The sequence below is a fragment of the Taurulus bubalis genome, assembly GCF_910589615.1.
Source record: "Taurulus bubalis genome assembly, chromosome: 17".
Taxonomy (NCBI): Eukaryota; Metazoa; Chordata; class Actinopteri; order Perciformes; family Cottidae; genus Taurulus; species Taurulus bubalis.
This window is the reverse complement of record NC_136605.1, coordinates 9,746,307-9,890,485: the sequence shown is the minus strand read 5'-3', so window position 1 is coordinate 9,890,485 and position 144,179 is coordinate 9,746,307. Positions and strand designations below refer to the sequence as shown.

At 42.7% G+C, this 144,179-nt stretch overlaps 8 protein-coding genes across 8 annotated transcripts; 2 read left to right on the top strand and 6 right to left on the bottom strand.

Annotated features, from left to right (window-relative positions):
- Positions 1-29,598: 29,598 nt before the first annotated feature.
- On the top strand, positions 29,599-32,102 carry tmem98 (transmembrane protein 98; the record flags this gene model as incomplete). Its single annotated transcript, XM_079233166.1, has 6 exons — positions 29,599-29,732; positions 30,440-30,571; positions 31,160-31,193; positions 31,289-31,404; positions 31,484-31,543; positions 31,901-32,102. The coding sequence occupies exons 1-6, from the start codon at positions 29,602-29,604 to the stop codon at positions 32,100-32,102; spliced, it is 675 nt and encodes a 224-aa protein (XP_079089292.1). The 5' UTR covers positions 29,599-29,601.
- A 1,946-nt stretch (positions 32,103-34,048) lies between these two features.
- Positions 34,049-51,238, bottom strand: svilc (supervillin c; the record flags this gene model as incomplete). The annotated part of the gene is made up of 33 exons (XM_079232632.1): positions 34,049-34,396; positions 34,611-34,766; positions 34,877-34,989; positions 35,090-35,233; positions 35,458-35,613; positions 35,700-35,833; positions 35,925-36,132; positions 36,226-36,328; positions 37,126-37,277; positions 37,398-37,710; positions 37,809-37,953; positions 38,741-38,916; positions 39,032-39,177; positions 39,552-39,699; positions 40,537-40,673; positions 40,770-40,889; positions 40,967-41,136; positions 41,593-41,791; positions 41,879-41,911; positions 41,996-42,070; positions 42,168-42,255; positions 42,349-42,423; positions 43,323-43,385; positions 43,515-43,562; positions 45,104-45,230; positions 45,362-45,930; positions 46,137-46,368; positions 47,008-47,153; positions 48,044-48,105; positions 48,975-49,009; positions 49,418-49,594; positions 49,735-49,890; positions 50,964-51,238. 33 exons carry the CDS (start codon positions 51,236-51,238, stop codon positions 34,307-34,309), a joined length of 4,971 nt encoding a protein of 1,656 aa, XP_079088758.1. The 3' UTR covers positions 34,049-34,306.
- A 4,279-nt stretch (positions 51,239-55,517) lies between these two features.
- On the bottom strand, positions 55,518-59,884 carry cdk21 (cyclin-dependent kinase 21; the record flags this gene model as incomplete). The annotated part of the gene is made up of 7 exons (XM_079233582.1): positions 55,518-55,637; positions 57,063-57,195; positions 57,304-57,354; positions 57,504-57,613; positions 57,780-57,947; positions 58,617-58,749; positions 59,655-59,884. The coding sequence occupies 7 exons, from the start codon at positions 59,882-59,884 to the stop codon at positions 55,518-55,520; spliced, it is 945 nt and encodes a 314-aa protein (XP_079089708.1).
- A 2,857-nt stretch (positions 59,885-62,741) lies between these two features.
- retsat.2 (retinol saturase, tandem duplicate 2) lies at positions 62,742-68,509 on the bottom strand. The gene is made up of 11 exons (XM_079233711.1): positions 68,399-68,509; positions 67,157-67,339; positions 66,779-67,020; positions 65,961-66,162; positions 65,678-65,875; positions 65,457-65,576; positions 65,093-65,231; positions 64,595-64,704; positions 64,275-64,444; positions 63,451-63,610; positions 62,742-63,359 (listed from the first exon to the last, which is right to left on the bottom strand). Exons 1-11 carry the CDS (start codon positions 68,439-68,441, stop codon positions 63,211-63,213), a joined length of 1,716 nt encoding a protein of 571 aa, XP_079089837.1. The 5' UTR covers positions 68,442-68,509; the 3' UTR covers positions 62,742-63,210.
- Positions 68,510-69,399: 890 nt separating this feature from the next.
- Positions 69,400-76,823, bottom strand: nmt1a (N-myristoyltransferase 1a). Its single transcript, XM_079233171.1, has 12 exons — positions 76,719-76,823; positions 74,619-74,724; positions 74,143-74,287; positions 73,927-74,045; positions 73,218-73,309; positions 72,896-73,012; positions 72,339-72,509; positions 72,126-72,234; positions 71,862-72,032; positions 71,582-71,746; positions 71,352-71,489; positions 69,400-71,056 (listed from the first exon to the last, which is right to left on the bottom strand). The coding sequence occupies exons 1-12, from the start codon at positions 76,820-76,822 to the stop codon at positions 71,036-71,038; spliced, it is 1,458 nt and encodes a 485-aa protein (XP_079089297.1). The 5' UTR covers position 76,823; the 3' UTR covers positions 69,400-71,035.
- Positions 76,824-77,959: 1,136 nt separating this feature from the next.
- plcd3a (phospholipase C, delta 3a) lies at positions 77,960-95,133 on the bottom strand. Its single transcript, XM_079232518.1, has 15 exons — positions 94,844-95,133; positions 88,357-88,524; positions 84,763-84,991; positions 84,023-84,152; positions 83,248-83,473; positions 82,332-82,533; positions 82,070-82,214; positions 81,655-81,807; positions 81,417-81,569; positions 81,166-81,316; positions 80,901-81,017; positions 80,462-80,640; positions 79,847-79,982; positions 79,407-79,556; positions 77,960-79,317 (listed from the first exon to the last, which is right to left on the bottom strand). Exons 1-15 carry the CDS (start codon positions 94,932-94,934, stop codon positions 79,169-79,171), a joined length of 2,379 nt encoding a protein of 792 aa, XP_079088644.1. The 5' UTR covers positions 94,935-95,133; the 3' UTR covers positions 77,960-79,168.
- Positions 95,134-99,189: 4,056 nt separating this feature from the next.
- hexim1 (HEXIM P-TEFb complex subunit 1) lies at positions 99,190-101,030 on the top strand. Its single transcript, XM_079233408.1, has one exon. The coding sequence runs from the start codon at positions 99,479-99,481 to the stop codon at positions 100,565-100,567; it is 1,089 nt and encodes a 362-aa protein (XP_079089534.1). The 5' UTR covers positions 99,190-99,478; the 3' UTR covers positions 100,568-101,030.
- A 659-nt stretch (positions 101,031-101,689) lies between these two features.
- arhgap23a (Rho GTPase activating protein 23a) lies at positions 101,690-135,211 on the bottom strand (the record flags this gene model as incomplete). Its single annotated transcript, XM_079233052.1, has 24 exons — positions 101,690-105,676; positions 105,798-105,829; positions 108,645-108,738; positions 109,300-109,341; positions 109,486-109,611; positions 109,698-109,787; positions 109,946-110,019; positions 110,334-110,412; positions 110,565-110,717; positions 110,826-110,944; positions 111,492-111,610; positions 111,709-111,770; positions 111,861-112,169; positions 112,252-112,389; positions 113,452-113,491; positions 113,578-113,689; positions 114,584-114,745; positions 119,155-120,823; positions 122,399-122,453; positions 123,442-123,520; positions 125,541-125,633; positions 125,881-125,905; positions 128,714-128,917; positions 134,969-135,211. 24 exons carry the CDS (start codon positions 135,209-135,211, stop codon positions 104,234-104,236), a joined length of 5,562 nt encoding a protein of 1,853 aa, XP_079089178.1. The 3' UTR covers positions 101,690-104,233.
- Between the last annotated feature and the right edge of the window lie 8,968 nt (positions 135,212-144,179).

Genomic DNA, 144,179 nt, shown 5'->3' with positions numbered 1-144,179 from the left:
ACTCCACGCTCACATATAAACCAGTTTATATAATGTGTGTTTGTTTCATCTCTAGTAAGGCATCATACTTTATGAACTGATACATATAGTGTAATAGACGAGTAAAGTAATACAAAGTAATACAAATATTCAAATACAAGTTTCTCAAATTACTGTTTGAAATGTTTACAATACAGTGAGGTTTGTTGTTCATATTAAGTTCCATAAAATGATGAATACTGTTGGTCAGGTGGCGTTTAGAAGGAAAGTTATCTGACTCTTGATGACAAGGCTGTGTTGTGTAACTGTAACAGCAAAAAAAAAAATGTAATAACATAATATTTGTGTGTGCAAAATCTAATTGAAGCATAATAAGGACCTGTTTCAGTGAGTTTGTTTATTCTGATTCAGTGTTGTATAAACCTGGCTCAGACTCCTGGAAGAAAATCTGATAATTGGCGTGAAATTTGAAACAGAACGCTAAAGCTCATTTCTGCGTCCAGCTCAGTAAGTCTTCTCTGATTGTGACATTTTCTTTGAAACATTTACTAATCCGGTCTTGACTGACTACAGTAGCAGCGCCCCACAGGGCGTCATTTGGGTCACAGTTGGACACGGTGACTCTCAACCCTCCTGACCTGAGGGGTCATGACAGCACAAGGCAGGATTCAACTCAATCGAGTGTTTATAGTTCGTCAGTCAACAAAGCTGTCCATGATGTACACGTCCAAGTCCAATTAGTCCCGCAGTGTGGCGAATTTCTCTCCTTTATAAACAGCATCCCGATTTAAATAGAGGGACAGGCTTTGGCAGAGCCGAGCAGTGTTTTTGCAGCGGACGTCCAAATGTGCAATCATCAAAGGATTTAAACACATCTGATAATTTGACTTGGAGTGAACCTTTAAGCTACAACGGGCAGATTGCGTGGACTGCAGGGACGAGTGTCAGCGTGTCCGGGTAACTATGAGTCACAAAAGGAAAGATTGAGCCAACAATCCAATGATAACCTTTATTCACACGCACGGCCAGGGGGCTCACAGCTGAGGAAATGCATTTATATTCATCCTCCAAACCCCACAATAATTGTCTTTTTCTTTTCTTATTGGCGACAAAAAAATGTACCAGCCTACCCAGAAATAATGTCCTGTACTCTGGATTAGGGATGAGGTTTGTTCGCATTTCGTCAAACTTTAATCCTTTCAAATCCCTTATGAGATCTTTTTCTTTTTGCCTTACATAAAGGTTGAAATAACTAACTCAAATACATGTAATCATCTTTTGTTGGCTGAGAAGGCAGAAACGCAGAAACATATTTAGGGGCAGCCTAACTAATGTTCACAACCTGTACATACAACCTGAAATGAGATAGCAGCAACAAAATAAGTTGCATTCACTGCCATTGTATATAATAAGATAAGTAAATATCTTTATCTTTAAAAATCCTTTATTAGTCCCGCAGTGGGGAAATTGCAGGATTACAGCAGCAAGAGACACATTGTAAAAAAACTAAAATAACAAGTAATATAAAAAAAACAGTAAAGAATCTACAATCGCAGTAGAATATAGAACCAAACCAAACTAGATGATATTTAAAAAAAGGAGGGAAAATGTGTTTCTTTGGCTGGACCGCAGCGAGGCCAACCCAAAAACCGCGAAAGTCTGTCACTGTCTGACTGAGCTATTCCTTTAAGGGTAGCGTGGCTGCTTTAAGGAATAGTGTATACGTATCGAGTGTGTGGTTGAGCGAAAGAAACAGAAAGAGAGTGTCGCTCAAAGCAGACCGCAAAGAAGAAATTAGCAGTACAGTTGTCAGATGGTGGTAAATGTACAGTGTCAGTTTGAATGCTGCAGCACCGCAAGACCAAAGAAAAGTAAACTAATTCTCCCCTGTGCCTCCCGACCGCGGTCTGGAAGCTGAATCAGGAAAGTTATATTGCTAAGTTTCAACATTTGAGGCTTTCGGTATGCTAATATAATTGGAATGCAGCCAATGTCTGTTTAACAAAGTAACGCAAACCACTGGCTGTCCACTGCAAATTGGCAAGTGACTGAAATAGGACAATAACACTTCAGATAGGTAATCTAGGAAACACAAATTATTGAAAATAGCCTGATTATATGGTTAAATTTATTGAATCACATCAGTCCTCATATTTGACTCAACATGTAGCTCAATCATGTCATATGGTAGGCTAATATTACTGGGATCAGTACATTCATTTAATATCCAGGAATTTACAAAACACTACCGCTGACTATTGATTTACGATTTGGCCACAATGTAGCACACTGACCATACAAGGTCCTGCCACAGACTCTGGTTATTACTTCATGTGATGAACCCCTTGGGTAACTATCTCCATATCCCATGAGTCTCTGGGCTCAGCTTGCAAGAGCAAAGCACTGTCAGAGTGGTAATCCCCTGAGAAACAACCTCCTCACTGGGACAGTTCACTCACAAGAGAACTATGACAAACCGAACATATAAGCTTTGACAGAGCACAAAAAAAAGTGCTTGTGTCGTACAAGAAATGTTGTTGATCACTTTTTAAAGCCTCACAGCTTTACAGTAAACAATACTGATTTGGAGAAACTGATCAAAGCTACACACACAGTCCACACACCTACTCACACAGGCTGAAACAGGAAACTCCTGTCAAAGTGACACACGGGCAGAGCTGCTCTCTGCTTCACTGGACGCTGTGCACCTGAGTCTCTGGTCTCTCGCCTGGATGCTCCGCTGAAGAGATGAATCTTCCAGGAAAAAGCTGCAGCTAAATCAGATCGCTCATCCCTCCTAGGGGGGAGGCTTTTATTACCTCTCTAACACTGCCCACCTATGGACAACCACACACAAGGCACAGTGACCCTGTCATGTTGGTTATCATCCAGAGAGTGCAGTGTAACAGGAAGCCCACTGCCCTCCTGCACGGTTCCTCTCCACTGTGCATTACAATCAGATGAGCGACCAAAAAGCTGCGGTTGATGCACACTCTCACCGAGACATCACCGATGGGCCGAGGAGATAAAAGAACAAAGAGGGTGCAGATTAAAGGAGCCGCAACAGAAAGAAACCCTTTCCCCATACATTCAATCTGACTGCTCGTATGTGTCTGTGCAGGTGTGTGTCACGACCTCTTTGCTCCCACCAACAAAAGCATAAAGACAGAGGGCTGAAATACTCATGCTGAGCAGCACGTGGCGCGGAGGATGAGAACATGAGCCCGAGGAAAGTCGAGAGGCCTGGGCGCTTTTCTTTCCCTGTTTATGTGGCATCTCGCTCATTACCTCGCCGAGCGTGAGTCACCATGAAAAGCTCAAATCACAGTGGAAATATGTGATACATTATGTGTTTGTCTGTTAAGTATATGTGGATGTATTTTGTGAAGACAAATTGCAGTAATATGAAACAAGGATGCTGATGTGTATTGATTTGTGTGTATTTGTGTGCATTGATTTTTAGTTTTTTTGTTTTTTTATCAGCGGAGGAATAACCTAGAGAAGTCATTATGGGAAAAATCATTTTGTGCACATCGATATGTGTGTTTGCTTCTCCATGCTAACTACCTCTGAGACCTGGACAGAATACATCATTCACAGACACAAATTGTTGAGGGTGAACTGGTTTTAACTCAACCATCCAGCAGAGCGACAGCACTAGTCCAAATGTGGATCAATTGGTGAATATTACTGGATAGAGCAATGCTTTTAAGATAGCAACAAGTATGATCTGGTCAGAATAGTAGTTTAAAACATTCAAATGTATTAATTATCAATAGTGTGGGAAGAAATAACAGCTATGCCAATGCATTGTGCTGCAGAGATAATGTACCGACAACCAGCAAGGTCTGGCCCGTCCTGTCTTGTAATACCACTTGTTCCTCTGGGGGCAGGATAGTGAGTCTATAGAAAAGAATTTAATATTTGGTAACACTTTATAATAACTACACACTATTTAGCATTAGTAATGCATGAGTAAACACTTAATTCATTATTTATAAAGCATTGTTCCAACATGAACACTCATTAGTAACTCAATGGTATGCAGTTTATAAACATAGGTCTAAATGTTTTATTCTTGATTAATAAGCTTGACTATTATGAGTTTCATGATTGGGTTTTCATACTTTATGGATTCCCCATTTGTAAATTAAGTAATATATATTGCAAACCAATTAAGCAATATATAATGCAAACCAATTATTAAGGATGTATATGCACTAATGGTTAACGTGTGCTTTATAAACGTGTTTTAATACTGCAATTCATGATTAATGTATGTTCTGTGACCTCATCTAAAGTGAGGACTATCTATGCTCAACAAAGCATTTATAAGCAGTGCCTCAACACTAGCAGAAGTCTCAGTTATCTTCTCAACAGAAAAGGGAAATAGACACAACACAAAGTGATAAAAAACATTAATATGATGGTGATGCACTGTAATAAAAAACCATGTTGTTTAACTTAAAAACGTAAGTTCAATTGCTGCCTTACACTTTCGAGTAAAGTCAAATTGAAATTACAATTTGACTTTACTCATGATTTTTAGTTAATTTAGTTTTGGATTGCTCTCTGTAAGTTTACATGAATGTATAGTATATGTTTATTTAACTTAGCAATGCAAGTTAAAAAGATATATCACTTATTATCATGCATTCTCTTCAATTATCCAAATAAGTTCTTTTAACTTAGCAATGCAAGTTCAAAAGATATATCACTTATTATCATGCATTCTGTTCACTTGTCCAACTATTGATTCCAACTCTCATATTTTAGTTAGAAGGAAGTCTTGACATTACTTTCCTAGTTAACATTACCTAAAAGTATGCATCGTTTCAAATGACAATTAATAGTTATAAGAAACACCATGTCCTGTGGCAAAAATCTTTTTTTTTTTTGCATTAAAATAAATTGTTTTTACATTTAAAAACATACAGATCTCTAACAAATGCCACATTGTAGTTGGACAGAATATTCACAAAAAGTTCCAACTCAGAGAAAAACCTTAAAGTCAATGCATAATTAACAATGAACACACACACACATCTTTAAGAGAAACCAGTAAACAAATGTATTCAAGTTTTAAGATTTAGTGGAATAGAGTGGCGAGGAATTAACTACTCAGGCGTCCCCTTAAGAGCATTTTTTAGAACTACAGTAGCCTTCAAGTAACCGAACAACGTGAAGGGCTCTCAAGAAAGTGTTCGGTTTGTCCAAACCCAAGTGAAGACCTACCCTTTACTTGGATTAAAAAAATAAAAAAATAAACTACCCATTATCAAACCACAACATTCATAAAATAAAAAAAATATTAAACCACAACATTCATATTTTCAAGTTATTGTATATTAAAGAAAACATACTTTATATATAATATAACATTCTGATTTCTCGAACAGAAGACTGTTTCTATAAAGTGTGAAGTGAGACTGCTCTCAACATAAATGCATGAAAAAACCCGAACATTAAGTACAATTTGAACAACTGACAGGATTTAACTGATCGAGAGTCCTTTTTTTCTTCTTCTTTTTTTTACAATTTGTACCTAAGGAGTTTGTTTCTCAAGCCATGTACTTTGGCAGAGGCGTGGTCTGGTTTGATCTTCTTCAGCACTTGCTGGAGAAACTCAAAGTAATGCTTCATGGCTTGTGGATACTCAAGATTCACAGAGTATATAATTCCCATAAGCATGGCAAAGCTGCATCCCACATCTTCCAAGTTATGGAGCACAACTGTCTCCTCGACCACAACTGCGACGTTGAAGATCTTGTGTGGAATTGCACCTTGTTCTGCACTTTCATATCCTATCAGAAGGCCAACTCGCATCCCCTTCATGGCTACATCCAGAGTCTTATCATGAGCCTGGAAAAGCAGAAATTGTGTTTCACATTTACATCTTTAGGTAGATATGCTCTACAAGCAGTGAGTGAAAGTAACTATAGTAACTATAGTGAAAGCGTTGCAATTCGCCTCTGAACAGACTCTGAACAGACTTTTGTGGAGGCTGAAAATCAGTTTCAGGCACTAATAAATCTGATGATATTGACACAACACAAAGTGATAAAAAAAAATTAATATGATGGGGGGCGATGCCTGTCAGTGGCACGAGTGTTCCATAGTTTGTTGGCACATACATATTATTGATTATGCTAGCTATGACTATAGCTCGCTAGCTAGCCAGCTAGCAAGCACATCACTAACTAGAGGTCCTGAGACCGGCACACGCCACCTCAGTTGTAAGTAGACCAATCCAGATGATAGCTAGATACTCATAATCAATAATGTGCCAGCAAAATATTACTAATGAGTGTTCATGTTGGAACAATGCTTTATAAATGATGAATTAAGTGTTTACTTATGCTTTACTAATGCTAAATAGTGCGTAGTTGTTATAAAGTGTTACCGAATACTTTCTATCCCGCAATAGGTCATTTCATATCATTTGAGGAAGGAATACAACATATTGCTCGGCCTGAAGGATACCCACAATGGTTTTGGTAGGAAAGTAAACATATCTTTGTTTACATTAAAGTGAAAATTGCCTCAAATGTTTAGTCAGCAACCAGATATCCCAAATCAAACCTAAATCCTACATGAACTGTATATATTCCAGATATTACTATATTCCGGCAGATGAATGGAATATAACACTTATATATACACTCTGAGATGCATTTTTTATATAATAACAAGGCATGTGTTTGTACATACAGTGCACGGTTTCTTTTCTCTCTTCATGCAGAGCAGCAGTAAACTATAGTCAACATGTGTGCAGCGCTGCCAAAGGTCACATAATTGACATGAGAAAGTGTGTTCATATACAAATGACATCAGAGGGGTTTAAACTGCGTGGAGGTAAACGTCCGGATTAACGCCCTGCCTCAGAGGAAACGCTGCAGCCTCGCCTGCCTCTGTCACTAACTGTTGCCGAGTCTGTCTGTCTTCAACTCATTCGGAAACATCCTCACGTGTGTTTGCTTCTGCTGAGATGAATATGAATTATCCAAGGTGTTATACCTCCCCAAAGACAGTTTCCACCTGAATGAGCAACAACCATATTTCCTTATCAGGAAATAGATTCACTGAATGCATCCCATACTACCTGACTAATTCAGTTCACTGTATGGAGGGAGGTCTCAGTAATAATTCCTATATGGGGAAATGATATTCAGCCTCCACTCTATCAAGGTCAGATTTTGTTGTCAGACTGGCTTTTTTTCCAGGAAGGATGAATAAATGAATTCAAGGACATTAGTTACTAGTCAAGCTGAATATACAAAGTAAATAACATCACATTATGTAACTCTGTGTTGAAAATCTTGGTATATATGCTCATTCTTAAAATGTTCTTTCTGCAATCTGTTCAAAATCATTGTCATTGTACCTCCTCAGTTATGCTGAGGAGGTCTACAAGGTGAAGGAGGACTGGATGAAGAAAGTATCTTTTGTTGTTCTAATTCTGTTAATCTTCTAGACTTTAACATAAGATTTAATAAAAAAGTTAAATCTAATCCAAACACAAGGAGTTTTTATATTTACAGCTGTTGTGTCCCAAAGATTATATGACTAAATAGCAAAAATATGCAGCAAGAGAGTGTATTTATGCAACTGCAACAGATGGATAGTATGTGCATCAGAGTGGGAACAACCTTTCAAACCTCAATATTCTTTCAGTGAATAAGAACACTGATTATCATTTTTTCCTCAGACAAGCCTGTAACTTTATCCAAACTAGAAGAAGGGAGAGTTTCTTGAAATTTAAATGACTGCTGAATAATATGATGATAAGTGAGAAAAATAACACACCTTAATATGAACAGTTGAATCTATACATTCATATGTGTTCATAAATTAATAAACATGTGTGGGAAATTACCAAACATTTAGCGAACAGAGGAGCTCCCCTGCATCAAACATGTGTGTATAATAATAAATATACTAATAATGACTGGAAACCATCTTGTGATCGGATCAAACCATCTGCAACACTAGTTCCAGACAGAGGCGTAAAATGCTCACTTCCTCCCCACCTACTTCCACTGCCCGAGCTCTGACCACACCCATCTTCAAACTCAAGCTTCGTTTCGATTTAATCTACACACCTGTGAAGTTCCCTGACTACATGTCATGTTCCTGTCCACAGACCAACAGAAATATAAACGCCTGGCAACTCCCACACAGACTCAATTAGAGTGGATTTCACTGATTTGCAACGTGCTTTTACAGTGTTCATCTCCTCCATGTGGGATTCTGGATGTTAGGTAATGCAAATATGTTTCTTTTAGTCATGCAGTGAACAGTGAGCACTCAGGGGACGATGGGAAGTCTTTTAATTAACATGGCTGAGCGCGCAGCACAAACAACAGCACTACAGTCACCATGACGGGTACAACACACTCCATCAAACACTGAACATCTTCGCTGCCTCTATGGCTACATGTCCTGCTTTTTGACTGCACAGCCTTCCCAGCAAGGGCTTCCCAGACCTGAGTCAAATCTTAAAACTCGATTGGAAAGCAACAAGACTTGTCATCATGCCCAACACTGACCTGCTTGCATTGTCGGTTCTGTAAGTTTCCTGTTTGTGCTTGTAAAATTGTGGTCAACACTTTATAATAAGTACACACTATTTAGCATTAGTAAAGCATGAGTAAACCAAATACTAATGAGTTACTAATGAGTGTTTATGTTGGAACAATGCTTTATAAATGATGAATTAAGATGGCCCCCATCTTCACGCAGATCTTCAACCGATCACTGGAGCTGTGTGAAGTCCCCTCCTGCTTCAAGCGCTCCATGATCATCCCAGTATCCAAGAAATCCTCCATCACAGGATTAAATGACTACAGACTCGTCGCCCTGACGTCTGTGGTCATGAAAGCCTTTGAGAGACTTGTGTTGACCCATCTGAAGGACATCACAGGGCCCCTTGCTGGACCCCCTGCAGTTTGCCTATCACGCAAACAGGTCGGTGAATTATGCAATCAATATGGGACTGCACCATATGCTGAAACACCTCGACTCCCCTGGGACATATGCAATGGTTCTGTTTGTGGACTTCAGCTCTGCATTCAACACCATCATCCCGGAGGTACTTCAACCCAAACTCTTCCAGCTCACCTTGCCAGCCTCCACCTGTCACTGGATCACAAACTTCCTGACAGAAAGGACTTAGCAGGTGAGACTGGGAAAAACCCGGACTATAAGCACTGGTGCCCCCCAGGGATGTGTGCTCTCCCCTCTGCTCTTCTCCATCTACACCAGTGGTGGGCCGTGCATTTTCTACCTAGGCCTGCTGTCTCTGGTATCGTATACATAAATACGCGCATCACGGGATGCTGTTCGGTGCTGGACTAGGTGCATACCGCTGGCGCCACCTAATGTACCGGAGTGTGTGTGCAGGGTGCTGTTCCTGACGTTTGCAGACGACACAGCGGTCATCGACCTCATCAAGAACGGTGACGAACGGCTGGTCCTCTGGTGTGGTGAGAACAACCTGGAGCTGAACAAGCCCAAAACTGTGGAGATGACAGTGTACTTCAGGAGGAGCACCCCAACACTACTACCTTCAGGAAGACCTTCAGGTTTCTGGGATCGACAATCTCCCGGGACCTGAAGTGGGCCTCCAACATCAACGCCAATCGGAAAAAAGCCCAGCAGAGGCTGTACTTCCTGCGCCAGCTCAGGAAGTTCAACCTGCCTCAGGAGCTGCTGATCCTGTTTTACTCCGCCATCATCCAGTCTGTCGTCTGCTCTTCCATCACTGTGTGGTTTGGATCGGCCACCAAACAAGACAGAGACAGACTACAACGAATAGTCAAGTCTGCAGAGCGAACTACTGGTTCCAGCCTGTCCTCACACCCTGGACACAAGCTGTTCCACCAGCTGTTCCCCTCTGGTAGGCGCTACAGAGCACTGTACGCCAAAACCACCAGACACAGGAACAGCTTCTTTCCACTGGCCGTCACTCTGATGAACAATTAATCAGACACCTCCATCTGCACTATCTGCACTTTTTTGACTACTGTTGTCTTTAATGTCTTTTTTATATTTATCTTGTTTACTGTATATTGTGTATGAGTACGAAGAGCTAAGTGAAACCGGAGTCAAATTCCATGTATGTGTAAACCACCATTAAAGCTGATTCTGATTCTGACGTGTTTACTCAAAAAGTGGTAAAACTGTTACCAAATTGTTTCTTTCTCACACTTGCTTGCATAGCATAGCTTTTACTATGCATATTGCTGGGAAAGCTGCAACAATTAATGGATGACTCAAATAACAGAAAATTGCTATTTTAATAACAAAATAATAATAAGTTATTTTTCGAGCAGAAAAGCCCAAAAAATTCCAGTTTCAGCTTCTCCAATCTGCTGCTTTCTGTGTACGATATCATTATGAACTGAATATATATATATATATATATGTATATATATATATATATGTATATATATATATACATATATATATATGTATATGTATGTATATATACATATATATTTATACACGGAGAGAGAGAGAGAGAGAGAGAGAGAGAGAGAGAGAGAGAGAGAGAGAGAGAGAGAGAGAATTTGGGGTTTGGAGTGTTTTTTCGAAAAAAACAACAATATCACCTTGGCTTCTGGGAATCTATCTTCTGATGTTTAATAGACCAAATGATTGCTCAAAAAATATATTCATCAGCAGTAAGCACAGTAAGCGCTGCTTCTTTGGCAGCAGCCTGATCAGAAATTCAATGCGCGGCAGCTCCATTAGAGGGTTCAGACACATTTAACTCTAGGTCTGCAAAAGCCTCGGGCGCAGTGCCCCATCTTACAACTCTCTTTATTTTTCAAAATGTTTTTTTTTTTTTAAATGATCATTTATACTGACAAGTGTTTGCTTTACAATTAATGTGACACCACAGGCGGGCAATTTGGTGTTCTGGCTCAGGGAGCCAATGCTGTATGGTAATTAAGCCCCGACTTTAAACACCAGCCTCTGCCACATCCCGAGCACCAACAAAGGGAACAGGGAGGACAACGACGTCCTAAGAAAATGTACCTGAACCCCTGGTGGCAACTTCAAAGATGATATTAAATGTTATCCCTGTGGAGCCTTAAGATAGCATCATTAAACAAGTGTTAGATTGAACCGGAAAGTGTCGCTGCTGTAAATATGTTTGTTGGGTGTATAATGCATATATTCGGAGTCACATACAGTTCACAACATGTCTATAATGTTAGTGTCTGATTACATATTGAAAAAGGGTGGCGAAAAAAAGGACACCACACAGAAATACGCACACACAGTTACTTTTACGCTTCACTTTTGTACACTCATTGGGTGATATTAGAACAGGGGTTATGTAACGCTCTCTGATGCTCCATCTGTTCACCCCAGTGACTACTGTACCTCTGTATGAAGAGATGGATTTACTTGAGCATACACCTTTAAGGTAGTTACAGTAGCTTCCTGTCTGTAAAGAGACAACAGACCACAAAGAGAAGAGGAGAGAAGAGGAAAAAGAGGAAAAGAAAGAGTATAAGTTTCAATTTTCTACCTTTCTTCTCTCCTCTTTTGATGAGCTCTTCCTCTCTGGACTCTTGGTTACGCTTCAGTTCAGGCATCAACTCACCACTCCAGAACAGATGTGGTTTATCAGGGCATGTCTCTCCAGCAGCCCACCCATCTCTGTCTGAGCCACAACAAACCTCGAACCACATCCATGCAAATAAACAAAAGCATGGACACGTCATACTCAATGATTTGCATGGAAACATGGACACATATTCAACGTTGTATGGTGTAAAATACAAACACAAAATGCTTTCCAGGAATATTTAAAACAATAAAAATTAGGAAGACGATTAGAGGTGGAGATCACAATATATAGACAGGATATTGTGGAATGAAAAGAGGTCAAATTTACAAACGTATACAATGAAACAAGCTTTACCTCTTTCATTTTATTTCTGTTGTGTAACCACTGTTTTGTTAAGATGCCATTAAGGGAAAAAGCAACTGTCTCTTGGTTTAAGCTTAAACGATGTATCCTACTGTACATGTTTCACCTGGTGGTGAAATATGACTGCATAGAATTATATCACTGTGACAAATTAAATTGTACAAAAACATGCGCCTGTCCAGATCAGATATGATCATCACATTGGTGAAATGCAAACGCACTCAAGCACTGTACTTAAGTACAATTTTGAGGTATTTGCACTTGAGTAGTTCCAGATAACAGTATGCTACATTCTACTTTACATATATTACTAAATTGTACTAATTTTGACATGTTAAACATATAATCAGCTTCTAAGACATGATGCATTTTCAGCGTAAATTGCAGCAGAATACAAAAACCATCATCATTTTCCAATAATATATGATAAATATAACACTGAATGCTGTGAGTTTGCATATGAGTATCATATTAACATATGTAGCTGCGAATACATTATGCACTTTTACTCAAAGGAGCAGTGTTAGTGAGGAGGTTGTGAATTTCAATTGAACTCACTCACCTCTCTTTGCAAGTGTGTCGGAGAACTACGGTGGCCTTCAGGTAACGTAAAAAGGAGAAAGGCTCTCTCTAGAGCCAGTGTTAGGTTTAGTTACTGTAGGAAAAATTCATGCAACAATTCAACAATAACAACAATTCATGCATAAACAAGGGGCGGATCACTTGAGTATCTGGAGGGGAAGCATCATTCATTTTGCTGTCTTTGTTCTTAATCTTTAGAAGCAGAATAGGCAATTTCTAAAGGATTTAGTGCATTGGTTTAATTTAGGAAAGGTTGAGTACTGTTAAAACATGTATTTAGTGGAAGCTGCTTGAAACGCAGACGGAATAAATAAGTGAATAAACACTGAATATATAAACGCTACAGTCATTTTATCCTGCTTTTAAAAACAAAGAGCGAAGGCGCGTGTGATGCTGGGAGCTAATCACCTTTGTGCTCCAGCCTTCATTAGCTTCTCTGGAAATCAATGAGCAAAAGCTTCAGACAAATAAAACATCCGCCCTCGTCTACATTTGGCCAAGCATTTTTTTTACATGTGTCCTCAAACTACTGAAGTGAATGTGTCAACATAAAGCCACGCGGGGAGAAATCATTACATACATCAGGAAAAAGAGTAAAGGTTCAATTAGAGAGGTGTTAGTTATATTTAGATGAACGCTGGACTATTTACCTCTTCAGCAGATTTATCTGTGCGAAAAACACACAAATAAATCACATGACCAACATATACCAGGATTCATTAAACTAAACTTTACAACAGTTTGTTGTTGAACTCAAATTAAACTAATCCAGCTACAATTTAGTCCAATTACAATCCAGTAATTAATACACACAGTATACACATATATAGATCAGAAAAGAGGCCATTGTGCATGAGGATCACTTTCACTTTTATTACATAAAATATACTGTATTTAGCTGGTAATACTAATGGACTTTTACTACATTTTGAATGCAGTACATTACAGCAAAGTAGTTTTACATGTGGTACATTTATGTTTACATTCAGCCATTTCCCTCTTCATAATACATTTGCAAAGTAGATTTATTTGTTCAAATGATTTAAATCCTAATCCAGGTTTACGCACATATGTGCACACTACAAACATAAACACGTAAAAACATTGCTCCATAGTGATCAAAAACTGAAGCCTGTATTCTCCTTCCTTTTTGTTTAAGGAAGTGTAAACTATGATAATGCAGACAAATAATATATTTTTGGATACATCTGTAGAAACTGCATCTAAACACAGATGCACCAATCAGACTTTTTTTCAGTTCCGATCCCGACACCTGGGCTTTGGGTACTGATCCAACACCAGTGTGCGCGTAAAGTGTGTGTGACATGTATGTTTTAAGGTTGTGATGTCGCTCGATTCGGAATACATTGTGCGGTTTCACACACACACACACACACACACACACACAGACCTGCAAAATGTCAGGCGCACCGGTGCGGTACAGATTTTGTTGCACTCTGGAGCCCTGATAGAATTTAATTAAATAGATTGGCCACATTGTCACCGATACCTGATACCAGCTGTTTTATTAAGTATTGGCCGGATATACGATAACATCCCTACTTCTGGATGGATATTTCCCTGCTGTGTCTTGATAACACAATATTAACATAGTGCTGGTTATGTACTGTGACCCTTTTAAGAAATCTGAATTACCAGTCAGAAAAATGTCAGTCAGAACCAAACATTCCCAACCCTCCCTTAGAGAACACGTTGCAATGGGATGCTATCGCTGCAGAAAAAAAAATAAAACTTACATTCTTTTCCTTTTTAGTATTTCCAATTTAGACCATAGGAATACACAGCTTAAATCAAACACCAACTATACTCAGTATATATCCTGATTTCCTAATCAATCACGTCAGTTCAATGTAAAGGATCTTAGGGCTACTTCTACTGTGTAGAAAGTAGAAAGCAAGACTTCAAATAGTGAATAATGTTAGTATTCAAGTGACAACGGGTTGAAAGGTGCTCTTTTATTTGTTTAAAGCTTTGTCTTGCCTTGTCATCTGTCAGCGAGACATCAGCGACAGGAGACAGCTATGACGGTAAACAAGTTTTCAAACGTCCAGTCGTACATAAAATTAACATGACAGGAAAATTAATCGGCGCTCACGTTAGAATAAAGTGAGATTACAGTCAAAACCAGAGCCACAGATCTCATTATTCCATTTTAGACCCGCACAAGACGACACCGACGCACACCCTGGCCCTTCCACAAACATCCAACACGTACAAAGGCATTCTCCCCGAGGACGCCTGTCCTACCTTTCAGAGTACGATGTGTACGTTCACATTTGCAGAGGAGAGAAGTCATTGCTGTCCTACTGTATGTTCCCACACAAGCCTCTTGTGTAACAAGCTGAAGCCAGAAGTGCTATTTTATTCAACCGAGTCATGAGAAGGAAAACAGTTTTTTGATGATGTTAGACAAGGAAGGCTTCTCACATGCAACGTATGCATATCCATCACCTAAACCAGCACACACGGCCTATATTATAGTCAGCGGAGCGATATGCAAATAAATGACTGCACATCCTCTTTGACATAACATTAAACATCACTCATGCAGCCACAAACAAATGGAGAACAAAAGCGTGGGCTTCAGTCTCTGCTGACAAAGCCAGAGTGGAACGGTGTCTGAACTTTTGCCCACTCCATCGTGGGAGTGGGCGAGGAGCAGGGGTGATGCAAGCTCAGGCAGAGGCAAACTCCCATTTCCTGGCTTCAAAAAGCCAGCAGCCCCGTAGTGTTTCATGTCCTGGCAGCCGAGGCTTTCCCTCTGCTCTGTTGGTGAATACAACCTGACCCAGAATCCACTGCGGGGGAGCGGCGAGCGCAGACTGCGGGGATCGCCTTCTGTTCAGTCTCTGCTTTCATGTGGAAGTGAGAGTGTCGTGGGCATTTGTCTGTGGCGGGAGCTGAGTGGTGTAGGGTTTCAGTGTGATGCTGGCTACAAGTACGATTATAGCAGCGGCATGATTAGGCTTCCCAATTTACTTTCCTCTGTTTTATTCTCTTTGTTGCTGTTGATTTCTTTTCTTCCTCACAGCTGTTTAGGCTCGTTCATCCTCCACTTCTCGCTTGTCCTCGATATGAGAGCTCATGACCCATTGTTCATCATTTAATACGGACTGGACCTGCCTCCATTCGGCACTAATTGAGGAACACAGCTATAATTAACACCCAGCCTTAATTGGCACGTCTTAATGACACTGCTTATCAAATCAGGGTAGTTTTCACAGTACGTGATGTTCTTTAGGTGATTAGCTCGTCATTCACCACTGGTGGCCCTGACACATGCACACACACAGACACACACACACACACACGCATGCACACAGACACACACACACATGCACGCACACACACACACACATGCATGCACACAGACACACACACATGCACGCACACACACACACAGACACGCATGCACGCACACACACACACAGACACGCATGCACACACACACACACACACTACAGACACACACACACTTGGGTAAATCCCCTGTAGTAGCGCCATCATTTATGATTCTCTGTAGTTTTAAAGGACACCGAGGCCACAAATGCTCACAGTGATCACATTAGAGAGATATGGAGCATAGAGTGTAGGGTTAGATAATGTTTACAATGTACAGTATATTTGTGGGGATTTGCACAATATTGGCTTCTCTAAGATGAGCAAAGATTTGACTCTTGCAGTGATGAAAGTGAAGAAGAAAAAATGATGCACAAATATGAACATGAGCTTGTGCAGATGTATTGACTAGTATGGAAGGCATGTAAGAGAATACAAACACTAATATTAATCTAATCTAAATCTCATTTTACTTGAAATCTACACGTTAATTAATATATTTTCTAATTTCTAAAATGTATTATTACTTATAAAGTAATAATTCTGATATAGTTGTTCTGTTGAGTGCTATACAGGCAGATACATTGACAATGCGAAGGCCAAGTTCTATCTGTACGACTTTATTGTTAAAATACTGCGTAGTAAGAAATAGTTTGGACAGCTTGGAAATGGTTGAAGACCTAATGTTTAAATAGAAGATATAAAATTGCGATATTTTGGAACTACCCCGTGGATTGAGCCTCGTTTCCAGGGCTGCTCATAGTCAGAAGGCCAAACAAGAAATGACATTGTTTTCCATTTCCATTTAAAAAGTAGCTTCCTTTTGGATTCAGTTAACTAATCTATGATGAATGTTGCTGTGACGCAACAAGCAATCTCTCTCTCTCTTAACTATTGCATGGCATAAAGTTTGTGCTAATTTGTGACGGTAAAAGACGTTCAGGATAACACAAGTACTTACTTAGTAAAGAACAGGGCATATAAATGCTCTGGAAGCACAGACTGCTGTTTCCAAATGACTAAACACGGCTGAAGAAGCGTGTGCTCTTTAGGCTGTGAGAGTGTTTGTCACATCTCAGAGCTAATTAGAAAAGTTTTGCCCCAACAAAGTTCAGATAAAAGATAAAGATGCAAAAGGGACTTGCCTTTCTCGTCTTCTAACCACTCAAGGCGCTTTACACTCCATGTCAACATTCTCACACACACACACACACACACACACACACACACACACACACACACACACACACACACACACACACACACACTGATGGCAGAGGATACCACACAAGGTGCCACCTGCCCATCAGGATCTAATTCAAATTCTCATTCACACACACTCACCAGCCTTCAAGCCTTCGACATGCAGACTGGAAGACCTGGGGATTGAACCGCAGATTTTGCGCTACATCGCCTGAGCCACAGCTGCTCAAAAATAAAAACAATTAAAAAGTTGTTTATTTTTGTGGTTGAATTTGCGCTGGTACTGCTGCCGAACAAGAGACCTTGTTACAGTCTCCAATAAACACCAAGGGAAAGATGAGGTGCTTCACCCATAGGCAATAAATAATAACCACAGATGGATATGTAGGTGCATAAGAACATGCAACATATTCACTTCCTTTCTCACCATGGTGGGACTGTGTGTGTCAGAGTGACAATGTGACTCATTGGACCCTGGGTGTCCCTGTCGGGCCTCTTTTCCTGCTGCTGAGTGAACGTTCCTGGCTCTGTAAACATAGACAAATGTTCCCTACAGGAGTGCCTGCCACCCTGCAGCTCCCACATGCCTAAAACTAATGAATTTTTAAAGACAGCATCAATCAAACTGCGGGCCAGATCAATAGGCCACAGAGTGGATTTCATCAGCGCTGCGGAGCAAGGTCTCGCTACACACATCGCTTCCACCCGGGCATCTTGTCAAGCAGCCTTTCACTTCAGCCGAGCTTCCCTTTGGCTTCGGTTAAAGCCGGAGCAGCAGACCGGTATAACCGAGGCAGGTCTCTCTCTAGTAATAGAATCTGGTTGAGGGTAATAGAGGGTGTACATAGTGGCAGCGTGTCCTCTACGCAGCACTGACTGACCCTAAATGGTTGATTAGGATATATGGAAGCCAGTCAATCAGAGCATCGCCACAGTGGTCATGGACCATCATCGATTTTAATCATACAAAGCACAGAGGTCACTGTGGAGAGAAATCCTCATCAGAAACATAGCTGACTGGAATTGAACATCAGTGCATTACACAACAACGTCACGTCAGTGTTTTCATGAAAGTCGCATGCGCGCACATACACACACACACACACTTTCAGCATTTCCTTCTCTCACTTGGCAGATGGCAGTTTGCAGTTTCTGTTCGGGCTGAACAATTTGGATTAATATATCTGTTGATTATATATAGTGTGATTATTTTAACTTATTTTCATGATTATTAGTAATATTATTAATGTTATGGTGGCTGTTATTATTATTGATGATTTTTGCGATATTAGAAGGAATTACACTTTTTACATATGTATTCTCATTTTCATTGAATATAATGTGTAGGCCAGGACATCTCTGCAACATCTCTCATTGCAGTGGGCCATATTGCGCAGAACTAGTTTTAGTTGGAGACAGAATTACTCCCAAAGCAGACACTAAATTTGGTCAGGAGGTAAATCTCAAGGGACTAGAGGTACAGGAACTATTTTATTTTATTTTTTTAACTCTGGTCAAAACATGAATAAAAACATATAAAAGACTTGTTTTAATCATTTATCGAATATGACATACCAAAATGTCAGCAGGCTTTTTAACTAGTTTACCTGCATAATATCAAACATGAGGTCATTTTTCTAAAGGCGAATGTGAAATGCCATGCTCGGCTGAACAAATACTTAGTTGTCCAAACGATTTCAGTGGAAGGCGGAGTGAAAAGTCAGCCGTCATAGAGACGGGGGAGACAATATTGTGCAAATATGGGAATAATTGCACACATTTTCAGACGATCTCTTCCAGGTAGAGAGCTAGAGAGAGACTTCTTTCTCACCTCCATACGGCTGACAATTCACAGTGTGAAGGAAGGGTTAATGTTGGATTGTTTATTACAGAAATGGTTAACTTTACTAGTTAACTTTGATATTTTCATTTTCTTAGTACAATGGCTTTTTTTCTATTTTTGCCCCATCTTAACCCTTGACCTTTCACATTGCTTTCTTCTATTAGTCTAACTTTAGGTTATTATTACTTTGCACTCAAGAAACATCTGGATCACAGGAACTCCAGTCTGGAGATCTTTAAAAAAAAAAAGAGGGTGTCAACTCTCTGTGTTGTGTTAATTCAGCTATCTGCGTGAGAAGTCCGTCCTCTCCACCTTTCTTTTATGAAAAGCTTCACAGCAGCAATGGATCTGGCAATTTATCTCCGATGAAGATTAAAGTGTCGGCTTTCTCGCATCTTCTCGCTCTCCCTTCGGCTTTTGGAAAGCAATAAATTGCTTAAAGATTAGGCTCTAAAAAGGAAGCAATTTCTCAGCTCTACGGTTCAGCGATAAGAAATCGAGAAGTGAATAATCCCCGAAATCAAATTTGATTAAATTAAATGAAATTAGAAATGTTGGTAAAAAAACACAGGCTATATATCATCAGCAATGATTGGTGGATGGAGGATTACAGTCAGAAGACCAAGAGAAACGCCTCTTGCAAACAGAGGAGGGTTCCTTTGTAATCTGTCAGTTTCCAGGTAAACTCTCCATCCAAAAAAAAAGGCAGCGGAAACACAACGTGCCGAGGACTCATAACAATTTGCTAATGGGGCAAAACAGTGGAAGGATGTTGTATCTGTTTGTTAACATTAGAAAATGACTTCTGCCTGGAAGGCAGCATACTCATGTGAACTCAGAAGGAACAAAGCACAGAGGTGGAACACACGGACGGCTCCAAACAGCCAGTGGCTCCGCTGATGGCGCGTGACGCTGAACAAAAGTTCATTTTCAGGGTGACTTCACTCTATAATTTTTCTTTTTTTTCTTACTAATTTTTCTGCCTTTTATTAAAACAAAATATATGTATGATATTCCAGAGCTGTGGTCACTTGGTGCAGACCCAGAAGACTCTGGCTTATTGGCACAGTGTGCGTCCATGATAATGTTGAAGGGAAGCTCCAGTGAGTCCCATGGAGTCTGTGTGTTCTTGAGCGAAATCCAAGAAACTGACTCTGACAAGGAAATTAAATAATTTACTATGACTATGTCTGTCAACCAACCAGTGAGAGAGCGTCAGGTCGATCATAAAGGAACAACTTCAATTAAAAGCAAATAAATTCAAATTGTAAAAAATGAAAAAACGTCAAACTGTGCAGAAAGATTCAGGGTGTATAAAAACATCACACACATGGACTGTGACTCCAAATACGTTTGTATACTTGATTTCTAGATCTGATCAAATATTAGGAGAGTATAATCCCACTGTCACTAAACTGTAATCGTATAAGACAAGACAAACCTAATGTTCTGTATCGTGGGACTCAAATGATTGTCTTGCTAAATGAACTAAACACAGAAGACGGGAACTGAAGAGACGAGGACGAGCAAAATAAGGAAAGCAGCGCAATTTGGCTAAAAGCCTGCTGGATTCTTTGATTCTCAAGGACGTTTATTTGTGCTGTACTCCTCTGTGCACACCCCACCCAGCACCATTGTATCTTTCTCTGTAACAGAGTGCTTCCAGCCATTCTTGCTCAGCTGCTTCTAAAATAGGAAGTCATGTAAGCCTTTGGAGCCACAGGGATTGGAGGTCCCTCGAGTAAAGCTGGGTACATTCAGAAAAACTCTAGTTTTGCTTTTTGGATTGTTTTTTTCTGAGCCCCTTTTCTGAAAGTCAAGAGACTTTTAAGTCGCTCTTCACAGAAAATTGGCTTTTTAAAACATTAAAAGGCCAGAGAACCTTCTGAGCATAACAGGTTTTATGAAACAGGGTCATTAAATGCAAACTTCCCAGAAGCGGCACTTAAAATGTTCTGTATGCAAAGATAAAAGTGTATTCACTGGCTGATCTATTCAGACTTATTAATTTATGAAATACAGTATATAGCAGTGATTCAGTCCTACCCAGTCATAGCTTATGTCATGGGCTTCTTAAAGAAATCACCATGCAAAGCTACTCTGCTCGCTGTATTGTTAATACATGCAGAAAATTCACAATGAACAGAATATGTGAATGAATCTATTCACATTGTTTCAACTATGGCCATCAGATATACTGTGTGTTACACACGGCACCAGAGTCTTCATTTCATTCCATATTTATTTATTGTGTTCAATTCTTCTTTCTGTAAAAACATAACAATATAACTCAAATCAATGTCTGCTGGCTGCTGGACGATCTTTTGCTGCTCTAACTTGTTGATTTTAGACAAGAGTTACATTAACTGTGAACACATAACCTCAAACATATATATAGCCTAACAAAGTAGTGTGTATCTGTCATGGGACTGACACTGAACTGATACTATACTGGCGGGAAAACTACTAGCGCGATTAGCATCCGTGGCTAATAGTTAGCTTTCTCCCGTTTCAGACCTAAAACACTTACTAAACCACTAAAACAATTACTGAACATCAAAACATGGCACTGCAAAAGTGACCGAAATCAACACACATATACATGACGCTTGTGGACCCTGTCTCACCTGTAAAAACATAACAATATAACGTTAACTCAAATCAATGTCTGCTGGCTGCTGGATGATCTTTTGCTGCTCTAACTTGCTGATTTTAGACAAGAGTTACAGCGCAGTCATGACAAATACCCGCTACTGCCACCTATTGGTGAAAACGAGTATCGTCCTGCAGCCACTCCAGGTGAAAGCAGGCAAGTCTACAAGTCACACAAACCATTTTAAATTATAATAACCAGAAATGAATGCTGTCAGGGGACAAGGTACTAACACAATATAATACAATAACATTTCTGAAACAATGTTAGCCCTTAAAATGTCCAGGGTGCCACATGTGCATTTAGTCAGAGAGCTATTCTGTCTCACAATGTCTTCACTAGGTAAATCTCTCCTCTGCACCAAGTAAAGCTTTACAATGCAGCTACAATGTTTTGTCAAGGGAAGAATACGAAGACACGGTCATTGGATGGATCTCAGACAGCGACAGCATTCTTCTTCGTTATTTGTTTCCACCATAGAGGTCTGGTTTGCTTCTGTTCCTGCTCCTGAAGAGGTTAGCGTAGATGCTGCATAAGCATCAGTTAAATCAGAACTGCAGAGTATTTTTTAATTGTAATAGGAGCAAAGAATGGTACTTATGGCTTTTGTTGAAGGAAAATATGTGTTTTCTCTTCTCGCAACTCTCTATGGCAAGAGTTTGATTGACAGATGGTTCATCCAATCGCCTGCCAAGTATTTTGTTTTATAGTGTCTGCCCTTTTCCAAGCAGCTTCCAATGACAGCTATTAATGAAATCATTCAACTGTATGAAGATAGACTTATTTTCTTGTAGTGACCAATTGCAACCAAAATGTCAGTTGGGAGGACATTTAGGGACTTGGGTCACCAAGAAGCTCTTGAACTAATTTTTTGATAATTAAAATGTGCGGTGCTATGCAAAATATGGGAAATCTACTAAGAATATTTAGTCTCTGTTACTTTTGTGATTAGAACTAGCAATTTTAAAGATAATATACCAAATTTAGAGATTTGGGTTATCTAATCATCATTTTTAGGGTCCCAAAAGGCTTGGTGGATCCACCAAGTATTTATTTAGAAAACAATTACTCTTGTTAAGAACTCCCACTTTTCTGCAAGACATTGTTCACTTCATCTATCCATCTATTTCTGCCATGTCTGATGCAAATCTAGATTCAGGTCACAGTGGCTGCCGGCTGAGAGAGCCCAACTTTCTCCCCAGTCACATTCTGCAGCTCTCCCGGACCACCACACATCTACACTCACACTACACTAGAATCGTTTCTCATTGAATTATTAAGAAATTGGTTCACAATATTACAGCCATTTGTGGCAGCCATGCTGAGTTTTGTCTAAATGCATGCTCATTCAACCTAATGCAGCTGCATGAAATAGTTGTGTTACAAATCACAAGTTGACAAACTGTACAAAGCGGAGAGAGAGGTGATGATTCTTATGCACAAAACACAGATCAATCTACGGTAACGAGCTACAAAGGAACTACTCCCAGATCTCTTCAGGTGGTGGCTTGTGAGTTTAGGTCTAAAACAAACCAAACTCAGAATCAAACATATATTTCTTATACCAGTTTGTGTTTATTGGGGTTTGTACTGTTTTCTTATCTTTGCCTTGGACCACATCTTTGAGAGTAATGCTTCTTTACCAACATTTATGGGTTGTCTGTTCCTCTCTAGCATCTCTGATACAGATGGTGTTGTCATGGTTTGCCTCCAGCTCCAGAGTGCTGATAAAACAGAGAAAACAAAACATCTTTTTTTTTTTTTCTCAAATCTGTGAAGCATTACCACCCACGCAAAACACATAAGATGGGCATGGAGAATACAATCGGGGGTACATGGGCTCTGGCAACAATTCTCTCTGCAGACTGGCCGGTAATGTTTTCCAATATATTTTTAGAGGAGATGAAAACAATTTCTACATTTCTATTTTCAAGCAAACGTTTTTCAGTCTCTGCTCTGTCAAAGTAAAGACTGAAAATATGAGATTAAAAAAAAGGAAAAAAAAAAACTTGATTAGATCTCGAGGCTGAACCATACCTTTGATATATACAGCTGTTTATAAAAACATTGAATTTAATCACAATCCTAGTTATCAAAATAATGTCAACTTTAGCAAGAAATTGCTAAAGTTGATTGATTTTCCACTTAAATGATCACACCTGCCAGGCAGGCGGAGGGAAGTGCATTTGTGTCCGCCTGCAACTCTGTCAACAACTGGCATCGAACGCAAAGACTGTCGTCAAGGACCGATGGTGAAGAATGTGTCCCACTGTTTCTGATTAAGAGACAGCAGGAAATAGATAAATCATCAGAGTGCTGCTCCAGATCTGCAGCTTCTCGAAGGCCACCCTCAGCCATCTGTTAAAGAAAGTCCCTTCACATATACACACACTTGTATGTGTTAACTCCTCTGCTGCATGCAGAGCTGCACAACAAGGCCACAGATGCCATGAAAGGCCACTGGGACTGTAAACAAACCCACTTCCTCCCACCACATTGATCAGTCATAATAGACAGACAGATCCAAATTCCAATAACTAAGAACACATAGTTTTCTGTTTCATTTCTGTTTAGTGTTTAAGAGCAAATTACATAGATATGAACTAACTCAGTGTCACGAATCCGTCCATGATGTGAAGAGCATGTCTAGAATGATGGGGAATGAAATAAAGAAGAGCTGTTGGGAAACCATGCACCATTTCCTACCTCCTGTCGACTGCAGTTCTCAGCAGCTGGCACATCAGTTTCATCGTCTCTGGAGGAGACAACAGGTGGACATTTCTGTTACGATACAATCCATTGGCTTCAATTATAGCCAGTGGGTAAACATGTCGACATACTAATGGCTGCTTCTGTAAACATGCAGTGAAACAACAGATTCAAGAGGTAACTTCAGAAAACTCCACTTGTTCCCACAACCAGAGGACAACTATATATCTTATAACAATAAAAAAGGAGGTGCAACAGCATAATGAAGCATTTGTGTTTATTTTGTTCTATTATTGGTTGTTTATTTACTCTGTTTACTATATTAGAGTGAGAGCTTTGGTGGTTAACATGGTTTTGATGTTTCACCTTTGCATTTCCCAGCAGTCTTAGCTGTTCATTCATGCTAATTATCAAATCCTCACAGTTGCTGATTCAAACAATTGCTGCTGCCAAAAGTGTCAAAGTGTCAAACGCATCACATCCTGTGTGTCCGTGGGAAAAACACTTTGTGAACCAAAAAGCTTTCGTGACCTGGGTATTAGCTGATTTGGGTTCTTATTTTCTACAGCCTGGGGAATGAAAGAAAAACTAAACAATTTACCGGGAATAAACTGTGCACTAAATAACGTAGAGACATTCCTCACAGCTCCTTTTCTCCTGACAGCCACCTCAGTAGCATCAAGGACAGTTAATAGTTCAATTATAGCTCGGCAGGTTGACTCTCAGGAGGAATCGACTGTTAGCAGCTGATTAGCTCTGCTGCTGCTCAATATAGCAACGGGATAACACTCAGCTGCTGGTTAACTGGTGCCACAGCAACGTTTGATGAACAATAAGAACTACACAGGTGAGCAGAGTCCAGTAGTGGAGACTTAATAATGTTTTTTTTAAAGATGTTGGAGAACAGTGACATAAGAAGAAAGGTATCTAACTGTCCTTAGACAAAGTGGATGAAACGGTGGATGTCTGTGTGAGCAGCAAATACAGAAATAATTCATCGTGCTGGTGATGATTTTGAGTTGACGTGGTGTTTCAGTGAAACTTTGAGAATCTATACTTCTGTCCTTCACCCAATCTCACGTTGTTAAATCCATTTTTTACTCTTGGATCTATTCTAAAACTTCAAAGACGTGTTTCCAGAATCCTGCACAGACGCACCTAATGATGCATCGCAGTGATTGGCAGGACCGCTCAAACATTAACCAGCTTTTGCAGGCTCCGCGCCGAGGTACCCTGCTTTTATGCTGGATTCAGTCCAGGGATCATTGTCTCTGCAGGTGGCGTGGATTTGCTCTAGCAAAGAGAAAGACGCAGGGGAAAGTGAATGTAGGGCATCAATGTATGAGAAAAAGCACCAAACTGTGCATGCGAGCACCTGTTTAAAGTTGTATATTGTAAATTCCTCCTGCATGTTTGTCATGTGAAGCAGCAGCTCGTCCCTCTGTGGACTGATGGTGCAGTGCTCTGCAAAGTTGAAGGAACATCAGATCAACACCAGGCTGATTTATATTGAAACATCACTTGCATGCCAACCAGATCACATTCACTTCTTTTCTTTTCCTTTCTAGTTTGGATTTTTTTATGAATATAGTTGTCAACAATCTATTTAGTTCTGGAGCTTTTGGTTATAACAGTATCGGCTGATGCAATCTGCTCTGTTGACATGGAATTGTTGATGTAAACATTTCAATTTGATCAATTTATGAATATAAGGACCAGTGTGTGGACTTGAGTGGCTAGTAGCGGTGAGGTTGCAGATTGCAACTTCCTGAATTTGTCCGCTCATTACTCTACTCTCTCTCCAAGTGTGTCGGAGAACTACGGTGGCCCTGCAGGTGACATAAAAGCCAGTGTTTGGTTTGACCGTTCTGGGCTTCTGTAGAAAACTTAGCAGTGCAGGCTGACTTCACGGAAGAGCATACCATGTATATATGCAGGGCTCATTCTCAGTTTACAAATAAAAGATTCTTAGTTTTAGGTCATCATACACAAATGAAAACACAGTTATGAATATTATAATTGATTTCTGCCAAAAGATTCCCGTAAGTCCACTGATTCATATACAGCATCAATAATGATATTGTAATAATCAGTGGTGTAAGGTAACCAAGTACAATTACTGAAGCACTGCTATTAAGTATTATTTTGAGGTACTTGTACAGTACTTTAGTAATTCCTTAATAATAGTACTTTATATACTCTTCATCTCGCCTACGTTTCAGATACAAATATTGCATTTTCTACTTATTTACCTTTAGTTATTAATTACTTTGCATATTTAGATTAGTATTACAAAATATAAACGATGATGCATTAGTGAAGATTAAGCTACCTGCCAGTATACATGTGTTAAAATTAGCCATGTCTTTACCAGATACAATAATTATTATGATTGATGATGATTTTTACTTGGTTTTCTTATTTTTCACTTAAAATATTGGAGTACTTCTTCCACCACTGCCAATAATATTATATAATTATAATAATATGATATATGTAATTATATATATATATATCTATATATACATATATATACATATATATCTATACATATATATATATATATATGTATAGATATATATATATACATATCTATATGTATATAGATATATATATGTAATAATATATATATAGATATATATATGTAATTATATATATATATATATATATATATATATATATATATATATATATATATATATAATTACATATATATATCTATAGATATATAGATATATAGATATATCTGAATGGGACCATTTTGTCCAAGAAGTAATTTTACTTTAATACTTTCAAGTGCATTTAGCTATTTTGTACTTCAGTAAACATTTTGAATGCAGGACCTAGAGCAGTATTGCTGCATTTACTGAAGTATAACATGTGTATAACGTTACTTCTTCCACCACTAATAGTAGTAGCACAGTCACCTACACACACACTCCACGTGGGGCTTCATCACACAACAGAAACATTCACAATCGTCACGTCTTCGCCTTCAACCACACGTTGAGAAGCAAACAATATGGCGGTTAGCGCACGCCACCTGGCGTTAGCTGTACCCACTCGTGTGTTCGTGTCTCGGTTCATATATTCGCATATCACCTTTAGCAGGAACGAACATGGAAGCGAGAACGCGCTTTCTGCACGCGGCTCCAACATCAATCTCGAGAGGAGCGTGCACCCACTACCACGCGGAGAAAAAGCTAGAGCGGGCGTGCGCGCGCCGGGAGGTTTCTACGGAAAAGGAAGGGAAGTTTGATCATCAGTCACTCACCGACAGCTTCAGCGCCGCCGTGCGCGTTCACGCCCCAGATTTGGAGATGTCGGCGCCGTCTCCGTGCGTCTGCTGGCTGAGAGAAAAGTATTTTGTCCCCTAAAAGAAATCCAACGTTAAGGGAAAAATGTTTCGGTAAGTAATCAATTGTCTTTGTGCTTCGATCAATTGAAAAGTGTTAACTTTATGCATGTTTAGCAGACTTTTATTAAAAGTTACATATTTGATGATTGTGATGCACGAGTGCCGATACTGTAGGTATTTGTGAAATAAAGCGAATAATTAATTGTGCGTTTGTGTTACCGCGCGCGCGCATGCTTGTGTCCATTCTGGTACAACTGAGGAGGAGTAATGAACATGGTGAGGTATAATTTAAGTTGGACACGCTTTTATTCATCATCTCTTTTGTTTATCTCCGCCACATTGCACATCTCTTCAGGCAGAACAGGGACTTTCTAATATTAAGCAGATCATAAGGAGGTTTATGTCAAATCTGACTCTGCAATGCACAGTAACTCTATCTTTCAATGTGATGGCGCATATCTTAATAACTCATCATACGTGTTGTGTGTAAAATATTGCTGTGAAAAGTTATTCAAACTGCCAGTCAGATAAATGTAGTGGCATAAAAAGTAAACAAGTACAATATTCCCCCTTGAATATTGTGACAAATAACTATAAAGTAGCTGAAAATGGACATAAAAAAAAAGTAAAAAGCAGTAAGTAAGTGTTCTTAGTTACTTTCCACAAGTTAAAGAGTAGCAGTATGTACTTAATGAGCATTAAGGCTTAGACTTTAGGGCCAATGTTTCCCTGAAAAAAAGAAGTCCTTTACTGTGTACTAAACTACCTCCAGTCACTTCATTTGCCTTTGTGAGTGTTTTATTTTAGCGGAGGGATTTCTAGAAAAGAAAAGGGAGTCAGAAAGGCTTTGGGCAACAGAGAGACAGGAGAACGCTCTGTGTGATACGGAGAGTGTAACACAAAATAATCTGATTAAAGAATTACAGCATTCCATGGCAGAATCTCACGTAATCATCCGGGCAAAAAAATGCAGATTTACAATGTTGTAATGTTGAAAGTTCAGCTGCCCTGTGGTCATGTAACAGCACACACAACTACGTCTCTTTGCTTTGTAAATGGCATGCCTAAACACAAAGGAATTATACTCTACTTTACCTCAAGAGCTGTCTGGTTAGCCAATGACAGCTGTCCTCCAGAGAGTTTACTCACATCCCAGGAAAATGACAAGGTGGGGCAGGACGGGTTAATGATTGGCGGGACCGGGCAGAGAGCAGGTACACTTTACACTCTCCCAGAGAGGCTAAATGTGGGAACATGTCACCGAAATTAAACTGCAGATAATCCAAAAGTACTTCAGCCGGGACTGAAAACATCAGATGGTAAGAGGACAAAGTTCTTGAAAGTTTTGTTCTAGAGGCTATTACTGTGTATTACTGTATTTGAGGGTTTAGATGTGTGTGTTTTTCGGGCAAATCAATGTGAGGAGGAACAGGAAATCGTCACAATTTTAAGGTTTTTGATTATGTGGCTGGTTGTTACAATCCAATAGAATCAGTAGAGTGTTTGTTGTGGATTGTAGTTTCCCCAAATCTGATTTGGCAAAAAAAAAAGTATCCGTAAAGCAAATATACTGTTCTCATTATGCTGCATGAAGTGCAAACAAAGAACAGGTGCACTTCAGCTTTTTGTGTATGGCTACTCAGATAAAGATCAGTTGTATGTGAGTCGAAGGTGTGCCACATTTAGAAACAGTCAAAACACTGCTGATTGTACTGTATTCTCCCCTCCATTGGTTCAGAGGTGCCTTCAAATCAAGGAAATGTCTTGCAGAAATATCCTCAAGTACCGTAATAACTGCACTCGTCTCTGGTTTGATGTCGCCCAATCAGACTGAAACTACCAATTACTCTTCTCGACAGATGAGCCGCCGTCCATAATAGAGCTCGGACAATCAGCCGACCCTGATTTGGACTTTCTTCCTCTTGACCGAGTCACTGGCTGCAGCCGCTGTGGGAGCTGGAGTCGCCATGGAGACAGTGGTGATCGTGGCCATTGGGGTGTTGGCCACCATTTTCCTGGCCTCCTTCTTTGCCCTGGTGGTGGTGTGCAGACACCGCTACTGCCATCCTCACGACCTGCTGCACCCCTTCGACTCCAAGTCAGTGAAGCAATACGAAGCCTCTCCGTCTGTATCAGTGTTATAACTTATATCAGAGTTTAAGCGCCTAAAATGTAGTACAAAGTATACAATATTGGTTATTTTGGTCGTTCCCTGCACAGCTGTTTTAAACTGTACAATAAGGGTTAGTATTACAATAGTTTAGCATTACTTTTTAGTAGAGAAATGCCAGGAAACAAGGGAAAGAGATGCAACAAAGGTCACGGGGGCGCTCCATTTACGTACTTCTCAACCTCAGTTGGAATTTAATTTAATATATATTTTTCTCCAATGTCTTTCCATCCTATTGATTCCCTTTACACTGATTAGTTACTATATGTTCAACCAAAGGTTTCTAGCTTTATTTTCATGTATTGTTTTAAATTGCTCCTAATAAAAGGTCACAAATCATCCTGAATATTGATTTCCACAACCTACCAGGAAAAACATTTGCCATATTAGACCCTAATTCATTCCCTCATGTCCCACCAAATGTGTATATGTAACATGCTCAAATGAGTACAGCAGAGGACACATCCATTGAACCCCTTTAGACTACAGGGCAAAAACTGAACTATCGCCATTAAAACCTGCTTTACTGGTGCAACCAATCAACTCACCACAGCCAATCTAAATATAATGGAACTGTGACTTTCTGGTTGGTAACCCAGCCTCGCTTCCTCTGCTTTCGCTGTTCTGTTTTACAGACCCACGGTGGATCTGATTGGAGCCATGGAGACCCAGAGTGAGCAGTCGGAGCTGGAGCTGGACGATGTGGTCATCACCAACCCTCACATTGAGGCCATCTTGGAGAACGAGGACTGGATCGAGGACGCCTCGTACGTCTTACTGGTGCCGCTATAGCGTGACATTAGTTTAACGTTTCAGACGTTTAAGTGACCTCTCCCAATGCTACCACTAACTAAGTAAATAACTAAGTGCATGTTCTCAAGTACTATACTTAAGTACAATTTTGAGATACTTGTACAAATAGTACTCCTAAATGCACTACATTTATTTGATAACTAAAGTTAATTTGAGCATTCAGATTAATAGTACAAAATATATTCAACAAATAAAATGTGGTCTATTATTAGAGGTTAAGAGAAGACTATTTATCCCCAGGGGATGTATAAGAGAGATAAAGCCCCACCTTTAACATGTAACATTAAAGCAACGTACACACAAATGCATCAATTAATATAATGCCGAGAATTTTGATAATTTTTTGTGAAATTGATCAATCTGCGTCACAATTATTTTGACTTTTGGTACTTTAAGTATATTTCCATTTAAATATTTTTTTGTACTTTTTCTCAACATTGTGAGTGCAAGACTTTTACTCTTAAAGTCTTTATACATGTTAGTATTGCTACTTTAATATCTAGGTACTTCTAGACTAATTCTGTCATTTCTTTTCTCCACAGTGGATTGGTCTCTCACTGCATCTCAATCCTGAAGGTAACTTCATTTCTTACTGGTGTCTTTCATCTTACTAGTGCTTTTTGTCTATATTGTTATCCACTGATTCTAACACATATCACTTCCACGCACAGATCTGCCACACTTTGACTGAAAAGCTGGTTGCCATGACAATGGGTTCAGGGGCAAAGGTCAAAGCACCGGCCAGCCTCAGTGACATCATCAGTGTGGCCAAACGCATCAGCCCTCGGTATAGTATTAGATCTTTACACAACTCTCAGACACGTGACTGACTCGGTCTAAAACCTCACTGTCCCGTCTCCTCACAGGGTGGACGACGTGGTCAGGTCCATGTACCCTCCTCTGGACCCCATCCTCCTGGATGCCAGGTAATCACATTTGTTGTCCCATCATTTAAGTTAAAGGAGCTTTTTTCGTCTGACTGACAGCGTAATCTAAAGACTCTGATGGATTTGTAAGAGCCGAGAGGAGCAACCACACGACTTGATTTATCTGTAATATATTAACTGCTGACATATGCAGAGATAGTGACAGTAATCCAAAGTGTCACAGCAACTCAACATTTTTCAGCATCAAATTGAATATAAGGCATGCAATCTTTATGTGCCGTCTTATTTCCATCAGCTCCATCAGACCCCTTCTAAGCCGCTTTTTGCTTCATTTTTAAAGCTTTTTGGGAATAAGTGCTTTAATATTAATCCTTTTGTCCTTTTCTTTCTCTTCAGGGCCACCGCTCTCCTCCTCTCAGTCAGCCACCTGGTGCTGGTCACACGCAACGCCTGTCACATGTCTGGCAGTATGGACTGGATCGACCAGTCGCTCAACGCGGCCGAAGATCACATGGTGGTTTTGCGCGAGGCAGCGCTGGCCTCCGAACCGTATCGAAGCCTACTTGGAGCAGACCTACAGAGAGAACAGGCCATCTAGACATACAATACAATATGTCCATGTTATCCATGTGCTTCTGTACTCAGTTGACACTTAACAGGCACATATTCTGCTAGACAGTGTTGAAAAGGCACACTTATCCAACTCATCCAGTCCAAATTACCAAGGACATCTCTGACCGCTGTGCTGATGGATGCAGGGACTTGACTCCGTCCCTCATTTTCGCATCTCGCATAAAAACGAAACCTTGGAAATTGTTTCTTCTATCATTTTTTTTTTTTTACCAAAAAGTGCTGGAAATCGATCTGCATTCACTACAGCAACATAGTAGATGTCACGCATTCAGATACAGGTGAGGTTATGTGTGTTACCATACAGCAGATCTTTTCTTTTATAGACTTGGTCTGCTTAAACTGCAGAAAAAGAAATTCTCTGGTACGCCATCACCCAGCAGTGGGCCTAAATCCAATCTCGCCAGCACTGCAGTCACATGGAGGCTTAGTCAGCTAATCCATTCTGTGGAAAATAACATCCAGTTAGCCAGTGAACCCAAAGGGGTTCCAGCTCAGTGGACCAATGGAAGACTAACCCGACTTATTTACAATTTGTCGGGTCAGTCAGACTTGTGGATGTGGTAAAACATCCCTCAGATACTCTTACGCCGTTAGAAATAGGCGGTCTGTGAGTTGTAACCACATAACGGCAGTTGTTTTAGCCACATCAGCAGCAGAGTAAGAGTTGTTTTTCCCAGTTGAGTAATTCCCTTTTGTCCGATTGCTGCATTATATTATGATTAATTGAGGCTGTTATCGAAGTAGAAGAACCACTTTGGGCCACACCGAAGTATGTCATCAGCTACTTGATGGATTAGCACAAACGTTTGGACAGACATTCATGGTTCCCAGAGGATGAAGCCTATCCACTTTGGTGATCCCCGGCCCTTTCCTCAAGCACCATCAGCAGTTCCACCATTGTGAAGACTACTTTTGCCTTGAATCGGCACAGATATTAATTTACCCCACAGCATGAATCACACTTTTTCAAAATAGATAAGTAATTTTTTTAGCAAATAACAGAAAAAGGAATGACACTGCCATCAAACGGTCCATTGTGTTTACTGCTAATTTGCATTCATTAGCATGCTGACATACTAAACTAATATTCACAGGGCTAGTGAAGGTTGTAGAAGACTTGTTCCCCCCCCAGGTATGATTTTCTAAGAGTCAGCATTAGTCAAGAAACACTTGTTCTTTTATTCTGCCAACAACATTTTTTTACTAAAACTTAAAATCAACAGTAGCTTTTGTCTCTATCTACATTCGTCCAGGAATAAGGATTACACAAATATCAAAGTGCCAAGAGATTTTAAGTGCATCACCATCAGCAGAAATATTGAGCACACACACACACACACAATAGAGAGATACAGTATGTTGTTACATATTGCTGTGTGAGGCTGTTTGAAACAGTGTTGATTGAGCAGGAGCAGAATTAGCGTGTTGTTTTGGGCCAGAGGGATGTTATTGGAGCATGTCTACCTGCTCTCTCATGCATAGCTAACCGTGAATCCCCAAGGAGTCCTAATAAGGCATTAGCCGACACACAGCCACAATGAACACATGGGCTTAAGCTGCAATACGCATGGCACAAACCTTTGTACACACAAGGCAGGCAGACAATGAACACATCAATGTGACACACGACTCTAAAATACACATCGTAGACTACGGAGTCAAACGCACTCGATGACAATCAGGACGAGACGCAGCGGTGTTAAAAATCAGCTCACTTAAAAATCAGCAACACCAGCTTTGAGCATGCAGATGTTTTGATGCAAGAGGTATCGATCGAGGAGGAAACCTGAAGCAAGTGGTTATTAGCCTTTTATTTTTTCTTGTTTACACCTTTTTTTGTATGCACTTCTTTGTTTTCTCACCCTTATCCCACAGTTTGTTACTGATGTCCTTCCTTCACTCCCACACGCCTTTTCTTTTTATCTTTCATTGATTTGTACAGATAAAATTTAATAGGAAAATGTGTTTTGTTTTTTTCAACAGCTACAGAGAAATCCTCGTCTGATAAAGAGTTTGACATCAATAAAAGTGAATTTCTTTCCTCTTTTTATTACTTTGTAAGCAGTCCTTTGTGCAGCAGCTTGTTGCTGATACCCCGCTGCCATCTTCCCTTCTCAGAGGAAGTCCCTGCTGCCGGAGCGCCAGTCAGCCTCCATTTGTTTTCGCTGTCTAGCAAAGCAGCCCTTTGCTTTTCTTCAGATCAATTTGCTTCCAGTCTGGGAGGGAAGCATATTCATCTCTCTTCATTTCCAAAATAGTCTGAAACATAATTGTAGTGATTTATTTACAGAAAAACAAACAATGTGAAAAATCGATTCATATAATTAAATATAAACGTTAAAGTTTAGACTTCCTCTCAAGATTCATCATCAGATTATAAACATTAGTGCATTTATTTTCATTTGCAAAAAACGGCAAACACTGCAGCCTGCTGGTTGAAAGGCATCACTTGCATACTGCGCTGTCGGTTTACCTGGAAGTCTTGATCAGACAGGTAGACTTCCAGGCGCCGGGGGTCCACTCCTTCAGGTAATGGGCTCCGCAGCAGCTCCTTCAGAGGGTACTGGGTCTTCATGAGCTGGGCCAGGGCGTCCTGCACCAAGGTCAGCTTCACCCGCCCCGCGTCGCCCTGACATACAAACACACCCAGGGAAAGAGAGAGAGTAAGCTCTGACTGCCAACATCAGGCTGTATTAATATCTAGACAGATGTGTAGATATAACTGCGTGGTGTTGGTACCTGTGTGTGGGGTCCGAGGCTCCTCTCCCAGCGGGGGAACACGTTAGTGAAGGTGAGAGGTTCTAAACCCTCAAATATGAGGTAGGCCTGCGGTGGGCGTCTTGGGTTCATCTCTGGAATACAGAAAAACAACACCCTTAAAGCATGTGTTAAACACATCAGCAAACCAGTAACCCTTTCTTTTCCATGGCGCGTCTTGTCTTCCTCCTATACCTTTGCAGTACTGCAGTGCCGTCTGCATGGCACACCTCCTCTCGTCATGCCAGCTGCTCCAGGCCGGAGCCGAGCTCTCCGTCTGCTCGGGCTGACCCCTAAACCACAGGTAGACCTCCAGACGGTTGTCAAGCAGGAACAAGGCTGGCGGACAAACAACAAAACATAGGTCACATAATGGACAATAAAGTGGGCATATATTATATTTATATCAAATTAAGTTTGACTTTGATGTTTCTTTCGAGAGTTTGGCAAGATAGAGAGAAAAGTAAATGTGTAATAAGTACCTTTTTTTTCTTTTTTAAAGCTGAGAAGTATTGTAAAGCTTCTTTTTATGTACTGTGTGATCGAGTTGAGTGTGCTCTCACCCGGCTGCGGTACAGAGTACAGACTCTCCTGGACAAAGGGTGCTGCCATCAAGAGCCCCGGCAGCCGCGATGGACTCTGCAGCTCTTCAGCCCGGAAACTCCCAGAGGAGGCGCTCATGTGGAAGAGACGAGGCGTGAAGTTATACTTTCCTGGATCTGACGGGAGATATTTTTTCAACTGTAATTTGAAAGTTTACAGCGCTGAAATAAATGTCCTGGGTTGAAAGAAGCAGTTTTACTACCTTGCAGCATGCAGTCGTAGGCCTTCCTGTCCATTTGCCCCAGGGCTGCCCAGAAGTCCGCAGGCTCTGAACCTTCCTCCACTACCTGCACCGCCACAGGGCTGCTTTTACTGAGACCCAACTCGGGTGGACACCTAATACATAACACAAACAATTCACAAGCTGGAAAATTATTATTTAAAAAAATGGGACCGTTTGAAAGCCCACCCAGGGAATGTGACTCACATTTGAGTGAGACGCTCCACTGCCCTCTTGCTGACCTCTCTGGAGCTGCTATGGGCTTTACAGCCAGTCCAGAGGTACAGCACTCCCTGCTGGCTATTGAGCAGGACGACAGAGCCCCTGGACCTCAGACCTGCACAGCTGCAGTCCGCCTCTAACAGGGAGCCTTCCTCTGGGAGCTCACCTCGCACACAGAACAGATGCCACTCTGCTACAACAAACAGGGAAGGTTGATTTTTAGTCGAACGACAAAACAAGGAGAATGGATACAGGAAGACAGAAATATGCCCTTACTGTACAGTACCTGCATTAATGCAGGCCTCCTCTCGCTTTCCCTTGTGAATGACCAGGCCTCCCTGGAAAAGCTGCAGAAAACAGGGAGGTTCCTCTCCCTGAAGTACCACCACCTTCAGAAACATAACGAACAGACAGGCTGTCAACAAAAATGATGTCAGCATATAGTTCTGACTTCTATAACTCAATGCTGAAATAAGCCTTAAAATGTCTCCACTTTATTATAGTAAAGGTATAAATAAATGCTCCAAAATTGCAGTAAAAAAAAAAAGTCAACTTGAAAGTACCCATGGGAAAGAATGGTTTCCTTTAATGTATTGTTGCATTAGTCTCTCCACAGCGCTGGGTCAGCACTAAAGAAAGGTGTGATTCTACTTTATTATTCTGGCCTCTTTGTGTTTCTTTAAGCCAGTCACTATAATGTTGGGCAACGCTGGACTAAACATCTTTGCCCTTTCAAAAAAGATAGCACAAGAGGAGGCTGAAATAGATGTTCAATGGCAGATTTATACCCACAGTCTACATCCAGTGAGGCACGCTACTGTTGTATTAACCACTAGGACATATTTTAGTTCATAAAAGGTGGTTCTGGATGGATGTATGGAAACCTTTAAAAAAAGAAAAGGCAAGAATAACGTGAAAGGACATATGGGGGAAAAAAAACAAAAAAAAAAACAATCGGGCTTGCTTTCCCCTATATTATACTGAATAAATAAAACATTCCTCTGCATTATTATTAACATTTGCATCTGCTTGAACTGTAACATGCTGAGCACATACATAGTGTGTATTTGGCTTGGAACCACTTATCCTGCATTTTGTCAGCAAACTACAGTCATCAGGAATTCAAGTAAAAGTGTGGTGAAACAAAAGCATAATCCCTCACCAAAAATGTGCCTGAAGACTTTACCTGTGACTCTTCATGGTTGTTCGTCCCAATGGACAGGAAAGCAGCGGTGTCCCGCCCGCTGACACTGGAGTGACGGCCCCGCCACAGGAAGAAGGCAGTGTTTTCTTTTTGTCCGGGACTTTTGCTACATTCATCAGGGCCGTTTGTCTCATCTACAGCAGAGAAAAACAATTTATATCGATTTCAAATCAAATTACACTGACTGAAACAACAGAATGAGCTACAGTGAGGAGAGCGATGGTAAGGTATCGTGTGATGATGATGTCACTGACCAACAGCGGTGATGCTGTACTTCCAGCGGATGACGTAGGAGTCTCCGTCGTGAAGCTGTCCGGTGCTCTCCACAGGAATTTCACTGTCATCAAACTCCTGGACATGCCAAGTGTCCACAGCAACCGTCTTCAGCTCCATCTGGCATCCTTCCTCCAGCGTGATGACCCCGTGGCCCCTCTGGACGTCCACCCCAGCCAACACGTTACGGACCAAGCCGTCCCCTCCCAGAGACTGACCCGACACCAGAGCCTTGGCGTCACAGGCGCTCAGGACGTCTGGAGCTGGAGACACAAACTGGGAAGACGGGACGGGCTGTGGAAGTTAAAAGTTAAGAAGGAATCTTAAAAATCACTGTTATCTTCCTGTATCAGTCAACAATTGACTTATACATGTTAAACTGTCGGATTAACCTGTGTCTCCTTGCTCACTGCAGCAGCTTCCTCCATGCCTCCGTTCCCGCCTGTCCAGTCCAGGAACTTCTCTCTGAAAAGAGCGGTCTCGTTGTTCTCCGAGACACAACCGAACAACGCCCAGCTGGGACGCCCCTCTCCCTTCCTGAGGACAGATTTAAAAACTTAGCACAGAAAGGGAACCCATTTTCAAGAAGTAGAATGACAGTATAATGCAGTAAATATACACATTAGAGGCTTACACCTTAATAGACAGTGGAAATCATTACTAATCGTTTAGTTTCCATCAGATGTACCTGCCTCTTTAGGTGCATTCTAAGGCTTTGGAGCATATAGAGAATAAATATGTCTGTATACACTATGTGTCCACGTGGACATGCCTGACCTCAAACCCTTCCAACAGCTTTGGGGGGGAACATGGAACAGGACTGTGGGCTAGGCCTCATCACCCTGCATCAGTGCTGGACCTCACTAATGCCCCAATGGGACTGAAAGGGAGCAAATCCCTGCAGTTTGTTACTGAAATCTTCACAGAAGAGTGGAGGCTGTTATCCCAGCAGATTAATGCAGATGGTTGTGGAATGACGTGTTCAACAGGTGTCTGTCCACTTGTTTGAATTTCTAAACAACTGTCAGTTTTGCCAGCTGCAGCATGTCAGTGTGTAGTGTGGACGTACAACGGCAGGCCATGTGGACACAATGCCGTCTGCTGGAGTTTCTCCATGTGTGACAGCTGCATGCACAGTAACCGTAGTGCTGTATGCTCACTGCGAGTAGAATTACAGCCACCGCTTGTATTGTGTTCAATACGCTTTGTAAATACCTACAGCCGTACTCGACCGCTTCGGTAATGCGTTCAGATATTGATATGCCGTGTATTTTTTGCTGTGAAATACGGACTAAAAGCTTTACCGCATGCAGTGTGAACTTACTGCTGCGTGTTCGGGTTGCACTGCGTGGGATCCAGTGGATTGACTCGACAGTTGCTGTAGTCGTAAGCTCCGACCCACACTTGGTGAGTCAGCTGGAGCGCAATGTTCCTCCTGCTGAGGGAAACATCCTGTCCAAGCCACAGGTACACCTCACTGCCAAAATCAAACACCAGGGCCTGCACACAAACACGTACATACAGTAGGTGTATAGAGTTGAAACTGAGACATGAGCAATTCAAACTGACATGAAACAAATTGGAATTGGGTCAAACAGGAGAATCCAGAGGAGACCTCAGTGGAGCCCAGCAGGGAGATACGGGGGACAGCGGCCCAGGCCGGCTCATGAGGCACCAGTCTGTTCTCCACCAGCCTGTACACGCAGTTGGACTCCACCACGCCACACTCATAGAGCTCATCCTCCTCTTCTGCACTGGCTCCTGCGGGGAAAGGAAACAAATCTTTAATCTTAGTTTTGTCACTTTGGTCGACTTTTAGCACAACTGATAAGTTAACATTGTTTTACAGTAAATACAGTATTCCATCAAATGAGTATGCAAAGTACATAGTAATTAATACAGGGTTGAATATACTGATGTTACAGTAATTACAATATACAGAAATCTTAAAGTTCACTTTATAATCTTATTACATTCTAGTTCCCCTGCCTCCTCCCTAATGCCTCATCCAATGGATGCTAGTTTTTCAATAGCAACACATGTTGATATATTGATTCATTTATAATCTGCTATTTACACCTTAATGATACAGTAATCCTAACGCAATCTACTCAGCAGACATTAGGACCACTAACCCCTGTATGGTCTCCTTCCTCCGAGAAGCCTCCAGAAGTCTGCAGCCAGGCTGCTGTCACAGTTCAGCCCCTCCTCCAGGTGGACCACCTGCGAGGCCTGACAGCCGAGATCCTGATGACTCTGGATAGATGATGCCAGGGCAGAGGCCTGAAAAACAATAATGAACAGTTTCTAACACCACAGCAGAACAGGCATATGGAATTAGGTACTAAACTTATTCTGTAGCCCATCTAATGCTGTGAGGAACATTATTACATTATTATAACTGCCAATTGTAATAAACATTTTTTTAAAAGTGCCCTCATATTATTTAGATTGAGTCACAAGTTTGAATATGTTTGATATTAGAAACTGTAGTGAATATATTGCTCCATGTCTGGTAACAGCTTTCATAGACAAACATGTGCAGTGGCAAAACCGATGAAATTCTTAAATCAAGTCACAGAATTCAACACCTGAAAAGTTCAATGTGAATTTACGAACCCAACAATTGAATGTCACGTGTTCTGCAAAATGTTACAACCTTTAATTTGAAACTTGGCAAAACAAATCAATAACTTATAATAACTTGGAGCATCAAGCATCGATACTCAGAATCAGCTTTAATGGTATACCGGCAGTATACCATTAAAGCTGATTCCGAGTATCGATGCTTTGTAATGCTTTCTGCTCTATGCTTCAAGTTATTAAAATGTGCTACCTCCAGAAAACCGTGCATGCTGTGAAAAATGTGTTTCCATTCACAAAATGCTCCTGACCAGTTAGCTTTGTAACAGACAGATGTTCTTCTCCAGCACAAAGTGATGTTTTATGGCGTTTGATAAAAGGTTTTCAAGTGAAGCATTTTTACACATTTTCACCAAATTCACATTTTATGGCCCACAATACTTTACCCCTATTATACCGTGACATCCTGCAAATGTATACGGACAACATACGGTGTTGATCCCCACCAGAGAAAATGAAAACAGTCCTCGGTGGTACCTTGGCTTTCTCTTGTTCATTGGCAAACTCTGCGCTCCACAGGATGCAATGCTCCGGAGTGACCAGCAGGAAGCAGTCTCCACTGTTCAGCGACTGCACCGACGGCTCCACCAGACGCACCTGGACATGCCGCCTACCTGTCACCACAAGCACTAGTTGATGTAAAAACCTTCAACACAAAGACGTCATTATGAGGACACTCGTGCACACAGATGAAACCAATGTGCTCGGACCTTTGATGTGAATGAGCATCAGGCTGCTGAAGGGAGGAGAGGACTTGGTAGAATCTGAGGAACAGATGAAGTCTTCTGAGGTGGAAACATGTGACTCTGCCACCGAGGAGTTCTTGGACTCTTTTGGGAGGGGAAATTCAAGATTAAGCAGAAGCTGAATGAGGAAGATAAAGTATGGAAGAGAAATTCCCACTCACTCTTCTCTGCTTGGGAGCTCTCCTCAGCAGCGGTGGTGTCGACTCTTTCTCCCATGTAGTCCTGCATGATGTCCTCCCGGGCAGCAAGAGCCCGAAGAGGGTTTCTGGAGCCCTGAGTCCGACGGGACGGACGGATGGAGCGCCTGTGCTCTGCTACTGATGAGGTCAGTCTAGACCACACACAGTGTAGATAGTCTCCATGAGACGACACTTAATTATATATTTGAATTCAAACAAACATGTATGGTCGCCACAAATGGTTACCACTCAAAATTGCTAGTTTATCCCTCTTAAATTGAATATTGTCAACATAACTATTATCACGGAGAAGATTCTTTGTTTGTCTTTTTTTTGTTGTCTTTTATATATTTATGGCGAAGAAGTCACATTTCTAGGATTTCTAAGTCACATTTCTAGGACATTTACAATTACTTTGTCTGTCAAAGAATTATGTAAACTCAGATTTAAAAAAAGAAAAGGTGTTATATAGATAAAGGTTTTATTAATAGTAATATGTGGTGCAATTTATCTTCCTGAAATCAAGATAATTTCCAGACCTGTCAGAGACAGTATATAGATTAATGAACAATAATCATAACACAATCTGTGGTGAAAACCAGGCTCACATGGGTGCGTTGGTTTGGCAGAGGACACTCAGGTCCTGCTCCCTCTCTGCAGCAGTGCTGTCTCCACAGGGTGGTGGGGCGCAGGCGGCGGGAGGGGACGGATCTCTGAGGGAACCAGCACCGGGCGCGTTCGATTCATCCACAGGCGTCTCCTCTCCTCCCTCATCTGGAGCCATTGAGAGCGGAGAGCTCTGTGGGGCTGCAGGGGGACGGGACAAGAAATATGAAGAAGAAAAATACTTAAGACCATAACAACTTATTTCAGTGAGACTTTACACAACTTTACCTTCAAACTCCACCATAGACTGTGTAGGGATTTCTGTTAAACAAATATAGCAAACAGTTTAGAGAGAAACAAACAATAAAAAAATAAGTTTTTATTCATATCTAATGCAGCTCTGACCTTCATATGAGCACATTAGAGTGTCAGAGTGTTCCTCGTTATGAGAGGTGTCATTTCTGACTGATTCTGGAGATCCTAACAGACACAGAGGAGACGAGTCAGAGACACAAACCTCCTGAGGAAAAGACAGAGACGTGAAGAGAGCCGAGAAAACCAGAACCAGTAAACGCACCTCTCTTGTTCATACATCCGCCCTCTTGCGCCTTACTTTCCTGCTCTGTATCCATTTCCTCGACTTCGTCCATCTCATCCTCCACCCTCTATGAAGCCAAAGAAACAGATTTGTTCATGTAAGATACAAATGAGCTCTTCTGTAGATTAAAACGTGAAAAAGAGACGTCGCTCTGTGTCACCTTCTGTCTCCACTGAGGCTGAATCGGATCTTTGGGAGAGGAGGAGACTGCTTGTGCCTCAAAGGACAGATTGGTCTGAGGATGAAGTGACAACAGAATACATAGATAATTAGGCAACAGGTGAGTTCTTTAGTGTAGAGGGGAAAGACCCCTTTGGAGAGACGGACATAAAAACATGACGATGAGTGAATCCGCCTCAGTTGGGAGCAATAAACAAATCGGATAAAAAAAAAAGCTATCAAGATACAAAATATATGAAGGAAGCAAAACACATGAAGTCCAAGATGTACAGACTTTGATATGGGAGAAAAGGAAAACTTTCAAACTGTTTATTTTAACATTACTTTATCTATATTGTACATACATGCACTGTAGTATAATTATATTATTGCATCTGTGTTTAGCTGTTTTGTTTTAACAGTTGATAATTAGCTCTCAGGCACATTTACGGAGCATTGATTAATGTGCGTTGTCCTTATGAATACAGAAAGTGAACTAAAAAGGGAAACATGTGATTCCTCCACAAGGAAACATACCAGTAAAAATGCTAAATGTGTTGCTTTTGGGTTTACTGTCAATACAGCAGGAGAAACATGGTGAGAAACAGTTATTTCTTATGTCTTACTCAAATATTGTGAAAATTAAAATTAGGAAGGTTGGATATGGACGTATGACAGAAAAAAGTGTTGTGTAAGAGAACGACAAAAGTAAAAAGCATAGAATTAACAGGAACAAAATGGAAATCGTGAGAAAAAGAGAGAGCTGCGATGTGTCACTTTAGAAAAAAAATCCTTCTCAAACAAAAAAGCACTCTGCAGGTGACAGAGTAGACTCGTTAGCGAGAGTCAAACTTCACACATCGCCTACACGTGAAACTGTGCGATGACAAGAACCTTTCACTGCATACAAAAACACTGCACACCAAAAAAAAAAAGGCGACAATGTATCAGCCATGCAGCGACTCAAACAATTACCTGATTGAAACACATGATATATTGGGGTGTACTGCTAGAATAGACAGAGGCAAAGACGGGTTCCTGGGAGAGAAGAGGAATTAGAAGAGAAAGGGGAAGGCTAAAGCTATTGTAAAATTAGTAATGCATACAATCTTCATAATGGGGATTTAGATGGATCTATGCATTTCAAAACATTAGTGGAAAACTTACCCAGCACTGAGCGTTGACACTCTCCCCATGAAGGTGTTCTGTCTCTTCCTGCAGAGGGCAGTATGTGGGAAACCAGTAGAGAATACAAAACAAACAGGAAACTAATTAAAATGTTGCTCGCCGAACAAACAGAAATTATACTAAAATGAAGGAGAGACCCGAGTAAAAGAAATTATCATACATTTATAGAACAGAAACCTGAACATTGGATTGAGCAAAGTTCAAAATTTTTGTTGACATTAAAGTCAAAGGTTTTTAAGAGGGAATTAAAGATATCTCTTTGTATCCATTTGATTACTAACTTTGTGAATTTAAGAGAAATTAGAGTGGTAACAAACATCTTAATGTCTATTTTAAATGTTTTCTTTCCACTAGTCTGCATAAAGATGTTATGGAAGCAAAATACCCCCCCACACACACACACACACACACACACGCGCAGTACATGTACACACACATGTCACTGTGGTGCAGCTGAGATCATGAGGTCATAAAAGGGTCAACATTTAACCACCAGAATAAAATCAGTCTGTTTACATTCCACATAATGCTCCGATACGGTGAAACCCCCCTCAGTACACAAACACTACATATACCCCAGTAACTTTAATCCGATCTCAAGACATTTAGCACCTGCCAAATCCAGAGTGCTGTTGCTAGGAGATGCTATATCTGGTTTCACTGGCATGACAAATGCATCGCTCCAACCACTGGCCTCTTCTCCTTCTGGATTTCAGCAAGTTAGGAAGAGTGAACCCAACAACCTCAAAATAAAGTTTAACAAAGTGCATGGGCGCTTTCCCCCAAAAAATTGTAATTTTCTTGATAGCAGTCGAGTGGCCTGCCTTACAAAATGACTGAATCGTGGCCCCCTGTGAATATCTCTCACTCTTTCTTCAGTCAACTGTGACTGCACCAAACACGTTCCATGACTTGACATGACTGCAGCCTGTGTTCAGTACAACCAGCAAAGTGACGGGACGTTTGCTTACAGATAATGTTTGGGCAATCTGAAATAAACCCTGAATGGTCCTGAATGATGAGCTCCAATACAGGACTATCAAATAAACCAGCTCTCCGTTGAAAGGGTCTGAATCTCCAAGCCCGTTGGGTTTTACCCACCTGACCCGGAGAGGTGCATGGCACGTCTTCCTCTCTGCAAGTGTAAGTGAGGAGTCGAGCCGGAGCCTCTTGTAGCCGGTAAAGCTTCATTACTGTGGCCGCTTGAAAGCGAGCTAGATGAATACATCTATTCTATATATTTTATATCACCACTGGATTTTTGAAGTGAAGTTTGACAATCCAAATATTTTGTTGATTGAGTGAAGCAAACTGAAAGCTTAAAAATGAAAAAATAAAGATTTTAAATTAGACTGTATCCCTTCCTGCCGACTGAAACCAACTGGCTCCAAACTAGACTTTCAAAGGATTAGAGACTATGGAAGGCCAAACAGTTTCCCCTTTACAGACAAGAAGCAGAGCAGCTGTTGATTCTGCAGCTGTGATTTGGTCCCCTGAGATCCTCATTGCACAGACTGAAGATATCACAGACCTTTGCAGTAACAGTGTGACAAATCTTTGTTTCTCACCTTACTTCTGCTGGTGTTGGTTGCCTCCTGCAGTTTAACGGTGCCATCTACCAGTGTGACCTGAACAGGTCCCATGGCCGTCGTTTCCATATTCAACCTCCTCACACCCTCTTCCTCATTCGGCTGTCTTTTGGATACAACAAATATACAGAATATTAGCCAAAGAACACTTTTTTGCAGAACAGAATACATGAAGTAGTCGATGTTCTCCCCAAATTTCTTAATTTATTTTGTTGCTTAAAATGAGACATCACTCACCGAACCCACCCAGCCGTATCCGAGCTGTGATTCTCAGAGGAAACCAGCGGTCCCGGCAGCTTTGTCTGGCAGGACCTCTCCTCCTGAGGAGTGTCCCGCTCCGACGCGGCTCTTATTGGTATACAGTTAATGGTTTCCCTCCTGGTTCGAACCCTCTGCCTCCAGGGGGTGGCAGCCAGTGAGCCTCCCTCCCCGGCTGAAGCCGGTCCTCTCTCTCTCCGTGGTGCTGCAGACATGTCTGCGCTTCCCCTCCTCACTTGAGTCACCGCTTCTTCACAGCCGCCACCATTCTGTTCATGGCTGCAAGGCGCATCCGTCTGACCGCTCTCCTTCCTGCTCCACTCGGAGCCTCCGGAGCAGCTCTTCTTCAGGATTCCTCTCAAGACTGGCTCAAAGTCGTGGTGATGTAGGCCCTGCTGGGTAGAGCCACCAGGCTCAGGACCAGTGTCAGGTGTTGGCTGGGAAAAGCGTATCTCGCTGGGTTTCAGGTTGACAGACGAGGCCTGCTGTCTGTCTGACAGATGAGGGGACAAAGAGAAGGAGGGAAGCTGTACAGGGCCTTTTTGGATCTGAACAGAGACAAGGCACAAGGGTGAGACATACAGAAGGTATAGATAGTTTTTCAAAATACTATAATATGTATTTATATATACAGAGATGATGTACATTTAATTTGTAACCATGTTTGAAGCTTAAAAGCCTTTAATGTCTCCTTTCTCTCGTTTTTATTGTTATTTTTGTATAAAACACAGCTTTTTTTCGCTCGTCTACTCACCAGGCTGAGATCCTCCACAGTGATCGGCTGTGTGCGGTACCGGGCCCCCTTCTGCCTTCGTCTCTCTGGGGGCCCCTCAGCGGGGCCGTCCCCCTGCCTCTCCGGCAGGGAGAGCTTGTTGAACAGGGCCAGCTTCTCGCTCATGGTCAGCTTGCAGCTCTCATCGTCATCCTCCACCGATTCAGCCTGACTCACAGACTGGGACTCCACTGGTGGTGCTGGTTTGGGGGTCCTGTGGAGAAACACAAGCACACGTTATATAAAAAAAAATTTAAAAAAAGAGGCGTATGATTACAAAATAAGAGCAAAGCTAATAAATATTGACTGTTTAGCCAAAATTATAATATACTTATATATAATATACTTATTCCTCTGTACCATGTAGCTCTGTTGTTATTAAAACCACATCAGTCAGGCACATTGTTGCGCTGGATGATGTCTCCTTTATTAACATGAAAGGGTAGTTTATTATGAGTCAATCCCACATACATGTACTGCTGCCGGAAATACTCATTAGAGCACTGAACGTGTATTATTCTGCCACCAAAAGTAGTTCCCAATAAATGCACTATTTTACACTTTTTTTATATTTGTGACCTGTTTTTAAATATTTGTGTCATTGTTGGATTTGTTCTTTTTAAATGGGATTTTGTTGACAGTAAGAAATATATAGAATAACGCCAGATTTATACATGTGAAGATAAAAGAAAACACTATGGAGCAAACGTCAAAAGTATTGCCATGCTAATATTAGTTGCTACTGTGCATATTCTCTGTTGAGAATACAACCAAATACCAATGTAATATGCTTGTATATAAAACGGTCAGTATTCCTAAAATCTCCCTCCATGTGGCCACAAGGCTTCCCCACCTGATTGCCACGATTTCCTCACAGGTGATTGGCTGAGTTAGAAATCGATGGTCGTTGCCACGACGCACCCTGCGTTCGTGACAGAGGCTGCCCGAGCGAGGCTTGAGGAAGGCCGAGGCCTCTGGCGCAGCCGCCTTCTCCAACTCCTACGGAGGAGGCGGAGAACCACGTTAATATCAACATATGACCATATCACATTCGTTCCTTTTAGCAGCTTCAATCAACAGCCTCCACCTGCTAAATAAGTAACAAGGGAGACCACAGAAATGGAAGTGAAAACTCTCCTGTTCTATTTCTATGGAGGGAGGGAGGGAGGGCTGGTTAATAGAGCAGCTATCTGTAAGGTGGAGCGTGTTGGCTACATGGATAGAATGCCAGCCCAACAGGTCACAGTGTAACCAAAGCTCTGCCGGCTACAGTTACCTCCCCGCCTGCCTCCACAGAGCAGCAGGCTAATTATATACACCGCTGCTATGGTTGTTAATGGTAATATAGTGTCTGGCACATTTTCACCTGATGCTTCATGATTAAAAGTGTGCAGGAGGTGAAAATACAGAATGGGTTACATCTTCTGTGCAGACACAAAAAGATGTAAATGTAGTCTTTTTAATAAGTACAAACAGACACACTGTAGCATCGACTGTGCACCTGTTCAACCATTCATATCTCTCAATACGAGCAGGTTGTGTTCTGCGTGCTCAGCGGCGACTCACCATGCGTCTCAAACCGTAAGGTGAGCAGCTGAGATGACCGTCCATGGCGGACGGAGAGGAGCCTTCCCTAGCTGTTTAATACATTTCTCGACAACCCATCACCCGTTCATAATAGTAGCTTTTGATCTAGAATGGGGCATTGCATTAGCATGTGACATTATGAGATGAATTTCAGTTTGTAGCCTTTCTAGTTAGACGAGTTCATCGCAGCCTAATTGTCATATGTAAACGTTGAGAAAGCCTTGAAGGATTCAGCTGTGGCTGTAGGTGAACGCACGTCTCGTTCACAGCAGACATTGTTTCAATAGTGAACATAGACTCACTTTAAACAACGACATCTTGGCTGCCACACTCATTTTGGCTCTGTCGTCCGTTTTCACATCAGCTGCGAGAAGATAAAAGACATTAATCATTGTGTCATCAACGGTTTATGAATCCTCACACATTTCAGGCACTATCTAAAGGATATTTAAGGAAGGTGCTGGAGATCACACGGGCCTCAATAGGGGTCTGAACTACGCTGCTGCCTCAGTCCACAGCAGCACATTGCTCCCGTTTGCTTCTCCCAGCTGGGGGAGTGTCGACCTCCATCTACTGTCGATGATAATAATAAACAGACTAAAGATAAAGTACCTCATACAAAGCCACCTAAAATAGAATCTGAACAATCCCATTAATTTATGTTGCATTTGGATGGCAGACATGTTGGCGTGAAATGAGTCCAAAAGAAAAGTCTAGATTGTTGCTGTAGTTTTAGTGTAAATTATCAGTGAGTCAATCTTTGTAAAGACTTGCTTGCAATCTTTTTATGGGAGAGACTGACTTAGCAGTGTTCCACCGTGCACATGGTTTTGTGAGACGTAAACCTGTCATCAAAGAGGTGTTTAAACATTGTGAGCCTTAAAATATAACCAGATTCATTTCATGAGCTGTTATATGACTTTGTGGAGGCAACTTGGATGCACGCTCTAAATGTGTTTTATAAGAGGCGTGTGATGAAAATGTCATAATTTTTTGTATGGTGTTTATGATCCCACTGTTGCCATTTAATGTCCCACACAAGATGTGGACTGTTCCCCTCCTGCCATCATTGTGTTTACATCATTTTGTGACCAGTATTGTGCTACTGTGACCGCTTCCCTCTCCGTGTCACTGTTCACATGGCCAGCGCACCAGCGTGACAGACAAGAGCGGTTTGTCTCTGAACACAATAACAAACTGTACGATTAAAGCCAGGCGGGAACATAGCTTCACCTTTACAGTTCTCCTCTTCCTCTGCATCCAATGGCCTAAAGAGGGAAGAGAGGCACAACATGAAGTCACCAGGTGAAATACAAACAGGGAGGCGAAGGTCTAAATCTCCGGCTCCCGTGCGTTCCCTTTCAGATCCTGCTGCAAGCTTACAATCCACGTCTTTGTGCTTCAGTATGCAGCTCCAAACAATCAAGATACTGTGTCACATTTGCATGCTCAGTAAAGCAACAACGTGGAGGTCATGACGGAGGACAAACGCATGCAAACCACACCACACCATCCGTGGGCATTTGTGTAAAGGAGCTGCACCAAACCACAGGTAGGTGTGACTGCATGTTTATACACTACTTTAAAACCATGTGAGCAAAACACTGCAAACAGCATCTTCTGTGGGAAAAGCCAAACCAGGTGCCTCATGTTGCACCACAGCACACAGCCCCTACCCGCTGCTCTCCTCCATCTCATTGGCTGTGATCGGCTGTGTCCTGAAGCGTTCGCTCGTCTTGCGACCGCCACCTGACCCACCGGGGAGGTAACGCCGGGAGCGGCACCGCCCCCCCTCAGAGCCCGGCTTCACAGCCAGATCCAGAGAGGACGTGGCTCGCCCAGCGTCAGGGCAACTAGTATCCCCACAGGCAGAGCAGCAGGAGGGAGGGAAGGAGGGAGGGAGAAGAAGATGTTGAGGCGAAGACAAATATAGCCACAGAGGTACAGAGGCTGAGGGTGACAGTCTGGATCACACACATGCAGGTGACCCTACACTTTGACGGGCTGCGCGCCGCTCCCGCTCTGCTGCAGAAGAGCACTTCTCAACTGGCCCACCGACACTCGAGTGTGGAGCTGCGGGGCATCGAGTCCAACAGGGACGAGGTGCCCCTCCCCACTCAGCATGCTGGCAGAGTCCGGGGAACCCTGCCTGGAGGGGGCGGGAGTGAGGGGAAGGAATGAGGACGCAGGTGTGTGCAATGTAGGTGTGAGGAACGCTCTCAGGGAAAGAACAAAAAAAGTACAATCTTGAACCTTTCCATCAAGAGCAGCCAAAAGAATGGGTCGCTCCCATCATGAACGGTGCAACGTTGTACCTTTTTTTTCTGACACTAAAGAGGTTACCAGTCTATGTTCCTCCAAGGAAAAGCACCCAGACCACATGATGGGAAAAGTGTGAAGCTGGAAGCGTACCAATCAACTGCAGAAGAAGAAGAATCAGACTGGCTTTAACGTTCCCTGCTGCGACCCACTGATTTAGATCGCTCGGTTTGAATTAGTAACAAAGGTTGCAGATCAGCTGGTGACGTCAAGGATCTGGAGCTGCTCAAAGGTTGCGAGTAAGAAGCAGACCCAAGTTCAAAAACTGGTAGTATAACCTCCTGGGATTTATATTGTAAACTTCAGAAAGGTTGGCAATACTATGATCCCTCACTAACTTCCTGCTCTCAAGTCTAACATCTAGCTTTATTTATTCTCCAATTAGATTCAGGTCTGTGTGAAGCTGTTCAGTAGCAGTGACTAAAACAAAATGAGGAGAATCAGACAGTTTTAATGTTTCTGAAGAAGAACACCATCCACTTGTGTGCATTTTCTCCTCAATTTACAGAGAATACATCATGAAGTTAGGTGTGCATTTAACATACAACTATATGACGTCCCTTTTTCCTCTCTGGTTACGTCACCCTTCTCCTCAGTGATGATATCAATATGATGCAGTTCCCAAAATATTAACTATCCGTTGTGTTATTTTAGGATGACACCTACAGTTTGTATTGATGTCAAAGTGGAAAAGGTTGAAGCAGGTGAAAGGTGTCATCGGGGGTTAGGTAGCGGGCATGTTGCTTTATTGGTGCTCCACATTTAGGCTCATGAAAATGTTTACAGCTCTGTCCAAAAGTTTTAAAAAGATGCTCACCCAGATTTATGACCCCACGAACCTAAAATGTGTTCAGTTACCAGCTGGACGAAGACACTGATTACCGCCAGTAAACAGTGACTCACCTTCTCAAGTGGTTGGACTCTGCAGGATCCTCTGATCCATTTGTGACCCCTCGTGTCCTGCCGTTCACTCTTTCACTAAGGCCATCCGAGTTCAAAGTCCCTCCGTGGGCTTCGGTCGCGGGGTCGTGCCCCTCTTTACCGGCCCTCCTCACACACTTGGAAGGTAGCTCCTCCATGTTGCCAAAGCGTTCGGCCAGTTCCCGCCTCCTCTCAGCTTTATAGCGAGCGATCCGCTCGGACCTGGGCTCCAGGACTGGGTTCTCCATGGCATCCATGTCCCTCAGGAGGATTCAGTCGATTATCTGCTCCTCAAATAATTGCAGTGCATTTAGGAAGAGGAATCAGACGCGTTGTTCTTTCTCCACTTTTTAGCGAAGGCAAAACTCAGGAGCCAAACTTTCCTCCGGTGAAATTCAGATTCCATTGGACTTAAAGACTTTCTTAGCTGAGAGTTCACCAATCAGAGGTTGAAGAACAATCTGCGCCGTCACGGGTGAGACATTGCTCCTGAAAGATAAATGAGCAAACAAAAAAAGACGATCAGAAGCCGACTCAGAGAGAGATAACACAACTCATGTGCCCTTTAGCAGTCTGTACGCATCTTCCTAGAGAGGTTCATGACAACATTGATGAGCCTTCATTATACATTAACTCATTTCTCTGAAAGTGCATCCTCTTCTTTCCTCTTGCTAGAGTCCATGTAAGATGACCTGCACCAGCTTCCAGTGCCATGCAGGAATCTCCCCTTGCACTGAAACGCAACACCTCAGCAGCTCCGCTCCGCTCCGCTCCGGGTCTCGACGGCACTGAGGATTCAGCTTGCTCGTCTTCTCCCCAACACTGACTGTAACTTCTTGTTCAAGTGTTATCTAACAAGGCCCGATTAGCTATGGATTCAAATTAGTCGATGACCTATCTAAATTATGACATGTTGCCAGGCAACCTGCTGACAAAGATGAGCCCAAAAAAGTCCCAGTTGGCTACATCATGGTTGCCTGGAGGTGATTAAACAACACTAACAACGGCAGAGGCTGTAAGCCACATATAAATAGCGCAGATATGACACGATTTGCATTTAAAGACAGCAGCTAACCATCAGATAGGTTCACAAATGAGGGACTGTGTGCGCTGAAACTGTAGATGTCAGCATTCCTGATGCAGGAAGCACAATGGATCGAGAACAAAGAGACGTGAGCCACGGACTTAGTAAAGCAGATACATCTGCAGCAGGGCTGAATGGCTCTGGTGACAGTGGAGCTCACAAAGTAAAAGATGCAAGTGTATTTTAGCATGTTTGCTGCTTCTCTTAGATTGCTGGAAAGAAACAGAATTATTATAGTGCAAAGAGTGTCAAAGTGCGCACAACTACTGGCCAGGTCTTCCTTTCATCTTTCAGAAACGCACAAAATATATTGATATAATGATGTCATCTTGAATAAACTGAAGGTCATATTTGCAGACATCGTCAGCAGGAGATTGACTGATACCTACACAAGACAACACGCTCAAAGATGTGTGGTCCGTCTTTCCACTCCAAACATGTGCTCTGAACAAAAACAGTCAGCCAATTAGAATAGTCAAACTCAGAAAGCAGACCACGAGCATCCTCAGTCCCACTGACGCCACACTTATGTTTTGCTGGGAGAACACAAGTGCCACGCTTGTTCAAAGAGCAAAATGTCATGTGACAAGCTGCGGGATTGTCGATTGGAGGGGAGAATGCCTCAGAGGCTCAACAAGGATCATTGGCTTCTAATCCAGCGACACTTGTTGACACTAGCTCTGAAATAAAGCCAGTGGATGAGCGGACAGGTCCCATTCTCTCCCAACTCAGAAAAGGAAACTTCAACAATGGTTTGATATTCTAATAAAAAATGTCAAGAGGGTTAAACAAAAGCAAAAATAGTGCCAAGCCAAGGGTATGAATCCAAATCTTCCACACAGTTTAACAGATTAGTTCCTCAAACACTCCAATAGCACTTTGAACCTTTACTTTCAGCCTTACTGCATATATTTCACATGCTGACAGACGGGTTTTACTCAAAGTGCAGACATATTGGTTATTACATAACAAGAGGACCTAGTGTCCAGCAGCAGCAGAGTAAACCTGATTAAAAGGCTTGCCAAGAATAAGCCTCCGACCAATTACACCTGTCCTGGCTGGTCTACCTGCATGAAAACACATCATGAAGCAAGAGGAATTCTCAGAGGCCTTTCCTTCATACATCCACTAGTGTGCAGCAGCAAAGGTCCTGACTCTGGATGATATTATGTAGATATGCATTGACCTTTTGCCTGATCTCGACATTAAAAGGCATGTGGCTGCAGAGCAGAGTACAGTCCTCATGTAACCACACTAATCCACCAGCAGGATGTAACACATTAACAGCTGCTCTGATGACAGTTTTCACATTTCATATATACATTTTATTCATGTGTCCAACTTGTGGCTACCCAGAGTGTCACACACCTCATATTTAAAATAGATTGTGGAAAAATAGATGACTATTTCAATCACCAGACGCATAGAGTAACATACATTAATACTCAAACGTGTTTATACTGCCAAAGTACTTTTAAATATAACTTTGTATTCATAGTAATTCAGAATGAACAAACAAAGTATGCAAACTAAAGGAAAACGCCATAATTGAGTCAAATGGGAAATAATTAGAGAAGTCTAAAACAAACATAAGGTGTTAAGATGCACGGTTCTTGCAGTTTCTTTTGTGCGTAATTCGTGCGTAAACTGCGCGTAAAACATGTTCTACGCATATTTTCGACAATACTACACACAACTTTCAACACAAGGCTCGCAAAGTGGCCGAACACCATAACCTCCATGGCCACCGTACTACCCAAACTTCAGCAGTTCTGACAGAACAAACACCAACAGTGAAGACATATTCAGAACTCGGTCCTAGCTGGCGCCTGGCTACATGTTCGACTATAAATTCGTTATTATAGAGACAATGGGGGTAGAATGAAGAACTTACATGCACTACGCGCCGTGTGAACCGGGCATGAGTGGTGCCGCTGCCCTTCCTCAGACCGACTGTCCCTCCCCACCGGCCCTTCAACCAGACTGTCGCTCCAAATGTAGTCACACTCGCAGCTGCGGAGGGCTCGCCGTATCAAGGGAGTATAAATAGAAGGACAAACCCGGGGACGCCCCTGCCGCTGCACAGGAAGCTGCCGTAAATATGGCAACCGAGAGACGCAGCTCTCCTCGAGCTGTGGTCGCGTGCCTTGTTGTGGCGTTTACCGTTTACGGGAGAATAAAAAGCCTCAAACGCCCCACGATGACTTCACGTCAGTTGTTAGTTTTTTTGGGGGGGGGGGTCATTTGAGTAATTGTGAATTCGTAAATCACAATACCAACACAATAAACATATTACCTAAAAATAAATCAAAATTTAGTTCATAAACTTATTTGATGTATTACTAATTCATTGTACATTGTGCTCACGTGGTGCAAACGTTGCGTTTAATTAAATTACCACAAAGTAATGTACACACAGAACACTTGAGTCTCTTTGTTAAAGCATTGGAACACAAGTTGCTGTCTTCAGCAAGACACCACTGGAGATGTTGATTTGGGTGATTTGTTTGTTAATTGGGAGCAAGTACTCGCAACTTAAGTTGTCTGCCTGAGGCCAATGCCAGGACCCGTCATGTTACTGGCACTTCTCTTACTGTTTCAGCACTGCCCCCTTGTGTTCACACTATGCAGCTGCAAGAGAAGAGATACCTGCGTTCCTGTTATCCATCCACCATCTGTATCTGCTTCTGGGGCTCTGCAATGAACTGCTCAGTGTTCACACAAGCACCATGTTCAAACTCACCGTCAGCCACGGAACCAAATCCAGCAGATATTCCGATCAACCTGAATGTATCAGCTATCCATGGTGTTGCATTCAAATGCCGAGACGGGTTTGAGAGACAAGTATTTATAGAAATGCTTCTTGAATGAACAGTGCAACTCATGGAGAAAAAAATACTGGGTACAATCTGTCAATACAAACATAAATACAGGTGCAATCCGTTCCAGTGATTACACCATAAATATCTTCACCACAATAACAAAAAGAAAGGACTTCATGTACGAGTCTAGAACAAAGAAGTTCAGGTGAAAAAACATTTAACCAACTTAAAGGTGCTCATAATAGTGTTGTCGGTAGTTGACAGAAAAACAGAATTGTTATTTTTAATGGTAACACTCAACAACAACAAAGTAGTACTACGTCTTGTGGAAATACACAGCGTACTATCAAATTCAAATCAAATCATTCAAACATCAAATAACATGCTTTACTACACTCATACAAAGGCTTGTCAAGTAAATCAAAAAAGTCTCAAGTTTTTCTAATCAAATACACATTTGAATGTTTTTCTAAATATATTTCACTGTGTTTTGAACCATCCGAGTCATGTTCTACAAGTCAGGCATTATGCGTTTCTGTACACTGATGCTAAAAGGCTGCAAAGGTGTTCACTCAACCCTGACCACAGTTTCTCATGCTGCAAAGTGTACAAGGGATATTATGGCATAAGTTAGTATGGCTGACGGTAGAGAAGACGTTTCTGTTCTTCCAAAGCTTCCTTCATGAAGAAAGGATGGGCCAGGGCTTTGGCAGCTGAGATGCGACTGCTCGGTCTGAATGCCAAACATTTCTGCAGGTAAGGAGAGGTCACACCTTACGAACAACTCGGAGAAAAGCGCTTTGCAAAATCTCAGTGATGCTACTGTGATCCTTTTGGTTTTAGATTATCTGATTTATTTGAATAATCTGTAAATCGTCTACTGTAAAGCAGTCACTACATATTAAGTTTGACAGGTAGCCAAAAACACAAAAAAAAACATATATTTATAATGACATCAAACACAGATAAGCATGCAACTCTTTATAATAATTGTGAAGCTGTCACTAGAAAATATTAGCTATTTTTGGCCTCATGGCTCTGGGGATATCAATGCTGGTCATTCCACACGTGGGTGGAGACTGAAATATCTCAGCAACTGTTGGATTCAATGCTATGTAATGTTGCACAGATGATCCTGATTCCCAGAGAATGAATCTTACTGGCTTTGAAGAACACCTTACTTTAACTCACACCTTGGGAAAGAGGTTACAAATCTTTTTTTTTTTTTTTTTCAATCGAGCAAAGAAATATTTAAGGATTTACGAATGATCTTCAGAACAGCGGTGGGTGTTTTTAAACGACCTTCTGGGGTTTTTAGATAGAAAATATGTATTAGAGAAACAATGGTTACGTCTGCGACCCAAAGTATGGCAATACACAGGAAGCACAAACTAGGGCAACACGTTGCTGAAGTACATTCTCACAAAGCTGCTGGTCGGAGACTGATGGGCTGACAGCTCAACTCAATTCAGCTGGCTTGTGGCACCAGGTACTTGCAGTGCAGTGGTCTGCATGGTTTTAACAAAACCTTCTAGTATCTGCTCAGCTCGCTTGAAACCTCAACTGTGGTTTTATCAAAAAGGTACCAGGTACTATCCACAACTTTTGTGCATGGAAAACCAAAAAGAGCAGTTCCAAGTGAGCCGAGTGGGCCATATAGTGGAAATGCAGAGAGAGTACTTGAGGCGAAATATTCAGAGTTTTCGTAATCTCCAATACTGACGTAGAAAAGAAAATAGTAAACTGAATTTAATATTATTATCATTACTTTGTGGGTTATATTTTCCATCTTATTTGATGTGTTCTATTTCCTCTTATTTCTATCTTTTTATCTGGATCTTCTTTTATCAAGTGTGTTATATTTCCCATCTTATTTTCCCTGTTTTGATGTCTAAGGTACTCAAAATATGCTATATAAAATAAAGTTTGTAAATATTATTAAGTTTGCCTTCTTACTTGATAAAATACACTACTGGCAAATTTCTGCGAGATTCATAATTACAGACAACATAGATAAAATATTATAATAATCTTTTATCTATGTCGTCCGTACATTCGATATATATTTGCTCAAAAGGGCATTTATTTATTCTGTTTCAAAACTAATTAAAACTTAGAATCAGAGTGTGTAACTCATGAAAACAGACACATACACAGACACACAAATCTGCTCACAGATAGTAGGTTGTTCTCCTCGGGGCTCAGGTTGTGCAGCAGCTTGGTGCCAGAGCTCTTTGGTCCCCAGTTGACGGGGTATGCGATCGGGCTTTCCTTGGGCCAGTCCTCTTTGCTGGGCAAACCTGTCACACTGAAAAACACACAATAAAGCAAAGAACTGAGCAGCAGAGAGAGAGAGAGAGGGAGAGAGAGAGAGAGAGAGAAAGAGAGAGAGAGAGAGAGAGAGAGAGAAACTCACTCAAATATTTTCTGCAGCTGCTGTACCTCCGTGTATGCCTGAAACAGAGGTCTGTGGGAGACAGGTGTTCAAAGAACAAAGAACAACCAGCATCATACTGTAACTCTATCTCTGTCCTGACAACCAGGGAGAATGTTTTACCTCTTAAATTACACTCTCCAGTGCCTTCACATCTCCTGCGGCCAGACAGGACACCTTACCTCAAGAGGAAGAGCTCAGCGAAGATGCAGCCAGCGCTCCACATGTCCACTGTGGACATGTAGATGGTGTTCAGCAGCACCTCTGGAGCTCTGTACCACAGCGTCACCACCTGAACAGAGAGAGCGAGGTGTGAGATAAAGACTCACAGCCGGGGGCAAAAGAAAAGGTTTCACCTCAGGTTAAGAAGACAGAATGCTGACAGATGTAGGAAAGAAACAGGCTCTAAAATGGTCAATTGTTTTCCAGCCTTCACTCTCTTCTCTATGCTCACTTACACCTGGAGTGAGAGCGATATTGAAGGTGTAGATGCGTGCCAGTCCAAAGTCTGCAATCTTGACTTCTCCACGGCTGCTGATCAGAACGTTTTCAGGTTTCAGGTCGCGGTGCAGCACCATGTTGGTGTGCAGGAAGTCCAATCCTCGCAGCAGCTGCTGCATCACATCCTGTACAGACAGACAGCAGAATGGCTGGAGGGATGTGTCCAAGAACCATTCTTTTACACTGAATATATCTCTGTATTTCAAAAGTCATTGCTTATTGATGTTTTTTTACGTGTGGATACAGAGGGATGTTCATTAACTTGAAGTCAGGATATATTAAAAGACCGTAAACACTCATCATCAGTTGTCATCAGTTATTGGTAAAAACGTCACATGAACTCATACAATAAAAAAAGCAGCTACAATGTGTAATAATACACTTTGGACATTTTCTAAATAATAAACAGGCAGTTAAAATGCTTTCTAGTCAGAATGATAGAAAATAAATAATAGTTTATTACTGCTATAATTAATTTGTCAGATGTTTAAAGGTACGCTATACAGGAATGTCCTAAAAAAAAACAAGGTGTAGACAGAACCTTTTAATCATCACTTATGACCCACTTCAAGTGTGTGTTGGTGTCTGTATCTGTAGAGAACCCGCCCCTCTTGATTTCTTTTATTTTTTTGTCAGAGCATTTAATTTATTGATCACTGTCGGAGTGTAAAGAGAGGTTCAATGAATATATTTTATTTTATTTTAAAATAGGTATGCAAGTGTTTGCTTCAGTACTTTTTCCAGACTTAAATATACGCAGCTATGCGATGATAAGTTGGGTGATGAGTCCACACCTTAATACAGTCACGGCTCAGTCCAGAAGCAGGAGCCTTGGAGAGGTAGGTGGACAGGTCCTGGTCAATGTATTCCAGCACCAGAGTGAGGTCCAAGCTCCGGCCCACTGGCACAGCAGAGGCCTCCAACAGTCTGGATGTTTAAATCAGCATATTGGGGGGAAAAAACACAACAAGAAAATATGTTCTGTGACCAACTGCTTTTTATAAAAAAATTACATAAATAAAACTAAACATGGAGACATAAGTCCATTTTACACTTCAATTTAAAGAAATATTGAAATGCAAGACTTCTACTTGTACTTCTATATATAAATGACTGAAATATATGCATCATGTACATGTGCATCTACAACAGCATTGGAGCACAAAGTAGCCTGTAAACATAGTTTTTTTTCTCTCTATGCAATCCTGTTAAATTGTGTGTCATATACACTCAGTTGCCAGTTTATTCGGTACACCTAGAATAGATCAAACAAATGCTGTACAATGCAACAAACCTGCAGAGAGAGGTGTCAATTAAACTTTATTATTAATTTTTTATTTCGGAGGATGTAGTTTGTGGCAGGTGACAAGTGTATTATGTTTATGGGACGTGTGCATTATGATGGACAACATTCAGAGTTGACAATATACACATATTGGTACTTGAGATTGGATATTTTACAAACATAGACACATCCCTTCTCATACATGTCTCTATGAGCAACTTACCCATTAACCTTGCATTGTGTATATTATTAATTTTCACTCTTTCCTAAAAACTGCTGCACAACAATGTCCCTTGAGATAAATAAATGTCTATCTTATCTTATTTTGTCCACCCTAAATTAATCACTGAGCGTAGGCTAAATATCAGAAACCCCTCTCTTTATGAACTACCTTCTCCAGTTGAATCCAGTCCACCCCAAAAAAAAAACAACACAAAATGAACATTAAAACCTTCAGGAATTATGCATGTACTGTTGTGTCAAGACTGCGTAATATGCAATATAGGTGTACCTAATAAACTGGCAACTGAGTGCTTCGCAGACTTACTCGACTATGTTGGGATGGTTGAAGTGCTTCATTTTGCGCAGCAGCGCCACCTCGCGGATCATGAACGCAGGGATCCCGGTCTCCGACGAGTCCCCGCGGATGTTGAATTTCTTCACCGCCAGGAGGCGCTGTTTGTCCCCCAGCTCCCTGGCTTTGTACACTTTACCGTAGGAGCCTTCTCCTACTTCTGCTAGCAGCTCGTAGCACAAAGGCTTAGTGCAGAAATCCATGGTTTTCCAGATTCTGTATTATTTATTTAGCCTTTCTAGATAATAATCTGTTTTAATGTGACAACAGTGAAATATGTCGGCTTTTTTTTTTTTTATTGTGACAAATGCTTAGTTCAAGTCAAAGAGTAAGCTAGCCAACGAGGCTCTGCGTAAATGGAGGTTTGCCGGTTAGCTCGGATGTAACTCCCGTCAGACCGCAGCCGCAAACCACCTGTAATAACATAATAACAATGTTTTGACGCAATTAATAACAAGTGTTTAATTTAACTCCGGCGGGTACAGCATCTGGTGTTTATACTTTACCTCAAAGTGCTGAGCGCCCTTTGGGTGCCGCCGGCTGCAGGAAACTGGAGCATTAAGTGCGGCCAGTTTAAGAAAATGATTTAAAAAAAAAAATCACACCCCTTTTATTCGCTAACTAATCAGAAAGCTCAAAATGTGCCCACTTCTTGTACACGTGCTCACTGCAGCTGTCAATGTCACTGCAGACATATGCTGCGTTCAGGTGCAGGCAATGCACTGAGGTTATAATGCACATAAACAACCTATATAAACATAAAAGTCGTGGTTTCCAGACAATTACCAGATAAAACAGGTTTCAATTTCAACAACACAATGACTGAGCTTTGAAGTTAATGGACCACCATATGTAAGTTTATACATTTTAGTTTCTAATAATAATAATAATAATACATTTAATTTATATAGCGCTTTTCCAGATGCTCAAAGACGCTTGACAGAGACAAAACAGAACAAAACAAAAATATAGAAACAAAACAAACAATCCCAAAAAAATAAAATAAGAAAAAAACTGGAGAAGCTGCAACAGAATTAGTCCTGCAGTGGAGGGTAGGGAGCAGGGGTTAGCAGGTGAATGGTCGGGAGCAGGGGTTAGCAGGTGGAGGGTAGGGAGCAGGGGTTAGCAGGTGGAGGGTAGGGAGCAGGGGTTAGCAGGTGAAGGGTAGGGAGCAGGGGTTAGCAGTTGAAGGGTAGGGAGCAGGGGTTAGCAGTTGAAGGGTAGGGCGCAGGGGTTAGCAGGTGAAGGGTAGGGAGCAGGGGTTAGCAGTTGAAGGGTAGGGAGCAGGGGTTAGCAGTTGAAGGGTAGGGCGCAGGGGTTAACAGGTGGAGGGTAGGGAGCAGGGGTTAATAGGTGGAGGGTAGGGAGCAGGGGTTAACAGGTGAAGGGTAGGGAGCAGGGGTTAGCAGGTGAAGGGTAGGGAGCAGGGGTTAACAGGTGGAAGGTAGGGAGCAGGGGTTAGCAGGTGAAGGGTAGGGAGCAGGGGTTAACGGTGGAAGGTAGGGAGCAGGGGTTAGCAGGTGAAGGGTAGGGAGCAGGGGTTAACAGGTGGAGGGTAGGGAGCAGGGGTTAGCAGGTGAAGGCGAGTTTGAAGAGGTGTGTTTTGAGGGCTTGCTTAAATGACGATAGGGTGGGAGCTTGACGAATGTGGATGGGGAGGGCGTTCCAGAGGGGAGGTGCAGCAGCTGAAAAGGCCCTGTCACCCGAGGTCCGACGCTTGGTCTTGATGGTCCAAGTGTTCAAATTTTTGAGTGGGAATTTGAGTGTTCAAATTCCCAGACCTGAGGCAACTGGTAGGGGCGTGAAGGGGGAGGAGGTCTGAAAGGTAGGGAGGGGCCAGATTATTTAGGGCTTTGTAAGTGGTGAGTAAGATTTTAAAGTCAATCCTGTATTTAACCGGGAGCCAGTGGAGGTTGCGTAGGACCGGGGTGATGTGGTCATAGCGGCAGGTGGAGGTGAGCAGTCGAGCGGCAGAGTTCTGAACATACTGAAGTTTGTTGATGATTTTGATGGGGGAGCCGTAGAGGATGCTGTTGCAATAATCAAGTCTAGATGTTATGAGGGCATGGATGAGAATTTCAGTGGTGGCAGAGGACAAGGAGGGCCGGAGGCGAGCAATGTTCCTGAGGTGAAAGAAGGCAGTTTTGGTGATGTGGTTGGCGTGGGGTAGGAAAGAGACGGTGGGGTCGAGAATGATGCCGAGGTTGCTGACCTGGGTGGAGGGGGTGACGATGGAGCCATCAATGTTCAGAGAGAAGGTCTGGGCTGAGCGGGTGAGGGAGTTAGGGCCGATGATGAGCATTTCAGATTTATTGCAATTGAGTTTAAGAAAATTCTGCTGCATCCAGGATTTTATATCAGTGAGACAGGAGGTGAGAGTGGAGTGGGTGACTGAGGTGATGGTCTTAGAGGAGAAATAGAGTTGGGTGTCGTCAGCGTAGCAATGGAAATCAAGACCATGACGACGAATGATTTGTCCAAGGGGGAGGATGTAAATGATGAAGAGAAGGGGACCAAGCACGGAACCTTGGGGGACACCGTGGGCCACTGGGGAGGTGGAGGATTTGCAGTTATTTATGGCAATGAATTGATGTTGGTCTGAGAGATACGAGGTGAACCAGGAGAGGGCAGTGCCAGTTATACCAAGGGAGTGCTGGAGACGTGAGAGGAGGATGGAGTGGTTGATAGTGTCGAAGGCGGCACTGAGGTCAAGAAGGATGAGAATGGTGAGGAAGCCAGAGTCCGCAGAGAGAAGTATATCGTTTGTGATTTTCAGTAGGGCAGTTTCTGTGCTGTCTTTTGAACGGAAGCCGGATTGGAAGGGTTCGTAGAGATGATGTCCTAGTAATTAGCAGCAAGGTGAATTTGTTTAATTTTATTGAGAAAGGATGTGTTTATATATTTTATTTTTTTGAGATGTGACTTTCAGGAGGTGCAATAAAAGTAGGTGTCATATGAATTTTATTTAATTTCTAACTGCAATGTTAGAAATTAAAATAACCGGTTGACAAAATATTGGGGAAAATGTATACATAGTAGACCAAAGACCAAACTGCAACCAAGTCATTGTTTGTGTTTAATATTATTACAAGGGGGTCAAACATGATACAACTTCAAACACACTTCCGGCACAGAGTTAAGAGTTCACTGCAAAGGCACGTTACAATAAATTAGAACACAACAAACTGCAGATGACTTTCAACATTTGGTTTTTGAAACACTTGAGGTCATGTTAGCTTTGACAAGTGCAGGTTGAATGTTGAAACAAAACTAAAGTATTCAAACATGAATTAATGGAGGTTTCATATGTTATAGTACAGGCACAGTACAGGCACAGCTCAGCGGGAGTTGGTGAGGAAAAAATAACTTTTCCGATTTATTCTAGGAAGAACAAGTCATTTGTTAGGTTTAATCTGTGTCTCAGGGCTGAGGCGCTCTGAACCTTACAACAAGAGGGCTTTGTGAGGGAGGCGTAAGTGCTATTTAAATTAGTGTTATCACAGCCACTGAGCTGAATGTTGACAGGAAATTACTCCCCTTTCAATTTGGAATTCGTGAATTTTATTTTCTTTGCCAAGCCGATGGCGTCCAGGTGGAGGTTGCGGTTGAGGATGGCCGAGCCGCAGGTGAGCGCTCCAGCAAGAGCGCCAGCGAAGCCGCACACAAACACATCCTGACCTGCAACACAAAAGCACACCACATGTACTGAAGTCCTGTCAGGAATCGTAGGCGACCTCCGGGTGATATTATGCTGCACGAATGGTCTCACCCGTCAGATAGAGGTTCTTCAGTGGAGTCAGTGGTCTCACTGTAGCGTTGAGTTCAGGGCTGAATCGGGCGATACCATGATCCGCTCCGTAGATTTCACCTCTGGGGGCTCCGATATAGTGTGTGTTTGTGATGGGGGTGCCAGCCTCGATGTACTCAATCTACACAGAAAAAAAACAGGCATATGAATATTCATATGTTTATTAAGCCAGGAAAGCTAGCCTGGTTTCCGACTTCTGCATAACCACCCACATTTCTTCAGTGGTTGACATTCAAACCGTCTTTCTTTCTGGCTAAGATCTGCAACAATAGAGTTATAAGCAACATAAAATCAAGAACACAAAATCAGAAACAAAATGTGATAATAAAACAATTACAATAATTCACTTAAAGAATAGTATCCTAGAAAATATTCTAATAAAGGCATAAAAAAAGTTATAAAATCACACAGTCCTTTAGAGAGACTAACCAGTCTTCTGAAATACACCCAAACATCAGCAGCCGCAGGAGGAGCACAGAGTTCCTGCATCACTGATTTAAACTCACAGCGATCTACCACATTTTGCAATTTTCAATTTTGATGCAGACGGTTTGCAACAACAACACAAATAAAGTTCTGACTCTTCTGTTCCTGGCTGGGAACAGAGGACACAGATGTTCCCACATTTTGGTAAATTCATGTAGGTGAAGTGGTTGTAACCCAAGAGTGTCTTTTTACACTCAATAAGTGAAAGCCAACCGAGCCGAGCCAATTTTGCTATAAATCTCCAGAACACACAGTATGCATAATGAGCAGCGAGAGGACAGCGGATTCAGAAGCGTCACCTTGTCTCTGGTTATCTTGGGGAAGATGTCCAAAACCACCTCCAGAATGGAGTCGATGAAAGCCTGTTTCAGCTCTTTGTATTCAGGCGATCTGTTTGACACTTTGTCATCCTTCCACTCCTCAAACCACTCGTAGTTGGCAAAACTGACCAGACTCATGGTGGACTTCCCTAATGTGAACATAAAAAAAAAGAGACAATATCTAAAATTAACACACACAAACAAAAACAACACAGAACACGACATTTTTGTGGAGTGCATACAATAACCCAACTTCACTGTAAAAACGGACACGTGGCATGACATCACAGCTTCTGTACCTGGTGATCTCTCCTCCCAGGTCGGATCTTTAGCCGATGGAGACCCCACGAACAGGAGAGGTATTTTATGAGCAGACTCTTCCCTCTTTCCATTGTAATAGTTCTCCACCCTTGGAAACAAAGCAGGTCATTTGGGTGAATTCTCACCAGATAGAAAATAGCTGAATCGAATACATTATGTTCCGAGTGTCTAAATAAAGATTAAAATACTGGACCAAAAGCTCCTTACAGTTGCTGTTATTCAGTGTGTTTCTGCGGTGACTAACATCTCCAGAGTCCTTATGTGTCTTTGTGTTTCTCTAAGACACACTGTATTAAATTAGAGCAACTTTAAGCCCGTATAAAGTTTACACCTAAAGAATTCAGGCCTTTTGAAATGTACAGGTTGAGTTTAAGTGGGCTAGAACTTGTAAAACAAAAAGACACATGCCTGTGTTTGGCCATAACTCTAATGGGAGTTGTGACGAGCAACAGATGAGAGATGCAAAAACAACATACAGTTCATCAAAATTGTTCTCGGCAAAGATCCAGTAGTTGTTCGCTTTCAGGCCCAGCTCCTCCTTGGTTCCATTCAGACCCACAAATACACTCAGGCCACCATCACCGTTCTTCATCATGCTCATCTGCTTCTGGATCGCTGAGTGTCACATCACACGGGACAAGCTCTCAGATAAAAATGACATGGCAACTTAGTCATGTGTCATTACCCATTAGTTAATTTAAACAAGTACCGTTTTGCAGTTTACACTGAAATGATTGCTTAACTTATTAGCCAATGCTTCACTGTTTCTAGGCCCAACCTTTCAGGTGTGACAATTTGCTGTTTTTTCTCTTGTTTTAAGCTACTTGATCTTGTCCCTACCTGGCATGGCCTGGAGCTCTTTGGGCAGCAGCTTCTGGTATGTGTTGAAGAAGCCAGCATTAGACATGACCATCGGGGCATGGATATGTATTTCCTCTTGGCCTTTCATGACGCTCACACCTGAAACCATGAAAAAAAAAACACAAAAACACCCGCAGTGAGCCTCCTGTCACTGGGAGCTGCGCGACTGTGTATAGAAACACTGAGGAAATAACTCCCACCACAAGCTTCCTTGGCGTCATTGAACAGGATGCGGTTGACTGGCGCTCGGACTAGAACAGCTCCGCCGGCCTTCTCAATGATGGGGATCATGTGGTAGGCAATCTCACTGGCTCCGCCTTTCGGGTACCACGCACCATTCAGGTAGTGGGAGACCAGCAAGCTGTGCATCGCAAAACTGCTTTCTTTTGGTTTGTTACCTGCAGGTCAGAGAAGGAAACGCGAACGATGAGCGGGATACGGTACAAATAGATTGATCTCACCATCAGGACTGCTGTTGCCTACCGTAGGTGCCGAAGAGGTAGGTGAAAACCGCCCTGAGGTCCTTGTTCTGCGTCAGTTCATTTACCACCTCCGTCAGGCTGCGAGGTGCCATTTTGAAGAAGTAGGACAGCCGTTTGGCCAGACCGGTGTAGACCAGGAATTTGGCCAAGGGGACGGGGCACATCTTCAGCAGAGCGAGGAGCCAAATGCCCCGCCCAACTTTCTGCAGACAGAACACACAAGACACACAGATGATGATCTGTAATAGACCGACAATTAAAGTGCATTTACTAAAGTCAAAGATTGTAAGAAGAACTGTAGAACTGGACATTAGCTGTGTGAGGATGCACCTTCCCCAAGAAAATTAACAAATACATAAAAGGAAGTAAAGAAGAATACCTATTGATTGAAACTACAAACAAAAATATTAGAAATATTGTCTTAGGTGTCATGAAATAAACAAAGTCAAACTGAAAAGTGAATGTTAATATATCATAATGCAACTCTGTGAATATGAATCTATCTACTCTGACTCTTCACTCCACTATTAATAAATCTTTCTTTTTTGCCTTTTTTTGTTTCTGCTTGTCAAAATAAATCATCAATAAATTGAAAACTACAACTACCGCCTCACGGTTGCCTCCTACAACCAGTCACAAAGTTGCAGTTTGCATCCATGTCGTAACAAAATGAGCTTTGGCCAATAACGTGTTCAATGAGGTGACAGTGACCTTTGACCTACACAATCTAATCAAAATACACGGGAGATAAAATGGTTAGATAATCACTGAAAACATATTCTCCATAGTAATATTTTGTCCTGATCACAAAGATTCTACCTTGACTAGCCTCAGGTACTCATCGATGGCCTTCTCCTCGCCAGGGAAGCACTTCTTCAGCTCCTCGGGGAAGCGGGTCCTGCCGCTGTAAATGGGATATTGCCGGCGGTTTTCTGGAGGTCCCAGCACGACCTGGTCGAACGGATTTTCCAGAGGCTCCCACTGCAGCTGGCCATTAGTCATGCTGTCCAGCATGCAGCGGAACGGCTTGTGTTCCAGCAGGTCGCCGATGTAGTGGATTCCTGTAGGAGGAAGGCAGAAAACAGGCTTTTCTTTTGGTGTTGAAATGTTTGGCGCAGTCATTTCGCACAAAGCGTCAAACAACAAATGAAACCTTTACAGAAACGTCTTAATTTAGATGCGAAAAATTCTTCTCACCAACATCAAACTCAAAGCCCTTCTCAGTGAACGTGTGGCAGCATCCTCCAGCACGGTCGTGCTGCTCCAGAATCAGGACTTTCTTTCCAACCTTGGCGAGCAGCACCCCAAGCCCGAGACCACCAATCCCACTGCCGATGATGACGGCATCCAGGTTTTCAGGTACTCGACTGGCCAGGAAACCTAATGAAAAGGCAGCAAAATATTCAAACAACGGCATGGATGTGGCACAAATGGCTGAGGATTCCATTAGGAATTTACTGTTCAGTTGATTGACATGAAAAGCATCAATGAAAATTGTAACTAATATGGCTTTGTTCCAGCTTCGCAAATGTAAGAATGTACTGCTTTTCTCTGTTGTATGTCTTTGTAAACTGTTCGTGGACTGTTGGTCAGACAGATATTTTGTGTGGACTGCAATTTGTGATATTTAGGAATAATTGGTTAATAACAATCAATAACAAATAAAATGTTGGCAGTCACACGCAATTATAATCCATTGGGAGTTCATGCTACACACTAAATATCATCACGATTCCGGACACGTGTAACTTTGCAATAGTAGCTTTAGAAGAGTTTCTTCAAGCTATGGTTTGACTTAATTCAGTTTTGAATACATATTGGGATGAAGAAGTGTGTGCAATGAGTTAGGGACAGCCACTAACAATAATTTGCATTACTGATTTATCTCTTTTTATATATTTTTAGGACTCGATCAGTCAATAAAATGTTGTTTTGTTGTGAATTGTGAAAATTACAAGAGTCCACAGCTGAAATATATTTACTTTGCATCAATATACCGATCAGAAAAGCAACAAGCTTTAAAATGCTGGACACAGATCTTTTTTAAAAATTATGATTTTTGTTTGGAAAATAGCAATTTATTTTGAATTGCAACCTCTGAGGGAAGAAGCAATGCCTTGAATAGAAAGCAACACATATCAAAACTATTTTCAAATAGATACTTCATTTCAATATATGCATTTGTCACGTTATTATCACAGCACTGTCCTTGGTCCTCCCCCCACTAATGTAGCAAGACCGGTTATATCCCACACAGCCACATTCTTCTACAGTGACACTTGGACCTGCAACGTTGACTAAATCAACTTTATAGAAATGAATTTGCAGTTGAGATTACTCAACATATTATTTCATTCAATTTTATTTCTGTTTTTTTCAACTAAAAGCGTTGCTAACATACAGGACGAGTTTGGTAGCTCAACGTTGGCTGCAACTCACCCTGCTTCAGCACTTTATTTTTCTCCTTCCTGTCGTGAACCATCTTCTTCAACGGTTCACGAGTGTCCTTCTCAAATGGATTGGGCCCGGAGCTGCTGAAGACATATTTTAATATAAATATGACCAAAGCGACACAAACTATCCCGATACTGAGCAACATCGTGTCGGCTTTTCCCAACAACTGTAAGTGTACGGTTCCACTTACTCCGCTAGTTACCTTCTACAGAGCTGGCCAATTAGAGCAGTCCATTAGGACACGTGACGCCGGCCTCAGCGGTTTCGACCAATCAGCGTCAGGTTCAGTGTGACACAGCAGAAAAGAGCCTACTATTTCACAATTGGAAAACAATGGTCCGCTTGACCTTGGTGACGCTTATAAAGCATACAAAATAGACCAACAACTAAGAACATTATCATTAATGTAAAAAAAAGACATAAAAACGATATAGATTATAATTAGGCCTTAAGTCTTTAATAATATATTTTTTTAAAGCCTTAAGTTAAAATCACAATATCATCTGTCATTTTTAACTCCTTCATATACATGTTTAGTTTAATTTGATTCTATTTCATTTTCAACACTTACAAATCCAAGAATTTCTTTAATAAGTCCTACTTTTTTTGTGTGGAAAAGTCCTTTATGGATAATTTAGTAGTATTACTGTTAAAGAATAATTTGTAGTACTGTAGATACAGGAAATCAGAAATACTTGTTTTGACATCTTTCCATGTTGCACATCTCTAAAACACCTTAAGTTGATAGTCTGCATAACAATAAACTATTAAAACTGACAGTTGAAACAAAAAGTATAATTTGCCTTATGCAATTGGAAAACAATGTTGCTGCATGATAACTCAGTCTTGATCTTGGTCACAGTAATTTGACAAAGAAGAAAAATGTTTTAACATCAACGTACTTGCTTTTACATTTAGCTGCATCACCATCCAATGAAGAATACCATGAGATCCAGTTTAAATCTCCAAAATAAGATAGCAAGTGGTCCTTCAGATGGCTTTAATTTGATATCCTGCGTAAACATGCTCTGACAAAAACCTTACAAAATCCTCACAGCAACTTCTAGATTTTATTTTTTTGCTCCAAAAAAGAAAAAGAAATCTTCATTCTTTACCTGCATCAACACACCATGAGACCCATTCTTCTTTTACGTCAGTTTGCAAATAGAACCATGCATTTTACATCAGAAACACTTTAAGTGGGGCATGTCCCCAGTCGTCATCATCACCACCACTCACTCTGCACAATGTCCTGGCAGTCCAGACGGCTTTTCACAGTTCCAACATCCACTCTGAATCCTCAAGACTTTAAACTGACAAACACCTGCATGATCAGCGTCGAGCTCCAAATGCTGTAATGTTACCTGCACTGCTCATTCTGTAGAGTGTTTTACTTTCTAAATTAAGCTCATAAAAGCATAATTTAGGTGAACATACTAAACCTTGATCGATTCCCTAGCAGCTAAGAACTAAACGGTCCATGCATTTTAAACTTGACAGATCTTTCCGTTTTTCTCATGGGTGCATCTTTGCATTTTATTATATTAATCTTTATGACTATTTTAAAGACTTACTGTGTGATTCCCTCAAGCAAATGAGGTCAAAGTCCTAAAATCACCCTCTCACACACACTTTCCATTTCAACCTAAGCTCTTACTTTTCAGGAACATTTGACAGAACCTGAGAGCCCATACGTGTGGACATTGAAACTGGAGCACAGTTAAATCAAGAAGTGTCATCACAAATCTGATTCCTGCCAGATGTTATGAAAACCCCATCAGAGTGCATTCAACCTCCGTGTGGCAGTCCAACCTCATCCAAACCTCCAACTGAGTTGGTCCATTGATAGTCTGAGTTTCAGGGCTTCGTCTGTTAGTGCAGTTTGCTGAGGTCATGAGAGTTAATGCAGATGAAAAGAACCTCCAGAAGGCATAAACGTCTTATCCATAATGATAGCGGGTTTGATGAGAATTGTAGATATATTTTTTTAAAGACGTGGTAAAGCATGACAAGAAACATTTTAACAGAAGCCCTTATCTGGTGTCCACTTTTGGTATTTATTACTTCGCATTTTTAACCGTTTGCTTTTTAAAATATTTTTTTATCAATTAGATTTTTTATCTCTAAAACGTAAGAATGACAGATTTATTTTAATTGCAAAAAGCACTTCCAACGTTAAGGAATCAAACAGAACAGTAGGTTCTAGTCTGTATGTGTTAGGGCATAATCCGAAGTAATGTTTGATATTATTTACATGTATTGTACGTTTCGTAGATATGACAACAGTGAATGCTTGATAGACAGTAATCTGTGCAAACTGTTCTTGTGTGTATGCGTGTTTGGTACAATCAAGACAGCTCTCAGATGAAATACAGTTGTTTGGGATGGTAACAATGGCTTAAGGTCCATGTGATCGAGGGAGGAAGAAGAGCAGCAAGACTCTCCCCGCCTCCCTGCCTGGCAGCGGTAGTGCAGGTCAAAGTTCAAAAAGTCAAAAAGTAAAAATGGGCGGTGGTTTTCCTTTCCTGAAGCAGGAAGTCATCAGTCCATCTGTCAGGTGGTCAGTGCGATGGTGCCGTCTCCTGGCCTATTGGTGACACGTGTTTATGGCGTAAAGGGATGTCACTGCAGTACCAACCCAACCTGAGACAGAAAGGTAAACATATTAGGAATGCAGCTACAAACATATTTTTGGGAACCGTAAGGTTAAAAAAGCTTTTTGCAGGGTTCACCAAGTTAAAATCCTTTTAAGACCACATAGAATGTAAAATAATACTTATTTTATGTTCAAACCAGCCAAGGGATGAAAGTTTAATGGAAAACCAGTGTGGAGGATAAGGTCTAGAAATATGTATCAATATATCCGTAGTATATAGCATTGAAAGACTTTAAGACCTGCAGATACCGTGAGGTTGTGATATTGCCACTATAAATGTACCTTTTCTGAGCCCATGCTGGGACACTTCCAATTGTACAGATAATACTGTAAATTTCCATCACCGATGCCGAACTTAAGCTTCTCCAAGAAAGTCTTGTTTTCCATTAGATCCAGTGCATTGAAGACATCAAACCCTTTCTGGATATAGAGAAGAAAAAAAAAAAAATCATTAGTTTCCCGAGAGTTAACAATACAGAGAACACACACACACGGATTGAAGAGGAACGCACCGATTTGGCCAAGATGAGGGCGTCAGACATCAGGTCGAGCAGGGTGGTGGTGGTGTGCACGTTGTAGAAGGAGTACGCTGCTTTTAGACTGCGGTGCAGAGGGTGGTTCATAATGGTAGAGGGCAGTGTGTAGAAACTCAGGAAATCTGTTACCTTGCCATCGTTCTGTCAAGAGAACAACATACATTTCTAGAAAGCCTCTTAGAGTAAAACAGACTAGAGAGATGGTTGAAGACAGAATTACATAAAAATGTCTCTGGCAAAAAGTTGTTTTCTTTACCTCCACCAGGTAAGTGTCGATAATATTCTCCCGGGGTAGCAGCCAGTGTTCTACCTCTTCCTGGTTCATGGCGGGCACCAGGTTGAACTGGCTCAGGTACTCGCGGAGGAGGCGATGCACAAGTGGGACATCCTTCTTGGTCATTGTCCGCAGACCTGAAGTCTTAGGAACCTGAAGGAGCGAAATCAAGGGAGGAGCAAGATAAAGGCTTGGCGGGGCTTGGTAGCCTATTTGTGTTTGTCAAATATGTGTGTCGTCACTCACATCAGGCAGACGGTACAACTTCATGGTGCGCTGCATAGTCATGTTCCTACTCAGGTGGGAGAACTTCACCTCGATTAGTTTGCGTGGGTTCAAAGAGCGATGCCAGTACCTGTGCAAAGAAATTGGATTTGTAAATACGTAATGCCTCAATTAAAGAAGAAAAGAGAAGGTGGCGTGCATAGACTATGTGGAGAACTATTCTGTCTGACCCACCTGCATGTGCCCACAGGTTTGGGCAGTACCACTCCAGCAGTGTAAACTGCCTGGAAGATGCCCTGCAGGTTGACCCGTCTGGTGATTTCTCTGATCAGAACCGGCGCAACTCGTTTGGAGCGAAGCTTCTTGTGGACACATAGGAAATTGATCTCTACCATTTTCTTTTCTCTAAACATCAGGAAAAAAGAATGCATTAAGTGAGCAACTCTGCAACAAACTCACACCAGAATGACAACAGTGAATACAAAAATACATGTTGCACTTTTGCAGATTTAAAAATAATTGCTATATTGTACTTTCACTGTAAAGTACAATACTGTGCTCTATATTGTATTTAACAACTCTGACGGTTTCAAAAAGCTCATAAAAGTAGACACTATACAGAACAGCTGGACTGAATTGTATTAGATCATGAAAAGGTGTAAAATGGTCACTGAGTGAACATAATGTGGAATTGAGTGAGATAATAAAACAGAACAGTAGATTTCACAAACCATGTGATGCATTTGATTCAATCCATTATACTTTTACACTGCATTGTTGTGTTCACTTACATGTCATAGATAAAGATGGAAGCAGGGATGGCACTGATGAAGCCCACTAGCTTCTGGTTAGAGTTCACTCTCACCCCACAATGCCACTGGGGCAACCAGCCAGGGGGCCGCAGGGCCCTGAGAGAGAGATAAATCAGTCATTACATGCAACAGATTAACGTATTGCCATCATCTGTATTCATATTTTATAAATCACTTTTATCCATGTGCTTTATATAAATAAAGTGTTTGCTGTCCAGATATATCAGGTAGTATTTAGCATTTCAAGTGAACATCTTTGCCAGGTGTAAAATGGAAGAAAATCTGTTATGAAAAGAAATACCAGAGGAGGAACTCGGGGGAGTAGTCAAATCGGAACATGTTGTCATCATCTTCAACATAATTCTCGTTGAGCAGGGTGTAAAGCTCCTTGAGCTGGTTTTACAGGAAACAACAGAATTAGACATTAGACATTTTCTACATGCCTGTGATGTGCCTATTGATTTATTTCATGCTAATGCTCTGTCAACTTCCCTGTTCTGCATCAATTTGAGTAAATTCCCATTTCTAACAATACATTATAAAAATCATACACAGTGCGTTCAACGTTGTAAATTAAAAATAGAATTGTTGATACTGGTATCTTAACATCTTGGTATTAAGAGTTTTGCAGATAACTGAGAAAATTAGGCAATACGCTTGTTTTTGCATATGCAAGCTACACTTTTGTTTTCTTTTGCTACTGTAGTTTTCAGTCTAAAGTCAACTATAAAGTTTGTAGATCTCAGCATTACAGTTCAGCTTCATTACAGCAATCATTCATCAGCTATCACATGCCTGAAGAATTGACAGCAACGACATGTTTGCATTGCCAAACAAATAAAAAGAGACTTGTTTTTTTCTTCTTCTTCACAAAAGAAAGTCCATGAGATTGTTACTAAAGAAGCAGAATTTCTCATGTGCATTCCTGCAATGAGGGTGTCTGTGTCTGTGTGTGTGTGTGTGTGTGTGTGTGTGTGTGTGTGTGTGTGTGTGTTAAAACACTCTCTTACCACAGCAGCGTTCCCCAAGTCGAGGGTGTCCCAGCTGAAGCCCTGCGGGAGGCTGTAGGGCTCCTCACGAATGTTGTCTTTGTCAGGTTCAATGGAGCCGTGTGATGTCACAGTCTCCCCTGAAGGAAAACAGAGTCTGACATAAGCACAGAAACCTACAATAAATTACATTCACTTGTCTCGGAGCACAACTGACAGGTCTGACTAATGGCATACCTAGCTTGGGCACAGGCTGTGTGTCCCAGAACTGGTAACTCCTCCGAGTTGCCTCCTCCATGGTTTTGGCCGGGCCTTGGCCTACAGAGAACAGTTCAATGGCCTTTTGGATCTCCTGTAGCTTATCTGCTGGCAATGAATTCACCTGTTTGGAAAATACAGATAGAAATCAACTGGGTTAAAAAAGGGTCAGCCGACACAAATTAATAATTTTCTAATTTGTTTGGTGTGAGGGCCAAGGTACATAAAACGTTTAATGGTGTGGATTGTAAGCATGCAGTGTCTAATCAGCACAGCTCCGCCCTGTGAGCAAGAAGTGCACAGATTTTTAAATACCACAGTCCACAAGAGGAAGCTGCATCATAATTTCAGAGGGATTTAACAATCCTTGAGCAACATCATGGAGGAGAACTCTAACTACAAATGTTTTCCCTTTGATTTTGATTGTCACTTCATAAAATTAAAAGATGTCATGCCTTGGCAAGGGGGTCCTGAACAGCTTCTGTGGCACCAGATTTCTTCTTCTTTTTCTGCTTCTTTTTCTTCTTTTTGGCACCAGTGTCGTCACCCAGATCCCTGTCACTGGAAGGACAGAAATAGAAGGCATGCAAATTAGTCTCCTATCCCAGAGGTAAAAATTTATTTTCTCAAATGTCTATCTGGAATATGCTTTACAATCACACAATAGGATGCCTAGTATGAAATACTGTATAAAAGAGCTTCGACCTAACATCAAACTTTGAAGTTAATGTTTAAACCATTTCAGTAAAAACAGGGAACCAATCAGTAGTATACTGACACAACCATGTTTTGTGTCAGTATACTATAGCAAGTAGGCTGCATTGACCGATTGTTTCAGCGCAACAAATCCTGGATAATAAAGTCTTTCATATTTCAGTAATGAAACAAAGTCACTGTTGGTTGACCAACTACACAGGACTGTTGGCAGATAAAGGTGACTGAAATAGATACAGGAAAGTGTAAACTCGCCAAACACTGGTAGTCCCTGCAACCCCCTCCAACAGCCTGTGTCATAAACCCCCATTTCCTGATATTTTCAAACCTGAGAAGCCACACAAACCCCCACCCAGCTATCCCACCCTCTGACCTGAGAGACTACATACTTACAGAGGATAATCTCATTAGTGTCCAAGAGAGGAGAGCGGCCAAGCACTGGCTTGTATTTGTAACAACAGCACAGATGGTGAATCACATGACCTCTGGAAGAAGACTGTATGGTATATGCACTTGTGTACATGTATGTACAAGAGGTCAATGAGGGACTGGGACAATGGACAACAAAACATTCAATGGTTTGTTCCACAGGCTTCCATTTCAACAGAGTAGAGCAGCTAGCGGCCAGAACCACGCTTTGTTTCTGTGTTGGGTTCAGGGGAGTTGCATGTGTTGCTCGAAAAGAGCAAGAGTGAAGCTCACATTTGCTCAATTGATAAATAGGGTCATAATTTTCCCCTCACAGCAGCGGTTGATTAGGTAGGAAGTATAAATATAGTTATGTTGCACAAAATGGTCCTTTCTTTTCTAATTTGTGTTGCTTTTCCCCCCCTCGTGAAATACTGAATGAGATCACCCCCAAATCCTACAATTAAAAAAACAGCCCAAGAAATAAAATCCCCTCTGTGATCAAACTGCTTACAGCTCATGAAGGCGTGAAATGATAAGTCACAAGTCACGTTAGACTCATGTATTTGAAGAAGCCACAGAAATGGTCGAGCAACACTTTCTCTCTCCCCAATAGAAGAAGTCGCCTTTATACCGGGAGCAGGACACGCCTTAATATTTGCACGCTAATGCTCATTTCGTGCCTGTCACCGTTAAAACGTTAACAGAAGTCAAGGCAGTAGGATTCAATCAAAGTCTGTTTCCGTAGGAGAGCAGACATTAGGCTGATTTTGGATATTTCATATTTAAAAAGAGGGAATTAAAAGCCCTGCTGACTCCCTGGTTAACAACGCCAGCCCACACAGACGCGGTGATCAACCTGCACGTGTAACAACATGCATGTTTTGCTTGTGTCACTTTTAAAAATCGACTGCAGTCTGGAACCCGAGCCACTTACAGACAATAGCGGTTTGACAGCTATGCTAGCATGCATGCTAACTTGCTAAATGTCAACTGGGGTTGCCATGAATTGCTTCAGTTGCAGGCAACCAACAATGTATGAATGCACATAATACAGCTCACTGTCTACTTAATTTAAATACAAACATGACTTTGTCTGTAAGTTGTACAAGTGACAGTATATTATTAAATGACTGGCTTTCAAGCGTAACATTACTTTGGGTTTGCTATCTCCATTCTACGCCTTGCTATCGGAGCTGTGTAGAGCCCGCCCACATGAGCGACTTGACGCTCTCTCAGCCAATCACGTCCAAGGAACTGGCAGGCAAAGGGTGTTTCTAACCAATGGGGTAAAGGCAAGTGGACGGGACAACCTCCAGCGATGTCTGTCTATCTCGACAGTTCCCCGACGCTTTAGTTTGATCCCGCTTTGATAAAGGGTGCAAAGACGTGGCGTATTTTACACCGCTTTGCTGCTAAGCCTGCCTTCTTACCCATCGTCTGAGTGGTGCTCTTCGTTTTCGCAGTCGCTGCAGTGTCCGTGGTCCTCTACATCTTCTTTCTCCGGCATCGGTGCTGTCTCATTCTCATCCGCCATCTTCAACCAGGAAGTGAGGAGCCACCGCGTGCCCTCGACGACTTTAAAGCTCCCCTTATGCCATTGGCTCAGAGCGGGGATGGAAATGTCTTCACTGTTGTCCTCTTGTGGCTGCTTATTATAAGAGGCTGGAGTGAACACACGCTCTTGGCTTTCTACTCTCGTACATGCACTCGTGCACGATCAGACTCATGTGATGTGCGTGAAGGGAAATTAAAACACTTTTGACTGGAGGTACATACATTTACTCAAGTAACGTTAGGTTACTGTATAACTACAACTTTGGGATCCTTGCACATTACTTGATTATTTCCATTTCATGCAATTTTCAATCTATACTTATACTCCCTACATATCAGAGATACACATTGTACATTTTACTCTACTACTACGTTTACAATTGTAGTTACTTTGAGGATTCAGGTTAATAAGACAACATATAATCAACAAATAAATTCGGATCTACGGTATTATTATAAATGAAGAAAATAAGACACCCTTCATAAAATGGTTGTACGTTTTAAATAAAGGTTGTATTCATGGTTAATTATCGTTTTGCAAATATTGCTTACTATTATTATTATTAATACTAAATGTACTTACTTGCTACATTTAACCTCTAAAAATATGTAAGCTATATATAAAGTGATGAGAGAAGTATGGTACTACTTTCAAATAAGACGCCCTCTATAAAGTAGTTGTAAGTTGGAGCTAAAGGCTGTGTTCATGGTTGATAATTGTTATTGCAAACGATTTGTTCATGTTGAACACATTCAAGGATAAAATTGGCAATATTTATAGTTTGTTCTTTTAGGGAGATAATTTGCACCTGTATATATTGTGTGCTAATAAGCATTTACTACAGGACAGTGTATTTTGATAGACTCAAAACAAACTACAATGAAGTGACGTGGCCTTGGCCTGCATGCAGTTCACTGGCCATCTGGATATCCTGCAGATTATCAGCTTGCAAGGAGTTTAGCTGGTCAGATACAATAATTAAATGCAAACCAAATGTGATGTGGAGATATTCATTCATAGTCTGTATCCTGCACACCCACCCCTCTACACACATACACTCTGTCTCTCTCTTGATAGCTTGTGCAAAAACGACAACAAAACCCAGCAACATGTTATTAGTGTTTTTATGAAAACAGTATTTTATCTTGCATACATAATACCAACTGCCATTCACACAACAAAGGCTTTTACTCTTTAACACTGCAAAGTCATACTGCAGCATTTGTTAAATGCTATTACAATCTATCCTGATCATATATGCTGTTAATACAGTAATCCATGTGCAGCATCTTTCATTACTGCACCATTTTATCATTAGGGAAGCTCTTTATAAGAGCATTACATGTTTCACTGTAGCCTAAAGCAATTGGTGGTTTTGTAAAATTGTTGCAATTAGTGTTTAACCACAATTGTCAGATATTATTGTAGAGATGTTAATTGGCAACACAAATCATTATGAAGGATTGTTAATAGAAAAAAAGGAAAAGGAGCCTTCAAACAAATATCGGCAACACATAAACACTTATTTTAACATGTGTGAAATGATGCTAAGGCAAATACAACAAGTTACATTTTTTATAATGTTAAGTTAAAGTTAATACTGTTTACATTTCAAGTTCATTTGAAAGTTGTGGACATATATTGCCATAACATTAAAAGTGCCAAGTATCTGAAGTATAAGTAAGACTAGATGAATAAACAATTTCAGAATTTGTTCATCCTTCATAGGTAAAATAACCTGTGACAATCTCTGAAACATTAGCATTAAGTCTAAATCATTATTACATAACAATTATTGTTATAATTAATAAAACAGTAATATTTATCATTTCAATCACATGCTTGGATTCACACATGTAGCGCTTTACTGAATGAGACAGTGTCAGTGACATAAGTGTTGTTTCTTGTTAAAATACGTCTAAAATACAAAAGGATGAATTAACACATCTTCAGTCCAACACATTATAGGATAACTACCTACACATGAGAGTAAACAACACAACAATGTATTTAGTAACAAGTCTAATATTGTTTTTTGTCATGAACCACAATCCTCAGTGCCGTTTCCAGAGCACTCAGCACTGACAAGACCAGATTCTCCTACAGATTCATTATCCAGCCTGAGGCAATTCATTTGCTAATATCCAGCGAGCTTCCTCGTCTCTGAAAAACAACACCTCTCCTCCTGTAGTGGCAAGTGGCTCAGTGTAAATTGGACCACTTGAGGCCCGGACTGGGAGACCGGCTGGCAGCAACATTCAGAGCTCCTTTTCCGAAGCCCTTTGTTGGCAGAAAATGCAGCTTTCCATCTAGTTCAGATGTGTGTCATGCCTTGCCTTTGGCAATGGCCATGGTCATGCGCTCGGACACTGTTTTGATGGGAACTCCTTTGCGGGTCACTTTAACATGGATGAAGAGGGTGCCGGGCGACAGACTGGAACCATCTGCCTTCAATAAATGAACATGGCGATAACCTGAGAAGAAAGAGAATATGAGACACACATCACAAACATGCCACAGTGATGACTGGTTTTTAATATGCTGCGTGAATCTTTATGAGCACCTGTTCGTAGGCTTATGAAGGGTAAAGTAAACTGCCCTACAAATTCATTTTTGGAAGTGTGATCATGGTCCTCCACTACAAACCGCACCAGGGCCAGTTCAGGGACCTGCAGCTGGAAGCTCAGAGTGCAGTCCCATCGTGGGTTGAAACCTGTAGAGGGCGCACAAGAGCCATAAATACATCATCCAGTAAGGTACCTCTCAAACAAACTCATCATGGTGATGGACAGGAGAGGCTCCTACAAAAGATCTGTGCAGCTTAATGCTGTCATGTGTTGCCTCCTGCATTTACATAATCACAAACAGCATTACAGCATACAGTAACATTATCTCATAACAATAATAGATTTGCAATAAAAAGCATTTATTCAGGCAATAACAGAAGATTGACACTTAAATGTCAAATGTTTTTTTTATTAATTTATGATGTCTCAGAGTTACCATTGTTGTCAATGCGGTGTGTTTTGTCTCTTGCATTATCAATATCCACCCCATGGATTTCAACCCACACTTGTGGGTCCACAATGGAGCTGACCTTCTCCGTGTTGATTTTTGGCAGCTGTTGCGCAGATATTATCTAAAAAGCAAAACGTAATTAGTAAATTATCATCTCCAATTCTGAGTCATTTTATTTTATTGGTATAGCCCCAAATCACAAGTATGCCTCTAAGGGCCTCACAATCTGTGCAGCATAAAACTCACTCTATTTTAAACTGCAATTTGAAGAAAATGTAAAAAAAAAAAAATATTTTAATGGGAAAAACGGAAGAAATCTAAGCTAAGAGCTACAGAGGAGGAATATATCTTGCAAACAAACATTTAATAGATGTTTTATGTTCAGAGGATTCAGAAACAACAACAGTAAACGTACACTATTGAGGAACAAAAACACACTACGAGAGAAATAAAGTGGAAACATACATAAAGAGTTTTGATCTTAATGAACAAAGTATATAGAAACTGGATTGCAGTATGTCAAAAATCGAATTATGACTTTTAAGATGAATTTGAGTTGAGTCGTCCAATTTGCCGCAACACTGTTAGGTTACCACTCACTCGTATAGTCAGCTGGGTTGGGATGTGACCGGGGCCTCCACCTGTGATCTCTGGGTTGAAGTCGGACGTTGGGCTGCACAGGAAGTCCGGTTTCAGAACGTATCCACAGCGACCGTTGGGGAGGAAGCGACCCTGGTTCAGGTCCATCTGCTCCCCGGAAGTCTGGAAGTTCAGAGCCACTGAACAGCACAGAGAGTGGAGTCAGAAACACAGCAAGCCTGGTCACACGCGTGCCGACGGAAAACATTAAAGCACCCGTGAATGCTGTCAGTCAGTGGAAGCCGGGGACATCAATGTTTTATGATGTTGCAGCAATTTGCAGAAATTAGTTAGGACACTGTTTCTTTGGCACTTAGTCACCACATAATGTTTTCCAAATGAATTGCCTTAATGTGCTGCCATCAGAACCACATCCAAGCTTCTAGTCTGGAGTACTAACCCATCTGGCAGCCACCATTCCACATTTCCTGAGGATCATAGTTGGATGATTGGAGGCGCTGGCCGGAGGGGTAGATCCGGCTCAGCTGCCTGCTGTTGTGTCTCACAAAAAGCTTTCCTGCGAATGAAAAGAAGAAATCCACACGCATGATACACTGGAGGCTGATTATATTTGATGTAGAATCAGCTGCAGTAAAGCAATGTCAGAGAATCGCTTTGACTTTTCTCTGTGTAATGTCAAGATGCAATTATTTCCATTGTTGTACCAGAGTCTTTGATGAGCCTGAGGGCATCACTTTCAGAGAAGGAGGACATTTCATTTGGAGGGTTTTCAGATGCATTTCCAAAGCCACGGAAGGGGACACTTTTGCAATAGACCACCAGCTCTGACAGCTCTGGGCTCAGCTTAGAACAGACCTGAAAAGGGTAAATGCAAACATAAAAGAACATTTGCCGATTATCTCAAAGTTAACTTTAAAAGCTTTTCACGCTTAACAGCAAGTTTTGTTGAACTGACCTTGGCAGGATCCTTATTGGGAGTGTTCTTATTGCTGCTTACTGGTTCATCTTCAGAGCTTGAGGAGAAGCTGGCACAGCTACCATCCTTGCTCAGCTGGCCCAGGTGAGGAATCAGCTTCTTCCCTTTCACCAGAATACGACCCTTCAGCTCCTGCAACGAACAAATGACTCTGTGAGAAAACCAGACAGACAGATGCCTTCGAAAAAGTATCTAGCTGTGTCGGTGTGTGTTGTACCTCAGGAGAAGGCAGATCCTTCGGCGGCTGGGCACTGAGCGACTTGGTGAGCAGTTTGCTGCCCAGGATGGTGTGGAGGTCCTTGGCCATGACAACCTGCTGCTCCACAGAACAGTGGTTCTCCAAGGACAGGATTAGAGGATATGGTGACGCCTGCAGGGAGAAACACAGGGAAAAAAAACATATGCCGTGCCATTGAAATGCAATTAGATCACATGATAGCTATGCGGGACCGAATACAAACCAAAATATCGCAGGGTTGCCTCACAGCCAAGTACGCAACCACAAGAAGCGCAGTGGGCTGTGAAAGCGAGAAGTCTGACTGACTACTCACTTATTTCATTAGCAGTATTAAAGAGCAGCAAGCATAGTGTCATCGCTGAGGATTTACACCATTCAATCAAGTTCCTCTGACCTTGAAGGCGTATTGGGCGATGGTTTCAATGACCTCCTTGAAAGGCACTTTGGAGGTGAGAGTGTGGCCATGGTAGATGACAGGTTCCCCTTTATCTCCATCCCAGCAGTCCAGCTCCACGCAGCGACAGCCCTGATTCAGAGCCCTGTCAGTGAAAGACATGTACTTGAAGATCGGTCAACTTTAAGAACACCTCAATAGGTTTTGATCAAGCTGAAATGTGTGCTGTTTGATGATGTTTTTTGAGTCTTGGTCTGAATACCTGATGTACGGCTCAGTGCTGCTGGCGCCGGTGACTTGGTCCTTGGTGAGGTAAGTGTTGTGCGACGAGGAGATGAAGTAGTGCGCCAAAGGGCGGCTCATGTCCTGGTAGACTCTGGCATGGTCGGGATTAACCACATCGTTCTCCCGGGACAGCATGTACATAGTGAAACCATTCTGGGTCATGAAGTGGTGCTTCTGAGCTGCAAAACATGGCAAAGAGTTTAAAGTATCTTTGAGCAACTTTATCAGAAAAAAACTGCTGAGAGTTTAAGGGTTGAAACAACATGCATTAGGACTCTGCTACAAGGATGAACAGAAGGTTTACAATAATCAACAAACAAATTGAGCTAAACAGTCTAAATATTGTTGAAATCCTTTCACCCCATTGACTCCCTTATTTCGTCAGATTCTCTGTTACTGAACCAGACGACCATCTGGTCTCCAGTTTACCAAATGTCTCACTCATTTAGTTAAAATTATGTTTTATGTAAAGCGCTACGATGTAACGTTTGACAGAACAAACTATTTATTCTTCCACTTACGAATAAAAGTCAAATTTATGAGAAGCAAAACACAACATTGCTCAAGTCAACAATATTTCCAAGCCGTTTCTCTCTCTCATTTTGTGAACATAACTTACTCTCATTTGTTTGATTTGAACTCGATACTCTAGGACCCCTTTCCTTGGATATTCTGTTCATACAGTTTGAGTTGTGGTGTGTGACATTTTGTTATTTTTCATTGCATAGCTCGTGCTAACTACTTAGTGCAGAGGATTTAGCCTCAGTGTTTAGAATAGCAAAGACCTTCACATGTATAAGCAGAATCATCACCTTTGTCACATTCACAGTGTTTCTATGAAATGGTTGTGTGCTCTTTCTTTAAAGCCTTGAATGACTGCTTTGAGGACCTACCCCAGTCATTGAGCTCATAGGTGAGTGTGAGGCTCTGAGCATGATTCAACGAGGCATCTTCTCCTTGGTCTCCCAGGAAGTCCCGCAGCTCAGCAGTAGCAAGCACACAACCATTACTTGAATAGTGTCTGAAGACTGCGTCCAACTCAGGCCGGCGCAGCAGCTCCCTGCAGAACTCCTCAATCTCTATATGATCGAGACGATCATCACCGGATCTGTCACACCTCTGGGATGCCAGGGAATAGAGAGGAGTTAAAAAATGACAACAATCGGACACACACAGAGACACATAGCAAACACACTACGCTTTTATTTTGGGAAGGCTTCAAATTCCCTGCGATGAAAGCGTTTCCATAATAAATCAACCCAGCTGTGTGTTCTTATATTAAAAATATGGATTTTTGGGGATGGTCAGTATTGGAAATTGCATCAGGACGGAGCATAAAAAACAACAATTCAGCTATAAAGGAGAGGTGAGTAGCATAGCAGGCGGTACTGCCCCACAATAAAGAAAGAGCCTTGCTTTGTTGAGGGAAGACAAGAGGGAGGGGATAAAGACGTGGATGGGGGTTGGTGGTTGGCTTGCCGCTGGCTTGGTAATTGAACACAGACTCTAGACTCCAGGGTCCCACAGTAAACTGACACTAGCAAAAAGATCAGCAACTCTACATTTTTCATTCACTTTTTTCTTTCAGTGTTCATCTCATATTACAATTACGGCAAAAGAGGATAATTTACAGGTGCTAAAGATTAAGACACACAGGATGCTCCTGACCTTGAATAAACAGCGGGCGTACTGCTCACTCAGGTCAATGTTGATCATCTGCAGCAGCCGTTTGACCTCGTCGTAGCTCATCTTGCCGTCCTGGTTCTGATCCGCTCGCTTCAGGTAGCATCGGATCCAAGTGTAGAGGGTTAAGGAATAAAACCAGACGAAAACCTCAAGACTTCAGTTCCACAAATTAAGGCAGTCTTTGGGTTCCTAATGTGCACAGATACACTTAATGCGTACACTTACAAAATACATTTTCAGTAAATCCTGCTGGACAAAAGTGTCTATCAAATAAATGAGATCGAATGTAACTAGGAGTTGATAGCAACATAAGACTAATATTAGTTCTTCACCTGCATGTGCAAACTGTAATTCAGAACACACATCACACCGTTCAAGATCAACATCACCCCGGCTGCTTTATGAAATATAATAGACGAGATAACAAGATAATTGCCCTGATGATTTATTTGTTTACAAAGCGAAAAATAGATCAACAGAGAAAGTGATGATCGTAATGTTATACCTGATAGAGTCATATTATCCGCTGGCTCTAAGGGATTTTAAATATCAGTGATAGCCAGACTATATTTAGACGTCTCTTTTTCCCCGAGTCATTACTGCTCACATTAGCTATGCTGTGGACGTGGGCTGGGACATGGGACAGCAGAGTCAGTCGCCATAGCAATGCTGCCTCAGCTACACCATATTTATTCTAGCATATTAGAGATTGGGCAGGATATTGGTCCAGCTTTTGCTTCTGAGTCATGTCGGCCACGTGCTCCTTTAAAGTGCGGAGCCCTCGCACCCAGCGCTGAGCATCGTCCTCACAGGGGCACAGCAGGTTCAGGCTCTTCCTGGCCCCTCTGAAGACCACTGTGAAGCACTTGTTCTCCGGCACCGAGCCGCTCAGCCGCCTCAGCGCCTCAGACTGGCAGCCTTCACGCACACACTCCACTTCCCCCACTGCGACTGGAGGAGGAGAGGGGAAGAAGAAGAGTTCTGTTGTGGAGTAAACATAGCTCTGCCACAAGGAGTGAAGCAGTGAAAGGTCAAACATCACGCCCTTTTAGGGGTGCATAAGTCCCGCACAGCATAATTTAAACCTACGACTCTTATCGCGCACAAACTGACATGCAAGTGAAAGGCTTCAGTTAATGCCCTTTCTGCTGACAGTGACGGAGCAGAGCTTTTAATGGCTTTTATAGTTATTATCTCAACATGGCGGCTGTAGATGATCATTTGGAGGGTTGATTTATGAGATATAAAAAATAAAAAAAACTGAGACCACAGCCATGTTGCGAGGTTGTGAGCTAAATGCAGCGTGTTAACATGCTCATAATGACATTGAAGTCCAGCATGTAACTTTTGCTAATTAGCTCTTAACACAAAGTACAGCTGAGGCTGCTGTGAATGTCGTTAATTTTGAAGGTGTTTTGTAATAAACCAAAGGTTGAGCTGTGATGATCGACTTATTTATCTGTCTATTTGTGATGTGATGGTTGTTTTTAATGTTTTTCTTTACTGTAAGAGCTGCTAAACTGTTTTTCGCTGTTTTTCGTGACAATGACAATAAAGTATTTTATTCTATTCTATTTTATAACTATTTTTATTGATGAAACGTTTCACACATTTTTCAAGCAAAAAATTGGAAATATTTGCTGGTTCCAGCTTCTAAAATATGAGGATTTGCTGCATGTTGTCATCACGTATGACAATAAATAAAACATTATTTTGGACTGTTGTGAGATAAAACAATTCATTTGAGGAGATCATTTTGGGCTCTGGGATGTTGTGATACTATTTTTAAATGATCAATAATGAAGTCATTTTTAGTCACAAATCTAAACCTAGGTATTGTAAACATTAAATGTACCTGATGATGACGCCTAATGGAAAGTCAGGGGATTACCAAAGATGTACTACTTCAGTCTGGAGCACAATAGACATGACATTGCCATCCCGACATAAATTATGCCAGCAAGGCTTTTTTTTATAGAGTCACGGGCCAAAAAGGTTGAGATCTACAACCAGAGAAGACACAAACACACAAACACTGTATGGCTTCGAGCTGATCCTAACAACTTTATTCAACACAGGAGCTTGTCTGTTTCTGCCCTGGGATGCCTGCTGCGGAGTGAACACTCAGTTGGCTAATAGTGTCTTGTCCTGACAATAGCCTCATTCTGCTGATGGAGGTCACAAAGCCTCTGTAGTCCACCTCTTCAAAATTACTCCACATTCCTCTTTTGTGGTTTACCCAGAGACGTGGTGAAAGTGACATGAATGTGTGTGTGTGGGTGTTTGTGCGTGTGTGTGTGTGTGTGTGTGTGTGTGTGTGTGTGTGTGCGTGGTTTAAAAAGGGACAGCAGAAGTGTAAAGGGTTGTTTTCTGTGCCAAGTGCTTAAGAGCATCAGACGAAGCATTGAACTGCAGGCGCCAGATCCTCTGGACCTGGAGAAGCGCCTTGAGCTCGGAAAAGAGGAACCAAGCCAATCCTTTATCCTGGATTCACACAAACACGCACTTAAACGCATACGGATACGCTCCCCGGCCGCCTGCAGCATTAGTGGTATCCGTATGAAGAGGCCCGGCTGTCCTCACACTATTTGTTGACTTCATTGTAGGGAGCGTTACGCGCAGCAACTCGACCACTCTGTGTCTATTTCTGGAGCTGCTTGAACACAATCAAGACGGCCTTCACCAACCCTGACCACCCAACCACCCTCCTTCTCTGTAAGGCTAGCAGGGGGGTGAGCAATAAACTGCACTTCAACATCAGGATGAAGGGCACAAACAGGTGGATGGTGGGGGAGCTAAAACATTGAGCTACAAAGAAGAAAATAAAAGAAAGTGAGAGAGATGTATCGCCCACCCAGCTTGCAGTACATTTTTATTCCAATAGAAGATTTAGCTTAAAAAAAAGGCCATGGAAAGAACATTTGAGATAACATATATGCCCTGCACTTTGGCAATCTCTACAGAGTCTAATCTCTTTTGTTTGAATGTCTTTTTTGTGTCAATATGAAGCAGGTGAAATGGCTGTGCTGAGGTTAAATAAGATAGTGTTGCTCTCTAAAAACCACCATGTTCTTCACATTTATACAGTTTTTTTTAGGTTAATGTCCAAATAAGGTGTAATGTCTCTGTCTCTCTTTTATATGACTATTTCAAGCATTTGTGTTCATGTGAGCCACTGGTGTAATTTGGACACAGTGTGCCATTGCAGCTAAAACATGGAAGTTCACAACAATTAGGAAATTTGAGGATTCAAATGAAACTAATGCGTGTGCTCTGATATTTAATTTCATGTGCATCAAGTTCCTCGTATTTCGAGTAGCGGTTACACTTATAGTTCAATTACTACAGTTTTGCATTGTTTCTGCTTTTTACTTAGTCGGTCCACACAAAAATAAATAAATCTCAAGTCCACTTATTCACTATTCTTATCTAGCAATGCAGATAGTTTTACTTAAAACATTTTTGGATTTCTGTTGCTACTAGGATAATTCAGTATGGAAAATACAAAAAAAGTGTCATCACTATCAAGGAAGTTATAGATTATTAGTGTAGTGCATCAATGTATGTGGTTTTTGGTATAGTAACAAAATTATGGAATTTATGTAAATCAAGAACTTATTTATATTGCAAATACTTTAAAAACCAAACCAACGCATTTGCGATCAAATATTACCTTCCCACAACTAGAGTAGCCCAATCGTACAGGATGACCACCAGAGTTCACTTTTGGTGCATTGTGGGTCACCTTCGGACCGTAACATTTAACGACAGCTTAAGAAAGCAGAATTGAGCCAGCAGTCTGTACCGGACTCTTTAGGAGTCCAGGTGTATGAATCGGCACATACACTACACATGATTATTGTTTAGCCAGATTACAAAGCCCATGATTAGCCTCCTCCCTTGCGATGGAAACAAACAGCCCTTTAATAAGTGTGAGATCGAGCCAAGATAAAACAGCTCAACAACTCTGAACAATAAGCTGGCGCCCTGACTCACATCCCAGTCTGTACTGGGCTGGCGGAAGGCTTGCTGGTCTTTCTCTGCATACGCTTCCTTTTCGGCAAAGCCCTTTTCCTCTGATCTGATATCGCTCAAGCATCCTCTCTTAGAACCAATTTCTATTCATGAGCACTCTCGCTTTCAGAGATACTTCTGCTTAACCCGCCTCACTTCTTATAACTAACTCTTGGTCCTTTCCCTTCTTTTTCACCTTTATCCTCCCCCCAATCTGCTCAAGCTAGACCACACATGCACAAATACACTGGACTCTCCATCCCACTTTCCCTGTTCTCAAAGCCAAGTTTAGCAATACTGACATGTCTGCTGGGCTTTGGCTTTGCGGGATCTCTTAGTGGATTCACACCACACAGTGAGTCCGTCATCCAGAAGCCGCAGGTTTCGGCTCTTCTGCCACCTCGAAGAGCGAACTTTCACCATGTTGCAGCCCTGCATCATCACACGTACGTCCTCATTGTCCAGCAGCCCTGAAGCACACAAAACAAAACAGGAAGTTTACTGTAAAAACAAACTGTGATTCAGTGTCACATTGTGTCATCAGCAAGTGCAGTTTGTCTTCGGTTTGTGCCGTTTTATTGTGTCGACATACAAGGACATACGGTTTCTAAAAACATTTCTGAACATAATCATTTCTCTGAGGAAGTTTGTAGGTGAATCTGCATCTTTTGTTGCTGTCTGTAAGGTTAACAAGGCTATGCTAGCACCTCTGTGAGGCTGTGATTAGCCAAACGTGTTGCTTTGTGCTAAATGCTAACATGCTCACAATGTTTACCATCTTCATCATCTTAGTTTAGCATGTAAGCATGCTAATACATGCTGATTACCACAAAGTGCAGCTGAGGCTGATAGTGTTGCAGGTATTTGGTCAGAAACCAAAGTATGTTCGTGTCTATCAGGTTAACTAAATCAAAGGCCACGGAGGGGCGTTTCTTCCCTCTCTAATGCCACTTGACCAAACTTGATTATTATTTTTGTGAGCTTGGTAGTGGATGTTGCATTGTTTTTAAATGATCAACTCTCATACAACATCCCCCCCCCAACCCCCCCCCAAAAAAAACATCTTGACTGTATTTGTCAAGCCGACCGCACATATACAGTCAACACTGCTGCTTACACCCTAAACCCAGGGCTGTGTTTCATATACAAACCTCAGAGGAAATTACCTGTGTAAAGGTTTCAGTGTGCTGAGTGAAGCTGCCGTGGATTGTGTTGAAAAGTGACTTCATGTTTTACCAAAGCAATGTTTCTAGACATCCTTAAAGAACAAAGCTGAGAGAAATTGAATGCTGGGATGTGAATCAGTCATAATCATTTGTAGATTGATATCTCTCTTGGGACAGTAGCAGGCCAACAGACAGTATTTGTCTGGCTGTACCGTTCATAGTAGTTCTCCCTAGCTATTATCATCACATGGAAATTTCATCAAGAAGCTAAAAAAAATCTGAGCCTCAGAACAGAGGCTCTGATACTAATATCACTACTACTATAACTACTATCATTATTTGTTGTCAGCACTGAAAGGATCAGGGCAAATTACAGCAGAAAAAAAAAGATCATAGCAGGAGGCAGGGTGGACACACAACCCGGGGTTTAAGTTGAGAGTTGACAGTAAGTTAACACCAGTCATGTGAAACACAGAAAGGAAAACAAGTAACTATGTAGGCTACTGCTGTTTGCTACGTTTGCTATAACTTGTTAAAAAACAGAAAAATGTGATGATCAATCACAAAAACAAATACTTTGGTGTCAGAAGTACAAGGTCACTTTTACGGGAGCTGGTTTTGTTTACATCTTAATTGAATAAGGACTAAAGTAGAGCTGACGAATAGGTCAATTAATCTATTATTAGACGGCGTTGGGCTCTGAGGAGCCGAGACAGGCTTTTCTCTGACATTAGATAGATGATTAATCATACAAAACAATGTGCAAAATGAATAAAATTGCCAACTGCAACTAAAGCTAAGGATGGTTTTGGCCGGCAGGGTTGAAGGTGAAAGGACATGCAAGCAATGTTTACACACTAGTTCAAACATGACCCACAGACGACTCAGGGTGCAATCCAATACCGTGGAGTGGACATTTTTGCACAAGTCAAATGTAAAATTATGTATAATATTTACATGTTTGTGAATTGTTCTACAATTATTTATTTTGTAGTTGTTTGGAATGTTTTCTTTTCAAATTAGGTGGGAAATGAAGAAGCAGATTTTGTATTTGTTGTTTATTATTTTAATACATTTTAGGTTCTTTAGGACACATTTACTGATTCATCTTGGTTACGTCTTTTGGGGGGCATTTTGCCGTTATTTAATAGTAAAGGGAGGGGTTGACAACATGTGTTAAAGGGCCCAAGCTGAATGTCACCCAGAATAAGGACGGATGCGTTCAAATAACTGGTAGGAAAATGTTCAAAACTAGTTTGATGGTTTGCAAACTATCATTTTGAGGTGTAAAATTATTCAAAATCTTTTAGTGGTCAAATCTATTTAGTTTTTCAAGGACTAGTTAAGCAACTGGTTACTTACACTGTACTTGCATGATTTGGTCATAATACGTTAAGGGTTAACAAAGCACATTCAGCTATGCTTCATTGCTTCTTTTTTCAGGGATGAATAGGGCCTCTCACAGAGCATTTTATCTTTCAGGACTTTTCAAAGGAAAAGTCCAAGCTAACTCTCCCTGTTGTTGAATTATTCTTCAGGATTTAGTCTCCTGCTCACCTACAAAGATTTGTCAAGACACAGTTGGCAAAGTTCCTTTAACTTTCCCTTAAATCACAGTACTCATACTGTTGGTGCCAGTTGGCTAATAAACTTCCTCAGAGAGCCCCCGAAGCTACAGCACAACAGAAACTGCTCTCAGCTCCCTCCCCCCGACTAGAAACGGACTGAGTGCAGTCGCGGATCTCTCCCCATCAGAGTCGAACACAAAGAAATCCCCCTCCCAGCCCTCCATCCATAACAACCCTGTTTTCCAAGCTGTTACCACATGCAAGGCATTCCCACAGGCATGGGACCAGATTAACTGCAGGTCATTGACCGCGCTAAACTGCCCAAACAGCCTTAACTGCCTCAGTCTCAACCTACTGCTGCATCTTATTATTGCCTCTACAGCCAAATCCACATTCTTGCTTTCCTACCTGATTTGTTTTAATATCTAACAGAACAAGTGAGCACAAGCCTAAAAGGGTTGGCTAATCCACAGTCTGTTTAAACAGAGGCACATTCACATTTCCAAACACTATACGCTCCTGAAAACCTCTTTATTTGAGGGTGTAAGTGGAGGGATGGGCATGATTCATCAGGCTAGAGAACTGAATCGTGTTTTCTTTTCACTGATCCTGCAGAAAATCTGGTTGACATCCCCTTCATCAGATGTGTCAAAGCCCTACATGCCGACTGGCTAGCAACCATACTGATGTATTTTATTTAAAGCATTTCAACACAGCACCGAGATTGTAAAAGCAGCCAAATGAGCAATGGTGGAGAGGAAAGAGAGTTGAAAGAGTCTACAACCATGCTAGCTGCCAACCAAGCCCAGCAGGGCTTTCAGCTAAATGCTAACTCCATCATGCTAACTCACTCTAAATGGCAATGCTAACATGCTGACTGATTACAGACTGCAGCTGAGGTTGATGGTAATTACATTAGTCAAATTTGGTGATGAACATGAAAAAGATTTTTGAAATGTTAGCCACAGTAGCATCTTTGTGACTTTGCACAGCCGTGTTTTGAGAAAAATGCGAACATCAACATGCTAAAATGCTCACAGTGACAATGTTAACATGCCTATTGTTTCCCAGGTATATTGTTTACCATCTTCACCGTTTTAGTTTAGCATATGTATGCATCATGCCAGCATGTGTTGGCCATAAACACAAAGTACAGCTAAGGCTGATTAGTTTTGCAGGGATTCCGGTCATAAACAGTACTGGACAGAAATTTCACTATAATGATGATGCTATATGGAAAGCGAAGGTATCCCCAAAGTGATTATGATTCATCCGGACGGAGGAAACAAATGTCGAGATGGTCATGAACGTCTTATTCAATAGTTGCTAATAGTATTTCAGTCTGGACCAAAGTGGTGAGCCAGCTGACCGATAAATCATCAGAGAGCTCCATGTGAGAACAACTGGCTAAAAGAAAAACACAAAACTGGATCAGCTGTGAGAAAACAATAAACATTCAAATCACTCCCATAAGGAATATTTCTCTCAGGGTGTGTCCACACTGTGAGCAGCGGGAGCGCCTTTAAGCTGAGAGGCGGATCAGAAAGAAAATAACCATATCAGCTGGTCAGTATTAGATTGTGTCTGCGTGAGTCCTCTTCACTCATACCCACATACCAGCTCGTCCTGGGACACGGTTCACGTTTCTCTCGACATAACAACTGTCATAAGAGTCAGCTAGCAAGGATTCTACACTTGCATAAAGATAGAAAAGTTAGGGTGTCGTTGACGTGATACGGGCCAAAGGGTCAATTAAATTTTCTTAATTCTGTCTCACAGCTGGCCCCACGAGACGGGTCCAGATCCAGCCTTTAATGAAAATGATGATATCCACAGTTAGAAGATTGTGACACTCAGGAGCTGATCTGAGAACATATTATCCAGTAATATGATTAGAAACAAAGTGAGTGTTATTTTGAAATGAAGAATTACTGCCAATGTTTTTTGGGGACAGCACACTGTTGAGCATGAAAGCAGAATACTGAAAAATCACAGCACTCAGTTTAACATTCTCTTTGTCTTTCATAATGACATGATTTGTTTATACTGTTTACACACAAAAATCTCTTTCCCAAAATGTTGTTCAAAATTACTTTTCTAATCAGTTTACATAAAATTAGGAAAAGCCACTAATACAACAATTTGGTTTTCTCTCTCTCTTTTTGATAGTATTGTTTGAAAATGTAAATGTAGCATTCTGGATTTGGTTTCATATGAATTTGACCGATAAAGTTGTGTATTTTGTTTGTGTAAATCCTGTTTGTTCTCACAATAAACTAATTGCATGCGTTTCACCATCACAATGCCACAGAGCTGCAGAGTTGACAACACTGCCAACAACCTCGGACTCTCTCCCCCTGAAACCAAATCAACAAACCCACACAGGGGATGTCTGTGGCAGTGAATATATTGATCCACGTGTACATTTCTCTGATTCAAAGATTATCTCAAAACAAAAAACCTTGGGTTCACGTGAGACTTTATATGTGGGAAAAGGCTTATAAGTTAGAAATATTTGAACCAACAAGTAAGACTACTCCTGTGACTCCACATAACACAACATTCCACTCATGGTTAGAAGACTACAGTGTGTGGTGTTTTCCATCTGAAGTAAGGATTAAAACGTAACTAAGACATGTGGGGTTGAAGGCCAGCAGACTGATTTATGACGACACTTGGGGGAAGGGGCGGGTGACCTCACTTCATTATTCAGTATTAGCGGGATGCTTGAATATAGAATTGACAGTCGTGTATTACATTTTCAGGGACAGAGATACAGTTTCATAACTCAAGCATCAGTAATGCTTAAACAAGTTTCTGCATAGTGTCAGAGTTTCAACATAGTCTGCCGTGTCAGACTATGTCGGGATCCCTGAACACTCACTGCTGTGAAAGCATGAAAAATAAGGGGTTTGGAGCAGGATTTGAGTTGTCTGAATGCCAAAATAAACTTATCATATAAGTTTAACATATCAACACAAATAGGTAATCAGCAGCAGTGTGAAGTTATTCTTGTTTTTAACGAGTGATGTCTTGTTGTTTTTCTTTTTTAACTTTGTGTTGGGGAAATACTGCTGTATTTTATTGTAAAATCATGGATACAGTCATTGTATTGCTTGTATGTAGTTAAGAAACAACTTAAATTAAATTAAATAATATAATTGATGTTATGCTGTCAACTCGATATTGTAAATCTGCCAAAGGTCGTGAAAAAAATACATGAATTGTATACTATTGTAGGCTGCAAATAGGTCAAAAGCGTGGCCCAGACTTCCAGACTTCCCGTGTCTTTTCAGAGATTCTGACAGGTGCTCTGTCGCTGCTCAGCAGGTGTCTATTTTGGGGCGAAGTGTCGCCATGAGCTGAAAGTACTTGAGTGAAGGGTACAGCAGCCAATCAGCGTTGGGCTGAGAGACGGTAGGCTGCAGTCTGCTGAGGAGCCTGAATCACATCAGTGGGCTCGTGGAGGAGTTCAGCTCTACTTGAACTACTCCCACACGGCGCAGTTCAGCTCGGGTTGATGTGTCATTATCCGCTGATTACCAGCACGAAATAAAAGCTATTAGTCATATGCTCTAAACTGTTTTATCTCATGAAATCCACTATATTGATTGTTTTAACTTGGGGGAGCAACTATAGGTCACAAGCACATGGACAGTAAATACAGTCCTGAATGAGCAAACAAATCAGTAGCTAGCAAGGAATGTAACAAATTAAATCTTATCATATATTTATATATAAAGGATGCAACGCGATACTTCAATAAGTACGACAGCAATGGCATTGATAACACAACACATAGAAAATACCAAGATAAAGGTATCTTTGTCACTCCTAAAATACAAAACAATATTACCCAAACTCCCTCCTGAAATATATGAATACATTATTTAGTGCGATACAAATCCTAATCACTCACACCGAGATAAGTACATACCAGGAATGTCGCGGAGGTGATGCCACAGTAGGAAAAACACTGAACTCTATATCCACATATTTAGGTCATTGACGTACCTTTGCGGCACCAAGGAGCTGGAGAGTTTGTGTTTCCTTACCGAGCTTCCTGATGGGGTCCATCGCCTTCTCGGCCCCTTTCCTCCTCGGCTCTCTGGGGCCGGGGGCCGCTGACTTACTGCTGCCTAACATTATTACGACTTCAGCGGAAATAACTGCAGGCTGCAGCTCTCAGACTCGAGGCTGGCTCGTTAACTTAAAGTCCGGGAGCGTGCAGGTGTCCTCCAGCGCAGACTTGTGCTGTCCAAGAAAGGCCCCCCGAAAAGAGAGAGACAGCTAAGCGCAACAGTTACTCGTTTTCCACATGTGTGGAAGTCCCTCCCCGACGCTGCTCCCCATGCCTGTGCATAATGTGACTCCAAACAAGGCGCACAGTCTACGCACTCACACCTCCTCCTGCAGCCCAGCAAACCCTGACAAACTGCGCGACCTACGGATGGTCAAGTTCGTGAACACAAGTAGTACAAAGTTGAGGTACTTGTTCTCTTTGAGTATTTAAATTTTCTTTGTATACTGTATACTTCTTTTCCTCTACATTTCAGAGGAAAATATTGGACGTTTTACTCATTTTCGTATTACTTTGGTTGATAATTGCTTTGCAAATGTAGATTCATATGCAATCAATAAATACATAATTGTGTATTATTATAGGTTAAGATAAGACTCACAAGCCTCCCTGCAGTTTATGAAGTTATTCAGCTACTGGCTGCATGTATACTTCCATGTAATATAGCACAAACTACATGAATCCTTTATTATTCTGCATAATACTTTTCCTACTTGAAGTATAAGTTTAGTTTTTTTAGTAAGTACCACTGCATAAGACAGTTCAAGCACAAATTAGTACAATATGATGATGTGTCTGCTTAATGTTTAATTACCCCCATTGTAAAGGTACACACATGTATACACATATATACATGGATACATATTGTGTACTAAGAGGTGTATACTTCACTATCCAAACCGAAATATGGACATTTGGGCTTTAAATGCACTCCTTCAGGAGGAAAGACAATAATGATAGCTTGTAAAAACTATTATGTGGACTTTACCTGTGTATGGATGTTTGTCTGAGTATTGATGGCCATTGCCTGAAGGTCATTGTTTGCTTTTATTGTGCGTCACAACATATCTGGTCATCAAATAATCTTTATATTTTCCAGGTGAGGTTCATGAGGACAACCCATGTCCTTGGGCCGCTGATTGTATCAAAGTTCTGGGTAATTTTAGGGAAAAAATATAGATTATGACATTATAAAACATGTTTACTTGTTGGTCAGCGTAAACAGGCACTAATAGCATATATTCAATTCTTTACCCCAATTAGTTAGAGTGCAGTGCCCCCTGTTGGCCATGACGAGGAATTGCAAATATCTTAACAACAACAATGAATTATTTTCAAATCACATGTATCTTGTGGCCAGATGTATCTACATGGATCAAAATGGTGATGTGATGTATACAACATAAAAAATAGACTTGATTATGTTTTGTAAGTAGGTGGAGACGTGCCCACAGTAGCAAAGCAGTGGCTGGAAACTTAATTAAGTCTTTGTAATGGAGTTATAACAGAGAGCAGAGAGGGACAGAGCTCCACCAGGTGGTCTGAAACTGGTCCTGTCAGGAAGAACATTAAATATAATTTGCCCTGATCCGCAGCAATCCAACAGCACACACACACACACACACACACACACACACACACACACACACACACACACACACACACACACACACACACACACACACACATGCGCGTGCATAAAAAAGCAACTTTGGTGGGGTGGGTGGAAGTCACTTAAAGTGACATGTTTCTCTCACTCTGCCATTGAATGCAGATGATGTACCAGTGAAACAAATCTGGACCTGCTGTCATCATGGAAATCTAAAAAAGGACAGCCTCCTGTGCTCAGATGAATAGCAGCCATTACTAAACATGTACACTTCAAAGCGGTGCATACAGCCTAAAACAATTATTTTTTGTATCTTTCACCCCCTCTCAATTGCAGCAACAACCACGTTAGACAGGGTGAGAGATTAAGTCATGCCTGCTAATCCTCACAAGCTGTGATCTATGCAGGAGCAGCTCTGGCTCTGTAGCTGCACCGCTCCTTGATTTGAGAAGATGGAAACCCCTTGGTATGATTTCCATCGTCATTAGGTTTCATATTAACTGGAACATATCACGTCTTCCTCAAAGGATTCCCAGCTCAGCTTGCTTATTTGGCAGCGCTGTAACTCTGCCTGATTCTATTAGTAGAAACAGTGGGCCTGTGTTGTTTGTAGCCATTGGATTCTCAGTCTTTGTAAGCAGTGTTGGGAGACCCACCATAAGAGGTCACAGACTGAATAACGCATTTCATCCATTAATGCAATTGGTTTGTGGAAACTGAAGAATATAGGCCTGTGGGTGTACATGATATAGTGACACATGCACAGTTAAAGAGGAAGCCAGTGGATTGACGAGCAATTTTCCAGTGAACAGTGGGACAGTGTGCAAACCTCCTTAGATGTAAATGTGAAAATGGACAGAAGAGAATTATCAAAAAAAACTATATAAATATGTGCATACTTCATAACAAGGTTATAATGTATTCTTTATTAAACAATAATTAAATCTAGCAGTTTAATTTACAGATATTGAGAACAGTTATAGTAAAAGTTATGAAAAACGTAGACATGAGGAGATTGTTAGCTTAGCGTGTAAAACCCCACTAACGCTAAGCTACAGTAGTCTAAAGGAGAGCTTCAGTGTTGCCTTGCAAGATCAGGGGCCGTCTACTTCCTGAAACTAAAGTAGTTCATCGAGATTTGCAGTTCACGGATTAATACCACAGATTGTAGCAAGCGCCGTTTTCAATCTGATGACACGCATTTAAAGACGGTGGTCCATATTTACTCGAGAGAAAGTAATAATCACTCGTAATTCGTGTTGTAAACCTGACGGGTAACGTTACATTGCAGCATTTACACGGACCCAGTATAAACACAACGGCCTAGTTAGCAAATGGCTAACGGTAGCAATGTTTGTTGCTCGTGGTCTTATTATTAATTTACTTCGTTGCATGTTCGCTGTCGCTATGTCGAAAAATGAACAAATACGAAAATACTTTAATAATTGAAACTGGTCGACCGTTCGTGGTGAATTAGTTCACTTTAGCGTTAGAGACCCTGGCTTTATGTACAGTATGGCGTTTGAGTCAAGCACACCGACTCCAGTCCTGACTAGAAACGACTGGCTTTGCGACATAGTCTATACGTTTTATTTTGGTTGCAACGTTAGTGCGTATGGCGACACACTTTATGAATGAAGTCAGTGTTTAGTTAAGGGAGCGACACGGCGTAGCTAACGTTAGCTAGCTAGCTTCTCCTTCGCTGTTAACACGACAGTGTAAATATAACACTGCATTTTAGAACATGGTTTGCGCAGAAATACTCAAAACTGATCTACAGCACTCCGTCCACTGATAACAGGATTATTGAGCAAGTGTGAGCGCGCCTGACCCACCCTTAAACAACGAGGGGCTCGGAGCTGCGCTCGTCGCGGCGGCTTGACAATAAATGCCGTTTGTTTACGCTGATTCCAACGTTCACCCGAGCCCCATGTCCGACAGTGTATCACTCCGCACAACGCACAGGATATTCATACTGAATCATTTAATGGTCCAACTGCTACCAAAACGACGCATTTGTATGACACTAAACATTAACCATAATTTTATTTAGGAAGTAGGGTGTTTTTAGTTATTTTCCAGTGTGAACGTTCAACTCGGACTAGTTTCCGTAAGAGGCTTTCTGCATTTTGCTTCTCATACAGGAGGGCGTTCATTGTATTACTTATTCGGCGTTAAACTATGTGGTCTGCAAATGAAAGTAAACCCTACTCATCCTACGTATATAACATCCTTTTTGGTTACAGTGATCATATAATGTAATTAGACCGTATTTGAATTAACTTGTATTTTGTAACTTTTCGCATTACCCCTTCATTTGTAGATAGTACCGTCCATATAATGCTCCGGGCTGCTTTCTTCGTGTGGATTACGTTCTTTTGAATGACTATTTGGCTGTCCAATCAGAAAATACTTTAAGCTTAGCAACAGCAAAGTTATCCTCTAGTCCAATCAACTAAGAGAGGGGTGGTCTCTATCGTGCTCAAGTCTCTACCATTTGATTGGTTCAAATACTCATCAGTAATGGTGGACTTGTGGACAATGTAGTTCAATGTGGAGGCCTCCGACAGTGCTTGACTGAAATGAAAACGACATGTCCCACAATCTAACGGGTTTTACAAACAGCTGCATCCGCACGACTAGAGGCGGAGCTGCTATATAAACACGAGCTCCCTCTTCTTGAGTATCACACTGGACACTGTTGTGACGGCGAATCGTCGTCTCTGGGTGAACGATAGTCCTGACAGCAGCGAAACAGTTAATGGTAGTTAGCGACAGTTGCTCTGACAAACTCTTCAAGGAGTTTACTGTCCAGAAGTTTACTTTTAATTTGCGATAGTTTAATTTCACACTCTAACTTTCTTTAGTGATTTCTGGAATACGTGTATTTTGTTAAAATTTAGTTTGACGTATTTCAACGAACTTTAAAAGCTCAGTTTTGAGAACGAGAACATCATCTAAAAATGTGCTAAAGCGGATCCATCGGAGCGGAACCTCAGGATGACGGAGCCGGTGGAGCAGACCCATCACCTGAAAACTTCAGGCAGCCCATCAGGTGGGAGCAGCGGAGACGCGTTGGAGCATCTCCCGGCCAGAAGCCGTGCAAGACCAGAGAATGGCAGCAGGGGGCGGCAGAGAGACCAGAAGCACGGCGGGGACATCCACACAGACAAGTTATGGCAGAGGAAAGGCGGACAGAGGGGGGTGTGCCCTGCCTTAGCAGCCGGAAACGTGCTTCCAAAGTGCCCGACTGCAGCTCAGCCTCCCCAAAAACCCGGTGTTCATGCGGCGCCTGACGGGGGTCACAACCCGCTGGAGATAAACGGCGAAGACAGACCGCTGCAAGAGACTTTGAACCAGGTGCAAGAGGACAGTCACATCGACTCCGACACCGGCTTGGATGCGCGTCTGGGGAAGAAGCGACACCGGCGCAGGACCTCCAAGAAGAAGCGCAACTGGAAGCCTTATTACAAACTGAACTGGGATGAGAGGAAAGCCCTGGATGAGAAGGAGACGGCCAGAGCTTCCCGGTTGAGAGAGGAGATGTTCGCCAAAGGGCTCCCGGTGGCCCCTTACAACACCACCCAATTCCTGATGGACGAGCACGACCGAGAGGAGCCCGACCTCAACACCGAGACCGGGGTTCGGCGACCCACGGGGGTCGGTATCCGCATGGAGGACACCGGCAGCGAGGAGGACCTCTTCGACAACAACAACGAGGAGGAGGATGAAGACAACGGCAGCGGCGGAGGCAGCGACGGCATCGGGAGACCCGGGAACGCAGGTGGGGAGTTTCTCCAGAGAGACTTTTCCGAGACCTACGAGATGTACCACGTCGAGAGCCTGCAGAATATGACCAAGCAGGAGCTGGTGCAGGAGTACCTGGAGCTGGAGAAGTGCATGTCCCGGCTGGAGGAGGAGAACAACCGGCTGCGGCGCGCCGCGGAGCCTGAGGCTCTGACCGCGGGGAGCTCCCTGGTCCGGCTCCGAGAGCTGGAGCGGGAGCTGGAGAGACTGAGGGCCCAGAACACGGAGCTGCTCCTGCAGCACCAGCCCAGCACTGACAGGGGCCAAGTCGCGACCAATTAAAGGACACACTTCACCTTTTCAAAAAGGTAAAAATATGGGACTGCTGCATTTTAAAAAAAAAAAGGAAAAAAAAGAAAGAAGTCCGTTTTCTGTAATCAGTTTGTCATTTGGACCCCAAGTCCTTGCAATGCAATACTTGCCGTTTATTTTCTATTTGGACTGTAAGGGTGTCCTGTTCAGTTGTTGTTGTTTTTTTCAAAGGAGAAATGTAAATATTTCAAAAAGAAGATTCTTTTTATAAAGAGAATGTATTTGACAACACGATAATATTTTGTTTGTTTCAACTAATATGCTGTTCCGTTTTTTGAATTTAAAATAAACATCGTATGTTGCCATTTCCTCCAATAAAAAAATAACTTACAGCTAATTGGGTCAGCTTTCAAAAAAACTGTTTTCCAGAAGTAAAATTCCAGAGTGAATATTTTAACAGTTGTGTGTTAACATAAGTTCAAATAAAATTTTGAAACTGTGTTGTTCATGTGTCGTAAAGCCTGCTCTAAAACACAGGAAGCTGCTCACAGCAGCCGCCGTGTGAAACTATACGTGGCTTTTGTCAGCAATACAAACAGTCGCAAAGCTTTTCTTATGAAGATCCTGAAGCGGGCAGACAGGCCGAGGAAGAATACCCGGACTGGAGCAGAAGGGGGGATGGGATATGATGGAGATGGAGACGCTCTTTATAAAGGTTAACCCACTCCGGGTTCAACCTAGTGTGGATGTTTCTGCCAGAGGACCTATTAAATGGGTTTATTCCACTATTTTAAAACGGATTGTGTTGTGCTGGTCATCTCAAAAGCCAAATAAGCTGCTGCAAATGGTGTTTATTAAAGCTTCTTATTCCTAGAATGATCATACGTTTCAGTAGATTCACAGAACTACAGCTAATGTTCACAGATCCCATGAATATTAAAACTACTCATTTACGTTAGAAACACAAGGTCTCAGTAGTTACGATGTATTTAGTGTGTAGTTAAGTAGTTCCCAATCGGTGCCATTTGGCGTGGGGAGACCGTATCACCAGCAGCCACCAGAGGGCGCCAAAGAGCTCCTATTTTAAGAGCCGACCACGCCCCCTTCTAGGAGTTTGCCCACCATCTCTAAAAACCAACAACAAGTGAGAAATGAGTTTTAAACATAGTTCTGTTTATTTACATCATATAACCTTGCTTTAAAGCACACAGCCATGAGGGAAATGGTTTCAGGTGGACAACGTTTAAGTCCAGTCATTTTCATATTAGTTATACTCCAAAAAAAGCAATTCCAAATGTACACAATACAATATGTTACATATTAAGAAAGTATGTACAAAAAGACTTTAAAATACAACAAAGAAACATAAGGTAAGAAATTTCAGAAAGCACGCCAACTTGTTGAGTTTTCCTTTTTGATGAAGTCATCGGCCGTTAGTTCATCTGTGAGAGATCGGACATCGTCTGACGTGACCTAACGCCGGTTGAGAGCAGGGCTTGTTAGGTGTACCATATTCACACACTGTGGATCACTAGGCAGAGAGAGATGGTCAGAAAAGCAGCTGAGAGAGCACTATGCCTCTTGTCAGCAGTGTCGCTGTTAATGCCTGTGTTAAAGGCAAAGAGAGTGCATAGACATGTCCTTGGCTTAAAGTGTGCTTTTAAAAAACGGGTTCAGTTCGACTGCTTGTATTAAATGTACACATCTTTGGGTCAGTGCCGGAGTTATACCGTCAACCACAGGAGAGAAGGGCGGAGACCCAGAAACAACAAAAGGAAACGGAAAGATAAGAACCGAACATGGCACTGCAGAACAAAAACACATTCCAGAAATCAGGCACTTGTAGAAAAAATCTTGAGGTAAGACAAGACTATAACTTATCATATATTATTATTATTATTATTATTATTGTTTTCCACGGGGTCATTTGGTCAGATGAAAACAAGTCTCGTGACTGAGGAAGTCAAACCTTCTGTTTGTGTTCTGTTGTGATGGGTAATCAAGACGAGAGATGAAAACAATAGATTCCCTATTTGTTTCCTCTACTGTAACATTCCCCCAGTCAAGTAGGATTTATTAGAGCCATGTCACCCCAAGGTAAAAACATGCAGACAGATGAACCCCGTGAGGGCATGTGATGAAAACACAAAGATCACCAACAGACTGAGCTGAAAATGTATCCGTTTGTATGCGCTACACAATATTTTTAACAGTCTGTTAAACACCGCCAGGCTTCTCTTTCACAAGCAGGAACACACTTGGACTCGAGCTCCGTAAATATGAGCAGAGATCTGGAGAGGCATCGCTCCACAAAACAAAGGAGTTCAGCCATCACAGTGTGGCGCTGAGCCGCCTGCTAACGGCCCACTATAGTGGAATCATTACCACATTTCTTCTCTCGCTACATGTAGTTGTTAGATAGTTTGTGTACATGTTGATGCAACATTGTTGGAAGTACAATCACCAGAGATACTTATTTATAAGAGTGTATCTCATGAGATAAAGGTTTTTCTGCACAGTGCTGAGAATCAGAGAGGAAGGCCATCTATGAGGAAATAAGGAGCAGGTTTAGTCACGTTTATCTCGTCTCCTGTGAACAGGTACACCCAGATGAAATAACAATAAAAGTACTTTTTTTTTTACTTTAATACAAAATATATATAATATATATATTGAATATAAAACACAAAATATATATATTAAGGGGAACATTTCAAGTAACATCTTGAAAGAAAATGACTTGTGCACTTGTACGCACTTTTGTAAACCATAAAAAAAGGAACTAAAAAAGTAAAAACAAATATGATAACATAATATTTATATTTACAAGGTTAACTTAACAAGGCTTTGTACAAATGTTACAAAATTGTTCAACACAAACACCTGCACGCTCAGACATGATCACAAATATTGTTGCGCAAACACACACATAAACATTATTAACAAGTAGAGAGAGACGACTGTACGCCGCGTGTCTGTAGCCCACGGTGTCTGTTGTTTGGAGTATAAATGAGCGATTACAGTGTCTGTAGTCTGAGGAGTAAATCTTTACAAAGACTGATATGAAAAATCAGCTGAGCTCTCTTGAAATAGTTTTAAACTGACCAATAACGTTTTGTAACTAGAAGTGTGTGTGGGGTCGACCGTCTCTTCTGGCTCACTGAAGTCGAAGCTACCGTTACACCCCCACTTTGATAAGAAGCACCATCCTCTGGAGAACCAGAGGGACGTTGTGTTTCAGAATCCATCTCTGGTCACTTGAAGGGATTCGAACCTTTAACTTCTGCTGCCTTTGAGCGGGGAGGCAGAGAAGACGGAGAAGGATGCTCGGCTATTACTCAAAGGAGAATTCTCGGCTGTAAAATTGAGTGCGATGAGGTCTGTTTATGTCTCTGTCCTGTATTTGTATTATTTCTATAAAAGCACACATTTTGGAACAACAACAACAACAACAAAAAAGCTTTGGCAACACTGGAAAACCCCTTGCCATGCAAATGGAGCTCATCAAAAAAGAAAAGAGTGGGCCGCTCTTAAAGACCTGGTCGTTGGTACTCTGCGCTGCACCTGGCAACTAACCCCCGACCCGGTTCACGCTGCTGCCAGTCTACTGACCTGCAGGGAGGCGGCGGCTCGGCCTGGACCCCCGTACAGAAGCCTGGTTTCCTTGGAGTGTAGTGTGGGGTCAGCTGGCCGGGCTCACAGATACTGGTGGAATCTAGAGGTGGGTGCTTGACGTGTCGCCGGTCCTTGGTCGAGCCCGTCAGCCTCCCGGGGCAGCCCTGGTGTTTTGACCTGGTTTTGAGTGATGGGCGACAGGGGGAAGTCACTGACAGTCAGTTGTGGTCTCTTGTCAGAGATCTCCGTTGGGGAGGCCACCACGGTGTGTCTGCGCCAGGCACGTCTCTTCCTCCGCGTCTCTGGCGACAGCGGTTTCCGCAGCCCGACCCTGCGCAGGTCGTCGGCCGAGCCCAGCAGACGAGCGCGGACCTGCTCCGCTAGAGACCGGCCGCCGGCGCCGGTCGGGGTGAAGGAGGCGGCCTCGCTGGGCGGCAGGGAGGGCTTGGGCCGGGACAGGCGCAGGCTCTCCTGGCTGCTGCCCGAGGAAGGGTTGGTCCTCGAGGTCCTCACTCTGGGCGCGCCGTCTGACCCAGAACCGACCCCGTCGCCTTCGGCCGCGGCCCCGGACAGCTCCAACAGGTCCAGAGAGCGGGCCTTGCCCTTCTCGGACTTCAGCTTCTTCCTGGCCAGAGTGTCGCACTGGATCAGCTTGTGGGAGTTGAAGGAGGGCCGCGAGTGGAGTCTGTGCGTCGTGGAGGAGGAGGAGAAGGAGGACGACGAGGGCGTGGTGGACCGCGCCCCGCCGTCACTCCTGTCCGCGGAGTCCGGTGTCTGCGTGAGAGCCGTAGGCGGGGCGAGCAGGTTTGTGGGCGAGAGAACGGGGGGTTTGTAGTGTGTGTAGAGGAAGCTGCGCGGGGCGGCAGCTGGCTGTGTGTTCACAGGCGACGTCGGGTGTTTGTCAGGTCTCTCCTGGGTGAGGGAGCGCGAGGCGAAGCCGCTCTCATTGTCCGTCTCGCTCACCAGCTCGCTGTTTTCGTCATCAGCATCATCCCCCCGGCCCTCTGACCCCAGGCTACGGCCTAACGTGGAGAGGGTGGAGTAACCGGAAACGATGGAGCGAGCATCGTCCGGCGCTCTCCACGGCGGCCCCTTCACCTCGGCCCGCACCTCCTCCTCCTGCCTTCCTCCTGCCTCCTCTTCCTCTTTACAGCACGGCCGACTGGGAATAACCGCCACCACCTCCTCTTCTACCTCTTCTTTCAATCCGCTTTCAACAACTTCCTCATCTTCCTCTTCTTCTTCTTCTTCTTCTTCTTCTTCTTCTTCTTCTTCTTCTTCATCCTCATCCTCCTCTCCCTCTGCTCGAGGAGCAGTGTCTCCCACAGGCGACTCTGCCTCCTCTTCCTCCTCTGGCCCTAAATGTCCGGCTTTGATTGGCTCGTGCTCAGAGTCGTCATCGGTGCTGCTGCCCACGCGGCGGGCGTTATGGCGCTTCCTGCGTTTGCGGCCCGTAACAGCCGACATGATGGACAGGGTCAGGAAGTCTTTGGGTGTGAGGTCTTTCTTTGACCCCCAAGAGCCCTGAAACAGGAAGAAAAAACAAAAACGTCATACATTACACTTTATATGCCTTAACTGCTGCTGTCTGACAATATGTGTGTGTCCATCCAGAGAATCCTTGTACCATGTTAAAAGATGTTACCTTTGATTTCGCTGAGTCACTGTTGGTTGAGTCTGGGGGAAAGAGAATAAAAACATCAGTGGGTCAGAACCATTGAAGTGAACAAAAGGCCAGAACAGTCAAGGTGGAGGACACAGAGGCAGTTGGTGTGATCATCACTTTTTTTTTTTTACTCACAGAAAACTGCTCCTGCATGTTGCACTTCTGTATACACTTCAAACCCTGATGTCACAGCCGGTGATTTCCATCAGCTGTAGAGGGGAAACCACCCGCTGTGACATCACCGACAGGGTTGTTAATAGAGCACAACATACTTGAAAGTTTCCGCATTTTTATGTCCTCTTCCTGATTGCGAAATGTTTTAATTACAAGACCAATTCCTCTGAATTTGAAGGAACTCTGCTTCCTCTGTGCCCTCTGACCGTGACGGACCCCAGTACAAAGACACATGTGCAGGAGGAGAAACAATGATCGGGAAAGCAGGGTTTGGTGTTGGAGGCATTAGGAAACCACGGCACACACTGATGACATCACAGAAACACGCGGATGACATCAATCAGTGAAAGAAGCAGTGAGAGGCGTGAAGGCAGAAATAATGTTTGAGTCCAGAGTATAAAGAAACACATTACAACACAAACACAGCGAGGCAGGATAAAAGCTGTTTTTTATGACTGTCACATACTCTTTGGAGAAACCCGGGGCTCGGCTGTGATGGCGCCCATTTTAAGAATTGTTTCTCATGTAGCAACAACAATAATATCAATCCAGTTTATCTTGTGTGTCGCTTCCAGATGGTGGACTAACTTTCACCCTCCATCTGTGCTCATCATATCACCATTAAAGCTCTTTGGTTTTCACAAAACGTAGTGTAGCTCAGGTAGTAATTCACTAGTTGTTGTTATGCTCTCTCATGGAGTAGAAGTAGCCTTTCATAGAAGAAGGGCGGCTGTCGCTCAACTACAAGGCTGGCGGTTTGATCCCTGGCTCCTACTGTCCTCATGGCAAAGTGTCCTTGAGGGAAACCTTCTGCTTTACAGCAGCCCACTGCGCTCGGCAAAATATATATGTATAAATCATTTTTTCAATAAAGTTAAAAATTTCATTTTTTACATGGTCAAAGTTTAATATTTGATTAGTGAATTAGTCAGCAAAAAAGCAACTTTGATAACTGACCAATTGTCTCAGTCATTGAACAAGAATAAATACAAAACTTTGTCTGATTTTAGCTCTGTCAATATGAGACATGGATGTACTTTCTTTGCTATTTATAGGCTAGACAAACGACCGACAGAAACCATCCGTTTCTGCTATATGGGTTATTCAAAGCTGGGGCCTATCATGAGACTAGGTCACCATTTCTGGTAACAGTTATGGTATCAATGACAAAACCTAACGGTGGAAAGATGGCTTGAATTTCTAATGAGGTGAAATAATCTGATGGGTCAGTAAATGTTTAAATATCATAGCTGATCTTCTCTTGCTAAATTGTTTTTTAATTTGAAAGATCACTTCTAGATCATTTGCTTATCCGAATCAAGACTGTAAAGCCCTTTTAGGCAAATGTGGATATAAAAGGACTTCTTCCTTGTGTGCAGACATCACCCGTGAGCGAGCTTTCATGCTGGCTTGAGCCTCAATTAAGAAATATTTTGGGAAATAAGGACTTTTTGTTTGAAAGTTCCACTGCGATACAAAAGCCATGGAGGAAGGTTGAAAGCGTGCGCCACCACTAAACCTCGCACAAACATATCAGATTATATCTCTGAATGTCATTGAGGCATTAAAACGGCAGGATAGAAACGGCGCCACCTAGAGTCCCTTTAGAGGTAAGCAGGACAGAAGGAGCCTCCTGATGATTGGACTACACTGACTGGAACTGCAGGTAGGATGAGTGGAGCAAAGGGCCACTAGTGAGGTATTTGTCTCTCAGCGACAGACCACAGTTGACACTCCAGTGTCAGATACAGCAGCTTTAACAGGCCGTTAATTCATAAATCGGACCGGGCCCACACTGAAGTGACATGTTCTTACAGGGCCCTCAGCCTGACACTGAGAGGCAGACACTGAAGGTGGGTAATGGAGACCATGGAGACACAAACCATCACCAACACTAATACCCTCTCTCTCACCCACACAAACACATTATTTCACTTTCACAATATGATGCACAGACTCGGTTGCACACGCACGCGCACACACACACACACACGTATTGCCAGGGGAGTTCCCATCCTACCACAGTGGCTGCTCCACAGGCTCAGCTAAGAGAAGGAAATGCAGAGATGTACAAAGAAAGTGAAAGATGAGCAACGTGGGGAAAAAAAAGAGGTCAGCAGAAAGGATAGAAAGTGTAGGCACGCTATCAAACACAGAAACACTCCCGAGTACTAACAGATGTCAGACTTTCATTTCTTATGCCGCGTTCCAGTTCTGTTGGAAAAGAGGGAATTCTGGCTTTAAATCGGGACAAACTTCCAAGGAGTGATCTCAATCAGACGAGGAGCGTGACGTCATGTCAACATTTGGGATCATTATTTTATACGTGCTTTTAAAGAGCACCATCTTAAGTCGTTTAGTTGGAACAGGATTCATTTTCCGACTTGTTGAAGTATCTTTCTTTTGAATTAAGACTCAGTTCTTCTAATTATCTTGATAATGTCTGCCAGCTTTTTCCCCTCCATCGACTGGAGCACACACATTATAATAATGTTATAATGATAATGATAATGATACACTAGTGGGGAATTCCCTTTTTCCAGCTTGAAATGGAAAGCAGCATTCATTTTGGGTTACGATTACATCTACCCGAACGCTATTGGTCGGCTTGGTCAGAGCTAGCAGGCGATTGGCTCTGAGCAGTAAGCTCACCTGAGGCCTCCCCGAGCAGAGCGGTCCTGCCAATGTTGGACAGCAGGTGGTCGATGTTGGGGGCGGGCTGCACGTCCTGCGTGTCCACCGGCGTCTGGAGGGAAGAGACACAAAACAAAAGGCTGTGATTTACTGCGACTTTGGCTGCGTTAAAAAACGGAAACTGTGGATTCAAACTGTTTGAATGTATGAACTGACATTTTGAATGGGGATTTTTACAGATAAGGCTTTTGAGAAGATGTTTAGAATTGTTTTACGTGATCTGTGCTCTCAACCACAAATACAAAACTACAAGGTAAAATCTAAAGTTGCAAAGGCCATGGTGACTTATGGGTTTTATGAAATAGCACAAATGCTCAATAAACATTTCACTTTTTTTCTTCTTTTTTCAGGGATTTTTTTCTTACTATAATCATCTTAAAACAAACTCTTGAAGCAAGTTCACTTCAAAAAATGAAGTAATCCCCCTCAGTGGTAGAAAACAATATTTCACACCAACTTGAAAAGATTCTCAGATAATGAAGTCACATACGACACATTACTTGCAAGTTCTCAGGGCAACTGCACATCCCAAACTGAATCTTTAAATAGCTGTCTCTGTCGTGCATTGGCATTTTCAATGCGCAAGTCTAAAGAAACAATACAGGAAGCTTACCTTTTCATCCTTGTCTTGCTCTTCAGCGAAAAACCAGTTGCACTACAAGAACAACATGGAGAAAGAAATATTTATCTTGAAAATGAGGATGAGTAATTTGCAAGTGTGTGTATGTGTGTTTATTGTGTGTGTGTGTGTGTGTGTGTGTGTGTGTGTGTGTGTGTGTTGCCATGCGGCCTCTCTTACATGTTGGATGAGTGTCTCCACTATCTTGTAGCGGTCGGGCATGTGTGTGACCATATCTTTCATGTTGTCTTCAGACGTCCGGACCAGAGTCGGCCCGAACACCAGAGCCAGGTTACGGGGCTCCATCTACACCACGACAAAATACATTATTAGCAAAGATGTCACAGTGATGCATGGTTATGTTTTCATTTAATTTACAAACTGTCTTTCACCTTGTTTTTATCTGCGGTGTCGGCTACAGTCTTCAGGTGAACAACCAGGAACTTCAGAGTGTGGTAATAGTAATCTGGAAGGTCTCGGATCTGCGGGAAAAAACAAGAAGAATGACAATATTATTAAACCTGTTGAGCCTGCAAAACTTCTTCACACACACACACACACACACACGCACACGCACACGCACACGCACACGCACACGCACAGACTAGCTTAGTAGTAGCAAAGTAATAGAAATACGTACTAGTTTCTTCATGGTCTTTAGTCTGTCTGATGTACTATCCATCCGGTTGGCGTCGATGAAGTCGTTGTACTTGTCTGTCAAGATATACATTTTTGTTAATAAGAATCAGAATCAGACATGGATACCTGTACGCATACAAGGAATTTGACTCCGGATTTCCCGTTGCGCTCCACGAACATACACAAAAATAGAAAAAAAAGTAGAGCTACTATGTAAAAATATAAATGTATATACAAAAATATAGGTATATATATATATATATATGTATATATATGGACATAAAAATACAACAACACTGACAGTGAAATGGAGGTAACAGTCATTTGATATGAAGGCATGGCAGTGTGAGTTGTGTGTGGACGGCTTGTTGTGACATGTTTGGACAAACCGTTGGTGAAGAGCGGCTCTGGAAGCTTCCTGAAGAAGGATTTGAGTAAACTGCTGACGACATTGAGGTCTTGCCACTTCTGTTGACGGAAAAAGAAACAGAGAGGAGTCAGCGATCGACGTACTTTTCCTTCTGCATCTCACGATACAGTTTTGTTGCGTAAAGTTGAATGAAACCCGTCTGTCAGTGAAAGGGTTTATTAAATGTAAAGGTGCATTCGTATTTCCTCACCTCCTCCGTGGGGATGATCTCACATCCCTTGTTGAGCTGATCCTGAAGCGCCGACACCATGGCGTTGTTCCCAGGGACTCGGTAGATTCCCGTGTATTCCAGACCCATTTCCTCCACCAGACCGCAGCAGATCTCCACGATCAACGGGATGAACTGAGATGGGCACAGACACAGAGTTTAATCACATATAAAACCTTCAGCGGTGTAGTGGTAGTAGTAGTTTAACTTTATTCTGGTATGGCAGACGGTGCTGAGGCTCACCTTGTTATTCACACCCGGCTGACAATCCTCCAACCGCACACCGAAAGCTTTAGGCCCCGACTTCTTTGTCTTCTTCATGATGTTGATTCCCCACGGCGACTTCGGAGGGCCGCTCTCATCTGAGGACAGTTCGGACAGAAACTTCACTGCTTGTCACAGAGCTTAGGGTTTGCTTCTTGGTTTATCCTTTATTTACATTTAAAGGCTCTTATCCAAAAAGGGCTGTTATATATTCTTACATCTGCAGCTATATTATTTAAAGAATTGATTATACACTTCCTGCAATTGTGTTATGACATAAACTGATATTTGAGCTAATGCTGATTTTTATGTCAAACATCTGATTTCCATAAGACAGGTCTAAGAGTCACAAACAGTACAAATAAAAAGGAATCATTGCAATGATGAAAATGTATAAAGGTTTTGGTGGGATGTATAAAATTTACAACTGGCACTAAGTCAGATATTTAGTCTTTTGGGTCACAAGTCTTAGCATTAGTACTAAGCTGCAATGTGTATTAGTTAGTAGTGGAGTAACACCTTAGAACTGTTCTCTCTCCAGGTGATAATACATCTCATAACTTCTGACATTTAGTCAAAAACAACAATACAGTTTTATTTTATCACAGTAAGGAACCGGTGTGTTTGGTTATCCCTGACACTGACCTTTGACATCTGATTTGGGCGAGCGTGGCGCCCCTGCAGCGTTCTCCATCTTGTTTAGCAGGAAGGGAGGCTTCATGCGGGACATCCTAGGGGAGGAGTCGGGCTTGCTGCCTGTTGGACTGCAGGGGGAGACAGAGATTAATTCAAGCCGTCTGTCATGGCAACAGACAAGTGCAGTGGTGAAAGCGGATCCATGATCGGTTATCAGGTGACTAACCTCTGCTTCCTGTAATCATTCAGTTTCTTATTGATGAGGGCCTGTCTGGAAAAACCAAGCTCCTGCAACACACGAATCACACATCTGTGTTATAACTACACACTACACACAGAGGAGGTTAAAGTCTGACAGGTGTAGGTGTGTCCTCTGACCTCGCTGTCCGTCTTGCTGTTCTCCCTGATGACCTTTATCCAGTCCAGCATGTCCTCCCGGTCCTCGGCCTGAAGCAGGTACTCGCAGAAGTCCTGCGTGGTGAGCCTCAGGGCGTGCTTCCTCTTGGTCTCACTGTAGGCGATGTCCACCAGGCAGCCCCGGATGCTGATTGGCTGCTCGTCCTCGGCCGCACCTCCGATCGTGGCCCCGCGGAGCACCGCTTCCCTCTTGTCCTTGTAGAGGAACAGCGAATGGGAGCGAAACACCGAAAAGACTCGCTTCCACGGACGCATGCCGCTGCCCACCTTCTGTGAAGGAAAGACGAGACGTGAGTCTTCGGTTGCTTTTGATTCCTTTTTCTGTCTGAAGCTATTTTATAATCACGCCCACCTTGCCCTTCTCTGTGAGGATTTGTTTGAAGTGCAGCCATCCTTCTCGCCGCACGTCGCTGTACGTAATGTTTCCCAGCTCTGAGGTGGAGTGGCGTTTAGATCGAACCTCTTCTGCTGTGCCGAGGTTGTCCAGAGACTGAAACACAACCGAGGAAATGTTCAGAACTTTTGTTGATTTTTCTTTTTTTTTACTTTCCAGTTTGGTAATTACATCTGACAATGTATATAAAAAAAAAACTCATTAAAAGCCTCTGTCTCTTCTGACAAAATAATGAAATGATAATGTGTTTGCTGAGGTGTTCAGTCTTCATGTAAATTCTCTCCAAATCGTCATTTAGTCGGTGCTGGTCAAGGTGTAGTTGTAAGTTTCTCAGTGTTTGGCATATTTTGAATTAGAAATTTCAATATCATGTTGCAACTGATGCATCAGGAGCTAAGGCAGAATCTATTTGGCCTCTTTGTGCCGCGGCCAAATGCTGCTTTCAAAACTCACATGAAAATGATTCAGCTTTATTAAAGCTGACACTGAGCAAACACGACTAACTCGAGGAGCTACACTGTTTTGATTCAAGTTTGATTGGAAATTAAAATATCTATTACACTTTCAGAAACAGACCAGAACGATGAACACAAGTGACTGGAAGAGGCAGATAAATCAATGTGTTGAAGTTACACTGTATTTTAGCGGTTCACAAGAAAACTTTTCAATGGTTTTGTGAGTAAAGTAAAAGCAAAAGTAGTTGTGACTTTCAATATTCAAGATAAAAAGAAATGAAGGGGAAATGCCATTTGCATCCTCTTGTGGTCGTAAGTGACAGAGCTCTCTTAAACGTCACTCAAAACCTCAGGAAGCCTTTATAAGGATCAGGTGTTTTAGATGCTTTCACAATTGTGATTTAACAAAGCCACAGATTATGTTATTATGTTAAGTCTAATAATTACATTTGTTTGCTTTCATTTGTTGAGCAAATACCAGTTAACTGTCTGTCAGTAGTTGTAAGTGTGTTAAATGTGTCTGTAAAGCTGCAGGGCATCCATTGTTCTTTATAGGTTGTTTTCTTGGTTTGATAATCTGACAAAATGTATCGTGAATGTAAAAGCAGTCCCCTGCACAAATAAAGCAGTGAGACAGAAGGACATTTGCAAAAACAAGGTTTAGGTCATGAAAAGTTAGAGGAATGAAAGGTGAAGCACTCACCCCGTCTGTGAAGAAACTCTTCACTCTCTTTGGTAGCCTCCTGTATAAATAAAAAAAATAAACTGAGATGATGCACTTTAACGGGTGTTGCTGAAGTCTCATCTGCCTCAGACTGACGGTACTCACGAGAAGACTCGGCCTTCCTCTCTGAACGTGTTGAGTCCTTCGTCACACGACTTGGAGCGCTCGGTGGTGATGGCTAGAAGATAGGAGGAACGGCGACCGGATTTAATACTGCCTGCTCAGTGAGAAGATGAATGAGCAGAGAGAGAAGAAGAAACAAAGAGATAGAGAGAAAGACAGAATGTTGATGTGATGCCAATCACCCGAGTGGGCGGGGTTGGATTAGGAGAGGGGATAGTGAGGGAGGAAGCGGGAGGAGGTGGTGGGAGGAGTTTGCGGGTTTGGGTGGCGTAGTTGATGAGCGATGGGGAGATGAGCTGGAACAGTGGGTTATATTAAATCAACTCTGGTCACTTTTCTCACCACTGGCATGCAGGTGTGGCCCCTGTAAACACAGACTGACGTGCATTTGTTTAAAGAAACGTATCATGCAAGTTTGTCCAATTCTATTAAACTGGGGCCCAAAAGAAGCAAACTTGTTTTGTGTCAAACATGCAAATCTACAAATTCAGCATGCAACATTGTTCATCTTTGCAAGAAGTTGTGTGTGTTATTTAGCCTCAAAAGTCTTGTTTCTTACACTTTTTATTCTTTTTATTTCAACCCGTTTCCAATAAAAGGTTCATCCTCAGAATTAAGACAGCAGTATTGGCAAAACTGCTGTACTAGAATCATGAAACATTACACTTAATTCTGGAGAATTATTTAAGCAATTTGATTTGAATTAGTAACTGTTTGAAATTGGATTTGATTGAATTTAAGGGAAAAAAATGACTTTTAAGACTCCAAAGGCAAATATAATCGAGAAGATGGAAACCAAGCAGCGAGGAAAAGAAAAAATCCGCTAGATCCTCTTGAAATAACGTGCACCAACCAACCAGGACGGTTTTAAATACCATGCGTGATCAATCCCTCTTTTAAAAATAACTAAACATCAAAAATAAGATACTTTTGGCTGCATGCAGTGGCGAGGAAGGGAGCGAGGAGAGGGAGGAGGGGGGGCACTCACTGCAGTCCTGTGAGAAGAGCCTAGTGAGGGGGAAGGTGAAGGTGGGGGAGGCGGAGGCGGGGCCGGTGACCACGGGGGGCGCCGAGTTCATGCCGCTGGATACCACGGAGGACGCCGGCACATGGCGGGCGTGCAAATCAGCACCTGGGCTGGTCGGCTCATCTGTGGGAGGGTTGAGGGGAGGAGGGGGAGGAGGAGAGGGTGGGGAGGTTAGGTGTTAGAGAAAAAGGCCAGGATGAAAGAAGTAGGATATTAAAACGGGGGTTAGATCAGGAGAAGGTGTGTAAGAGGAGAGGTCCGTAAAGGGAGAGGAACGGCGAGGAGCAGCAGGGTTATCGTCAGGTATACGAAAGAAGAAAATTCATTTTCACGGTTTAAATTTCTGTCGTCACATCTGTAATTCTTTCATCTGCAAACAATCATCATCGAACACCATCCGATTCTGGATTCCAGTACACAAAAGGCAAAAGTCAAACCACAAACACAAGAATCTATGCTCATTTACAAATGCACTCAAGAAACTAAATGACTGAAAACCTCTGTAACTGTGTCAGGAACGGAAAAATATGATTGTAACCAAAATAAGTGAGCCGTTTGCAGAGGAGCCGTACCTGAGCCGCCTGTTGCCAAAGGAAGAGCTATTCAGTTGCCAACGGGGGCGGTTTTGTGACAGAGATTTACTGGCTCCAGGTTTCAGTTCTTTATAAACATCTACAGATGTGTGATCTGATACATGTGAGGACAAATACAAGAGACAAGCCACAATCGAAGAAAATACGAATAGTGGGAATGACTGAATGGAGATATTTAAAGCTAGTTTTATGATTTTGTGTTCGAGACGACAAAAGGCATAAAGCAGAATATATAGGTCACAGTCACACAGGCTACACGTCTTCAAAGGGATATGAAACGGCAACACACACACACACACACACACACACACACACACACACACACAAACACACACACACACACACACACATGACTGACAGATAGGATAAGAGTCAGGTGACTTTTCATAGCGTCAGGATTGAGTTGAAGGCTCCTGTGTGTTCTCTGAGTAAACTACAGAGGGCAGTAGAGCCGCTCAGTCTGAGATCCAGCACAGACCACAACAAAGCCTTTTTGTAAATTCTTGCTCTGCTTTCGTCTCACTCCTGTTCTGATTTGTATTTATTTTTTTTTACCTCTATGTCCCCGCAACTTCCTGTAATCAGCCCTCAGCTTCTTCTCTTTTCTTTCTGTCTCTCTTTCCCTTCTTCCATCTAGCACCCTTGTCTTTTCCCCCCTCCTGTGCATACTAGAGTCCGACATCAGGCGGAAAACATTTCCAATCTGGGATGAGGAATCTGCCTGTTTACAGCGCTGCCCAGAAATAGCCGGGCTGTGGGTTTAACAAAGGCCGTCATTAACAGGCAGCCAGAGAGGGAGCTCAAGAGCCACAAGACAGAGACGGACCAGCAGAGGGGAGCAACATGCTGCAGCTCTCTGCCACAACTCCACAAGGACGTCCTGCAGACAAGTCCTTACTTAAAATGCATCTATCTCAGTCTGGGGATTTGTACTTATTCAGATACATTTAACAAAAGGACTACACTGTTGTCTTTAATCAATCAATGTCTGCATCTCACAACTGAGACAATTGTATTTCTTAAACTGCACTGTAACATTTATTTGATTTTTTCCTTTAAAAAAAAGGAATGTTCTTAATTGTTTTTAAATCTTGTTTTCTTCTGCATTATGTTTTGATGCTTTTAACAGTTTTATGTGAAGCACTTTGAATCGTCTTGTTGTTGCTATACAAATAAACTTGCCTTGCCTTGCATCCTACGTTAAGGGTTGAGTAAATTCGCCTTTTAAAATTCCTATAAAACTCCTTACTCAGCACAAAGCAAGTATTTACTTAGAGCAGGAGTTAGGATACCAGCATCAAAATCATACTTTTTTCCTATACCTACCTACAAAATAAACTTCTCAAATGTTAAATGCTGTACAGCTGGAAAATAACTTTACCTAAATTAAACAGCTATTATTATTGGCAAATGATGGTTTCAAACTAACATTCAGACCGGAGAAAAGATTATATTCTATTCTGCTGATTATTTTCTCCATTTATTGATTCACTGTTTGGTCAATAGAATGTCAGAAAATAGTGAAAATGCAAATCACAATGAAAGCCCAAAGTGACCACTTCAAACTGCATGTTTGTTTCGACTAGCGGTCCAAAACCCTCAGATATTAAGTTTATTGCCATGTAAGACAAAAATGGCTGCAAATCCTCATTATTAAGCCGCTGGGTTCAACTAATATTGACTATTTTTGCTTACAAAAACCACATTAACGAGTCATCGATTAACAAAGTAATTGTCGATTAATGCTTAATTGTTTCAGCTTTATAAAAAAGACTATAAACCGGAGTTAAGGTCTTGGTCCTGGTCTGGAGGGTCCAGCTAGCGAAGATAGTCAGACTGAACCCCTTCACACCCACACAGACACACAAACCCCTTCATCTAGCAGAGCAGCACAATAGCAGCATTAAGGGTGGGAGCTGAGAGTACGGGCTCCTTCTGTTCCCCACAAGGATCGCCACAAAAAACCTCTTGGTAATTTACAGCTTACATTCATGTCGAAAGACTCCAAGTGGGTAAAGAGTGAAATACTTCATCTGTGAACATGCCCCTTCTTGTTTTATTCACGTTGTATGAGCTACAGAAATAAAAGAAAATACTGCATATTTCTATATCTCTGTACTAGACGTCATAAAAACCCATTTGCTGTCAGACACAGCCTGCCTTTGTGGTCTGTACCTCCCAGACAGCCGTGCTTTGCAGACAAGAACGACAATGAACGCCTATTAAATCCCATGTTCCCAAATAGGCCCGGATCAAATCAGCATCTTTGTCAGAGCGATAAAGAGATGGACAAAGACACAGAACCAAAAAGTTATGCTCTTGTCTAAGGGTAGAATCTAGCCTAGATTCAGTTTATGGCCATTAGACGTGTCCCGGCCTGCAGCTCTGACTGCCAGGTTTCATCTAATTCAGGTGAAGGTACGAGGCAAGAATGTGCTCTGACAGACGGACTGAGGGAAAGCAGAGAGATCCCTCCTGATTTGCAGATTCCTCTGGATTTTCTCTCTTTAAATTACCTTTTTTTCTGAGCCGAGCGTGGCTGGGCTCAAATATCAACGCTCGTTTCATGTTGGGTCAAAGAGTTCAAGGCAGCTGATTTGAATCTTTTGAGCATGAGGGTAAGCAGCGGTTGTTTTCCTCAGGCTGTGACACGATGATGGAGGCGCAGCTCACCTGATCGACTAACTTCATTTGCGTATGCTTTGACGTAATGGCTGCTGTACATGTCAAGTGATACAAGGCAGCATAAAGCCTGCGAAGCCCCTTCTCTTTGAGTCTTTTCAGAGCAGGGAACAAGCTGGGACATGACCACAATCACCTCCCACTGATACCGACATGTAGGCCATAACTATAGTGCATATTCATGCAAACATCCTCATATAGACAAAGAACTACAGACTGTATCCTGCATGCAGTGAAGCCATTACAGGTGCAGTCGGTTTATGACATTTAGGGTACTGTACTATGTGTTCTCCGTAACACAACATTATATTTCATTCATTTTTTCTGCGTAGTCTAAAAAAAAACAGATTAAGTCTTTTAGGTAAAGATTAAAAGGCAAGTTTTCTTTCAACATTAAACAATGTTGAAAAGGACCCAAGATTATAGGTAGCCCATTGTTTACAATTATAAATCCAAATTGTCAATAGTTGAAGATTACCTATAGGATAAGGGACATAGGGGCACGCTGGTGCTTTAAGCTACACTCTAATGCTAGCATGGCATAATGCTAATATGCTGATGTTTATAACGTTTACTGTGTCCTTTGTTTAGCATGTTAGCAATCATTTACTAAAAAAAACAACTACGCTAACTGACTAAAAGACTAGAAATTAAACATTAAGGCAGTATAGGAGATCACGAGCACTACCTGCTCTCTCACTCACTCACACACACACACACACACACACACACACACACACACACACACACACACACACACATACACACACACACACACACACACACACACACACACACACACACACACACACAGGATGTCAAGACTCCACCTCATTTCCTGAGCATGGTGACCGTAGCAGCAGGATAAGGGATTTCCCATCAAATATGATTCAATCAAACTACTAATACTGTCTGTAAGAGTGCGGCTAAGTGCCAGTATTACTCAATGCAAACATTCACAGACAAGCACGCACACAATCTCTCTGAGAGAATGGCAACCTAGAGCCTGGAGCCTCAATAGACAAACAAGAAGGAAATTAAGGAAACACACACATTCCCCAAAACTCATAATTCTGTCTGAATTAAAGCTTCTGCATTTCATCTCAGTAAAGCTTTCACTAATATCCAATAAACACTTCGTGTGGATTACAATTTAGAATGGAAGCGATGAAATCTCAAGGTCAGTTGGGGTTTTGGTGAGGGCAAAAAGGTGTAAGAGAAGCCACACGAGAAGAAGCTCACAAGTTCCTTGCTTACCTATGAAGGGGATCGAGGCCAGGGAGTCATCCTCTATGGGCAGGGGGGCGAGATTGCCGTTTGGTTTGCGTGGGGCTCCATCTCCCCTGGGACCAGGGGCCGGAGCCGTGTCCTGGGGATCAGGAGAAAACAAAGAGGGTTCTAGCCCGTCCATGGGCAGCGCGTAGTGAGGGTGACGCATGCCGTGGGCGTTCCTCCGCCCGGTGGGAGGCTTCTGCCTCAGCACCACTTCCTGGGTTTGCGCCACCACCTCCGCCTCCACTGCCCCTCGTTCCCTCTCGTGGTTTGTTGGCCTGTACGCTTTGTCCTGGGATTCGGGGGTGGCGGAGGCGAGGGGGGACGCGGCAGAGGCGGTGAGGGGTGCCGTTGTGCCCTCTGGGGGGCTGGTTTTAGGCGTTGGGTTCCAGTTCATGTGAGGGCCGGAGTACGAAGGGTCCCTGAAAGAGTGCGCTTGCTGCAGGATGCGGCCCGTCTTGCGGTAAAAAGAGGGGCTGTAGCTGCGGTAGCCCACCGGCTGGTCGTCCATGCTCTGCCCAGGGGGGAGCCGCCTGCTCTGGGGGGCCGACGGCTGGGACTGAGGCTGGGAGTGAGGCTGAGAGTGGGACTGGGTGTGGGCCTGGGACTGAGGCTGGGAGTGAGGCTGGGTGTGTTTAGAATGTGGCGGTGTGTGTCGGGACATCGGAGGAGCTTGTGCTGCACCGTAATGGCTCCCCTGCTGCCTCTGCTGGGCGTCAGTCCTGGGGGGCGGCTGGGGAGCCTGCTGGGGCCACGAGGGCCTCTCAAAATGAGGTGAGACCAGTCCAGCTGCTGCTCGGTCCAGCATCTCTAACGAGCGGCCGTGGCGATCGTACTGGGCTAGCAGGTTTTCAGAGCGCGTTCGGGTGTAGTTATTGGCAGTTGGGCCCCTACCTGGGCCCCCCTCCCAGTCTCCATAGGACCAGTAGGGCTCTCCCTGGGGTCCCGGTCCTGACTGCTGTAGTAACATCAGAGTGTCCTGGGAGGCGCTGTGCGGCCAGCCACCCGACCGCTGCTGCTGCCTCCTCGAGTCACTGAGCCGGTCCTGAGAGTAGCTGCGGTGGCGCGTCTGCATGCTGCGTCCCGGGCGCTCGGGTACCTGGTTGTAGTACCAGTCGGAGAGGGCCTGCTGGCGACGCTCGGTGTGACCATGGCTGAGCTGGGGCAGGGGAGGACTGGTCCAGGCTGAGCTGGACTTGCGTGGCTGAGCCTGAGAGGAGGGGGCAGCGTGGTGGTTTGAGTAGTGGACTTGCAGCGGGCTGGATAAAGGGCCTCCTGATGAGGAAGAGGAAGAGTAGGAGCGCCCCCTGGTCTGGCCCTGAGGCTGCTGGCTGGTCATACCGTACTGGATCTCTTCTGTACGGTGGGCTGGGCTGCTGTGACCCACACCGCCTGGCTCTCCTGCCCGTCCTTCCTGCCAGCTGGCGGGGCTGCCCACAGCGGAGCGGTTGTCCAGGGGTGAAGAGGGGCTGGAAGAGCCTGGCCAGCGACTCCAGTTATCCAGCTGGTTCTGGCACATGGAGCCAGACGCAGGGGCTCCAGCAGGGGTCGTGGCCTTGGTGTGTGGGTAACAGAGGGGAGGCGGTGGTGGGAGGTACTCGGCTCCCCCAGTGTAGGGTTCGTTGCCTGTCAGGTAGGCATCCTGGGAGTAAGCCTGAGAAAGGGAAAGAAGATGGAGGAGACGTGAGATAAGACGAGACAGAAGGAACGCTTGAAGAAAAGGTGAGTGTGTGTGTGTGTGTGTGTGGCAGTGACGACTTTACATCATTTACTCTCACGGTAAACAAGTTTGACAACAACACCGACCAAAACCATAACACTAAGACAACCTCGTGCCACTGTGCGTTACACAACAAGCCTCCAAGTGGAACGACCTCTCACCTCAACCCCTTTTGTCACAGTTTCTCCCGAGGGCCTCTGCTCTGAACACAAACACATGCTCGCTAGCAAACTGCATGAACTGCCTCGACCGAGAGTCACAACACTCACTGGAACAGCAGCCAGCAGCAGATGTCCCCAACAGTGTTATGCATACACACATACAGGATATGCATCCACTGTGTGGCACTTTAGGACACTTTAGGACTGTCAGTTGCAAATAACAAGTGCATAATCAACTGACTACTTTATCAATTAGCCACACGGTTGCATTCAAAGCATCATTTACAACTTCATAACACCAGAGGGACACACGCATACTCGCCCTCACAATTAAGTCAAACTAAATCACACAGTATTTAATGTATACCTTCACCAGCCAACAGAATCCAGAATCTGTCCTCAGGTTGCGCGTTAAGCTTGTAAGTCACCACAAACAGTCACAGAGGAGGAGGAAGAACACTGATTACCTCAAACTCTCCTGCTGCTAAAAACCTGCCGCTCTTCTCCCAGACACGTTCAATCTTTTTTCCTTGTTTTTTATGACTTTTTGTCGTGCGTTTTTTAAAATTATTATCTGTTGTTCCTTGCTTTCTCCTCTGTCGGATCGTTCCAAACTCCCTCTCTCCTCCCTCTCATTCTCTGCCTTACTCCACCCTGTGGGAGTGTGGAAGGAGGCGCAGCACTGCTGATGTCATGCTAGGAATGCAGCAGATACAGGCGAAGCAGCGAGGGGAGGAGTGTAAGGACAGAGGAGTGGGTTTATAACGCCGAGATATGACAGCTATATGTAAACGGAGAACCAAGTTTTGGCCTCTTTCGGCGGGAACACTGGTGTTTCTGAATGTGGTGGACAGATCACTTCAATTTGGTGGTTGTCTGTTTTATTTGTGTTGACATGTTGCTCTGGGTTAATGGGAGGGGCGAGGGTTGATGCATGTCTGATCATGTGAGCGACCTGTGGAGCGACAAAAATGTGTTATACAGTACATGGGTGTGTGAACGAGCACGGAGCTGTTTTAAAAAAAAAATATATATTTTTTAATCTAAGCTCTGACAGTCGGGATACCAGTGGCTTTGAATGAATCCGTGATGTAACCTAAACACAGAGCAGAGAGCCTCTGAGTCACTCTGCAGCCATTCCAACAACATGGCTGCATTCTTCCACAATGACAGGGAGAATCCAGGTTAAACTCCGCAAACACGTTTTCCTGCAGTGTCCTAACGTAATCCAAAACCTAACAAACAGTTTGCTTGCTTGTCAAGCCTTGTATGTAAGTGTGCAATGCATGACACGTGTGGGTTAGTTTGTTAAGAGAAGGTGCGTGAAAAATCCCATACTCACACTTACCAACTGAAGCACGTCTTCATCCTTTGGCATAATGGAGAGCTCCAACACACTTTCACTGTAAGACACGTCCAGGGGAGGAGGAAGAGGGGAGGACAGGAAGAATGAAGACAAATAAGATATCGAGGTGAAAAAACAGGCTCTCATCCAATATCCTGACCTGGTGCTTGATACAAAGTGGGAGACACGGAAATATATATATTTTTTTTTTATGAATCCCCCTGACTAATTTATACAAACTAAACTAAAACATTAACAGCCGAAGTAGAGACCAGCTGGGGACTCACAGAATCGATCTGCGACGCTGCATAAGGCGTCATTGACTTCATTAAGTGGATCGGGTATCGGCCAGACGCAACTGATCCACATCAAATACACTTGCATCCCCAATATCATTATATAGTTTAGTGTTTCTGCTATGATTTACATTTAGTACTATAGCAATCCCTGGCCTCGTGTTACCCCCCATAACAACGTTCTCAATGACTTCCATGCTTTGAGGTAAACAGACAAGCACTGGTATCAGATTGGGAGTTGATATCAGCAGATAGTCTGAGTAGAGGTATCTCATATCAGGAGAGTGAAAGTTGGTTCGCACATCCCTAACACCAGCCGGCTGTGCTGCAGCTGACATCTAACCTCCCGGTGGATTTTGGGGTCTAAAAGAAGTTCAACTGATGAAATAACTGATAATAACATTTCAGAATCTAAGCCAAGCATTTGAATAGAAAAGGTCACCAGGATTAAATCGTTTCAGCAGATAAAACTTTCCAGAGTGTCATTTTTTTCAAGCCCCTCTATTTCCCTCTGGAGAGCCACAGTATCACACGTCAAAGACTCTCAGTCTTTGAGACCACTGAGAGCATCGAGAGTGAGTCGAGTACGCTGCTTCAGGCCACTCTTTTTTGAAAAGGCAGAGCAAACGAATACTAACGACTACGTGTGTGTGTCATGTCGATGGTAAGCTCGCGATGAAAAAGCAAACAGATGGTTCGCTAAATCAACACACCAAAGGCTCGAGGTGCTGACAGGGCAGGAGGTCTTACCTGTTCTGAATGAGGGCTATCACCTGCGAGTACGTCTTTCCCAGAACACTCTCCCCGTTCACTTTCACCAGCCGATCCCCTGCAAGGCACAGACAAGTTATCACATCATATCCAGCATATTTTACAGGTTATACAGACAAGAATAACAGGTATGTTGACCTTTGACCTCTCAAGCAGGTGCAGACCTCCAGGCAAGAGAGACACAAAGCAGTGACCAGGGCAGCGATCCCAACTTTAACAAAGCCTGACTGAAAGTTGTAATTTGATTTACTACAAAATCCTTTTTATTTACGGTCTAATGGCCAAGGTGTGCCTGATTTCAACAACAGATGCAGGCAAAACATGAAGTCGATTATCAATATTAAGTGAGGCATACGAAGCGTCTCAGCCTAAATGCCTCTTCACACAAAACAAATAATGAAAAGAAAAATACAGAATATCCTATGACGATTTTTCACTTTCAAATCTTTCGCACCAAGATGAACAACGATCATTCATGTTTGGTCTGAAAAGACTATTCAAAATTAAACGTACAGTTGTTATCATTAGATTAAAAAGCGGGGCTCATTGTCTTAAAGGAACCGTCTTTTGGTGACCTTCTAAAAGATTAGCAAATCCGTTATGGGATGTCAGCACAGCTTAGCGTTCTGTGAACTAAGTACCCAGAAAAAGACGTTGGAGTGCTTGCTATGTGTTAACAGTTTGTATGCATTCATAGAGACTCCATCCAGGCTGAAACACATTCAAAGTGCTCAGACTTTATTGCATGTGACTTTCTGGATGTGACAGCTTGTGTGCACACTGGTCTACCAGTCTGTTCTGTCTGAGCTGCTGGGAGGGGACTGCTGTCCTGCTGAAGCAGCAAGACACAACAGGAACACTTCAATCAGACTTCAATCGCTCTGTCACATTCAAATGAACGTGAACATTTGAGTTGTCAGCCCCGGTCTCTGTATTATCAGTAAACTGTAAATGTCGGACGTCACAAAGTTAGTTAACTGAAAGCAAAACTGGAAAAGCCGTATTCAGGCAGCTCAACGGAAGAAATCTTTTCTGACATGATATAGGTGACTAATCATCTGGTCTCGTCAAGCCCGTAGCCAGAAACCTTTTTGGGGATTTGACTTTCAAGGCGCATGTAAATATAGTTGTGCAGTTCTGTTTTCCACTCAGAAATGTATCAAAAGTTAAGTCCTTTTTCTTTTCCTCACACTGATGTAGGGTAATCCATGCTTTTAATTCCTCTTGTCTAGACTATTGCACCTCGCTTTATACCTGCCTCAGTCAAAAATCGATCTCTTGCCTCCAGCTTGTTCAAAATGCTGCAGCTGGAATTTTAACTGGTCCTAAACATATTACTCGAGTCTTGGCACTGGCTACCAGTAAGATTCAGAACTGATTGAAAGACTTTATGATTATTTTTAAAGCAGAAAAAGGCTTAGCCTCGGGCTATATTGCTGACCCTTTAACTCTTGATGAGCCTGAATGAAACCTGAAATACTCAGGCAAGGCTGTACGCTGACACGAACTGCCTGAGGCAATTAGGTTCGCAAAATCAATTTCATCTTTTCAATCCCCTCTAAAAACAGGCTTTGATAAACAGGCTTTTATGCGAATCAGTTGGGAATGGCTTGTTTTTCCTGCGTTTCCTTTGTAAAGTTTTGATCTGATCTTAATCGTATCTCTGCTTGATGGTGTTTGTCTCCATTTACCTCATATGTTATCAGTTTTCTTTTTTGCTGCTTATGGGTCTAAATGTAACGCTCTTTGAGAAAATAGTTTTTAGTGCTATAAAAATAACGTTATTCAAATTATGATTATTAATATCATCAGTATTATTATCATCATTATACTTTTTCTTATTATAACGATTATTATTAAATCACCCAATGACGTTAAGAAACAACTTGTCTCTATTTAACGAATAAGTATTCTCTATATAATCTATTGCTGATAACGAAAGGTCCGTTTTTGTTCTTGGCTCCCCTTCATCTCTGAATCTGCTCATGTCTGCAGCGTCACATGACCGGAGCTTCTCCCTGACAGATTTACAATGCAAATCAGGATGTTCATGCTCCTGCGCCACATGTTCCCTTTACCTGTGCACAAGCCCGCCTGATGGGCCGGCCCTTTTTCCCTCACGCTCTTCACAAATATGGTGTCCATTGGCTCCAATCGACCTTTCTGATACCCTGCATGACAAAAGACAAAGAACGAGAAGTGAAAAGATGAGAGATTGTGCCAGCTGAGTTGTAAAAAGCATGGAAAAATAAATGTTAGTTGCAGTGTTGCATAGCGTCCTGTAGGGGGCGCAGATAGGCTGCAGAGCAGAAGAGACAGGAGGGAATGCAGGAGATCCCAGTTCATTTCATCATCATCATCCCACTGTACAAGATGTTTATTTGATGTCTGAAGAGAAAGAAAAAAAGAAACACTTACCCTTTCCATTACCGTTCTCTTCATCCTGCAAAGAACAGAAACAGACAGAATTACGGCTCATATTCAAGTCAAAGTCATCCCAAAACAACCCATATAGAGCAGAGTGCTTTACAGACATTTAAAACACATTGAAATCATTCTAAAAAATACATACATAAAAAAACATAATGTGGCTTCCACTAATGACAGAAGAGTCATGAAAGACACCCGGAGGCCCAAAACATTACCACAAGATGAGTGTATGAGATCAATAATAAATTTGCGCTTCACTCTCATGTATTTGGAGAACATTTTGGGCTGTTCAGCATTTCACATTTAGGCAAAAAGTCTATGACTGCTTTCACAGGCAGGAATATTAACACATGCTGATTCAGGGTTTACATCATACTGTAGGACATGGAGCTGTGATGAGTGCTCATGCCCCAGCTTTTAACCCTGATCTCAACACAACACAGTTTAAAATCTTAAATTCCCCTGATCAATCCCTGCCATAATAATAATCAGAAAAAGAAAGTTGATCATTAATCAGTGTTAACCAGCTTCCTCAAACACCGGTGACTTCCCTAGCATCTCGTGCCAAACTTCCCGACACAGAAGTGTTTGCTCTTATGAGCTTTTAATGTTGAAGTGCAGCTCCGACACAGAGACTGACTTTCAGGTTAGACCGTCTGCAGGTACTCGGGACGTCACGGGTCATAAACACACAGAGCTGGTGGCGAGATTGGATTGCTGCAGTTTGTCTGATCATGTCTCTCCACACACACACACACACACACACACACACACACACACACACACCCACACACACACACACACACACACACACACACACTAAGCTGAGTGGACAGTTTGGGGTTAGGGGCACGGTGGGCTGACTGCCGGCTTTATGCTGCGCTGAGTGTGCTCATTCCTGGCTCTGCAGACAATGGTGGGGGGTTTAGAGGCAGAGAAAGAAGAGCTGCCGACCCCAGAATGGAGCTCCGAGCTGGGGACACTCGACAACTGAGCAGCCCCAGTCTGAACACATCCGGGACAGAGTAGGAGACAGTGAGGGATGGGCACAGGAGTCTGGGCATCTGGGTCAAATACTGTACTACATTCCCCCCGCCCAAAATTATCCTTAGTTTCATTTGGTCAGTTGTAAGATATTTGAAGTTTTGTATAACGACAATTTGGAACATAGGTCATTATCTGGGCTGATGTCGTTTGCTGAGCAGTTCACCAAGAATCACATTTTAAAGTCGCCTAAAATCAAATATGAAATGTAATTTGGTGCAAGAGGGCTTTCAGCACAACAAGTTATTGTTAACACATTTTCATCAAATATTTAGATTTTAGATATTACACAACTCACAATCAGACAAATATCTTTCTTTCTGTAAAATGTTTGTTTATCAGCAGTGTTTTGCAGATACTAGTGCAGTTAGATTGTGTTATTCAAAAACATGTGCAAGCACTTTCTGGCACTATGCATTCCTAGTTCAGTAGACAAAGGTAGTTGTATTTATTTGTATTTTATACATGTATACATTTATTAATTTGGCAGTAGTTGTTGTCCACAATAAAGAATCAAAGCCACAGTTGATCAAGTCGAGGCTGTCAAGTTTAAAATTCCACCTGACACAAGGTTACAGGTTCATGCAACATGCAAGGTGTATTGATTATTATTATTTATTTTATTTTGAATTATTAGAACATTTTAGAGGGGAGGTTTAAGCCAGAAGAAGAAGGTCTGCTAGGACCACACAGTCGATGGATCTTTGTTCTAGATAATACAATTGAAGACTCTTAAAGACCTACAGACAACATGCAATAAATGCCCAATTGAGTCATGCACCCGGTGGGCCTCTAATTGGTCACTATGAGGGTAATTTGGGAGACTTCCATGACGGCTCTTCAGATTAGAACGGGCGGCTCTGTGAGTCCGATTGTCCCAAAACGCCATGTGACCCTCGAGGCAGAGGAGACGAGGACAGAACCGAGGCCAAAGGCCAGCAGTGGGCTTATTGTCCGGGGCCGGCCTGGTACGGCCTGACTGCCAGAGAGTGGTACCAGGCTAAGACAACAGACCTCATTCAATCTGTCCCTATCTGCAGCTGCTGGATGGTGGGGTGGTAGAATAATAATAGAGGCCTTGTTTCAGCTGGCTCACCCCACCCCAGCCTCCAGATCCCTCAATTTCACATCTGGAGCCGTTTGCCCCCACACCTCAAAGAGCTAAATAACCGCTCACTCACTAGAGGACGGTTCCGGGACACCAGAACAATCCTGAATTCACCAGAGACTTAAAAACAACTAAGGCCTGCGATGTGATACTGAGAAACAATGAAGACTTCCCAGTCCGTCTGTTTGGGTATGGAGGTGGTCAAAATGTGAAATTGTGTTGTTTTCACCAGCGTCTCTATTTAGTCTCCACATCCTGTTTGTACCTCCTTTGACAACCTTCAACAGGATTGGTTTGGTCAGTATGTTGTCTCCGGTCTGCCGGCTTTCTCCTTTTGTCTGTGAGTTAATTTCGATCCGCTGAAACTCCCTGACCCTCGACTCCAGTGTGATTGGCTTCATCTCCGAGCTCAAATTGGCTCTGTCCTGGGTTCAGCAAGTTAAACGTAAAGCTTTTGAAAAGCCTTTTAAATGCCGGCAAGCTTGAAATGGAGACCATGTGTGCTGTAAAAATAAACATGAAAGTGGAAAAAAGAACTTCACGACACTTGACACTAAATAAAAAGGAAGAAAAACATGAGGCCCGTCCTTTAGACTGTTTATATTTAACATAATTCAACACCTTTCAACACCTTGAAACTCAAATCTCTCAAGGACCTGTAGGTCTCACCTTGAGGTTGGTGTGCAGGGCCGACTCTGGAGGGTAAACGATGAAGTGGCGCAGCGTGAAACCAAAACCCAGGGAGTTCTTATGGAGGACCAGCGTCCGGGGGCCCTTCCAGCCCACGCCCACCCCCTCCCTTCCCGGCCGGGTCGCCATCGGCGGCCGAGGGTTGTCACCGGCTGAGGAGAGACCATCCCTCCGCCCCTTACCCTGTGGACACAGACAGAGAGAGAGATTTAGGACAGTTGTTTTTGATAAGTTTAGGTGGAAGGTCATAAAATGGGTTCTTCAACCGGCAACGTCTGTTGTTATAAAGTAACATAAATAGGAGAGTGCATCCAGAAAATATGAAGAATAAATACATATGTATACAGCATTGTTATTTACAGATATTTCCCGTAGATGTGTGTTTTTAATGACATTTATAGTACCCAAATCACATTTACAGATGCAGAAAATGTAGAAAAGTATGCACTTGAGTGTTCTTAAATATAAATTATGCAGAACTGAAGGATCATGATTGTTTCCCCATAAATCCTGATGAGAATCTAAAGTATTTCCCCATAATTAATATCAACCCTGCAGAAATAATGCAGTTTTCCCAGATGCAACACACTTTATGATTCCCTGAAGATACACGAGGCGACTCCAGACGGACAAGCTGGTGACATCACCCCTTGACTGCCGGGTATCACATTAGCGGCTTCCTCATGGAGTCCTGAATGAAGCTTAGTCAGGTCAGTCTCAGAACAATATAGTCCATAAGCACCTGTGGGGCGCCCACTATCGAGGAGTGCCACATCTAGACGGGCGCAAGGAGGCAAACCCAGCTCTGACGTCTGACAGAGAATCTGAACTCCACTCTCTAAATATCTCATTCCTGCAGCCGAGTAAACAAGCCCAGCTCGCTCAGCTGACAGACACACGTGAGAACTATCACTCTCCTGCTGCCCCGACGGCCCACACCTGTCAATCAAACACAATCACCTGACCAAACAGGAGGAGGTCAAGTCATTTGTGGTTTAGTTATCTTGTGCTGCATGTTCACTGTCAAACTTTTCTTCTGTCTCTCTGACTTAAAGGAGCAGATCTTGAATTTAGGAGACAGTTCAACAGTATAATTATCTTACAATTATCACTACTTTGATAAGCCATTAATTATTCATGTTATGTTTTAGGCTAAAATGCTCCAAATGTACTCATTCCAGCTTCACAAACACAGTATGTGCTGGTTGTCTATTATAGCAAACTGAATATCTTTGAGTTTTTGATTGCTGGTTGGACAAAAACAAGCTATCTAGATAAGACAATTTGGGCTCAGGGAAATTGTGGCGGCTTGGTGTGCATGTTTTTTTTTGCCAGCATTATTCAGCCAAAGTAAAACGCTCGAGGGCTATGATTAAATAAAGCAAATTAGTGCACAAGATAGGTGTGATCATGCCCTGAACATTCTTGCATCTTTTCAAAAAAAAAAGTCCACTGAACCCCTAAAATCTTTTTAAATTTCTTTGAAACTCAGTTTTTTGTTAGTGGGCCAGTCTAGACTATAAGCAGCCCCCCCCCCCCCCCCCACAAAATGAGCACCCCAGGTTTCCCCACACAAACCCACACTGATATATAGCAAACACAGACACACACACTTGACCTGACAGGCCTGTAATGCGGCCACACATCAACAGGAAGTGGCAGGCGAGAGGCAGGAAGTTTGGTAGCGTTGCGGGACGGGATAACCAGATGCTCCTATAAATAAAACTGCTCACAGATCTTACACTTTCCATCATGGAGGCACTTCTACTCGTTCACACCTCTTTATCCTTCCTTCCATGTTCCTCCACTCCCCTGACTTCCTCTTCCACCTCCTCTTCCTCTCTCAGCACATGCTTTCGTGTGCTATCAAGACCAAAAAAAACTATGGACATTTAGATTTCTTATTGATATATGTTTAAAGTTTCTTTAGATACATGTTGGAATAAACTTGTCCTCTTCCACATGTACAAATACACACATTTCAAAAGCATACTCTGAAGTATATGTATATATATAGTATGTATTTTATAGATACATAAATACTTTTGACACACAAAGCCTGAGCTTTTGTCCTGCAGTCTAAACAATGTAAAGTAACCCCTGCAATTTTCTCAGAGAGGCGAGAATTGAGGCCTATTATGTGGCATGAAAACAGCATAAAGAAGTGCTTGAGGAAGGAGGAATGTTTTGGGTGTCGAATAAAAATGATAAAGACAAAGAGGAAAAAAGAAAAAAGAGGAAATGAAAGAGCAAGAGGGTGAAAAGAAGGAAGAGAATTCCTCAGAGGGAGCGGTTTGGCTTTGACAAGTCGAAGCACACACTGTAACCGGCACAGGAGGGGAGGGAGCACAGAGAGAGTGAATGAGAGGAAGAAGGATGAAGAGGACGAAGAGGAGGAGTATCGGGCCCGAGCGAGGGACAGGCTCCAGCACGCCGGTTTCGACCGCATGGCCCCTCCCGGCGCTGGGAATACCAAACCCTGTGATTACCCAAAACACACAGGGTCTGACTGGGTCTCTGAGCCAGCACGGATTCCCACTCGGATGCTCCGGTCCGTGTGGGACGAGCGTCTCTGCTCGGCTCTTCTGCCGAGTCTCCAGAAAACCCCCTCTCTCGTATCTGTCACCTTGACACGATCAGTTTGTCTTCTACCGGTTTCCCTAAAAAGCAACACACACAAAAAGAGCCCAAACTTGCTGACATGCTCCGGCCTCTCCAGACACTCGGTTTAACCAACAAGGCACTTGGAAAAAATGTTCTGTGGTTTTTAAGTCTAAACTTGACTTCCTATGCAGGCTCAGGGCACAGAAAAGGGAAACCTCGCTCTTGCTATTAACATTTGGTATTTCCTTCTCTCCTACAGGAAATCTACCCTTTTGCACTCTTTTTGCCTGACACGTCCTCGGCTCTTGAAGCTAATTACAATACCAAAATAAACCCTCAATGCTCCTTAGATAAAACACAGCCACGAGGGATCTCATTACCACCTGAATGATGTCATTGAAAACACACACAAAAAAAGGCGCCCTGAGAAACTATTAGATTTGAATATGCAAAGCAGCTTGTAACCACACTACGGCTTCCTGCTTTGAGTGTGTGTTTTGTGAGTGAAGTGGAGAACACACACACACACACACACACACACACACACACACACACACACACACACACACACACACACAAACACACATATGCAAGCTCTTCCCTGTGGTTATATCCCTTCCTAATTTCAATTAGAGAGCAGATGATTAAGATGCATGACTGAAAAGACAAAATATAAGTGGAGAGCAGAGGATGTCCTGCTGGTCTGTTTAGTTAGAAATGTAAATCTGTAAGATCTCGTGCCAAAATCTAGAGTGCAGCTTTGCTAAGACATAAAAAAATATCAAAGATAAAAATAAACTGTGGATTATAATCTTTTAGAAAACCCAATATAACATGTGTTCTGTTTCTAAGAGGCTTTTCTAGGACATGATGGTATTGTCATGCTGCAGTAATCATCAGTAACAACATACGTGTTGGTTAGCGCGCACACACACATACACACACACACACACACACACACACTCTCCCCAATCCATCCACTCCAAAGCAGTACGCAGGAATGTAGTGGCCATCGGGGAGCCGGGCTCCTGCTAAAACCCCAGCAGGGCAGAACAATAATGCTCTTTTAAACAGCTGAGAGCTGCAACCTGTTTGAAAAGTGGAGCTTTACGGACGTTGCAAATGCTGACGAGCCTTTAATCCCGATAGCCGTAGCTGTCTGCACCCACGACCCCTGAGCCAGGCTGCCAAGAGGGAACAGCAGAGGGATGCTGATGATGATCCGTGAACTTACCGGCCACATAGGAGGGCGCACTGCGCCACCTCTGCAGGTCTATACGCATCCTATGCCTTCTGAAGGAGATGCACGATGAGTGCATGAATATCCCGCCGTGCTGTCAACACTCCAACCAAAGTATTCAAAACAAAGCACAAGTTCAAATGCTCCACATCGCTCAGTCATTCACACAGGTTGTGTGTGTGTGTGTGTGTGTGTGTGTGTGTGTGTGTGTGTGTGTGTGTGTGTTATTATGATTAAAGTATGTGTGCTCAAAAACCAGTTCAACCCCATTGCTGGCTCAACAAGGCCAACAGGTGATGATGCAATATCAGTTAAACAGCCTGTTATACTTGAACAGCAAAACATATTGTACTTGTCTTTTGTCTCAGTGACACCTGGCTCACTGCTACTGATGCCTGCGGTTTTTCTTTTCTATACGGTTTCATATGGTTACTTTGGAGAAGCAGCCGTTTTAGAATAACTTTTACGGGATGACTCAGTGGGCAGAGGCACGGTAGTTAGTGCGGGATGACTTTTCATCCTTCCTGCTCTACTGCCACAAAAAAAGCATATTCAATTGTGATTTATATGCATTTTATGGAACTGCTTTTCTTTACACTTTGCAACATCATTGACAGGAAATAAGGTAGTTGCTTTTGACATCAGAGGATTTTCTTTAATGGAAGTGTTTCTATATTATTCTTATCAATTTGACTTTCTTTACAGAGGACTGCTGTAGGTAAATAAAAGCAAGCCTGAAAAAAACTGCTCATGGTGCAAAGACAAAAGCCGATCCGTGACCACCAAGCAAATCTTAACAAAAATCGCAGCCTTATGATCCGACATATAAAGAAACTGCATGATGTGAGCACTTCTCTCTCTCGATAACGAACATCTCTCTCTTTAAACAAAACTGCGTACATTGTGTGTTTGTCCCAGCTGTGTTAATACAGCCTCTCCTCCCCCCGCACTCACATTCCTGATTGTGGCACTGTGTCATGGTGGGCTGGGGGCAGGGATGCTAACAACCAGGGAAAATGGTTAAAAAGAGGAGGAAATGTTCCACATAAATGCCCACACTTAAATGAGATCATGTGGGGATGAGATGCCCTAAATTCTTCAGGCATTGGGGGGGGGGGCGTGCAGTCGCACAGCTTCCACAAGCCCTTGCAAGAAGTGGCACTTAGCAGCCCCCCTTCATCTGTCTTTAGCCGCTAATTAGAAACCCCTCCAAGGGACGAGAGGGTCGATATGACACACGAACAGAATAACACGGACTAAATCACACGTCAGCTGTGGAAAAAAACAGAAAGAAGTGGCGCAGAGAAATGCAGATCGTTAAGTTGAGGAGGCTTAACCAGCCTCAGTTTAATTGTATCCATATTTAGAGTGGCTGAAAAGACACTACACCACATTTTAGGGTAATGCATATCTTCAATGCATAATGCAGTGTAAGCTTGTGAGAAAGCTACCTAAGAAAATGGTAGAAAAGGAAATTAAATGATGAATAATTTGATAATTGTACATAATTGTAAAAAAATAAAAAATATATAGCTTGTACTGGTAGCTGCTTGCCTTGTAATGATCATGACACTATTGATTACCATTCAATCCCATCACAAAATAACCTGCCAAAAGCCAAATAATCAGGAGAACCAAATCTAAAAGAATGTCACATACACCCACTACCGACAGAATAAACAAGCCCACAGATGAGTAACAACTGATGGAAATGTTTGAAGGGACGATTTCCTGAAACTACACACAGTAATAATCTAACTGTGCATCTCAATCCATCAACACAAAGTGGCGCCACGTTGTTTCTCGGAAAGCCCAAGACACAGGGCGCTAAACAAAAACAGCCTGAAGGCAACGCAACTGTCGGCACACCGAAAGGTTCAAGAATCTGTCAAGAGCTGAGTGGATAACAGACTTCAAACGAGGAGGAACAGTGACACAGGTACTCTGTTTACACGCGTGACTGACAACATGCCACACAGCGGTTTCTGTGTCATTTTATTTCTGGAGAGCCACAGAAATCCCCGTGGGCATGAGACAACTGATTCACATGATAATCAGTAAAATAAGATTAAGATTACAGTGTGGTCTTATTTATGACGGTGCGACCATCAATCGATCAGCTGATTGACAAACTGATTCATAACTCCTAAAATAAATCATTAGAAGATGTCAAATGGGATCCATATTTTAAAAGCGAAAAAATTGATTCATCTGAAAAATAACCAATCATTACCTGCTGTGGCGATGCATAAAAACATCCATGTATGATTATTAAACATTTGATTTGAAATCAATATGAATAACTCCATCCATCATTTAACCGCAGCGACAAACTGATGCTTCAACTCGATGACTCCGTGTCCGGCCACTAGAGGAAGACCCGTCCTTACCCTGGGATGGCGAGCGCTCTGGCTGTGCCCAATGGACATGGTGGGCGGCGTGGGTGGCGGAATTGAACCTGTGGCACTGCGGAGCACCGCCAGCCAGATGCAGCGCGGCTCAGGGGAGCTGCAGTCGACCCCCACCGGGTTCTGGAAGCTCCAGTCAGACCCGGCCGGCGAACGGCACGGGAGCATAGCAGCGGGCATCGTGGCGTGGAGCTTTCTCAGATCCGCATCCCTCAACGCCCACATGGGCTGCTCACACACACACACACACACACACACTACGCAAGCTTGTGGACAAAGTCCAGACGCAGAAATACAGAAGATGCGGGTGGTTTTCAGTGGAGCTAAATCAAATCCTCCTCTGGGACTCTCCAGTCAATCAAGAGTCTGAACCTCCCGTCCCCTGACTCCACTCCATCGCTGTCAGGAAGTTGAAATCCCAATAGTTCAACATCCCAGCCTCCTGGCCTCCGGGAACCGGCTCTCCAAATCTCTTACACACATTCGAACACTCTCGGAGGGGTTGAGTCCAGAGAAAGCAGAAGGCGGGCTCCTGGGCAGCAGATGGAGGAGTGCGTGTGGCGCAGGCATCAGAGGTAGGTCTGGTTTCACTACAGACACACACAGAGAACAACTGACAGCGTCCCTCCCGCTGGTGTCCGGTGATGTTCTGCATACAAAGCCACTCTGTCCACCCCCAAAACATACACCGCTGTCCCAGAGGGTTGGATCCTCTCTCTCTCTCTCTCTCTCTCTCTCTCTCTCTCTTTCTCTCTCTCTCTCTCTCTCCTCCCTCCCACTGCCCTCTCTCTCTCTCTCTCTCTTGTTTTCTTCCCTCTTTCTCTCTAGTGCCAAACAAATCCCTTCATCAAACTGTCATCTCAAACCAAAACTTTCTTTATCTGAGCGAGCATCAGCTATTCCACCCCTCACTCAGTCAATCCTTTTTTTTCTGTTTGGCTTTCACTTTCTTCCTTGTTTTTGTGACTCAATCCGTATCAAAACAGTCCCTCCCTCCACACGATCCGGTCCGACAGTCATCAGCAAACAAACAGCTGTAATGTCCAGTACACTGGAAGTCTGCAGTTTAATCCAAGAACACTGGACACCGCTGAGGCCCGCCGTTGGAGGCGAAGGGGGTCCAGATGGAGAGATCTCCTGCCGGCTAAATCCACTGGATTGTTGTAGGCGAAGCTTTAGAGCCGCACGTGTGCTGCATGCGTGTGTGAGCGTGTGTGAGAGCGACACAAACACAAGTGACAAAGCTGTGATCCAGGCACTAAACTCCACAAAAGCCGACCCTGCCTCTGCCGCCTCCCCTCCACCCAGAGGGGAGACCCAAAAAAGAGAGAGAAAAAATAAACTCAGAGAAAGAGGCCAATTTCCAGTACAAAGAGAAAAGAAAACATTTGCCCTGCTGCTGTGTTCACTGTCTCACTCCCTTTCTTTTGTTGGCGTAAGAGAGGAAAATAAAGAAGGAAAGATGATAATGAGAGGAGAAAATGTAAAAAAAAAAAAAAAGACGAGAGTAAGGAGTGCTCTCTAAATAAAACGGCTGCTACTGGATGTCAACATTACCTCTTTATCAAAATCCTTCTCTCTCACACACACACACACACACACACAATCTCTCTCTCTCTCTCTCTCTCTCTCTCTCTCTCTCTCTCTCTCTCTCTTTCTCGTGGATCCACCCATACAGCACAGTGACACCTAAACACCACTCCACTAAATCAGTCAGAAAAGTGACCTCGCCCACCCGGCAGAGTTCTCACCAAACAGCCAGGTGTCCAGGATCCGTACGAGAGCGGCAGGCAGGTGACCATGTTGTTTCAGACGACTGACTTTCCCCTGAGACGCTCATCGCTGTTAACACACCGCACATCCGTTACCAACGAGGTTAGACAGGTTTCACCTGCCGCACGGCGGGACAAGTAGCAACTCGACCGGTGAGGGCCGTCGGCGGCACAGAGACTGTACCCTCTGGATACACTGCGCCTCTGCTCCGAGAACACACACTGCAGGCTGGAATAGTCTGTCAAGATTGACGGGACGATAAATACAAAGAAACGTAATCTGGGGGCTCAAATGGCATCACAATGAAAATATTCACCGTCATATAAAGAGTAATCGCCTGTCAGATGATTTTAGGATCTAATCCCACGAGTCACATTGTTTTTAACTGCTTTCCTGCTTTATTTTCTTCTTTTTATAAACGCACCATGGAAAACAGACTCATTTGCAATACTGTAGAATACAGTAGCTGTTATAGAAACAAGTGTGTTGTGCTCTGCCAATGATACACATGCAGTTACAGAAAACATTAAATACATATTAAATATAATTCACAATAAATTACAAAAGATGAAAGTCTGTGCTACAGACACTGTATTGCAATAATAAAAAAAAAAAGATCCATGAAGCAGAGTACAAGATGCCCCCACTTTAAAATAACTACTTTAGACAACATGTTGGCCAACCATGTCGGAAAATAAAAGTGTGTGTCAGTATCGGTCAAGCTCCAAAAACCTGGATCCTACACTTCCCATAATGCAACTCAATATTGTATTTCATTAATGCCCTCCTTGCCTGGTAAACGCCCATGTCATTAAAAGTTTCCAACATAAACTTTCCATCCAAAACCAACTCCAAACAACAATGATATTAAAACACATTAAAGTGTCTGGTGAACTACGTTGTGTTTAAAACTCAGAACCATTGAAATGTTTGTCTGACAGAAAAGTGGCTCAGTAACTCTAAGTTTGCTAACATCAGCAAATATGAGCCATTAAACGAGTGGTCATACCAGACCAGCTGTGGTTGTAGTGTATTGAACTGAGCAATGTTTTGTTTCAATGCTTCTGAATTATACTTTTCATTTGTGAGCAAAATTCTGTTCATTTTCTTTCTAAAAGTTACAAAGCGTCACTTTAAAGGATCTGTTTTTCACTAAAACGACACTCATCCCTTGTTGAAATACACTTTCACTAACACACACACACACCCACACAAACACGCCACATGTGTCCTATGCTGAGTCACAGCTGAGTATAAATATACCAGACTATGTAATTAGGGTTCCTCATAAAGTCAGAGGGCTGTGGCTTTGGGGGGTTACTCTTCTCTCTCTGGGTTCGACGCGCCGCCTTCAGAGGAGAGAGTGGATCACCGGCGAGCACAGAAGGAGGTTCGATCCTCATCCAGTAGGGAGAGATGTGACATTAAACCACATCTGTGTGTGCAGACGGCTGCCAGCAGTTGGATCACCAGAGTATCTCAAGTGCAAAGCCAGACAAGAGTTTAATATCTGAAAATACACAGTGGCAGCGCAGTGGGGATTTCATGTCACATTTTTCACAATAACAGTTAGTTTTGGCAAGGAGGGAGCAGTGTCTAATTCGGAGACAAAAGGTCTCTTTCTGGTCAGCTCGCGTTCTCTTTCTCCTCCTCGTTGGCATGAACCATGGAGGCATTTACAAAAAGAGGAGGACGAGCGTGAAGCGGGCGGCTGACAAAAGAGAAATGAACAAAAAGGCGCCGAGTTACAGTTTACGTGGAGGAAACACAGTCACACATGAAGAGTTGTGACAATAGCACCGTCTCCCACACCGTCTACTGTTCGGCTGAAGCGTGCCCGAGCAAGCCACACGTCCATCAGCTGCATGTGGGCCCGATGTACATCACTGCACCACACCTGTCTTATCTGACTGTCTGAATGCTGAGACAACACACACTGCAGCCTGGAGACGAGGCACACTTCATATTGGTTCTTTTTTTTTCATCATAACCTGGCAGCTCGAAGCTCTTGAAGTCAGGAAATGAAAGGCCGGCGCGTGCCGCTAATCTCTGAGGAGCGGCGCTTCGTTCGGCCCCCTCTGCTCTCTGATAACAAACAGGTCCGTGGAATAGTGAGAGGGCAGAGGAAGGAGGAAGAAAGGAGGGAGGAGAGAGGAGGGAGTCAGTGCGCCTGTCGGTGTAACGGACAGATTAGTTTGGTGATATGTTTTAATCCCCAACACACTCATAACGTGACCACGGGCCAACAGATTAACACAAAGAGGCCTCAATTCCTCCTTTTTCCACTGTGACCGCCTTGCAAGACAAAACAAAATTTAAAGAACAGAGGTGTGAGGAGGAGGAATAAACTGCGGCAGGAAAGGAAATACACAGGAAAGAGAAGAAGACGGCTGAGTGAGCCTTTAGTTGGCGTGTCACAAACAAAACCAGGCTGCAGACACGACCATGGGGTGTTTTCTCTAAACACAGGCTGCAGCAATTCAGAGAGGGTCAGTGAAGGACAGGCTGCGGTTGATGCTCACAATGAAACTCCCAAAAACGGACACGACAGCACCAGGAAAGAGATGAAGGACTCAATTTATACCAGAATCGGATTCTTCAAAAGATGAGTGAGGAGAAGCCTCCTCAGCTCAGAGAGTGAATCCTGTCCCCTACTGGTGAGAGCAGCACTGACACACTGCTGACTCAACATGTGGCGTGGGAGGTTTCATGTGTTGAATTATCTGTGTCACCACACTGTTGTTACAAATGACAACAAAAAAAAGAACCCAAAAAATTCAACGCCACAAAGGGTTCACAAGATAATTCTGAGATGATGCGAGTAAAAAAATAGGTTTATCTTTTCTCCAAAATGCTCTTTTTTCTCTCTTGTGGACTGGGCAGTTTTAGCCTTTCATAGCTGTATATCTATTCAAGTTAAACAATTAGAGAAGGGGAAGACATTTTGGTTGAACTGCTGATGGCTCATATGACCTGTAACTAAGGGGTTCAGTTTTAAGGGGAGACAAGCCCTTAAGATTCAAAGCGTAGTATCATTTAAGTTTTGAAAAAAGTGCATTGTCAAATTAAATACAGTCTAAATTCAGCCAGGTTTCCTGATTTAAAATCTGAAAATATCTGATCAAAGAAGGAAAAGCCTAAGAAACTGACAAAGGCATTTGATATTGCCCCACTGATGGAGCCATTCCCACCGTCTAGACCAGTAATCTGGATTCTATGGGTTCATTTTAAAGTTAATCTCCAGTAAAACTCAGTGCCAAAAGAATCTATTGGGCTTATTTGGCTGCACTGATAGTAGCAGCCACTAGAGGGCAGCTACAACACAGAGTCTAACAGTAGATGGGCGAGAAGAAGCCCAGTGGGACACATGAGCAGAGGGTGGGGACTCAACATGCAGCTACATACAACCCTACTTTGCTTTGCTGCAGTGGCTGGCAAAGGGATGTGTGTGCACTGTGCAGGGGGAGTCAACCTATGAGCGGTTATCTGTGTCCTACTAATTAATAACATCTGATGCGGGGGAGGGTGGCAACGCCTGGAGGTCATAGAGGTCACACCTGCTGTGAGCTTTGAGGTGGAAACAGTCTCTGGAAGTCCACAGACGAGAGCAGGTGGACTCTGAGACGAAATGTGCGAGGGTCAGATATCCCATCAACCCACAGCTGACGGGAGCTGGGTGGTCCGCCCCTCCCTCCCTCCCTGACTGACCAGGATGTACACCACAACAACAACAACGACGCACAACAGCGTCTACTCCTGCAGTCCGCAGGATTAAAGCAGGTCAGGCAGCCCCACTGCCCGTGTGCTCCTCCTCAAGAAGCTGACGCATTACGCATGCATTCTTTATACTATGTGCTTGTTGATGCCATGACGAATTGCCGAATGATAAAAAGACTTTCAAAGCTTGTTGCTGATTCCTTTTCTGTCAATTGACTAATCTAAATGTGATGGTTAGAATACTTTATTAAGCAAATATGACAAACATTTGCCGACTTCAGATTCTTAAAATGTGAGGACTTGCTTTACTCAGACTGGTTTTGGACTGACAAAACAAAACAATGTTACAGTACCTTGGCCTGTTGGCTATTCTGTTTAAATAATGGTTTAAGTCCAAGCTGACGACTTCAAACGTCTTATTTTGTCTTATCAACAGCCCAGAAAACAAACATATTCAGGTTACAGCAATATAAAAGAGAGAAAAGCAGTATAGTACTAAAACATTTTCTGTTGTTTTATTGTTCAAATAGATAATGAAAACAATCATCCCTAATGTCGACATGTCTAGATATAAGTTGACTAAAGCAAACTTCAAATCAATCAAAAACCCTCGTTATGTTATCTATAACACCTCATGTGTCCATCATACAACATCTGCCACGAGGGAACACGGGATATGGGGGGTAACAGATGTTGGAAAGTGAACACCGGGGGAGAGAATAAAAAATGAGGGCAGAGAGTGATTCACAGCAGAAAGCGGGATGAGGAAGTTAGAGAGAGCAGATGGTGAAGAGAGAGCAAGGACACATATTTACTCACAGATACACTCTGATCACCTTCCATACGTTGCATCATCAGCGCTCTGCCTCTTGACTTTATAGAAGCTAGACGGCGTGACAGTTACACACATTTGCCACCATGCGTGTCGGTCACATTCAGTGAGATCTTAGGATGTTGATGAATTATTACACGCTACATTAGACTTGTATTGGTGTGTGAGTGTGTGTGTGGGAATGTATATGTTGGGGGAGGAACCGTCGCATATGAGCCTTTGACCCAGTTTCATAAAACGCAGCATCGTTTTATAGTCGAGAGACAAAAGAATGGCAGCGGTGGCATTGATACAGAGAAACCACAGAGAAATAACACAGCCATTATGTTTCCCTGCCCAGTAAGTGGAGAGATGGTGCTCCACTTTAACCTCATTAGCAGGGAGTGTCTCCTGCAGAGCGTTCAGGAGTCAGGACACATCCAAACAAAGCTGCATGTTCATGTTTTACTCAACTCAAGTTGTGTCCTCTTTTCCCCCTGTATTTAACTATTGATGGTTTGGGTTTTAAGTGTGTGCTTTTTTAAGATATCTGCACACGCTCAATACTGATGGAGGGAAAGACCATGTTGATTGTGGGAAACAAAATGTTAAAAAATGACATAAAAACTAAAAACCAAAAACATGTCTTTCTGAAACACAACACACCTCAAACATGCCTTTGCATTTCTGTAATATATACGTAACAAAGCTCAAATCAGGCAATAACAACAACTCTCATCCAAAATACCTGCATGAATAGACACCACTAGGTAAGTAACAAATATGCTTTTTGGGGGTAAAGTGGTATTATAAAGTAAGTCAGGCTTCCTAATACAATTTAAGCAAATTTTCAGGCTTTACTTTGACACCCGTCTTCAACCCCATCACTGTCACCCATCACCTCATGCTGACAGTTGCCATGAGAACCAACAAGGTGCTTCTGTTCCAGCAAAAGAAAAAAACACGTTGACAGCAGACACATTTACGCTCATTATAGGTCTGGAATTGGTTTTCACGGCAGATTTCTCAGAGACTGTGATGGTTCAGGACTCACATCTCTTACATTGTGTGCCTTCAGGATCATGTGACACATGTTTGATTTTTTACAACTTCAACCTTTAAACCGGGGGAAAGTCCATAGAACTGAATTGTGAATTTGGAAACCTAATTTTGGAAACCAGTGAGTTATGCACCGCAGATGCCGTTTTGTTTACCTTCCGTGCTGAAGCACGAAGAACCAACAAATCTGTTTCAGTTAAAGGTGCGATATCTTTTCACAGTGCGTTCTCACATTCAGCCAAAAACACGGACCCAGAGACAGACGGCAGCTTTCCGCCACATCCTGCCGTCTCTGAGGGTCGTAGAGAAGCAGCGGCTGGGTTTTGTCACAGCTGTACTTTCTCTTGAGCAGATACATCTGTCTCCTGGTGTGTGTGTGTGTGTGTGTGTGTGTGTGTGTGTGTGTGTGTGTGTGTGTGTATATATACCATGAGGCCAATGACGACATCTGGCAAAGAGCTAACCATGCTCCTCTTGCACTGTACCCCCCCAATCCTTCTCTCGTCTGTACGACCACAACCGCTGGGAGCAATCAGAGCGTCACGTCTGAGCGCCGTTGCAATAAGAGCCAACCCCTCCTCCTTCCTTTTTTTCTTTTTTCTTTCCTGGTTGTTTTCAGGAGCAGGCCTCGGCAGCAGAAAACCACAGGGCTCCAGCGGGCCTCCCGATTCTCTCTACCCCCAACCGTCTACGTCTGGGCCTTCCATACTTGGAGCCCGCCTGTTTCTTGGCTGCTCCCCGTCAAACAATCCCAGATATATTTAGCCCATCTCTGCCTCTGTGTCATTAACAGAACAAAATTATAAGTTTGGTCCTGGAGGATGACGTCGCTGTTCTCCTTGGCTAAAGACGGAGCTGGACCCGAAGCGTGCATCCATCTCAGCCACACCAGGCAGCGGTTCAACTTTTTGGGGCGTGGCGGAGGCGATGCTGAGCCGGAGAGGAGAATGAAAAAAAGAGTGCAGGACTGCAGATTGGAGTCTGAGTGTTTATTAGAGCAAGCGAGATGGCCTCCATCAGACCTGGAGTTTCCATTTGAGGTCATCTGGTTTTCACATTCCTGCCATGCACCACCGCTCACACCACGGTGAGGAAGTCCTCCACCGCTCTGTTCGCACAGGATCGTACAGTCCAGCGATTCTCAAAGTGGAGTCCGGGGGTGTGCAGGATCCATTTAGGGGGCCTTCAGAGCAGCCGAGTCGTTTCATTTCATCAAAGGTACCTCCTAATGAGGCTCCCACTGACAGATTGTGGTCTTCTGAGAATCTGTGGCTTGTTTCTGGGTATTTGGGGAATACTGATGTGAAAATATTTGATAATTGCTCATATATACACTGCTTTTAACAGACTTACTCAAGCATGGGCACTGCCTCCTGACTGGACAAGTCCACATTTTAAGAGTTCAAGTATTCCCTGAGATGTATTTCTCACAGACCGTCCCAAATTTCAATCTGTTTTCCAAACCTCGTGACTCTCAGCGGGCTCGCGCGGACCTCTTGAAGTTCTGCGCAAACGGTGCCACTGGGCAAAAGATATTCACACACACATAATCACAGCATGAGTTTTCCGGGCCGACACATCCGATCTTCTCTCCTGTAGAATCTACATTTTCTCCAATCTAGTCGAGCCTGAAAACCAAAGCTGAGGCGATCACATGTGATGCGAGGAAAGCTCAGGGAGCGTGATTCCTCTGGCATTAAATGAGCTTCTCTCCTCACACTGAGTGAACTGATGAACCAGGGCGTTAAATCCAACATGTTGCTGGCCTTTGCACCCTTCCGCCTCCTTTTTTTTCCTTCGTCATCGCCGCCTGGCATGTTTTGAAAACAAGAG

Excerpts from the sequence above, each read along its gene's own strand:
- retsat.2 (XM_079233711.1), bottom strand. The coding sequence starts at position 68,441 with ATGGTTCACGACAGGAAGGAGAAAAATAAAGTGCTGAAGCAGG. Across the intron at positions 67,021-67,156 it reads GGGCTTTGAGTTTGATGTTG|GAATCCACTACATCGGCGAC; the intron begins GTGAGAAGAATT and ends TTCCTCCTACAG. Across the intron at positions 64,445-64,594 it reads CTGGGAGGAGAGATCACCAG|GGAAGTCCACCATGAGTCTG; the intron begins GTACAGAAGCTG and ends TGTTCACATTAG.
- nmt1a (XM_079233171.1), bottom strand. The coding sequence starts at position 76,822 with ATGGCGGATGAGAATGAGACAGCACCGATGCCGGAGAAAGAAGATGTA. Across the intron at positions 72,510-72,895 it reads TCCATCTTTATCTATGACAT|AGAAAAGAAAATGGTAGAGA; the intron begins GTAAGTGAACAC and ends CCTGATGTTTAG. Across the intron at positions 71,057-71,351 it reads CCAGCATGGGCTCAGAAAAG|GTTGGGTTGGTACTGCAGTG; the intron begins GTACATTTATAG and ends TTTCTGTCTCAG.
- plcd3a (XM_079232518.1), bottom strand. The coding sequence starts at position 94,934 with ATGTTAGGCAGCAGTAAGTCAGCGGCCCCCGGCCCCAGAGAGCCGAGG. Across the intron at positions 84,992-88,356 it reads AGCCAAAGCCCAGCAGACAT|TCGCAGTGGGGGAAGTGGAG; the intron begins GTCAGTATTGCT and ends CTCCTCCTCCAG. Across the intron at positions 84,153-84,762 it reads CAGAAGCAAAAGCTGGACCA|TTGGATCCGATGCTACCTGA; the intron begins ATATCCTGCCCA and ends AACCCTCTACAC.
- hexim1 (XM_079233408.1), top strand. The coding sequence starts at position 99,479 with ATGACGGAGCCGGTGGAGCAGACCCATCACCTGAAAACTTCAGGCAGC.